At 54.3% G+C, this 124,960-nt stretch overlaps 3 protein-coding genes across 6 annotated transcripts; 2 read left to right on the top strand and 1 right to left on the bottom strand.

The window, feature by feature from the left end:
* Positions 1–3,302: 3,302 nt before the first annotated feature.
* On the top strand, positions 3,303–93,322 carry PITPNM3 (PITPNM family member 3). Its single transcript, XM_033847164.2, has 20 exons — positions 3,303–3,465; positions 21,110–21,205; positions 30,045–30,152; positions 50,670–50,717; positions 64,985–65,061; positions 65,412–65,647; positions 68,521–68,710; positions 69,113–69,235; positions 69,691–69,875; positions 72,288–72,460; positions 73,739–73,909; positions 75,179–75,373; positions 75,913–76,061; positions 78,725–78,841; positions 81,226–81,342; positions 81,647–81,795; positions 82,077–82,226; positions 85,456–85,639; positions 87,540–87,668; positions 89,172–93,322. The coding sequence occupies exons 1-20, from the start codon at positions 3,444–3,446 to the stop codon at positions 89,472–89,474; spliced, it is 2,922 nt and encodes a 973-aa protein (XP_033703055.1). The 5' UTR covers positions 3,303–3,443; the 3' UTR covers positions 89,475–93,322.
* A 170-nt stretch (positions 93,323–93,492) lies between these two features.
* Positions 93,493–98,515, bottom strand: PIMREG (PICALM interacting mitotic regulator). Of its 3 annotated transcripts, none has more exons than XM_033847165.2 (6): positions 98,391–98,515; positions 97,538–97,866; positions 95,824–96,119; positions 95,212–95,307; positions 94,544–94,593; positions 93,493–94,155 (listed from the first exon to the last, which is right to left on the bottom strand). In XM_033847165.2, the coding sequence occupies exons 1-5, from the start codon at positions 98,440–98,442 to the stop codon at positions 94,560–94,562; spliced, it is 807 nt and encodes a 268-aa protein (XP_033703056.1). In that variant the 5' UTR covers positions 98,443–98,515; the 3' UTR covers positions 93,493–94,155; positions 94,544–94,559. The 3 variants fall into 3 exon arrangements, with proteins under 3 accessions (XP_033703056.1, XP_033703058.1, XP_033703057.1); XM_033847167.2 differs by lacking the exon at positions 98,391–98,515 and adding an exon at positions 97,946–98,339; XM_033847166.2 differs by lacking the exon at positions 93,493–94,155 and having other exon boundaries at positions 94,572–94,681.
* Positions 98,516–103,749: 5,234 nt separating this feature from the next.
* Positions 103,750–111,883, top strand: AIPL1 (AIP like 1 HSP90 co-chaperone). 2 transcript variants are annotated; one of them, XM_004310440.4, is made up of 6 exons: positions 103,750–103,845; positions 104,450–104,629; positions 109,161–109,349; positions 110,362–110,538; positions 110,665–110,806; positions 111,563–111,883. In XM_004310440.4, exons 1-6 carry the CDS (start codon positions 103,750–103,752, stop codon positions 111,763–111,765), a joined length of 987 nt encoding a protein of 328 aa, XP_004310488.3. In that variant the 3' UTR covers positions 111,766–111,883. The 2 variants fall into 2 exon arrangements, with proteins under 2 accessions (XP_004310488.3, XP_019782724.1); XM_019927165.3 differs by having other exon boundaries at positions 110,386–110,538; positions 110,665–111,685.
* Positions 111,884–124,960: the final 13,077 nt, after the last annotated feature.

Below are 124,960 nucleotides of genomic sequence, written 5' to 3'. Positions count from 1 at the left end.
GGCCCAGAAGGCACTGCAATACCGAACTCCACCGGTTGCGACGTGTCCAAAAAGGAAATGAGTGTGACCTGGCGTGGCTGCCTTTCCACGGGGCCATGATGGCTCTTGATGATGGTCACTTACCTCTCCAAGTGCCTGGACACCACCTGCCCGGGGTGGATACCCAGGTCTTGGGTCTGTCATGTGGAGGGGTCACCCCAGCCATGTGCCTCTCCACACCCGCCTGGACCTCTTTGCTCCATCCACATCTGTGTTCACATTCTCCTGGGGACCAGGTAGCACTGGCCTCTGCACTTTTTTCCCAGATCTCTAGGCTGGAGTGCTTGGCTGGGCCCGGGGGGCAACTGGCTACTCCAGAGGCGGAAGCTCAACAGGCTGTGGGCAGAGGAAAGGGTCTGGGCAGCGGGTCCCAGAGGAAAGATCCTGTCTGGAACCCTGACCCCGTCTCTCAGTCACAGAGCTGGGAGGCCCAGGAAGCACCGGCTGACTCTGGCTTCTCTCTCCTGCAGGCAGCTGAGGTCAGCGTCTCTAAATTGCTAGTTATTCCTTTCTTCAATTAAGGACAATTCTTCTGACGCAGGAAGTTAACTCCCACCAGTTAATCTAATGGCCTTGAGTCCTGATGTGTTTGCTCTATCTGAAGGCAGGGCCACAAATTCCTTGGTAGCAGGTCACAGCCCACGCATTCAGGAGCTGCCCTGGGGGGCCAGGGCCCCACATTCCCTGTTGGACTCCAGATCCACGCAGCAGCACTGATCTTCAGACAGGGACTGGGGCTGCGGTGGAGGTCCAAAGTGGAGAAGCCACGGGTGGATCCCGGAAGTGGGTTGTCATGTGGCAAGCCTCCTCCATCTCTGGCCCACTGTCTTCCCATCTGAGAAATGGGGGCGTGGAGGAGGGTCTGGCTAGGTGATTTCTGTAACTCCCATCAACTCGGCGTCTCCCCTAACCTGCCCCACCCACCCCCTCCCAAGGGTTTGTGGTGACTGGACGGAGAGGTGGGAGGGGTCTCAGTGCCCACCTCAGGGAGCATCTTCCCTGAGCAGGATGTGTTTGCCTATGAAACACACACACACACACACACACACACACACACACGCACGCACGCACACACGCACGCACGCGCGCAGTGCTGCCTGGAAGTAGGGCCCCTGCCAGACTGTGGTCACTGCTGTGGCTGTGAGCCAAGGGCCCCAGGAGGTGCTCAGGCCCGGGTGTGTCCCCTCTGAGGCTGCTTTATTGTTCCTCTGTGACAACTCACATCCACAGACCAGGTGGCCGAACCTGGACATTAACCAGGCAGTCAGGCCTCTGACTGTGCCCTGCCTGCAGGGAAGGGTGAGAACCAGGCCCGAGGGATAGAACATAGGCTCTAAATTTATCCTGCATAACCACAAGCACGGAACTTTCTCAGCCTCCCTTTCCTATGTGTAAACTGGGGATAATACAAGACATCCGAGGGTATTATGCACCAACTGCCTGAGGGTTAAAAGACATGATATATGTGAAGCCCCGAGCATACTGCCTGTCCACTCATTGCTGTCCCTGCCTCCACCATGCCCGAGTAATGGGGAAAGGCTGCAGGGATTCCCTCACACACTCCCGGCTGGTGACGGATGGCACACACCGGCCAAGAGCTCCGGCTTCAACCTCGGAGCTTCTGAAATTTTGTCTATTGGTCAGCCCTGCTGTCTGGCTCTGGGATCCAGAACTCTGGGGACTGAGGGGTTCCCTGGGTTGTGGGACTTTCAGTGCCAAAGCCAGGAGTCTCTGGCAAACCCGGATGGTTGGTCCCTCTTGGTGAAGCCACACTAGGGAGTTTAGACAGAGGGCCCTTGGTTCTGTTGAGTGAGGCCACAGAAGGACCCACAGGTGGGTCATCTGAGGTGCAGATTTCAGTTCAGATGAGGGGAAACCTTCTCACAGTCAGCAGCATCCGAAGATGGAGGAACTCTTGCTTGAGGTACTGAGCTCCCTGTCCTTGGATGTAATACACCAGGAGCTGAAGGGCCACTTGATGGGGATCCGGTGGATGGAGACAAAGTCCCGGGGGGTGGGGTGCTGGGCTAAATGCCCACTGAGGACCCTTTCAGCACCATATGTGCCCCGTTTCCATAGAGGGGCTAATGGGACCCTGGAGTCGGGACAGTGGCTACCCTAAGGGTGGAATTATCCTTTTCCCTGGAAGGCGGGTGTAGGACAGGGTGTGTGAGGTGCCTGGCTACAGACGGTAACTGGGCTTTAGCTTCCCAGGTCCTCAGAAGGAAGCAGAGGGCATCTTCTCAAGGGATGGTTTGGTGGGAATTGAAAGGTCATCTGAGAACAGATACCCCTTAGCCCTTTCCAGCAGCTGAGCCAGGCAGCCGGCTTTGGGGATGTTGGGAGCTGCCAAAGGCTGGGCAGACATCTGCTGGGCCCACCGACCTGGCCCAGCCTTGAGCGAGGGAGATGACTGCTCTCCCCTGGGGCCTCCCATCTGGCTACCACCCAGGCACCACCGAAACGGCTGGCCTTCTCCCGCCCCCTGCTGGGGCTGGGCTGTGAATCCCCGGCTGCCCCCAGGCAGAAGCCACAACCCCAGCCTCCCCAGCCTCCGCTGGGACTGTGCACCAGGATGTCTGCGTCCCAGGTGTGGGAAGCAAAGGGGGCTACAGCTCACAGCTAGGCTCCTGGCCTCCCCAGACTGCGCCAGCCTGGAATCCCAGGTGGGCTTTACGTGTATTTTACAAGTTCCTTTAGAACTAAGGGCACAGAAATCCCTTCCCCTCTGAGGCTAGTTCAGGTCCAGGTTGTGGATCCTAGAAATGATAGCCTGGAGTTGGGGCTGATGGAGGGGTCCATCTCTTGCCTCGGATCCCTGGAGACACCTCCCTCTTGGCTTCGCGGGAGCCTCCCGGTGCCCGTTCTTCCTTTCTCTCTCTCCTCTCTGCTCTCTGTCACTCTCCAGGTGCCAGGGTCTCGAATCTCCTCCGAATTTCTCTCCCCCTCTCCCCGTCGGTGTTTCGGCCCCAGGGGTGTCTCTAGCGCCCAGTCTCAGGGGCTCTCGCCCCCGACTCGCGGTCCGCGTGCGCATCTCCGCCTGGACCGCAGCGCCTCAGCGTCTCTGCGCCCGTCCGGGGCTCGGAGCGGAGCGTTTTGGAGCGGCGGCAGCGGCCCCGGGCAGGGGTGCGGGCCCGCGGGGGCGGCGTTGGGCGCCTTCCTCCGTCAGTCCCTCCCCGGCGGCGCGGGGGGGGCCGGCGCGGCCGCCGCTCGGCGCCTTTAAGGGAGCGGGAGGGAGCGGCGAGGCGGCGGCGGCTGCGGTGGCGGCGGCCGCGGCGAGCGGGGCGGGGGCGCGGCGCGCGGCGCTCGGAGTCCGCTCGCGGCCGGAGGCGGCTGGGCGGCCGTGGCCGGGCTGGGAGCCGCGAGGAGAGCGGGCAGCGCCGCCGGAGCCCGCCGGCCGGGCCATGGCCAAGGCGGGCCGTGCAGGTGAGGGCGGGCGCCGGGAGGGCTGGGCCGCCGGCGGGGGGAGGGACCCGCGCGTCTCGAGCGGGGGGCGCCGGCCCAGGTGAGCCCCCGGCGCAGGTGGGCGGAGGTTCCGGGCGGGCTGAGGGGGCGGCGGCGCGGCCGGCCCCCGGGAGAGTGGAGAGGGGGCTCCGCGCGCCCCGCGCCCTTCCTGCGCCCCCGGTCACCTCGTGGGACACCACGTCCCCTCGCCACCGCCCCGCCGGAAAGGGCCAGGTCTGCGGCGCCTCTGCCCAGCCCGGCGGTGGGGAGCTCTCGCCGCCCTCCCGAGGCCCTGGGCAGAGCCGGGCGCGGGGACCGAAGGCGAGGTCCCGCGGCCGCCGCTCCATCCCACGCCCCCCAGCGCCAACCAGGACGCGCCCCCTTGTCCGGCCGCTCGCTCTATCCAGGACGCGACAACCCCCCCACCCCCAGCTCAGTCAGGAGACCCAGATTTCTTCTGAGGAAGGAGGGGTGCCCCGCTCCGCACCGGCCAGTGAGCCGTTCCCCCCCTCCCCCCTTCCGGACCCTGGGAGGCAGAGCCTCAGGTGTGGAGGTCTGAAGCGGGGCCTCTTCTGGGGTCCCCAGGGCTCTGCCCTCCCCCAGACACAGGCCGTGTGGCCCGTGGTGTGAGGGAGTGGGCGTTAGTCATTCGTTCATTCATTCAGCAAGACGATCATTCGCCAACATCTGCTTTGTGCCAGGCCCGGAGCTGGGCTCTGGGACCGGGAGGTGGTGGAGACTATATTCCTGTTTGCGCTCTCCGGGCCCATGGTGCCTTGGGAGGGCGGTGGAACGACGGTGGCGGCAAGCCTGGACACAGCAGGGCTGGCTTGGGAGGCTGGCATGTGTAAATCTACCGTGAACTCACACCCAGCCTGTGACGTTGGCAGGTGCCATGCCATCCCCTTGGACTCGACATTGGGCTGGCACGAACCCCACCCTCTACCCACCAGCGAGGACAGTGATGGCATGAGTGTGAGTTCACCCCTGCACACACTTGGGCTGGATACCGCTGGGCTGTGTCAAGCCACTGCCACCCCACAAATGCTGCCCCGACCAAGGGCCGGGTCTGGATGCCCCTGTACATATGCTGGGAGTGTGATATGGACGCCTGAGAATACACTCCCGTTCTGTCCCTGAGGAGTCTTCTTGGGGTGGGGCTGGTTGTGTGAGACAGCAAGTACGGAACACATGTAAACACCCCCTTTCTCACTTCCCTCCCCTTTCCCCCCAGGCAGCTGGAAAAGGCTGTCTCCCTGGGTCCTTACCCAACCCCCTCCTCCCATAGGGCACATGGCAGGGTGTGTGTCCCGCCCACTGCCCCCGCGCCTCTGCTGCCTGTGTGTGTGTGTGTGTGTGTAAGTACATGCACACCCCTTGCACAGATCACCTGCCCGAGAGCACTGTCATCACAGCAGCAGTTAACAATTGCTGCCTGTCCTAGGTATCAGGCAATGTGCACAGCCATGCCGGGAGGCAGGAAGTGTTACTCTTCCCTTTTTAAAACATCTGGAAACAGGTACTCGGAGAAATAGGTCCCTCCAGGTGGCCCAGAGGGTCTGGGCAGAGCTTAGATGTAGACCCAGGCTGTAAGGACTTCGAGTACTGGATTTTCTCCATTGCTACCCTCGTAGGTTGCCCCCCTCACAGAACAAAGATGCGGTTCCGGCCCCTCCACCTTGGTCTGTGGGTGCATTGGTCTCTAGACTGAGAGTCCGTGGGAATTTGTTCCAGTGACGGGTGAAAAACTGCTCTGCTTTGAGCATCAGTGCCTGGTGTTCTAACATTTTGTCTTTCCTGCTGCAGTTTCATGCTTGGCCCTTTCCCTCAGGGCAGCACAGACTCCCCTCCTCTGTGGATCAAACCGCCCAGGCTCTTTTCTCCCACCCTCAGCCGCCCCCGCAAGGAGCCTTTAGGATTGACCTCAGCAAGATGGGATTGCTCGTCCTCTTCTTAGCTCTTCCAGGCTCCTTTGCATTTTGTAAAGGTCCCTTCTCTTCCTAAGGCTTCTAAGCTCGCTGACTTGAAGACAACTTGTGGTGATGTGTGCACGGATGTCAAAATCTGTGTAGGGTGGACTGGTGAGCTTTAGAACAAAGGGAATCCTTGGAGGTAGGAGCCCCAGTCCCTCTCTTTACAGCTAGAGAAACTGAGGCCCAAGGAAGGGCTGTAACTCAGACAGGAGTGGCTATTCAGGACCATCTACCATGGATGGACAGGCTGATGGTCAGTCAGAAATGATCAGGCCTTCACTCTGGTGGAGAAGAGGGTGCTGTTAGAACCAAAGGAGGCTGAAGGCTGTGAGAAGCTAGACTCTGAATGAGGGAGTGTGCTCTCTGACCTGTGAGGTGTTCCGTCTAAAACTGGTCAGAGGAGCCACTGACTGGAGATAGGGGTTTGGGCCTCAGGGCCACCATAGGGCATGACTCCAAGGTCATCACTTTGTAGTCTAGCGAAGGCGTCCCAGACCTGTGCAGTGCACAGCCTGAGCAGCCAGCCATCATGTCAACCGTGTCACACAGGAGCTGAAGGAAGGCAGTGAAAGGGACTTCCATGCTGCCAGGAGAGCCCAGGTACAAGAGAAAATGTAATCAAGTCCTAGAAAGGATTGGATAAATGGCAGAGGGTGGATCCCCAACGGGCGACTACCAAATCTCTGGGGAGATTTCAGCACACAGAACAGGATCGTTATGGTGCCCCGTATCCAGTCTTGAGAGAAAAGGCAAGAGGAGGAGAGCCATTGGTCTTGCCCTGAGGGAGCGCTCTGTCTAGTGGACAAAGGAGGAGAGAGGCCTACCTTGGGGATGAAAGTCTGCAGTAGGGAGGTGAGGGCTGGCAGTGGGGAGGGGCCGGGAAATGCACAGCTACCCACGGCGGCAGGCCTCGAGTGCAGTGCAGACAGAGAGGAGGCCAGTGGGGGCTTGAAACAGCGAAGGCTGAATATCTCTAGAAGTTGGGCCTTAAAGGCTGGCAGAATTTGGACAGGCAGGTGGCAAGGGGCAGGCTTCCATGGGCAGGTGAGGCTAGGAGGGTGGGACGGGAAAGGTGTAGGTATGGCGGGTGGGAATGGGGGTGGGGGGGGAGGAGGTGCCCAAGGGTGGCGAAATCTGTCTGGCTGGGGTGAAGCATCCCTAGGGGGCTGCAGAAGGCCGAGAGGAGCTCCGGAGAGCATGGGAGATGGGAGGGTTGTGTAAGGCTTGGGTGTTTTGGGGTTTTTTTTGCGGTACGCGGGCCTCTCACTGTTGTGGCCTCTCCCGTTGCGGAGCACAGGCTCCGGACGCGCAGGCTCAGCGGCCATGGCTCACGGGCCCAGCCGCTCCGCGGCATGTGGGATCCTCCTGGACCGGGGCACGAACCCGTGTCCCCTGCATCGGCAGGCGGGCTCTCAACCACTGCGCCACCAGGGAAGCCCAGCTTGGGTGTTTTGACAGATCCCTCTGGCTGCTCCTGTGGGGGCAAAGCGAGGCCAGCCTGGCTGGGCTGTCTTAGTTGGGAAGACTTTGTGCTGGTTCTTGCCAGCCGCACGGCCCCTCCCTTCCTCCCTGGGCCCCTCTACGCCTCCCTCCACACCCCAGCAGGTTGGCAGGGGTGTCTGCCCACCCGGGGGCAGGGCAAGTGGAAGGCCGTGCCGGGCAGGAACAGAGACAACAGCCAAGAGGTCTTGGAACCTCTCAGGCTGGGCCAGGACCATCTGGAGAGGCGGGGCTGGGGCCACAGGGCTGGGCCTTCCAGGCTGCAGGAACCAGTTTATTTGCTGCCAGGTGTTGACCTCTGCTCTGAGGGGCGGAGCCAGCGGGCTGGACTGTATCAAACCCAGTAATTCGAGTGAGTAAAATACTGATCCTATAGTGGCAGAGCTGAGAGGACGCTTCCAGAAACTCATGTTCAAAGCCCTCACCACGAGGGGACATTGAGGCCTGCGGTGTGGGGTATTTGCCCAAGGCCACAGAAAAAGGTGGTGGCAGAGCTGGCCCCAGAACCTGTGTTTCCAGAGTTTTGGCTGGGACCTTGTTCTGCTGAGTCAGCCGCCCCCTCACATCCCAAAGCCAGACCTTCTTCTGGGCCCCCTGCTTCACGGCTCCCAGGTGGTGGCGTGGGGAGCGGCCAGAGCTCTCAGAGGACAGAGCATTTGGAAGCTTGGGAAAGGGACCAATTCTGGGATTCTCAGGACTTTGCGGGGGTGCCAGGAGATTTGAGGCACGACTCAGAAACTCCCAGGCCGAGGGTGCTGGATGGCTTCGCAGTGTTTCTGGGGAAGAGCATCACGTTTCTGCGGGGAGATTGCAAATGCACCTTTTCAGGTTCCGAGGGAGAAGGCTAGGGCCAAATCAGATGACCGTGTCCCAACTCAAGGCCTTCATAAAACTCTGCCCCCAGGAAGCCTTCGGGGCCTTCCATGCAGTCGGGGAAGTGCTGGAGCTTGGGCCAGTCTCTGGTTCCTCTGCTGAGTTACGTGTCACAGCAGCCGACCTGGCAGGCCCCAGCAGGCCCCAGATCGAGACCCTTTGCTGCCTCTTAGCCCTGGCTGTGGTATGGTGTGGTGAGTCAAAGACAGCACAGTTAAAACAGAGTCCTACCCCCAGCGCGTGAAGCCCCAGTCCTAGCTGGTGTTCGAGTGGTGGAACACAGGGTACGAGGACATGGCTAGGCCCCCCCTTGCTGGGGCCATGTCTGTGTCGGACTGACCAGAAAGTGGGATGTTTTCTCGTATACATCTTAGTATACAGTGGTAATTCATGTCTAGAAGAGGCTTGGAGATCTTCTGGTCCTACCTGTTAATTATGCAAGTGGGACACTGAGGCCAGAAAGGCAAAGGGTTTTTCTCTGAGCTCTGGTGTCTTCAACGACAGAGGGTGTGAACTCCCAAGACCAGTGAGGCTTTGAGGACTGGGAGCTACTCAGTAGGCTCTGGGTGCCCCCCAGAAATTCTCTGGGATTCCAGGCTTGGGAGAGGGAGGGAGAGCGTCAGGGATTATCATCCTGGGGACAGTCTGGCTCATTTTTTGGTAGCAGTCAACATGCTTTACTGTCCAATGGCACGGCAGCATCTCTTTGAAATAGGGCTGATGTTGTTCCCATTTTATGGATGAGAAAACTGAGGCCTGGAAGTGTTAAGTGTCTGGTTCTAGGGTCACACATAAAGTCAGAGGCAGAGCTGGAATTAGAACTTAGGTCTCTTCTCTTGGATTCAGCATTCCTAGGAGTTGGACTGTGTAACAAAGAACAGACCAGGCTCGGTCACTGGTTGCCCTTGAACTGCCCCTCCGGTCTCAGTTTCCTCGTCTGTAAAAGGGGAATGGGAAAGAAAGAGTTCGGGGGACAGGACAGCTCTGAGTTTGCTCCAGTTCAAACACTGCTCTCTTTTCCTTCTTGGCCTCGCTCCCCACTGGCTTTACTGTGCCTTTTGGGCCCTCACCTCCTCCCTTCTCCTCCCTCACAAGGGTGGTGGGGATGGGAGGACAAATGGGAAGCTGGGCACCGGGACATGGAGAGCACCTGCCTCTTCAGGGTCCCGGGGCCCCAGCCTATCACCAGATCTTCAGCCAGGAGCCACGTGGAAGGGTGCGGCCAGGGCCCCCAGGGGAAGGGCTGGGGGGGGAGGGGGAGGAGAGAGTGCATAACAGATGAGTTTGGAAATCAAATGGGATCTGAGCTCCCCACCCACTCCCTCAAATCTCTTTATACTCCCTCTTCTACAATTCTTGTTTTCTAAAGAGAAGGGAAATGCTACACTGCAGCCCCTTTCGCAAACGAATGGGAGCCTTAGTGAGTCACTCCGGAGGTAAATGCCACCTCCAGGGCCCCAGTCGGCCTGCCTGCGGAGGCCTGCAGAGCCGTGTGGCCACCGGGGGGCGCGCGCGTGAGGTGCCTCTGCCTGTCAGCGGCTGTGGGTGAGCGCTGGGTCCCTGCAGTGGTGCCCCACCCCGCCTCCTCCAGACTCTCCGCAGGGTGGCATGCGTGAGGTTCGCTCGCGGATGGGGTCACGGCTCAAGCTGGGGCCCGGCTGAGGCTGGGGGTGGCACGTAGGGACTTGGGCTGTGACCTGAGTGTGGGGTGAATACAGGACCTGCGGGGGCGGGCGCTGTGGTTCTGGGGCGGTCAGGGCTGGCAGGGGGGCAGGTGCTAATGCATCTGCCTCTAGAAACCGGAGTTCTCGGGCGTCAAGCTGTTCTCTCCAGGTATCCTGGTGGAGGGATGTGTGTGTGCCTGTCTGGGGCCTCGTCTTCCGTTTTGAGGGTCAGCCTGTTAACTTGCAGACCTGGGGCAGGGAAGGCCAGCGAGGAGGTGTTCCCCCTCCTAGATGACCCGTTGTTCGGGAGGGAGGGGAAGTAGCCGTCCGTTAGCCGGGGATGCCAAACAAGGGTTGAAAGCAAAAATAGAAACACATTGGGTTCTGTCTGGGAGGGGCGTGGAGTTCTGGAGGATCCGAGAGGCCTCTTCCGAGCTGTCTGCCGCCGATGCTGTGTTTGCTCGGCTCCGTGTTTGCAGAGCACGTCATGTCCTGCGCTCCTGACCTCCTCGGGGATCTAGGTGTGCAGGACCCGGGCTGCGGGCTCGAGGGGCTGCAACTCTTCCATGAGTCTGTCTTTGGGAGGTTTGGGGCTGCTGTGGCCATGGTCCAGCTTGCTGTCCTCCTGATCAGAGCTCCCTTTGGCCTGCCATACCCGCCCCCCCGCCGCCAGGCCACCAACTTCCCCCCCCCCCCCCCCCCCCCGAGGCTGGTCTCAGCTGAGCAATTCTGAAATCATCCCTTGTGGTAAAAGGAGCTATTTTCAGCCTTCCCATTACTGCCCAGTGGGGGGTGGGGTGGGGTGGTGTTTATCCCTTTGCTGCCTTTTTCTCTCCTTCTTGTACAGTGTAATCTGGAGCAGCGGTGAGAGCATCACGCAGCCCTGCCTCCGGGGTCCCGGCTGGCAATTCCCGGTGCTGTGATTTGGTACCAAATGCAGAGCCTGGGGCAGAGGCAACCCTGGGCCCCATCCTTGCTCTGTAGTCACTCCAGAGTGGCAGGTAGCACAAATGGCCGGTCGGAGTCACCTTGGCCCTGGCCGGTGGGGACAGCTCCCCTACTGCCGCTTGCTTCAGGCCAACGGTAGCCTTTGGTGACCTTACCAAAAAGCTGGCCAGCTCCTCTAAAGGAGCCCCCAGCATCCTCCGCTGACTCTGTGACCCTCCCCAATCTGGTCTCCCCATGCCCTGATTGGATGCCTGGGTCCCTCCTGGTCTCTTGTTCCCTGCTCCCCTCAGTGGGTCCTGGGGTGATCTGAAGGGGCCCCTCTGTCCTGTCTTTTGGGCTCCCCCGCCCTCCTGAGGAGGCTGCAGGTGGCAGAGCCATCGGTGGTGAATTGGCAGGTGCTCTGGGAGCTCCCTTTAGAGGCAGGAGAAAACCTCTCCCTTATGGAGCGAGAGTCTGGTGGGACAGAGTCTGGTGGGACATCTGGGGCTTGAGAGAATTGTTCCAAATAACTCAGAACTGTTGGGAGCCGAACGGGCAGAGCAAATGAAAGTACAATAGATAGCCAAAGCTATTAATCACTAATTCTCTCCTAAATCAGGTAATTAATGGGTATTTAAGTAGCATATTTATGAGATACCAGCAGGTCTTCAAAAAGCACATTTTTTTCCCAAAACGACTGGTTGGCCCAACTGTGTCCTGCTGGGAGACTGGGGTTGTCATCCCACCCCCAGGCCACCCCCAGGCGCAGGGAGCATGACGGGAGGCAGGTCCCGTCTGAGCTTCCTTTTTGGCATCGCAAAGAGGGATCGGAGCCCTTCTGAACTGACCTCCCTGGGCTGCCGTGAGGATGATAGGAAGTGAAAGCCATGCAGATCCCGGGCAGTGGTGTAAAATGCTATACAGAATTTAGTGTTAGCTGTGAAAATAGCCCTGAAGTTATAGGATACAGTGCCTTGATTTTGCCAGGTGCTGTTTATGACCAGGGTCAGGCGTCAGTCGGTGGCCAGAGGCATTCCTTTGTTTTGAGTCACTGCCGACCGTGTGTCTGGGTCTGTGACGGAGTCAAGGCTTAGTGTGTGGCTTGGCCTGAGCTCGGCTTCATGGCCTGGTTTGAGATCAGGTCCCAGTTGTTCTGTGATCGGGGTTGTGACTTGATCTGTGGTCAGCTCGAGGTTAGGCTGTGGTTAAGGTCAAGGTTGGGCCATGGCTAGTCTCAGGAAAATTCAGCCTCGGTTCTTGTGTCCACCCCTGGACTGATGGAGCTACGTGGGTTCCCTGGAAGCTGGATTCCTTCAGGGTCCTCCGGGATCTGGACTCCAGGTGCTGGGAACCCCAGCACACAGGCCCTTCTGGGACTCCTGGCATGTGCCCTGAAACAGCCCAGCACACGAGCTCATCAGTGGCGCTTACAGCAGTTTGGGAGATAGTTAGGACATGTTTCTATAGCAACCAACCCCCAACCAGCACTGGTTTCCTTCAATAATGCCTTTTTCTGGAAGCAGCTTCTCCTGGCCTCTTGTTTCTCCCTGGGTGGCCCCGTAGCCCCTTGAAGGCTGAGCATGGGCTGGTTGGCCCTGATTGGTCTGGTCAGACTCATCCTGACCCAGAGAGTGGGCCTGAGGACATTCCCTATGGGATACTTCCCTGAGAGGGGGCCCTCCTGAGATCTACCTGGCGCTGGGCCATGCTGAGTGGAACAAGAGATTTCTCTGTGCCCAGCCCTGGGCTGGAAGAGGCTATGGGCCTGGGGAGGATTCCTACCAGGTTTCTGCCTGGGGGAACCCACAGCCCAGTGGGACAGGCAGGCCTGGACCTAGTCTGCAGATTGGTGCTCTGATGGGCACAGGTAAAGGATGTCATGGAAGTACAGAAGAGGCAGGTACCCAGACCAGCACTGGGGTCAAAGAAGGCTTTCAGCTGGGGTAGGGTGGGGATGGAGGGTATTTCAGGTACCGGGAGGTTCAGGAGCAAAGTCTTGGAGGGAAAGAACATGGTATGGGCTGGGGTGGGGGGCGAGGGGGGGCCCTTCCCAGTGATGACGTGTTGCTGGAACCCAGACTTATGGGTGGAGGAGCTTGCAGACAGAGCAGGTCCTGGCCTTAGGTAGCTCAAGGTTTGGGGGGCAGATAAGACACAGCCCCAGGAAGCTGCGCCGGTGGAGAGGAGAGAAGGGCCAGCTGTGCACCAGGGGCAGCCCCAAGACTGTCGGGGCTGTGGAGCTTCCAGCCTCAGTTCCTGCTCTGCCCTCTGGGCTCCCATTCCAGGGGCTGGAGAAGCAGAGGGGCCCACTCTTGGGAGCTCCCACCTGTGAAAGGACCAGAGAAAGGCCCGTGGATATCATGATTTATTTATGTTATTTAACAAACCCTTTTATAGCACTGAGCGCCAGGCACCATGCCAAACCTTCTCCAAATATTCATTCACGTAATCTTCATAGCAACCCTGGGGAAGGACTGTTATTACCCCCATTTTACAGAGGAGGAGACTGAAGCACAGAGCGGCGTAGTGACATTTATTAAGATTACCAGTTGAGAAGTGGCGGAGCTGACAGTGAGAGGAGGAAGGAAGCCAGGGCTGCGGGAGAAGGGGCAGAGAGGAGGTGGGCCTTCAGAGACCCCCAGCCTGCCAGTAGGAGCCTCACTCAGACTCTGCATCTCTCACTCTGCATCCAGCAAGTGGATGGACCCCTGGGACCCCAGGCCAGAGCTGTGAAGTGTGATTCTAACGGGGCTCCCACTGCCCACGGGACGTCTGGCAGCCTGATGGTTTCCGCAGCATTGATTGTCAGTAGTTAGACCCAGATGCTTGTGCTTGTAGAACCTGCCATCCCCGTGTGTGTGTGTGTGTGTGTGTGTGTGTGTGTGTGTGTGTGTGTCTGTGTATGTGAGAGAGAGGAGACAGAGACAGACTGGAGACGAGGGACCTGCCTGAATGAGCCCACAGCCGAGCTCTTTTCTCCCCCTCGGCCCCGTCCTCTTCCGAGGCACAGATTGCTGGAATCCCGCAGGCCTGCCAGGCCGTGGTTTCAGATGTGGCCTCAGGCAGGACTGGGCACCGAAGCTGCGGCCACACTCACGGGCAGCAGGCTCAGAGCCAGGCAGCCCACCTTGGCCAGCTCAGAGGTGCTTGTGACTCCCTGGAGGTCTGGAAATTGGTAGGTGTTACTCGAACACCCACAGGGCCGTGGCTGTCACAGCAGACGCCTATGTCCCCTCCCTTGCTCTGATGAGCCAGACTTCTTACTCTTGAGGAGAAGATTCTGGACCCAGCGTCTCTTGGAAATGGCCCGATTGCTTTGACCCATGTCTCTACTCCCTCCCACCCTGCCCCAGCCTGGCCAACCCTGCCCACCCTTCCTTTAAGGCTCAGCTTGGGCCTCCTCCCCCAGGAACGCCTCTGGGCCCTTCAGCCTGCAGGGTGTCTGCCTCTGGGAGGTCCTGTCCACACCTCTGAGACGAGGTAGGGGTGGCATTTAGCCCAGAGTCTAGGCTGCCCACCCCTCCTTTGTCCTGTGCCCTGTGCAGGGCTGGGCCCCAAGGCTGGCACCCAGGAGCCAGGATTGAGCCCATTCAGCTCTGTCCCCAACTCCTTCCTCCTGGGCACCACCTGGCCCAAGGTCTGGCCCAGGAAGAGTCGGCCAATACCCACCTCCCTCACTTTACTGTGCCAGGGCTTTCCTCACTGTGAAATGTCTTTCCCCTCAGACTGGGCTCCTGAGAGCAGGGTGGTGACTCCCTTCTGGTGGGGCTGACCCTCAGGCCGGGGCTGCCCTGGGGTCCCCGGTACTGGGCAGAGTACCCACTGCTGACTCCTGTCCATCTGTCCATCTGCCTATTCCTGCATCCCTGGGAGCCAGGGCCAAGGTGGGGAAGTGGGTGACCTCTGGCTGCACCCACGCTGGGGAGACCCAGGCCTGTGACAAGGTCTAGGAGACCGCACTGGACCTGATGGTGGTGGGTAGATGCGCCAGGAGAGAGGGTGGGGTTGGCTCCTAGCAGCCCCTCCCACTGCAGGCCCCCCACCGTACCCCGAGCTTTGCTGGGGGATCAGCGTATCGTGGGGTGTGAAGGATCGTTTGTTTCTCTCTGGATTGCCGGGAAGGATTGGGATATTCCCCTTTCTCTTTTATCCTGACTTAGAGGTTTTTTTTAATTTGGCCATGCCTCGAGGCATGCGGGATCTTAGTTCCCCGACCAGGGATCGAGCCCACGCCCCCTGCATTGGAAGCGCGGAGTCTTAACCACTTGACCCCCAGGGAAGTCCCCTGATTTAGAGTTTTGAATAAGTGTGGTAGAGAAGGTGGGACAGAAGGAGTCTGCTGGAAGAAGTAGGCCGAGCCTTGGGGTTGCGGAAGGGACGCTGCAGCCTGGGAAGGGAAGAGAAGAGAAGACCTGGGCCCCGTGCCCTGAGCTCTGCTAGAGAGCACCCAACATGGTGGTCCTGAGCACAGACCCTGGAGTCATGTGGACCTGGCTTCAAATCTTGCTTCCATCGCTTATTAGCTTTATGACCTCAATCGAATGACTTCACACCTCTGAACTTTATTTCCTGAGCTGTAAGATGGGGATTCATGACACCCACTCCACGAGGCTTGGTTAGGATGACTTTAGATAATACCTGTGAAGCAGCTAGCAGATCATTTTTGTTCATTTGCTTGTTTGCCAAACACCCCTTGGCCCTCTTTCACCTGGGACCCTGTACGGGACACAGAAAATGCAGAGAGGTGGAGGGCAGGGACCCACCTCAAGGAGATTGTGCTTCTGGGCCTTTGCCCTTGCTGTTCTGGGATCGTGGCACCCACTTCTCTGACTCTCAAGATCACGTGTGGCCTTTAGCAACCTGACCTGTGCCCCCTGTCTCTTGGGAGACTTCCTGACCCTCTTGGGCATCTGTGTTTCCCTCTTCCTGAAGTCTGCAGGTGATAGACGCTGGGTGGAGGCTGGAACCTTAAAATCCACCTGTGCTGAGCTCCCATCCGCAACAAGCAGGCAACCCCCTACCTTATCCTAACCCTAAGCTTAACCCTAATCTTACCTGGTCTGGCTTCATTTCTTCTCTCACCTCCCCTTACACCTGTCTCCCCCTCCGTCACTTGTTCCAGCTCTTATCACAGGCTCTCATCCTTCTCCTCTGCCTGTCCATCCCACACGTGTGTGCCAGGAGCATGCATACACATACAGACGTACACACTCACGCTTAGCATGTCTGGCTGTGTCTCATCATTCAAGTCTCCACTGATCCGACACCTTTTCAGAAAAGTCTTCCCCTCACACCCCTCCCAAGATACTCTGTCTATCACTGTTTTCCTTTTTTGAAGTATGATCTTTGCCGTTCACTGAAAAACCTGCACCCTGAAGGAAGAGATGAAGGGAACATCTTCCACCCAGAACCCAGGTGACGGCTGCTTCTTAACATGATCCATTCTTATAGGTTCTTTTTTACACCAGGGTAGATAACCGAGATCTCTCCCTTTCCGGAGGTTGTTTGCAAGAAGGGAGGAACTGTAGCAGGTTTAAGCAAACTTACAGTGTGTATTTAAAAACCAGTGCAGGTATGCATTCTGAAAACAAAGAAGATAAAAGTAAACCAGATAAAAGATGCCTTTGAAGAGAAAATCAACTGTAGATTTCTGCCGCAAAGGAGAGTCAACAATCAGGTGAAGGGTTCATGTGGAAGGAGAAACAGCGCTGGTTCAGCGTTTATAACTCGAACAGGTGACAGAGTTCTTTTGATGACGGGGCCGATCGCCCTTGTCATCATTCCTCGGTGGATGTACAGATCCACGCGTTCCTGCCTGTCTATTCTCCAGGCTGTAATTACACTCTGAAGTGTAGTCTGTAGGAGACACTCAAGGAAGGAGGACGTGGTGGAGGTAGGAAGGGACCGTTTTACTTTCTTCCCAGCACTTTCTCCTGCTGAAACGATCTTTGCTGCTTCCTTGTTCCAGGTCTGCTTTCCCTGCCCACTGCCACCATCACCCACACCCCGCAGAGTGTCCGCGCTGGGAGGGCCCCATGGCCGGGCCCCGCCCTGTCCCTCTATTCACCTCAGTGTCCCTAGCATCTCACACAGCGCCCTGCAGGATGGACAGCTCCCTTTGACACCCAGAAGCTCCTTCCCTCTCTGCCCACCTCTAGCTGGGAGAACATCTCCCTCAAATGGAGCTGAACTGGCCTCCCTGCAGCCTTCCCTGCTGGTGGGTTCTCCCCAAGGCCAGCCCGTCACGCGTGTTATGGGTGTTGCGCTGACCTAAGATGATGGCGGCCTGCAAGGATGGATGTGGTGGTGGGAGTGAGGGAGGGACAACTTCCAGAGCTCTCCTCTTTTCCTCAGGCTCCAGCACACACTCTATTTAGGAGGGAGAGGTTGGCAGGAATATCCTTGCCCTTCTTCATTCTCAGGTGGAGTATATACTGTACAGGTATGAGACCCACCATTACCAGGACCTTCTTGCTGAACCCTCACTATTCAAACTCAGGACCCAAATCGACTCAGATACAGCTTCAGACAAACCCATCGCTACTTAAACCCTTGCTGCTAACCATCCCAAACTCAGGAGCCAAGTAGATGAGGCTGACATGACTGTCCTGAGTACCCAGATTCTTGCTTTCTTAGTAATGGAATAGATTTGGACAGCAAGGGATATTTGCACATTAATATGGGCTGCCTGATGGGTTTTATACCTTTAGCATCTATAAAAGGGATAGGTTTAAAAAAAAGGGATAGGTTTATATGAGAAAACATAAAATTAGTGTAAAATCAAGAAGTTTAAGTGACTGTATTTTTTGAATCACAGAAATCTTCACATACATTTGATTTATACCTAAGCACTTCTTTATTTTATTTTGATATTATTGTAAATGGTATTGTTTTTCAGATTTCAAATTCCAGTTCATTCCTGACATACAGGATTGCAACTGACTTTTGAATTTTGATCTTGTATCCTGTGATCTCGCTATACTCAGTTATTAGTTCCAGTAGGTTCTTTTTTTGTAGATTTTGCAGAGTTTTTGTTTTCTAGATAGACAATCATGCCATCTGAGAATAAACGCAATTTTGTTTTTTCTCTTCCAACATGTATACCTTTTATTTCTTTTTCTTGTCTTGTTGCACTAGCTAGAACTTCCCCCACATACATTTGGGAAACGGTCCCATATCCACGTTAGAAATACTCAGTTATGGTGAATCTCGATTCTCAAACTCCCTCGCAATAAATCCAGGGGTCACGGGCAGGAAATTGCTGATCAGCCTGTCATGCCATCCACACTGTTGGGTGAGAATCAAAAGCTTAGAGGGTCCCCACAGAGAGTGTATGGCAGACCCAGCTTTACACCTAGAAGCGACTCCCAGGTCAGTGTTCCCTGTGGCCTCTGCCTTTTCTGTGTTTCAGAAAGTGCTTTTGGCCTGGCTCCAAGCCATGGAGCTCAAGCTGGGTGTGTGTTTGGGAGTTTGTGGTGGGTGGGGCAGAAGGGACAGGCAGGAGGGCTGTGTCCCTGGGCTGACCTGTGCTGGCCTCTCCCTTCAGGAACAGTTTACGTTCTGAGATCTGAGCTCAGGGCAGGGAACAGTGCCAGCATCCTGCAGGGTGACTCCGTGTGGGGAGCTGAGGCTGCAGCAGATTTTCTGAGGACTGCATCGTGATGGGCATTCTAGCCATGGCTGGGGGAATGCCCACCTCTCACCGGTTCATGCATATCTACTATGTGCCAGACTGGCTCCTCAAACATCAGTCAGAGTTGAAAAGTTTCAGGGGAAAGTCTCTGTCAGATTCCTTATTGCACAGATGGGGAAACTGAGGTAGGGGCATTGCTGATGCAAGAACCCACATGTACTGGATGGCCAGGGCCGTACGGAGGAAGACGTACCTTGTGTGCATGGCGATTTTACTGTTTTCCATTGAATTAAGATGCAGTCAATTGTAAGACGCGTCATTATTTTCTATACCCCAGGAAAGAATAAACAATGCCAGCTAAATGAGGACATGCCATCATGTAAGACACACTCCAATTTTGAAGATGTTGAAGTGTGAAAAAAATGTACGTCTTAGAACCGATAAGATGAATTTATAAAATTAATAGTCATATGGAATTATATGTGCAGGGTAAAAATTGAGTTTTCCCTGCTTCTTATCAAATTCTACTCTGTAGAGATAATCTCTATTGATGTTTCGGTGCCTGTCCTTCCAGACATTTTAACGCATGTGTGAGTACATTTGTATAATAACTACTGTTGTGAACACTTGCTATATGCTAGGCCGTGTGCTAAGCACCTCGATGTATTTTATTTCATCTTTACAATAAACTCATCGGGCAGGTATGAGCTTTCCTCACTTTATGGCAGAGGAAAATGAGGCACAGAGAGGTGAAGGGACTCACTTGACATCACACAGCTTCTAAGAGGCAAGGGCCTGAGCCTGAATCTAGGCCTCTTCCAACCTCAGACCCTGAGTTCTTAACTAACGTGCTGTACATACCCTCAGTGTGCAGGTATAAGTATATTTTTCAAAAATGGGGTCAAAAGATACCTACGATTCTGGGACCAATGTGCATTTTTTTTCTTCTACCCATACTCCGTGGGCATCTTTCCATGTCAGTACATAAGGAGCTACTTGATTTTCCTACCAGTTGCAAAGAATTCCCCTGATGACTGTGTATGAATGTATGTCTGATCCTCTGTGGATGGACACCGGGATTTCTTCCAGTTTATTAGTATTACCAGAACACTAAGATGATCAACTATATATTGCCATCTTTGTATACTTCTCTGATTATTTCCTCAGGAAAATTACCAGGTCAATTTTCTTCTAACACTTTTATGTTTTGTTTTTTTTTTTTTTTTTTTGTGGTACGCGGGCCTCTCACTGTTGGGGCCCCTCCCGTTGCGGAGCACAGGCTCCGGACGCGCAAGCTCAGCAGCCATGGCTCACGGGCCCAGCCGCTCCGCGGCATGTGGGATCCTCCCGGACTGGGGCACGAACCTGTGTCCCCTGCATCGGCAGGCAGACTCTCAACCACTGCGCCACTGGGGAAGCCCCACTTTTATGGTTTTAATGTTTACAATTAGATTGGGATTCATATGCCATCTCCAGTAGTTCACGTGTCCAGGGAGCAGGTGGAGGGCTTCCTGGATGTGCCGGGCACCAGCTGGTTCCATGAGAGTCCCAAAGTGCCAAGTAAAGGGGGCTCTGAGAATGGGGGTCAGGGGAGGAGGCTTCTGACCCAGCTCTGCCTCTGGCCTTCCTCCCTCCGGTCGTGGGGTAGGAGGTGGGTTGAGGCTGAGTCCAGGGCAAGGGGCCACATTCTCTATAGGCACTTGCTCCTGCCTGCTCTGGAGATCCTCTCAGCCCCATGTCCTGGCCTCTGCAGATATTAATAATAATAGCAGTCACCATCACTGAGCGCCCCCCGAGATAGAGGCGCTGAGCATGCATTATTTCTGATCCTTCCAGCTCGGGATTGATTGTTGCCGATATTTTGTAGAAGGGGAAACTGAGGCTGTGGTATGGAGAGGAAATGGCCACAGAGGTTGCAAGTGGCAGAGACGGGGTGGAACTCAAGTTCAGGTCCCCCTTCTCTTAGTGTGGGGCTTTTTCCCCAGGGGAGGCTGCAGTCCTTCCCTGGCCTGCACACGTGTGCAACAGACATCACTAATGCCCTTCAGGGTGTCTGCTTCTCTTCGCCTCCACCCTCTTAAAGCTGGGCTTGGTCACGTGACTTGCTTTGGCCAATGACATGAGCAGAAGTGTGTCACGTGTGGGAAGACTCATTTACGACTGGGCGTGCCTTTCTGTGCTCTCCTTCCCTGCTTCTGCAAAACCGGAAGTCTCGATTCGAGATGCTGGCGTCATAAGGTGGCGTCTTTGAGTGACCGCCGTGGCCAGAGGCCCCTTCCTAGCTGTGTGTGAGTGAGGAATGAACCGTTACTGTTTTTTGTTTTTTTTTTTTTTGCGGTACGCGGGCCTCTCACTGTTGTGGCCTCTCCCGTTGCGGAGCACAGGCTCCGGACGCGCAGGCTCAGCAGCCATGGCTCACGGGCCTAGCCGCTCCGCGGCATGTGGGATCTTCCCGGACCGGGGCACGAACCCGTGTCCCCTGCATCGGCAGGCGGACTCTCAACCACTGCGCCACCAGGGAATCCCTTTTTCTTTCTTTCTTTTTTTTTCTTGCCGCTGCTTCCTCCCGCCTCAGGCGGCCCGGGGGGAGACAGGGAAAGGCAACCTCCCTCCCGCCTACCCACAGCCCAGGCCCTCCCTCCGCCGAGCCGACCTGGCGCCAGCCGGGCGACGGCCGCAGGGGTCCACAAGCCCGGAGACCGAAGGAGCCCGTTAGTGTTTTAAGATCATTTATTAAAACAGCAAAACTTACCTGATGCTTCCTGATACACCGTGTCACCTTGGCAACATCTCTTAACTACCTCTGGTCTCGGTTTTGGTGTGTTCAAAATGGGCACCCTCGTTCCTGCCCCACTGAGCCGTCTCAGAAAGGAATTTGGGTCTTAAATGAAAGCATAGCGGTGGGAGGGCTCTGCGAGATGCTGTGCACTTGAAGTCAGGAGGGCAGGGACGTGCAGGATGCCGACTAAACCTTGGTCCAGGGGCAGTCTGGGTTTACCTCCTTCATGTCAGGACACGGCCTCAAGCTTGGCTAACAGGTGTGTTTCCTTTGGCAGGTGGCCCTCCTCCGGGCGGTGGTGCCCCCTGGCACCTTCGAAATGTCCTCAGCGACTCAGTGGAGAGCTCTGATGATGAATTCTTTGATGCTAGAGGTGAGTGAGTCTCATCGTCCCATCATTGTCTGGGTGACCTTTTTAGAAGCTCCAAGAAGGGGATCCCTGTTGGGAGTTAGTATCTCTCCCCACTCAGACACTGCAATTCCGTGCTTCCTTATTACCCAATCTGTGAGTCCCCTCAGGGCTGGGGCTCAGCGTCCAGTCATTCACTCTTTGAGATATTTGCTGAGTCCCTACAATATTTCAGGCGCTTACCGTACTGCAGTAAACAGATAGGCGTGGCCACTGCCCTCATCAAGCTGCTAGTCTAGTGGGAGAGGCCAACATCAAACAATTACATAAAGGAAAATACAGTCACAAAGGGGAGCTAATACCCCTGAGTAAAAAGCACCAGGTGTTAATAGAAAGAGTGATGATGGGGGTGCCTGATTTAGGCTGGGGAGGTCCTTAATATCCTCTCTGCAGCACTGAGGGCAGGAGCTGGCTAGAAGAAGAGCGGGAGGAAAGAGCCTTAGGCAGAAGACGCAGCACGTATGATGGTGCTGAAGCAGGAAAGACGGGGCTTTCCAGGAACTGGAGGCCCATGCGGCAGGGGGAATGGAGAGATGAGCCTGCATGTGACCCAGTAGGTGACTCTCAAGATCAGCCCGCAGGTGGGAGGGGGATCTGGAGTGGAGATGTGGACGAGTTAGTTGCAGATGTTCAGGGGAGACAGGAGGGAGGGGAGGGCATCAGCTCTGCATTTCAGTGCTGGGTGCATGGCCTGCCTGCCGGACGTAGCAAGGGGCGCTAAGTGAGGATGGGAAAACAAGAAACGTTACAAGGATCGGAGAAGAGGACACCAGATGGGGTGGGCATTTCAGGCAGAGAGCACGGTCTCAGAGATGAGGATGTGCAGGGCAGGTGTGGGGACCAGTGGAAGGCAGAGTCTGCCTGGACAGCAGGAGAGAGGACCCTCACAGTCATGCTGGCCTGGGCCGTGCGGGGTTGGGTGAGACGCACAAGCCTAGGAGGGTCTCCAGGCTAGGAGGGCCCCCAAGTCTCACTTGGCTGGCTCAGCTCCACTCTGGGAAGTCACCGTATTTGGGGGATTGACTTACTCCTGGGATGGGGCCAGCTTTGAAGTACTGGCTGAATGGGGTCTTGAAAGAGAAACAGAGCATGCGCTGGCAAGACCCCAGGACCCAGAGCAGGACACTTGGGACATGGTCTCAGCCGTGCCATTGACTCGTTCTGTGATCCTGGGCAAGTCTTTCACTTGCTCTGGGCCTCAGTTTCCCTATCAGCTCTGTGCCTCCAGAAATGGAGACTGTATCCAGTTCAGGTGATTTTCGGGGAGGCACGGTGGGGGCGGGGCAGTGGAATGCTGCCCCAGCCTGAGCCTCCCCCTTTCTTGACTCTGGATGGAGTGCCCCCTCCCTGATGCTAACCCCAAACCAGCCCATTTGGGGCTTCTTTCCTGTCTCCCACTGGCGTCTGATTGGAGTGGCAGCCGGGGCTGACTTTCTCCATAGCAACGCACGCAAAGTGTGACAACAACGGCTTCAATATTTTCATGCTTAGAACACTTTCATTTAAAATACTTTTGCAGTTCATCAGGGCTCTGCGTTCCCAGATGCCGATGATGGCTTCCCGCGGGAGGCGTCTGCGGGTGGCGCCGGTCAGCTCCGTCTCCATCCCCATGGGCCCTATGCACCTGCTTTCCTTTTGAGCAGCTGTGGATCCATCCTGCTTCCCTCCCTGCGGACCCTCAGCATTCTGTCCTCTGCCCCCATGATCTCACTGCTCTGTCTGCAGTTCCCAAACTGGCCTCCCCTCTCACTCCTCTCTTATGGGTGGCCCCACCTTCTCTTCTATTCCTTTGTCTCATCTCCTCCCCGCCCCCTCACTTCTGTCTCTCCTTCTCTCCACTATCCCAGGATCACACACTCTCCCATCTCTTTCCCTGTCTTCCACCTCTCAGCACTCCCTACCAGACCTCTGAACCTCACGTCTCTGAACCTTTCCTATGTCACCTCTCCCAGAGCATCTGTAGCTCTCAGCCCCAGGATCCGCCCGCCTGCTGCTGGAACCTCTTTGGTTCTGCGTTGCCAACTCCTCACCTCCTGTCTGTTCCCTGTGGTCTCCCTGGACAAGGCTTTTGCATATCTCCTCCACTCAGGGCAGTAAGAGGTAAAGCCATCCTCCTTCTCTGCTCCCAAGGGCTTTCTCAGCATCTGGGGCCAGGCCATGAGTGTCCGGCTTTCTGGGCATGCTCTGAAGGGTCACCTCCCTGCCTCTGTTCTCCAGCCCAGGCTGAGCCCTGACCCTGGCCTGGGTGTGATCTCTGTCCCCACCTGCAACCTGCTGCCTCTGCAGTTCCACCTCCAGCCGTGGTGGAGCCACACTGTCAGGAGCAGAGGCCAGAGCATGGAAGGGACCTCTCAGGCTCACACAGCAAGGTGGGGGCAGAGGCGCTGGAGCCCAGGTCAGGCCTTTCTCTTCGACTTATTACTGAAAATGGGGCCCTCCTCCCTCCCTTTCTTCCTTAAGCTCCATCCCACTTGTCCAGCACTAGGGTTTACCTGGTGGGACAAGAGACCTTCATGGCTCATGGTCTAGTAGCAGAGGAAGACTCTTAGGCTCTGGGGGCTCTGGTTGTGTATGTAAGGCCTGGGAGGGACTGGGGGGAAGTCAGGGAGGAGTATGGAGCTATCCGGGACCATAACAAGCCCCTGGGCAGGATGCCAGCTCCCCGGGCTGTGGCAGCAGGCATGGGGCCTCAGGGCGGCTGGTACCCGTGATTGGATGCTGCAGGCTCCCAGACCCAGAAGAAGCACCACTCCCCATCCTGTCAGTACAGTCAGAGGGTATCTGGGGAGCCACAGTGCAGAGTGAGGGAAACCCATGGTGTCCAGGAGGGGACATGGCTCAAACCCATGTCAGAGCTAGGGGGCCCTCTAGGTGTTTGAGTTCAACACCCTGACCTCATTTTACAGGCTGGAAAACTGAGGCCAAAGAACTGGGAAACTTGTTCAGGGTCCCACAGAGGGTCAGGCAGAGCAGCGGCTAGAATTCAGAGTCATTTATTTACTCTCTCAAGTATTTATTGGGTATCTGTCCATCCCCCTATTCCAGGTGTAGGGGATGCAGGGCAAGTGGACACTGTCGTAACCCCCATGGAGCTTACAGCTTAGTGGTGATGGGTGGAAAGACAATGTCCAAGCAAGCGAGCTCTATTGATAGTTTCCATAAATAAAATAATGCAGAGGAACAGACAGCTCACCAAAGAAGGTAGATAAATGAAAAATGAAAGGTGAAAGATGAAAATACGCTCAGCGTCGTTAGTTATTAGGAAAAGGTAAACTGAAGCCACAATGAGGTACTGCCTCACGCTCATTAGAATGACTCATTGAGACAACTGACCAGGAGGAGGAGGAATTGGGACTTTGAAAGTCTGCTTGGTGGGAACGGACGATGGGGCAGCCATTTCGGAAGACAGACTGCAGCTTCTCAGACAGTTTATCATAGTTATAACTACCTTTCCACTCCTAGGTATCTACACAAGAGGTAAGCAAACATATGTCCACCTAAAGACATGTACCTGAATGTTTATAGCAGCTTCATTTATGATCGCCCCAGAGTGCAAACAACCCAAACGTACATCAATGGCTAAATGAATAAACATATTGCGGTACATTCATGTATTCAGTATTCATGAAATGCCGCTTGGCAATAAGAAGGAATGAACTGATACACACAACAATACGGATGAATCTCAAAATAACTGTGCTGAGTGAAAAAGAGTCAGACTGAGAAAGAGTGCATATTATGATTCCATTTATAGAAAACTCTAGAAAATGCAAACGAGTCTATGGCAACAGGAGCAGATCAGTGGTTGCCTGGAGGTGGGGAGGAGGGATCAAAAGGGACAGGCGAAGACTTCTCGGTGCGATGGATATATGTCCACTATCTTGATTAGGGTGATGGCTTCCTGGGTGTGCACCTATGTCAAAACTTACCAAATTGTACTTTTTAAAAATTAAAAAAAAAATTGTATTTTTTTTTTTTTTTTGGCCGCACTGCGCAGCTTGCAGGATCTCAGTTCCGTGACCGGGGATTGAACCCGGGCCCTCGGCAGTGAGAGCGCCGAGGCCAACCACCGGACTGCCAGGGAACTCCCAAATTGTACATTTTAAATATGTGTAGTTTACTGAATGTCAGTTATAGCTTTAGTAATGCCGTTAAAAAAGAAATGGAGGCACTCCCCCCCAGTATAACATAAGGGACTGAGGTAAGAGTGGCTGGGCAATTGGGAGGCCCCCAGCAGGTGTGGCCTTGACCTGAGAGCCGAATCGCAAGAAATGAGCCAGGTGAGGGTCTGGGGGAATAGTGTTGTGGACAGTGGGAACAGCCAGTGTGAAGCTTTTATGGGAGTAGTGAATAGGAAGGCTGGTGTGGCCAGAGTGAGCGAGGGGGGCGCCTGCTCAGCGCTGTGCAGGAGGGCAGACCTGGCCCAGTAGCCTCTGGACATGCTTCCTGCCCAGGCTCTGGAGTGGCCCTGTGTGCCCCTGCTCCTGCACCAGGACACCAGAGGCTCAGAACTCAGGATCTCTGAGCGTACGGGGAAGTGGCGCAGGTCGTCTGGGGTCAGAGCAGCCAGGTTTTCCTCAGGGCTGGGGCAGTGACTAGCTACTGTCTGACCTCAGGCGAGTCTTGAGCCTCTGGGCCCCGGGTCCCCCCTCTGGAGCACAGCAGGGGTACAGGCTTTGTCTCGTGGCTGGAGTGGAGGATATCGCTTTGGGAAACTGGGCAAAGGAGCCCTCAGAGAAGCAAAGCACAGGTGTGTCGCTGACCCCTGACCCTCCCTCTCATTGGGGGAGGGGACGTAGAGAAGCAAATGCCAAGGAGCTGCCCCAAAGGCTTCTGGGAATGGGCTGAGTGGGGACCCCCTTGTGATGAAGAGAGGGTGGTGGTACGGCCGTAGGTGGGGCATGGAGCGAGCGGTCCCCAGTCGGGGAGGTTAGCAATCTTGTGTCCCAGAGGCCCCAGAGCAGCGCATATCTGGTCCGTGGAGAGACTGGCCTGTTGGCCTCAGGCAAGGAGTGCTGGAGGGACCTGGACCGGCTGATGGCCGAAGGTGACCGAGCCCTCAGCTCCATGAGCTGCAGGTGAAGCCTGCCTAGCATGGGACAAGGAGGTTCCCCGCTTTGAAGTCCTGTGGGTCCAGCAGACACAGAGGCCCCAGGGTAGGAAGAAAGGCTTTCGCTGTATCCAGGTTTTGTTCCGGGTCGGAGTCAGTCTGAGGTCAAGGCCAGGGGCGTGGTACTGGTGGGTGAGGCTGAGCCTGGCACCTAGAATGGGCAGGGACTGGGGCTCAGGGGGGTCGAAGTAGATGCAAAAACTCTGTCCGCACCAGGGGTCACCGGGGTTGAGCATTGGCACATAGGGAACAGTCACCAGGAGTCGAAAAGCAAAGTCAATAACCAGGACGTTTATTCAGATAAAGCCCTTCGCGGCCTTTGGCCTCCACTGGGAGTCTCCAACTACAGTGAGGGGAAACTGAGCGGAGGCTCAGAGCTGAGGCACACGTCTCCCTGGTTCTCCTGAGTGACTCCAAAAGGAGATTTCTCAGCTGCTGCGTGTGTGTGTGTGTGTGTGTGTTTCTTGCTGCCACTCAGGGGACAAGCCCATTGTTGCCAGGGTGAAGATCTAAGGCTGAGTACTGAGCGCAGGGGCAGAGGAGCGGCCCAGAGAAGGAGAGAAATCTCGTCTGTGAGGTGGGGGGCCGGGGAGCGGCTGGAGAGACAGGCAGGCTGAAGCCTGGGGCAGGGGGTGGGGGGAGCAGCAGAGAGTGCAAGGAAGCCAGGGAAAATACAAGAAAGCAGAGAGGGAAAGAGAGCAAGAGAGACTCAGAGAGGACGGGAGAGAGGGACACATACACACACACCAAGAGAGACACCAAGAGAGCCACACCAAGAGAGTTGAAAGAGAGACAGTGACCCAGGAGAGAGAGAGATCAGAGACACCAAGAAGGCCTGCAGAGGTGGAAAGCTCCGAGGGGCAGGCACCCAGAGAAACCCAGAGAAGAGATCAAGAAGGAGACACATCCACCCAGAGAGAGGAGAGAGACAGGTTCTGGGATAAAGACAGAGCGAGAGCAAAGAGTAATTGTGATCGAGGCCCAGAGGGAGGGACAGACACGGCAGAGAGCCTGAGACAGAGAAACCCCAGGACCCAGAGGGACGGAGATCAGTGGAAAGGGACCTGGGTCAGGGATGGGCATCAAGCAGGGAGGAACACGGGGAGAGTCTGAGAGGAGATACATTTCCTAGAGAGAGAGAGACAGAAGGCCGAGAGGGAAGGATGGAGGGGGGTCACGCAGATACAAGGAAGAGGGAGAAGATGCTGAAGCCTCTCGGGGTTCTGATAGCCTCACATACACCGTGAGAGAGGGATCACGCATTATAGAAGAGCCAGGATCTAGGACGTGCAAGCACCTGCTGTCTACCCAGCGCTGGACCAGGAGCCCCAGCTCACTCATCTGACTGTGTCAGTTTCCCGCTGTGTTTTTTCACAAAGCTGAATTCCTACAGGATGGAGGTCGTGTCTCACACTGCATACAGCAGCTCCTCAGGAAGCCCTCCATTGTAGAATGAATGTTAAATGAACAAGCAGAAAACTGCACGCTTGGGTAACTGAGCCAGGAGACATAGGCACTCAAGGTGGGCTACAGGCTGACCCTGACGACCCCGCTCCGAAGCTGGGACAAAATGACATTGGGGTAGGCAGCAGCATAGCTGGAACTGGGGCATAACTCCACGTGCTCTGGTGGTGGTGTTAATGGTGGTACCATCATCTTCCTGTGCTGTTATGCACATCTGTGCTCCCGCCGTGTGCTAGTCGTGCTTGTACACACTTTACCTTCATTGTCTCGTTATCTGATTGAATCCTCACAGCAACTCTAGGACGTGGGCATTACTGTGATGTCCTTTTATAGATGAGGAAATGGAGGCTCATAAAACATAAGTTACTGTCCAAGGTCGGATAGCTAGCAGATGGTGGATCCAGGATTGAAAAGAGTCGATCTAACGCCAGAACGGAGCTCTTAACCCCCGGTGACCCTGCTTCCCCAAGAATAGTACTACCTGATACTTGTTTACAGCATTCTGGCTTGTGTAGCCTTTTCAAATTTACTATGTCAGTCATCCTCATGAAAGTTTGCTAGAAAGAGTTGTGGAACCAGAGCTGTTATTCCCACGGAAGCAATAAGAGAAGAGGAACAGCTGAGGGACATCTGTAAAGGTACAGGCTCCCATGTAGCAGCTCAGGACTGGAACCCAGTCAGGGCTCTGCCCAGAGCATGACGCTGCCTAGAGGTGTAAACCGTGCCCAGATGGAACACACCGGGTTCAGGAAATTGTCTGGTGGCGTGTGGTGCTTGGGCAGCCAATACAGGATGTCCAGGACAGGCAGGCCATCAGGAGGGCAGGATTTTAGGACTCTTGAAATAGTATATCTGGGTTTAAATCCTGGCTCTAGCCAGTGACCTTTGGCAAGTTACTTAACTATTCCATGCTTCAGTCTCCTTGTCTATAAAATGGAGATATGTACTTTTTTAGAATTGTTATGAAAATTAAATAAATTTGTGTTTGTAAAACACTTCTAACGACCTCAGTGCATACTAAGATTTGGTAAGTGGTGTTAAGTAGATCACATAAAATAATCAAATAAGGCAGGAGGAGGTGTCCCAGCCAGAAATGGGGTCTGGATGACTGAGCTTGAGTGGTTCAGAACTCTGGACAGATCCCCAAGCTTTAGATTCACCATATTGGTTCCATGTGCTCTGTCAAGTTCTTTGGCAGTGAAATGGGTCTTATCTCTTTGTTCTCGGTTACGATGAGCTTAAGAATTCTCCTCACGACCCTTTAATGTCTGCTCTATGAGAAAAGGCACAAAGGTCTTCACCAGGAAGGCCTGTCTCTTTAAAGAGAGAGAGGGGGTATTCCTGTGGGTTTGTTCTTGAGGAAATGTCCCTTTCAGGGATGAGGGACTGCACCAGATATGTGTAATTGATGTGTGGGACCCAGGGGCTTGTGTTCAGTGTGTTAGGGAATATGACCTCACCAATTCCTCTGAGCTCAGACTGGGAAAGGGCAAGGATAGAGACAGGGTTGAGGGGAGGACTAAAGGGAGAATGGAAGCATTAAGAGGTTCATAACCTTGAGATGTGGGTTAAGGGTTCCATATAGCTTAAGGCTTGCTTAGAGGCAGAAGTCTTCTGCTCTCTCAGTTACTCCAGAGCCGCTCCTACACCACTCAAATCCTGATCTGCTCAAACAAGGATGGCAACTCACTCCTCACGTGAAGAAGTAACCTTAATGTCTCCCATCTGTAAGCACCCCCTGTGCACCAAGATCTTTATATTCATTATCTCTCCTTTAATCCTTACAACAATGCTATGATTAGACATTGCCAGTCCCATTTTACTGATAGGAAAACTGAGGCTCAGAGAAGCCAAGTAACTCACCCAAAGAAAAACTGCCACCTAGTGGTAAGGCTTTACTTTTTCTTCCCAAACACACTGCCTTTCAAGAAATGCCACTCTGAGTGCTAGGAGTGGAGCCTTCCGTGAGTTTTCAGCCTCTCTCATGACTGTTCCCTTGTTACTTTTTTTGGCTGTAACATGTGGAGACCCAGTAGGGTATAACAACGCCTTCTTGCAATGAAAAATTCCTGGATGTCTTATACCTGTCTGTAACTATAGACACCTTCAATAGTTGACCTCTTCCTCAACTCAAAGGAAGAAATAAATACTCCCTGAGACATAGGCTTCTGTCAGGGCTACCTCTACACGGCCCTGCCGACTCATGCCCATCTTTATTTCTTTCCACAGAGGAGGTGGCCGAGGGGAAGAACGCCATCCTCATTGGGATGAGCCAGTGGAATTCAAATGACCTGGTGGAGCAGATCGAGACCATGGGGAAACTGGAGGAGCATCAAGGTAAGGTTCTGCTTCTCTCCTGGCTGGGTGTGTACATGTGTGTGTTGCGGACAGTGCGCAGTTTGAAATGATGGCAATTTGGGGCTAGAACCTGGGTTTTCTACGAAGAATCATCTATCTGTCTGGGAACTTCGCCTACAACCCCTGAATTCTATGACCTGCAGGAATCCTCGTGGGGACTTCTGCAGGGTTTTCTGTGGCAGAAAAACTCTAGGATACTTCAACAGAGCTTCCTGTGTTCATTGGATGACCACCCAGGAGCATGGGTAATTAAGGGCAGGCGGCAGGGTCCAAGCTCCTTGGAATCTGCTAGTTAATGTAGGGTAGCAACTGGAAAGCCTTTGGGAATGGGCAGGGGAGAGGGGCAGCAGTTGGGGTTGTAACTTCCTTTGGTCGAATTGTTGAAGAAGGTTATGGCTGGAGATTCGCCCAGAGGCTTTTTAAGGAGGGGAGTTTTGACCAGGAGCTTAATCAGCAGACAAAGCAGGCATATTCTTTTAGGCATCCATCCTTCTGTCCATCTGACCATTTCATGTTATGAACAGAATGTTCGTTGAGCATCTACTATGTATCAGTGCTTGGTAGGAGGGGCCAAAGGTGATTTAGCTAAGGCTTCTGCCTTGTGATGTGTCACAGAGTGTAAGTCAAAACATAAAGGGGTCAACCCTTAAACTGAGGGTTGTTGGGCCCAGAGGGGAGAGGCAGGAATTTTAGAAGGAGGCAAGAGAGGGGGTCTCAAGGGAGCATTCTTGACAATGAACCTATGGACCCAGGCTTCACAAGGCAAGTGGAGGATGGAACCAAGGAGCTTATAAAATGTGAGATGGCATATGGGGAACCTGAGGCTCAGAGAGGGGCTGTAGTTGACTAAGGTCACACAGGAGGGAGAAGCAGAGCTGGGGCTAGAACCCTATCCAGGACCCAGGGTGCCTCTGCTTCTGTTAGCTTTTTCTGTCCCTCGTCCCCACCCAATATATCACTCCTCCTACTTCCCGTCCTTCGCATCTCCTCTTTTCCTTCCTCTCTTGGCCCCATCTTTCCTGTCATGGTCTGGGCCAGGCTACCTATCAGGAGACGCTCAGTGAGACAGTCCTGGCCTAGCCCAAGAGAATGACCATTTTGGTGTTGACCATCTTGGCGGTAGCTGTCTCAGCCCAGCATCTGTTCCTTTTCTTACCCTCCCCCATCCCGGCCTCCTTGGTTCAGAGCCCGCCCCATACCAGCTTGCCCATCCTGAGAAATGGACAGGCCTGGGATGACTGTTCCATTTTACAAACGAAGCACCCAAGGCTCAGAGGAGCTGCATCTTGCCCAAGGTCCTCCAAGTTGGGGGCAGCATCACACTTAGATCTTCAGTCTCCTGATTCCCAGACCAGGGCTTTGCTTCCCAAATTGGACCAAGGCTCAGCACAGTTCTGAGCCCCGGCAGAGTCAAGTCCGAGCAACCCAGAGTCTTAACGGCAAGGCCCTCCTGGGCCACTGTCACATTCACAGAACGAGTGGGCTCTGAGTCTGGTACCCAAGACCAGTCCAGAGGAAATTTCCCAGTCTTCCCTGCTACTCATTTGCAGATGGACCCTTTGTCTACTCTTTCCTTCACCCCAGGAACCCGGAGGGGGCCCAGAAGGGGTCATGGACTCCAAGTGCTTCCCTGGGACAATGCTTGGAGTGATGAAAAGACAAACCGAGACTTGTACTCACCACCCATCTGGCCATCCCCTCCCATCCCAACCCGCGCTTGTCTGCCAAGGAGTGTGTGACTCAGACACAGTGTGAGCTAAGGAGGAGGTGAGTGAGAAGCAGTGTGAGCTGGGAGGGCAGGGGAGGAGGAGGCAGATGGAGGTCGATGGGCAAGGCTGAAACCGTAGCTTTGGAATCTAAGAGGTCTGGGTTTGAACCTTGGCCCTGCCACCCCATGGCTTTGTGGCCAGGAAAGTCACATCGCCTCTCAGAGCCTCAGTTTCTTCATCTGCAGAATGGGGCTAGCACACAAATTGCACACATTAAATGAGCTGATACTTGCAAAGTGCCTTCAGTGCCTGGTCATTATAACGTGGGAAGGGGGAAAGAAGAGTGAAAGGTCTTTCACAAACACAGTTCTAACAAATGCATCATGGAGCTCATGAGAGGTCGGATTAGGGGCAGTGGCTTGCCTGAGTCCAAGAATTGATGCTGTTTCCTCCCAGTATGAAATGGGGAGCCAGAGGGAGAGAGAGAGAAGGAGGGGTGAGGAAGAGGAAACCAGCCGTGTGTCTGGCTCCTTCTGAGTCCCATTCCCCCGTGGATTCACGATGTGGATTCCCACAGCATGGCAGAGCACACACGCCGATTTCATTCATTCCAGCAGCCACTTCTGGAGCCGAGACGTGGGCTCAACCCAGGATGGTGGGGAAATAAAGAGAAGCAGGCTGGCCTTGTTACCTCTGTAGGAGCTCACAGCAGACAGGAAGAGGATCGTGGCCGCGGCTACAGTGCAATAAGACAGGCTGAGTCAGGGGCCTGAGGAGAGAGCCTGTGGGGACTCTTTTGGGGAGAGGAAGTTCTAAAAACACTTTCTGGAAAAGGCTGCAATCAAAATTGGTGTTATAGATCGAGCTCTGCCCCTGCCTCCTTCCACATTCCTGCCCTTAAACGCAGGGCTCACTGCAGAGACAGCCCCCGCCATGGTTCAGGCCCTGGCCAATCACAGCTACCCCTGGTGATGACCCCCAAGTTCATCTCTAGCCAAGACCTACCCCCTGGGCTCCAGACTCATATTCTAAGGAGGCTCCTACTTGCCTGTACCTGGACATCTCAGAACCACTTAATGCTCTGCAAGTTCCAAATGGAGCTGAGCTTCTTCCTTCTGAACCTTACTTATGTTCTATGGCCCATCTTGAATCTCAGTCATTTGGAGCCTGTGTTGCATAGGTACGTTCAGGCTGCTCTGGTATCTCCAGTTCTTGAGGGCGCGAATTCTGGTATGTGTGTGTGCATGTGTGTGTACCTGCGCACATGCTACCTGTACCTCATGGGTTTTGTTTCTTCATTTTTTTTTTTTTTTTCTTTTTTTTTTTGCGGTACGTGGGCCTCTCACTGTTGTGGCCTCTCCCGTTGTGGAACACAGGCTCCGGACGCGCAGGCTCAGCGGCCATGGCTCATGGGCCCAGCTGCTCCGCGGCATGTGGGATCCTCCCGGACCGGGGCATGAACCCGTGTCCCCTGCATCGGCAGGTGGACTCCCAACCACTGCGCCACCAGGGAAGCCCGTTTCTTCATTTTTTATTGTGAACTCATCTTGGTCAACACCCCACCCTTTTCTTTTCTATGGGAATCTTGTGTCCCCCAGGTCTTGAAAACGTCCTTCTAGTGATTGGTCTTGTGTCTCTGCTGGGCCTGAGTGTTTCACTAATCGTGGACATTTTATATGCTAAATTTACAGCTTTGCGGTTCCATTCTCCTTGAGTGGTGTAAATTTAGACCCCACACCCATAGGTGGCAAGGGCTTAGGGTTTTAATTACGCATGTGTGACTTTTTTCTTTCCCACTGTCTATGAATGGTTTTTTGGCTGCTTCCCCAGAAGACTTTTTTTTTTTTTTTCGGTATGCGGGCCTCTCACTGTTGTGGCCTCTCCCATTGCGGAGCACACGCTCCAGACACGCAGGTTCAGTGGCCATGGCTCACAGGCCCAGCCGCGCCGCGGCATGTGGGATCTTCCCGGACTGGGGCACGAACCCGTGTCCCCTGCATCGGCAGGCAGACTCTCAACCACTGCGCCACCAGGGAAGTCCTTTTTTTTTTTTTAATGTTTCTTTATGGGTGGAGCAGCCCTTCACGGATCCCTACTACACAGGAGGCGCTGCTCTAGCTCCTCACCTTCCACAGGCTGAGGCCAAGTCTGTGGAGTTAACAGCAATACTGTTCTCAGCCTCTAGCCCTGGAGCCTTTATCCATCTGAGTCTTCCAGGGCTCTTCTCTACATTAGCTTCTGCTTTTGTGTCTGGATTGTAGTTCCCTCTTTGTTTCTGGCACTTGTATATTATCCATTCTTTGTTTTGAGCTCAGTTACATATTTACTTTTTGTTTTGGATATTTATTGCCCAGTATTTTTTTTTTAATATTTACTTATTTATTTGGTTGCACCAGGTCTTAGTTGTGGCGGGCGGGCTCCTTAATTGTGGCATGCGGACTCTTAGTTGTGGCGTGCATGTGGGATCTAGTTCCCTGACCAGGGATTGAACCCGGGCCCCCTGCATTGGGAGCGCGGAGTCTTACTCACTGCGCCACCAGGGAAGTCCCTATTGCCCAGTATTTTCATGGAAAGGGGTCCTTTGGCATCAGCTCAGTCCACCTTATTATTATTTTTGCAATTGCTTGTCTTGTTATTTTTATTTAGTGTTTTAAAAAATTTGGTAAAATATATAAAACTTACCCTTTTAGCCATTTTCAAGCGTACAGCTTAGTGGCATTAATATATTCACACTGTTGTGCAATCATCACCACCAGGATGAAGAAGCTCCAGAACTTTTTCATCCTCTCAAACTGAAACTCTGTCCCCATTAAACAATAACTCCCCATTCCCGCCTTCCCCCAGCCCCTGGGAACTGCCGTTCTACATTCTGTTCCTATGAACTTGGCCACTCTAGGTGCCTCATATAAGTAGAATCAAGCAGAATTTGTCTTTTTATGTCTGGCTTGTTTCACTTAGCATGTCTTCAAGGGTCATTCATGTTGTTACATGTGACAGGATTTTCTTCCTTTTTGAGGCTGAATAATATTCCATCGCATGTATCTACCACGTGTTGTTTATCCATTCATCTATTGATAGACATGTTTTCACCTTGTAGCTATTGTGAATAACGGTGCTATGAACATTGGTGTGCAAATAACCATATTATTTCCTGAATTCATTCTTCCTCTGTTTTTTTGGCCACGGCTTGTGGCGTATGGGATCTTAGTTCCCTGACCAGGGATTGAACCCGTGCCTTCGGCAGTGAAAGCGCAGAGTCCTAACCACTGGACCGCCAGGGAATTCCCACTTGAATATATTCTTGTTGTAAATAAACAAACAATACAAATAAACCATCAATACAAATAAACCAGTCTTCCTTATCTACTGCTTCAATTGCAGACCTCACTTCAAAGTATATCAACGTGGAGGGTATCTCTCTAGAGATAGACATTAGATGTCATTGTTGCAATTTAACTTATTTTTTCCATTTCATAGTAGATCTAGGAGAGCTTTTCCTGTGAGTATTTATAGAGTTGACTCATTATTTTTACCTGTACTATAGTATTCTCTATAATAGATGTACCATAATTTATCTAACCACTGTGTAGTGATAAACATTGGAATTTTTCATCATTAAAACAATGATACATGGGTTAAGAGTATAAGCATTGAAACCTGTAATAGATACTGCTAAACAGTTTTCCAGAAAGATTGTGCAAATTTATATCCACACCAGCTGTGGATTAGGTGAGCCATTTCCCCACAGTGTCACCAGACTTGATATCATCAACTTGACGGATGAAGACATTTTCTTGTTTTGCTTTGTCCTTACTTGACTGCTAGTGAGAGCAATCATCTTTCCATAATGTGTTGCCCAACTCCATTTTCTTTTTCTCTGAGTTTCTTAATCATGCTTTTTGTTCATCTTCTACTGAATTGTCTTTTTCTTCTTGGTTTTTAGGAGCTCTTTCCCTGTATTTTGGTTATAAATTATTTGTCTGCTGTGTATTTGAAATCTTTGTGTCTTGAATTCCTGCCACTTGGCTGAATTTTCTTATTTTCTAATAGTTTGTCAGTTAATCTGTTGGGTTTATTTCGGTAGAGTGTCACATTGTTTACAAATCTCAACAGTTATATCCTTGCCAATATTTACCCAGCTTACTTATTTTTCTTATTAAATTGCATTGCACAGGATCTCCAGATAGATGCTCAGTGGTAAGAGTGATCCAGGCTTTCTTATTTGATCTTGACTGTAATGCTGTAATCCCCTCCCTCTTCTCCTCCCACCCTTCCCCCTCCCCTTTCCTCCTCCCCCTCCTCAGTTAAGTGTATTGAGGTATGATTTACATTAGGTAACATTCACCCTGGTTTTTTTTTTTTTTGGCCATGCCTCGGCCTGGCCTGCGGGATCTCAGTTCCCAGACCAGGGATTGAACCCACGCCCCCTGCAGTGGAAGCGTGGAGTCTTAACCAGTGGACTGCCAGGGAAGTGCCAGCGTTCACCTTTGTAGTGTATGTTTTTTTTTTTTTTTGCTGTACGCAGGCCCCTCACTGTTGTAGCCTCTCCTGCTGCGGAGCACAGGCTCCGGACGTGCAGGCTCAGCGGCCATGGCTCATGGGCCCAGCCGCTCCGCGGCACGTGGGATCTTCCCGGACCGGGGCACGAACCCGTGTCCCCTGCATCGGCAGGCGGACTCTCAACCACTGCGCCACCAGGGAAGCCCTTAGTGTATAGTTTTCACCGCTGCTTCTTAAATTCCATGACTTCCTCTTGGATTTACTTCCTCTGTTAATTAGAATGTCTCCTCAAGTAATTCTTTCAGGTAGGGACTGTCAGGTAGGGATAGTCATTTTCCAAGCCCTTGCATTTCTCAGCATGTGTTCATTTTGCCTTTACACCTTTTGGAATAATCGTATTCCAAACTATCTCTGAAGACATTCCTCATGGCCTTCTCGCATTTGGTGTTGTTGGTGAGAAGTCTGAGGCAAATGTGTGGGTAATCTGTTCTTCCCTCTTGTTGAAGCTTTCAGTTTTTAAAAGCTTTATTCTTTGCATTCTGAAGTCACAGCCAAGTTTGCAGATGAGGTTTTGTTGTTTGCTGTGTCTGAACCTAGTGTCCTCTTTTTTTTTTATTACTGTGACATTTTCTTTTGATTATTTCTTCAAGTATTTCTTTCACTATGTTTTCTCCTTCCAAAACTTAGATAGTTGCTGGAACCACGTCTCAGCTTGCCCTGCCTATTCTTATTTCTTGGTTCTTGCTGGGTTCTGGAAGTAGTCCTTTGTTCCAACTCATCAACAGCTCCCCAACTTCTCTCTTCTTTGGCTGTTTCCGTTCTTCTGATCAACTCTTCTTTTTTTTTTTTTTAACAATCATCTTTTCATTTTCATGTGCTCTGGTTGGTTCTTTTTCATAACAATCTGATACGGATTCACAGATGTCATGGACTCATTCCATGCTTTTTAGAGTCTCTATCTCCTTGTTCTTTTAAGTTTCAGTTTTCTGGTCTGTCAGAAGTGGATGGGAATAGACCACACACACTTCAGATTGGATTAATTACCCAAAGACCCATAAGTGAGATTATAACATGGAGCAGGATCGAGCTTGGTTCTAATTGTCTAAGGAAACACACAGCTGTCATTAACGTTGTCCAAGTAAAGCAGGTCTTGCCAAATTCTTTTTTAAATTGAGACATAATTCACATATCATAAAATTCACCCTTTTTTTTTTTTTTTTTTCCGGTATGCGGGCCTCTCATTGTCGTGGCCTCTCCCGTTGCGGAGCACAGGCTCTGGACGCGCAGTCTCAGCGGCCATGGCTCACGGGCCCAGCCGCGCCGCGGCATGTGGGATCTTCCCGGACCGGGGCACGAACCCGTGTCCCCTGCATCGGCATGCGGACTCTCAACCACTGCGCCACCAGGGAAGCCCCTAAAATTCACCCTTTTAAAGTGTACAGTTTTATGGTTTTAATATATTTTTGAAGTTGTGCAATTATCACTATTATCTAGCTGTAAAACATTTTTGTCACTCCCCCCAAAAACACCCCATACCCATGAGCAGTCAATCCCCATTTTCCTATCCCCAAGCCCCTGGAATTTCATATACATGAAGTCAAACAATGTGGTCTTTTGTGGCTGCTGTCCTTGTCTAGCATAATGTTTCTGAGATTCATCCATGTTGTAGCATGAATCAGTACTTCATTCCACTTTGTGTCTGAATAATATTCTATAGTATGGATAGATCACATGTTGGTTGTCCATTCATCAGTCAATGGACATTTGGGTTTTTTCCGCTTTTTGACTGCTATAAATAATGCTGTCAAAAATATCTGTGTACAAGTTTTTGTGTGGACGTATTTTCTCTTGGGTGTATATATCTATGAGTGGAATTGATGTATCGTATGGTAACTGTTTAACTTTTGGAAGAACTGACAAACTCTTTTCCAAAGTGGCTGCACCACTTTCCATTCCTACCAGCACTTTATAAGGGTTCAAATTTCTCTACATTCTTGCCAACACCTGTTATTGTCTGTCTTTTTGGTTTTAGCCATCCTAGAGGGTGTGAAGTGGTATATAATTGTGGTTTTGATTTGCATCTCCCTAATGACTAATTATGTTGAGCTTCTTTTCATGTGCTTATTGGTCATTGTTCATCTTCTTTGAAGAAATGTCTATTCAGATCTTTTGCCCTTTTAAAAGTTGGGTTGTCTTGGGAATTCCCTGCAGGTTCAGTGGTTAGGATTCCACGCTTCCACTGCGGGGGCCATGGGTTCGATCGCTGGTCAGGGAACTAAGATCTCACACGCTGTGCAGCACAGCCAAAAAAAAATTGGGTTGTCTTTTTATTGTTGAGTTGTAAGGGTTCTGTATATATTCTGTATGCTAGACCCTTATCAGTTGTATAATTTACAAATATTTCTCCCATTCTGCAGATTGTCCTTTCACTTCCTTGATCATGTCCTTTGGAGCACAAATTTTAAAAAATTTTACAAAGTCCAATTTATCTATTTTTAATTTTATTGTGTGTGCTTTTGGTGCCATATCTAAAACACCATTGCCTAATGCAAGGTCATGAAGGTTTACCCCTATGTTTTCTCTTAAGAGTTTTATAGTTTTAGCTTTTGTATTTAGGTCTTGGATCCACTTCGGGTTAATTTTTGTATATGCTGTGAGGTAGGGATTCAAGTTCATTCTTTTGCATGTGGGTAACCAGTGGTACTAGTACCATTTATTGAAAAGAAATTATTCTTTCCTCCATTGAATTATCTTGGTACGCTTGTCAAAAATCAATTAATCATAAACATATGGGTTTATTTCTGGACATTCAGTTCTGTTCCACTTATATATATGTCTATCTTTGTGCCAGTACCACAGAGTCTTTATTATGGTACACTTGTAGTAAGTTTGAAATCAGGAAATGGGAGTCCACCAACTTTTTTTTTTGCACGTTCTTTTCTTGCAAGTTTGGCTCTTCTGTGTTCCTTGCATTTCCACGTGGATTTTAGAATCAGCTCATCAGTTTCTGCAAAAAATCCAGCTGGGATTTTTTTTTTTTTTTTTTTTTTTTTTTTTTTTTTTTGCGGTACGCGGACCTCTCACTGTTGTGGCCTCTCCTGTTGTGGAGCACAGGCTCCGGACACGCAGGCTCAGTGGCCATGGCTCACGGGTCCAGCCGCTCCACGGCATGTGGGATCTTCCCGGACCGGGGCACAAACCTGTGTCCCCTGCATCGGCAGGCGGACTCTCAACCACTGCGCCACCAGGGAAGCCCCCAGCTGGGATTTTGATAGGGATTGTTGTTGCATCTTCCAGATCAATTTTGGAAGTATTGCTAGCTTAACATTATTAGTTTTCTAACGCATGAACATGCAATGTCTTTCCATTTATTTAGGTCTTCTTTAATTTCTTTTAATGACGTTTTATAGTTTTCAGTGTACAAGTCTTACACTTGTTTTGTTAAATCCATTCCTAAGCGTTTTATTCTTTTCGATGCTATTGTAGCCAAAATTGTTTTCTTAATTTCATTTATAGATTGTTTATTGTAAGTGTGTAGAAATACAATTTATTTTTGTAAATTGATGTTGTATACCTCAACTTTGCTGAACTCATTTATTGGTTTTATTTTGGGGGGATTCCTTAGGATTTTCTATATATACAATCTCCAAATAGAGGGAGTCCAATCTGTCCAAACTGGATGCCTTTTATTTCCTTTCATTGTCTAATTTTCCTGGCTAGACTCTCCAGTATAATATTGAATAGAAATGATGAGAACCAACATCTTGTCTTGTTCCTGATCTTAGGGGAAAACTTTTCAGTCTTTCACCATTAAATATGATGTTAGCTGTGAGGTTTTTTTGTTGTAGTCCTTTCTGTGGTTGAAGAGATTCCCTCCAGTTTCTTGAGAGCTTTTATGAAAGGATGTTAGATTTTGCCAAATGCTTCTTCTGCATCTGTTGAGATGATCATGTGGTTTTGGTCCTTTATTGTATTAATATAGCATATTACACTGATGGATTTTCATATATTGAACAATCTTTCATTCCTGGGATAAATTCCACTTGGATCTTGCCGTATCACTAATCCTTTATGCTCAGGATTTACATATCTCTTCCAGAATAAGCTGTGCTAATAGTCTATGAGCTGTCACTTAAGAGAGACTACAATCAGGGCCCTTCTTGTTTCTGAAACAAACTTAGTGTCATCAAGGCCACATTCTCATAGAGACAAAGGGAGCAGTCACTGCCTAGATGTCCCTGATCAACTTCTCTGCCTCGAGCTTTCCAGAGAGCTGTTTCTTCCTGCCACTCACCCTCTGACTCTAGTTTATACCCTTATTTCTAGATATGTGATTCTTAAAGAGTGGTCCCTGGACCAACACAATTAGCCTCACTTGGAAACCATCAGAAATACGAATTGTGTGGGACTTCCCTGGTGGCGCAGTGGTTAAGAATCCTCCTGCCAATGCAGGGGACAGGGGTTCGAGCCCTCGTCCAGGAAGATCCCACATGCCACGGAGCAACTAAGCCCATGAGCCACAACTACTGAGCCCGTGTGCCACAACTACTGAAGCCCGCGCCTAGAGCCTGTGCTCTGCAACAAGAGAAGCCACCACAGTGAGAAGCCTGCACACTGCAATGAAGAGTAGCCCCTGCTCACCGCAAGTAGAGAAAGCCCGCACGCAGCAACAAAGACCCAACGCAGCCATAAATAAATAAATAAATAATTAGAAATATGAATTGTGGACTTACGGAATCAGAAATCAGTACGGCTCAGAATCTGTGTTTTAACTAGCCCTTTGGGAGATTCTGGTGCTTGCTAAATTTGAGAGCCATTCATGATTATGATGCTAAGTTAACTGAAGGAACCCGCAGATCCGTTTTCCTGTACTCTCCTTCAGGCATTGAGTTTGGTATCTTTCTTTCACATTGTTGGTTTTCCTCTTATATTTAGTAATATTTGGATACATACTGCACTTTGTGTTTGCGGTTAGCCTCTCTCTGAGTGATGTGATATGTCTATTTACTGCAAGCTGCTGTCATCTTATTATTGGGGAGGGTAGGAAATGCTGCAGGGTGACTTGAGCCATTAGCTTCTGCTTTGCCCCTCTTGGGTATTTTCAGCCCCGCAGGGTGTCCTGTCCCTCAAACTCAGCCCTTCTCACACCTGGGGACAGATGCCTCTGCTTGGTACAAGCAGGAGTTGGTGGGCAGGGTGAATGGGGAGCCCAGTCACCTGGCTTCTCTACCATGGAAGCCCGGACAGTTGCAAAACCTTCCTTTGTTCCTGTGTTCTCCACCCATGACCCTGACATTCCCTCTGAGCTGCCCCTACCTTTGGCTCCAGACCTTTCTGTACAGGGTTGAGGTTATGGTTTCCTCTCTCCTGGCCTGGTTTTATGGGCATTTGACCTTAGCAGTCACACGAGTCTCCATGCATAGCAGAGTCTCACGCTCGAGTTTATGCTCTGCTGTTACCATCTTGAAATTCTTAGTCATTTTGAACAAGGGGCCCCACAAACTATGTAGCCAGTCCTACCCCCTCCATCAGATCTCTCTGCCTTCTGCCTTTTGAGGGTACCTCAGAATTTCTAATCTGCCAGGATATCCCTTCCTGTTTTACAATGCTACTGAAGATTACTTCATACAAAATAGTTAATGCCATTTTCTAGGGGTATGGGACAGGAGAAAAAGGCTGGATCTCGTTGCCAGTTGGCCAACTTTATCCAATCCTACTGTGATGGTTCTAAAATATAAATCCAGTAATATCATTCTGCTATGGAGTTGGCAACTAGGTGTTTGTTGGCTGCAGAAGGAAGTATAGGGACTTCCCTGGTGGCACAGTGGTTAAGAATCCGCCTGCCAATGCAGGGGACACGGGTTCGAGTCCTGGTCCGGGAAGATCCCACATGCCATGGAGCAACTAAGCCTGTGTGCCACAACTACTGAGCCCACGTGCCACAACTACTGAAGCCCACGCGCCTAGAGCCTGTGCTCCAGAACAAGAGAAGCCACTGCAATGAGAAGCCTGCGCACCGGAACGAAGAGTAGCCTCCGCTCACCGCAACTAGAGAAAGCCCGCCAGCAGCAACGAAGACCCAAAACAGCCCAAAAAAGTAAATAAATAAATGAATAAAAATTAAAAAAAAAAAAAAAAGAAGGAAGTATAAACCCCCCGGCCTGGCATGTGAGGCCATCCTGGTTCTAGCCTTCCTTCTAACAATTATAATTGTCTAGGGTTAGTACGTTCCCCATCCCTGCAGGAGTCAAGCAGCCCTGGAACGACTACACAGGGGCTGTCAGAGGTCATTGCTAAATCTGGCGATCTCCAGGTTATCTCTACTCTGATATTCATGACTTCTAGGCTATACCTCCCCCTTCCGTTCACGCTGTGTCCCAGCCAAATGCCCAGGGGCTGCTTGCTGACTCTCAAGCCCACTTGAGCTCTGCCTGCTTCCCGCACCCCCCCCCCCGCCCCCCGCCTTTCCCCTGATTTCCTCTCCATCTCTCGTAATCCTGTGCACTTCCCCAGGGGGCCTCCCCACTGGCCCAGCCTCTCCCAGAGCACCTCCCTCTTGCTCGGCACTGCTTACGTGGGCTGCCCCTGCAGTGCTGACCCGTCTGTTTACAGCTGTGCCTTTCTGGATGGTGATGCTTTGCCTCCTTTTCTGAACCGGAAGCAGTGAGGTGCTCATCACGCATTCGTGCCCTCCCTCCCTCCCTCCCTCCCTTATGCATTCAGGACACACGTACTGGTACTTACTCTGTGTCGGACCCTGTGCCTGTCAATGCTGGGGACACATTGATGACTCAGAAATGGACTCAGAATTGACCGGCTCCCAGACTTGGGGGTGGGGCCGCTCCAGGCCAGTGAGCTAATTACTCTAACAAGAGTGGGAACAAGGTCCAGAGGGACCAGAGAAGGACCCGGAGCCGGAGCTGAGATGTGAGGCATGAAGGAGGCCTTTCGGGGCTCTGGACAGACCCGTGAGGGTGCAGCAGGCAGAGGGAACAGCAGGTGCAAAGGTCCGGAGGGAGGTGTGAGAAGGCAGGGGAATTTGGGTAGCTACTCAGAGTTCGTCTTAACTGGAGTTGGGAGGCTAGGCATCGGGCTGGGGGGGTGACCGGGGAGGTGGGGGGATCTCGGAGAAGAGGTAGGAGTGGGGAAGCTGAAGGGAAGGCCTTGAACATCAGGGGTGCCCCCGGGGACCCACAGAACAGTTTAAGCGGGAGGGACAAGCTGCATTTTAGAGAGATCCTTCTGGAAGCCGATGCAGAAGATAATAGGAGGGACCAGGGAATGAGTGTAGAGGGGGTTGTGATGGGCCGGGTGAGAGGTGATGAGGGTGAATCTTGACCTTGCAACTCAGCAGAGGCTCAGCGTGTGGGGAGCACCCTGAGCAGGGGGGAGTATGCGGGTCTTTCCTTCTCAGCCCCACTGCGTGGGCTGAGTTACCAGGCTGGCCAGAGCCTGGCAGATCACAGGGCTTCAGTTGCCCCCATTCCTGCTCCATGGGGCCTGCTCAGACCCTTTCTGACGTGTCAGGAGGAGAAATCCCGATTCCTTCTTCCCCGAGGCCCCGTCTGCCTGAATTGCTCCCTCAGCAGCCACCCAATCCTCCTGTTTCAGGTGTTTGGTGAAAGTGTTTCTGTTCTTGGCCCCACACTTTGCTTCTCTTGCTCTCGGGGAGCTCACCGTTTGTTGGAACGGGATTGGAAAGAGGAAATATAAAATCACTCAGGAAACCATGGGCGGGATATGGAAGCATCTTCTTGGAGGAAATGATGGGGCTCAGATGCGCGGGGGTGTGAGGTTGGGACAGGCGGGATCAGTGGGCGACGGAGGCCCTGCCCTCCCTGTGTAGCCTGTCGTGTTTGCGGGAGCTGCTGGCAGCTTCTGCATTTGCAGAAAGCTTCAGCTGAGGCGAGCCTGTTGGGCCCAGGGGCCCTGGAGAGCGTAGGCCAAGTGGGGTCTCATTTAGACAGTGGCTGAAGCAGCGGCACATCTGGTTAATCACCCGCATCCGGGGAGCCTGCTAATCAGGAAGCCGGCTTCACCGCGGACTCCTCCGCGCTCGCCTGCTGGTGGCTGTGAGGGACGGCGGGGCTGGATCCTTTCCCCAGCAGCCCTTACAAACAACCCCTTCTCCATTACCCCTGCTCCCCACTCCTCGGCCCCTGACCCCCCACCCCCACCCCCACCCCCACCCCAACTTCAGGAAGCACCTCCCACACTGCCTGAGCCATCCCAGGAAGCCCCTGCTCTAGAAAGCCCCTCCCCCGATAGGGGGCAGAGGTCATGGGAAGCGCCCCCAGGAGATGTGAGGGGTGTTGAAAGGGACCAGATATAAACTTGGGTAAGTGACGTCATCCTTCTGAGCCTCAGCTTCCTCTTCTGTGAAGGCACCCTTCTCCGCACAGGTGTGAGATCTTCGTGATCTAACAGGTGGGAAAGCACTGGGCAGACCCCAAGCTCTGCAGCCCAGGGGCAGCCTTTCTGGTTTCCACACCTGAGCCTGCACTGCTGGGGCCGGCTCTGGCCTCCCCAGCATTCTTCCTTCTACCCACGTGACACCGGTGTGAATCCTGCGTTCCAGCTTCTCAGTGACATTCCCTCCTGGCTTCTTTTCGCCTCTGCACCCCTGCTTCCCCCCTACCCCCAGCTTTAATGACCCAGCTCCACTTCCCCAGCAGGCATTATTGCCCACTGAAATCCTGCCTGGGCTACAAATCCTATTTCCTTTCTGGTAATGAAGTATTGCTTGGTAGCAGCATCTTGTAAACCATCTAGGTGAGTCGCTCCTAGGGCCTGGCCTGAGAACAGGGAGGTGATGGGCTAGACCTGGCCCATCGCCTCCCCTTCCCCCAGGGTCTGGCTCAGAGCAGGTACTAGAGAAACACCAGAGGTGTATGTGCTGTAGTCAGGGCTGTGGCCAGTGCTCTGAAAGGCCTGGGGCTTGGGGTTTCATGATCTCAATTCTGAATGATTTTGTCTTCAGCTCTGTGTTTTGTAAGTGCCGCTCGATGGGACAGTGGAGCATGTGCTGGGACTGGGAGCTTGGTTCACGCGTCGGGCCGCCTCCCACCCCCTCCCTGCCTCCCAGGATGGGCTCTTGGCCTCCCTCTCTCCTGCCCTCTGCCACCCAGCTTCCTCCTCCCTGCACCTGCCCAGAGACAACTACTGTCCTCCCCCAAGCAGGGGCCTGGGTGCCGGGATGGTTGGGGTCAGAGGCATGGAGCCCAGTGTCAGTACAGAGCAGCCGTCCCCACCCTGGGCTGGCAGAGCTGCGGTGCCTTCGGTGGGTGACTCAGAGAGGGCAGGCCTCTCACCCGCCCCATCCAGGGACCTAGAGTGTTTTGATGCGGAGGCTGCGGTACCCTTGGTGGTCACCTGCCTGCCCGGAGGGGTCGGGGCAGCGGGCAGTGGGAAGCTTTCCTGCTCTCGGTCACGGCACGGTGCCAGGGTCCAGCGGCTGGCGGGAGGGGGACTCTGGTAGCTGATGGCCCATGTGCCTGGGCGCCCCCAGGCACCTGTGAATGTCTACACTCACTCCTCAGGTATCCCTGTGCACGAGGGAGCACACATTAAGTAGCAAATAAAAAACACCAGGACAGGTCAGGAAAGGACAAAGGGAAAACTGTATTTTAGTACCTTTAACAGTTTTTTTTTTCTTTTTTCTTTTGTTTTTGGCTGGGCCTCATGGCTTGTGGGATCTTAGTTCCCGACTCGAGATTAAACCTGTGCCCTTGGCAGTGAAAACGCGGGTCCTACCTACTGGACCGCCAGGGAATCCCCAGGTTTTTTTTTTTTGTTTTTTTTTTTTTGCTTTTTGAATGAGGGCCTTTTCATTTTGCACTAGGCCCTGCTCATTATGTAGTTGGTTTGGGGCACAGTAGAAATGGCGGAAGACTCGGGTTTGGAAGAGCTAGTGAACCCCTCCGCCTCTCCAAGCTGCAGTTGTCTCATCTTCCCCGGGCCCCGCTCCCCTACACCTGCCTTTCCTTATCTGCCCCGGGCCCCGCTCCCCTACACCTGCCTTTCCTTGGTTCCACGTGCTGCGGACGGGGTCTCGCTGGCTGCTTGCAATGTCCTGCTCGGTGCTGTCCCTGTCAAAGCTATGTTTGCCCCGAGGCTCTCAAGTCATGGCTCTGTCGCACCTTCCCCAGGGTCGCTCGGTCAGAGCGAGTCTCTCCCTCCTCCTTCCTCATCTCACCTTGACTTTTTCCTCTCCGTGTCCCCCACGGTCCCTGGCACAGTGCTTGGCAGATAGAGAAATAGAAGGGGTTTTATAAGTGAGTGACTTCATCTCGATGTGAAGCATCTGTCCTGCTGGATGGCGGGAGCTGACTTTCCCCCTGGACTCAGCTAGTGCTCAGACAGGACGCTCGTGTTCGGTCCTGACCTATGCATCTGACATCTGATGTGGGATCTCCCTTGCTCTGTCCACATCAGTGCTGTTCTGGCACCCAGGGAAGCGGTCTGCGGGCGCCTTGTCATGCTGTCGGGGGGCTACTCTGCGAGGGTGCCCAGGCCTCTGTTCTCTACCTGGGCCTCTCTGGAGCACGGGCTCTGCCGTGACCCCTGGGCCCGGGGAGCACTGTGAGCTGGCACCCAGCACTAACCATTGAGCCTCTCTACCTGACTCCACCTGGAGTCGTGATGGTGACAAAAGAGATGAGATCTTGAGCCAGTTGTTAAAAGTAAATAAGTAAATGAAGCAACAGTAAGACCACTCCTCACACCTTGAATGGCTGCTGTGTGCTGGGCTGTGTGCTAAGGGGTTTACACACATTAATCATTTGATACTCACAATAACCCTCTGAGGTAGGTAGCACTCCTGTCCCCATTTTATAGATTAGAAGACTGAGGCATGCAGAGGTTAAGTAACTTGTCCAAGCGTACATGGTTACCAAGATTTGAGTCCAGGTGTTTAACCGAAATGCAGTACAACCAAGGACTTTCAGTACTTGTAGGGTCCTTAGAGAGCACTGGACCCACACTGGATTGTGGGAATGAGGCCCAGAGAGGGAAAATGACTTGCCTCAGGTCACACAGTGAGTCCGAGTCCATGGGAACCTGGATGGGAATCTCAGCCTCCTGACTCCAAGTCTATGCTCTTTCCATTCCCTACTCCTGCCTTTGAGAGTGCCCAGAGGCCCTGATCCCATGGAGGAGGGAGACAGATTAGGATTCAGGTGACATGAGCCATGAAGGCAGCCCTAGCAGGCAGAGGCTGCAGAAACAGGGCAGTGGATTCCAGTGCATGGCATCTGGGATGGTTCATTCCCTTGGAAGGGAGTCGCCCATCAGCCCCTGGATTGTTGGCGGGGAGGTGGTGGCATTTCCTACACTAGAGCCACCCTTGAGTCTGCAGGGGAGGGACCGGCAGCTTTGCACAAGGAAGGGCGTTCAAGGCCCCTGGCAGAGGCCTGGAGCTGGCTTCTTTCTGTGCCCTGGAACCTTCCTTGGAGAACTGGGGTTCTTGGGGAAGCTCTGGACACATTTTTGGGGGGACTTCAGACTTGCTCAGGAAACTGGGGACACCAGACCTGGTATCTGTAGGTTCTGCCGGCATGGTCAGGGTCAGGAGAGAGGGTCCCACCTGGGCAGCAGGATCCTGCCTCTAGCTAGAGTTTTCAGGCTGGAGGCGTGACTTCTACATTGCTTGGCCCATGCCCTAGACTCCAGTCTGGCCACTTTTGTGCTGTGCCCCTGGCCCTGGACTCCTGTCCTGGCAGAGCTGGAGGACCCTTCAGCAGAGTAGAGTGAGACCTTCCATTGAACAGATGTGTATAATTGAGGCCCAAAACATGGTGCCACAGAGCCAGGGCCAGGACTCCTGATGCCAAGGGGTCCCCTGGCTGAAGATCTTTGGGGGACTCAGACAGAACTGCTAACTGACCGGGCTCTCAGTGGGCTGAGGTCAGCTGAGGGCCGGGGATTCCACTTCTCAGATTTTAGCCTCACTCTGGCCACAGAGAATTTTCTAGCTCCTGGGGTTTGGCTTAGGTCCCTTTCTGAGCCTTCCAGTTAGGTGGGGTGGGCTCGAGGGGAGCATTCGCAATGGAAGGGAACTGGCCTTTGCTGAATCTGACCCTGTGAGTCCCTTGGGATGCAGAGCTGACCTTTGAGGACAGAGGTCCTGAGAATTGAGCCCTTTGAGGAAGGATCAAAGTCTTCGTGGAAGAGGTGGCCTCGGGTTGGTTCTCCACCCAGCCCACAGGATACAGCGTGTTCGACAGAGAAAGACGGAAGAGCCCTAATGGTGTTCAGGTCATTTGGCTGGTGGAGATGAGGCAGGAAGGGGTGGGCAGAGGCTGGGGACGTGGGCAGGGGCCACTTTACAGAGAGGCTTGCTTGCCAGGCTGAGAATTTGATGACGGCGAGTCACTGGAGGGCTTGGAGCAAGAGAGTGGCCTGGGCAGGCCAGTTTTCGAAAGATTAATCTGGTGAAATTAGAGGCAGAGAAATTTGACAGACCAATGTAAATGCTGGGGAGGTGAGCGTCTGTTAAGAGCAGCGCTTACTTCTGCTGCGACTGGGTGTGTAAATCAGAACATACGCCTCTCTGGAAAGCAATCGGGCAATAAACATCGAGCCTTAAAAATGTTCTTACCCTTTGACCCAAAATTTTCCTTCTGTGGCTGTATTTTTTTTTTTTTGCGGTACGCGGGCCTCTCACTGTTGTGGCCTCTCCCGTTGTGGAGCACAGGCTCCGGACGCGCAGGCTCAGCGGCCATGGCTCACGGGCCCAGCTGCTCCGCGGCACGTGGGATCTTCCCGGCCCGGGGCACGAACCCGTGTCCCCTGCATCGGCAGGCGGACTCTCAACCACTGCGCAACCAGGGAAGCCCTGTGGCTGTATATTAAGGAAATCATAAAACAGGCAGAAAGAGCTTCAGCCACAAAGATGTTCCTTGCAGCAGTAATTATAAGGGTGAAATTTTGAAACTTTCTGCCAATAAGATAATTTAAAAGTCAACCATGATGTATCCTCTCAATAGAACATTCTATAGCTGTTGGAGTGATGTTTACAGAGGTTTCATAGCTTTAGTTATTTATTCATGCTTCAACTTGAAGTACAGAAAGTGTATTTTGTGCTTCTTTATCATCGATGATACCTTCCACGAGCCAACCGTTGATCTATCTGTTGGGGATACAGAGATAAATGACATAATCCTGGCCCACAGAGATATGATCTCAGATATGATCTCAACTGGCCCACAGAGATATGATCTCAACTGGCCCAAAAAAATGTTTATGGAAAGAAGCCTGGAAGGAATGACATAGAATGGGGACCAGTAGTTTTCCCTCAGTCATGGGATTGTAAGGAATCTTTTCCCTTTTCTCTGCTGGTTGGTGTTTTTCAACTTTTCCATAAGGAACTTGTGTTACTTTCATAATTATAGAAAAAAGCTTCTCATCAAAAGGAGGAGCTATTGCAATAGTCCAGGGAGACGGCATGGAGTTCTGTATTTGGGGAGTGGTGTGTGTGTGTGTGTGTTTGTGTATGTGTTTGTGGGTATTTGTGTGTATGTATTTGTGTGTGTGTGTGTGTACATGTTTGTGTGTGTGTTTCATTTATTCATTCAACAGTTATTGACTGAGACGCACTGTTTTAGGCCTGGAAACACACCAGTGAACAGCACAGAAACCCCTTCCACTGGGGAGTCCAAATCCGGTGGAGAAGGAGAGAGTAAGGAGGAGAGAATGAGGCAGATGGCCCCAGCACTCTGTGACTGACTGAAAGTGGGGACGAGGCAGGGAAAGGGGTCACGGGTGATTCCCAAGCTTGGGGAGAAGGTGGTGCCTTCACTGAGGTGGGGACTTGGGAACAGGGGCAGTTCCAGGACGCTGGTGCGCATGCGCCACCTGCTGAGCTGAGGTCCAGGAGGCGGTGGGGGGCGTGGGTCAAGGACTTAGGAGACTAGAGGCTGGCCTAGAGGCGGAGATTTCCAGTTGTCTGCAGGGCGGCGGTGACCCTCAGAGATGAGAGTAAGTGTAGACAAGGGCCACCCCAGACAAGCGGCTGCTTTATGCAGGTGGGCGGAGGTGAGAAGGTGGCCAGGACACGCCTCCCCAGGCAGTGGCATCAGGGCTCGGGCTTTGTCGTGTAGAAAGGGTATAAAGAGCGGAGAGCTGGGCGTGGCCGGGGCAGGGCAGGGCGTTCCCTGGTGCTTACCTCCAGCCCTTGGCTCCGGGAGGGGGCAGCTGGACAGGAGGGGCCAATGGGGCCACAGTGGCCTCCCAGGGTCTGGCCGACAGTGATGCGGAGTCGGCTCACCTCTCTTCTCTTCTTCTGCAGGAGAAGCGAACGTGCCGTGCACATCCAGCATCCTCCAGGAGAAGCAACGTGAGTTAAACCTGGCCCCCAGGAGTCTTTCCTTTACCTTGGATGGGTCCAAGCTCCTTGGGCCGGGGGACCCCTCATCCACTCAGGTGGTAGGGTCTTCGCTACTGTGCGGGATTGGAGGGCCGGGGCCGCTCTCTGCCCCAGGAGCTGAGCTTCACGGGTTCCCAACTTCCTACACGCTGGGCAGCTCGGGGGTCAGGGCCAGAGAGAGGGGCCTGAGGCTGATGGGCCAGGGGGCTGAGCTCAGCAGAGCAGGTGGAACCATGGACAGCCTCGTGCGTGGTCTGCCTGTGGGCAGAGGGGGGCACCGGCAAGGGGAGCAAGCCCTCCTGGGCCGTTGAGACCATCTCTCTCGGGTGACACAGCTTCCAGGAACCACAGTTGGTGACACGGTAACCGAGGCTGTGCCCGGGGTCATGATCCTTCCGTCCCATCACTCAGAGGCCCTGTCTGCAGAGCGGGACCTCCCAAGTCCTCGTGTCCTTCGTCTGATACAGGCGTCTCAGATTTCCTTCTGCCTGTGTTTTCTCAAGAGGCCGAGCACAGGGTTAGACCCAGGAGAGACTTGGTAAAGATGTCAGTTTCTGGCACAGTGACCTCAGGGCATCTTCCCTGGAGGTTTGGGGTGCACTTGATGGGCACTGTCTGAGCCGAACGTCTTTGCTGTTGGCAGTATTGAGTTCCGCACAAGGCCAGGGCTGGGGACTGGGGTCTATGTGTGTATCTGGGGGAGGGTGGGCTCAGAACTTCCCTTCCTTCTCTCTCCTGCTCTTTTGGTCTGTGGTTGCAGCCCACTCTGCCCACCCCCTCCCCAGGCTGAAGCCTTTCTCGAGTTCTTCCTCCAAGCTCTTCCATCCGTCAGCTAACAGGAGGGGTACCTGTAGCGCCAGCTTCCCATGGCCTGAGTAGGTGCACAGGCCTTGGAGAAGGTTTCGACGCTTCAAACATCCGGCGGCAGTTCACAGATGAAGCCCCTCAGGGGCTGGGCGCCATGAGTGTCTCTGAGAGGGGCGTGCCCCCCACAAGACTCAGGCCATAAGTGTACCGGGCAAGGGGAGGGGCAGTGCAGAGAGGGGGGCAGTTCTGTCTCCTGTGTCCTTACAGGATGTGAGGAACCAAGTTCAGCAGCAGCGGGGCTGGGTGTTGAAATGTACCCACGGGATTTTAATTTATAGAGGTGACTGAGTGAAGACGGGAGAGATCCAAGCCATGGACCGAAGAATTTATTATTTACACTTCCCCAGGGCAGGGGCCACGGGGGAAGCACCAGGTTTGGTCGGGGGTGGGGGGGGGGGGCGGGTGTGAGGCGGGCAGAAGGGGCATGGGGCAAGCCTGGCCCAGAGCCTGGATTGTGTTTTCCGTGGGAAAGGCACGTCAGGGCAGGGGAGACAGCTGAGGACTGGCTGGATTGAATAATGTCGCAGGCTCCGGGCCACAGGGGCGGTCTCTAGTTCTCGGGCACCTGGCCCCAGGGTGATTTAGGGCAGGGGGGGGATATTGGCCTGGGGTGTGGGAGTTAGATAAAGGAGGTGGTTGGAGCTGAGGACCCAGGATTGGTTGGTTTGCATGCGAAAGGTGCGTTCTAGGGTGAGTTGTTTATTATCTCTAGGAATTCGCATGGCCTGGGAGGGGCAGTCTCTCCCTGGCCAGCTAGGCTGCCCCCAGAGATGTCAAACATAATAAAATAAAAGCTTAACACAGGATCACATTCCTCAGGAATGTGAGAGAGGAACCAAGCCCAGATCACTCCTTCTGGGCCCCTAGGAAGAAGAAACCACAGCGGCCTCAAAGTGAAAAACACGGCCACCTGCCACGGGGCTGTCTCTGTCTCGGAAACGCCAAACCACAGCTCTGTTCTCCACAGACACAAATGAATTGATCAGACGTTTGGTGTCTCCTGGACCTGGTTGGGGAAGAATGCGTGTTTAAGGAGAAACAAAGCCTTTTTGTTTTCTGTTTTTTACACCACGGTTATAAATTTTAGTCAGAATGAGATTGCCGGCGGCCGTCATCCACTTCTCCTCCTTAAGGATAGTCTTGTGTAGTAAAGAATAACAGTAGATGCATGGGAGAATTTCAGAGCTGAAATGGTCATTGAGGTCAGTGATTGCCAAGCCCAAACCCAGCATTTCTGACAACGAGACAAACGGCAGTCCTGTAACGTGTTTTCCCAACACGTTGAATGCATTCAGTTGAGAGAACAGCTTCTTATCCCGCACTTTGGCCGTGTCTACACATCATGGCATTCAGATACTTTTTCTCTGATGGAATGACGGTGGTAGTTGATGGTGATGTGTGTTTGTCATCCCAAACCGGCAAAATAAAAGTCCGTGACCCTGAATAAAAACAGAATAATGGCCATGCCTGACAGTTATGATGCGCTCCGCCGTTTATGTCACACCTCTGTGCATATCATCTTATTTGATATTTCCACTCGGTTTTCAAAACCTCACTAAAAACAAGGTGGGAAGTGGTAAAAATTGCCCTGGACCAGGAGTCAGAAAATCCTGGGACTGGTGCTATAGCATCTGAGCTTTAAAGGTGTCAGGCCTGGGCTCGAGGCCCAGTTCCTCCATTTACTCTCTGTGCTTCTTTGGGCAAGTTACCTAACATCTCTGGGCCTCGGTTTACTCCGTTGTGGAAAGATGATCGTAATGTCTGCTTCGACAGTCGCTGAGGGCATAGAGGTAACGTACGTGGGTGCCAAGGTCTGCACCTCACAGATAGGAAGCATTGCGCGGTTCTCGCTTATTACTGGCTTTTGGATGAGCCTTGGAACACCTGGTGCAGGCGCGGGGGTGAATCTCGGCATCTTACAGAACCCAGTCTTGTCCCTGCTCTGCTGGTCCTGTGGCTGGCTCTGTTGTCACTGTCACAGTCTGAGTCCCCAGGGAGCCCTCCTGAGCTGGCCACAAGGGTTGGGAGTGCAGGAAAGGGGCCTTCCAGGGCCTCCCAGCTCACGTGCAGGCATGGGATTGTAAGGCCTCGTCTGCAGTGACCGTGGGTGGGGGACTCCGGGGGTGTCCTGGCATCCTCCCTCCTCTCCCAGGCAGCCCAGCCTTCAACCTGCAGCTGCACAGGTGCGCTGACAGCCTGCTGCCTCTGGCTTGTGCTTGCTGTTTGGAACCAGACCTGAGGAAGCCTAGGGAGCCAGTGCGGAGGGGCCGGTGGAAGCAGAGGGGAGAGAGGGGCTCGGACCGGGGCGCAGGAGACCTGGGCCCCCCACCCCTCCAGCTAGCTTGCTGTGCAGCCTCAGCTCCTGCCTGTGGCCGGCCTCCTGGCCCGTCTGTGCGTAGAGCCCCTTCTAGCTCTGACATTCTAGCGCTCTCTGAGTTTCCGTCGCTGCCTCTGTCTCCTGGTTTCCTTTGCCTGCACGTCTGGCTGCTCTGCCGTGTTCACGCTACTCCACAGCAGAGCCCACATTTACAGAGCACTTCTGGCACCTGACGTGGTGCTGGGTGTAAGGACTCGGGGAGCTTACTACCTGCCCATTGAACCTCGCTCCTGTTCTTCTGTGCAAAGTGAATGGCGTCATCTTCCGCAAACTCACGCCAGACACCTGGGCGTCCTTCTAAGCTTCCCCTTCTCTGCCACCTTCCAGAGTCAGATCAGACCCCTGAGAGCATCCGTTGTACCCCCAGCAGATCTCTCATACCTCCACCCACCCCATCCCCCACCCCTTCTCCAGCCGAGGCCGCCATCTTCTCTCTTCTGGATGGATCCATCCTCCCGTGCTGGCCTCCCTGCCTTGGGTCTCTCCCACTTTGGTTCTTCCTCCAGAGTGTGGAGGCCTTCGCGGGAGGCAGACCTGTCCTCACGGCCTCCTGATGCCCTCTAGTGATTCCTCTCCAATAAAGGACGAGACCGGCCTCCGCACGACCTACCTGCCCACCTTCCCCACCAGCCCTCCCCTTCCTTTCCAGACCGATTTCTAGAAGGAGCGTGCAGACTCCAAGCACAGTTTTCTCTTAAGCTAGTTGGAAAACTCGAGCAGTGCATCCAGCCTCGTGGAGGCGATGCTAGCAGCCCGCTCCACAGCAGATGGTAGGAAGGACTTGGGGCTCCAGAGTGAGTCCCTTGGGACCCAGCCCTGTCGGCCTCTGCCCTCTACTCCATTCATCGCTTCCTGGATCAGGGAGCTGGGTCCGCCCCTCCCTGCCAGGACCTACTGTCATCACAGAGGAGGCTGAGGGCACAGCTGTTGGCTCAGTGGGTGTAGTAACTCTCCTTCCTCTGTCCCCCGGCTCCATCTCCAGGGAGGAGCAGACTCTCCCAGGAGAGCCGTGGCTGCCTCACTCTCTCCATCCCCCCTCCCTTCCCCTCTCAGCAGCTTCACAGTGTGCAAGGCGCTGCACACTGATCTTCATGGCCACCTGGATGCTGGGAAAGGTTGCAATCATTACAGCTGTGTCACATTGAGACGATAAAGACCAGGGGTAAATAACCTTCCAAGGAAGGTGCTCACACACAGGTCTCCATGCCCCTCCATCTCCAGTCCCGTGTCTGGTCTGAGCTCCCATTTTCCTGAAGTTTCTCCTTTCTGGTCACCCCAGGTACCTGGGGAGGTGCCCCATTGTCCCCTGTGTCACACAGGTACCCCCTCCAAGAGCCAGCTCCACGAGCCCCCCAAAAACTTGGGGTCCAGGATGTGCACAGTAAAGTGCAAGTTGGAGAGACTTTCTCTACCTCACGTCCACCTGTGTGTGTCGGGGGGCGGGGGGAGGGTGCAGATTCCAGGACAGGAGGACTTGCTCTTGGGCCCTCCGGGTGGAACCCAGTCTGTGTGGAGGACAACTCGACCTGCACATGTGACTTACACTCGTGGTTGTCAGATGGCTTTCTCAGGGCCAGTGCCAGGCTTCAGATGCAGGGGTGGGGGCAGCAAGTGATGCCCGCAGTGTGGGGAGGGTCTGCCCGTGGCCGTGCCTATTTGTTAGAGCGGGCTGAGCAGTGGGTCTCTGAACTTTCTCTCGTCCTCGACACTGGTGCAGACTGCGTCCCAATCCTGGCCCCAGAAGGACCCTTGATTCTTCATCCCAGACTGAGCCTCTACCCTAGGCACCCACAGAGCCCCGATTTGTCCCAGGCTGTATCCTGGCTTCAGTCCCTGGTCCTGGACTGAGCTTGGCTCCTGGACCCCAATAACTGTCAGAAAAACCTGTGCGGTTGTCCCACAGAGGCAGAGGGGGAAGATGAGGATGCTTTCGTGGGGGTGTGGCTTGACCTCACGTCCCGCTGTCTGGGATTAGGGACCAGAGGAGCAGCTCTGAAGAGCCAGACCAGCCGCCAAGGGGCTACCCCTCCCCCATGCCCTCGGCCCCACGGCCTCCCCAGCAGCCCCCTGCCCACGGCTGGCCTCCCCACTCCTCTGCCTGGTAACTGGTGTCTTTTCCTGGCCTGTGTGGGCAGCTTGCTGAGCACAGCTGCAGACGGGCTATGTTTAGCGGCTTTAATGAGCTCAGGGTGGCAGACGTCCGCCTTGGGAGCACTTTTCTTGCGTGCGTGTGCGTATGCCTATGTTTGGCACGGTCCGTTCGTGTGTGTGTGCGCGCACAGGGAAACGTGTGCCTGCGCATTTGTGTGTGTGCGTTAGCGTGTGTGTCCAAGCGTCAGTGCAGTCATCTACACAAGGCTCCGTGTGCGTCTGTGTGAGTCTGTGCCGCGTCTGCATTGCCAGGGACGTGTGCAGCTTCCGGCACGTGTAGGGGCACAGAATAGGAACAAATTATTAGTTCATTCGCTTGTTTGAAAAATATTTAATGAGTCTCTTTTATATGCCAGCACCTTAATAGTCTCTGGGGATAAAATGGAACAAAAACAAATCCAGTTCCAGCCTTTAAGGCTCTTACAATCTGGGGGTTGGAGGAGGGGAAGACAAATGAAATAACCACAAAACTAAAAGTATAAGGATTAGTCCTAGGACACAGAAAGCCATGGTGCTTTCTGGAGGAGGAGAGTAAGAAGGGAAGGCCCCCAGGAGTAAGGAACACTGAGGTTTCTGTAGGGACTTTCTGGGCACAGAGGGTGAGAGGAAGAGTCCAGGCATAGGGAACAGGATGTGCAAAGGCCCTGTGGCGAGAGGCACATGGGATCCTTGACAACTGTCAAAAAGGCCGACGTGGTTGAGCTCAGAGAGGGTGGGGCAAGTGGTGGGAGAGGTGAGTGGAGAGTCGGACCTGTGGGCAGACCACACGGGCCTTGGTCAGGATGGGGAAGCCGCAGGAAAGGACAGTGTAGGCTGACATGAGATTTTTGTAGGGCAGTTAGCGTCTAGTCATGATTCGGCCGGGGGTTCTCGCAGGAAAAGGAAGGCTCTCGAGCAGCCTGACTGGAGGAGAGTCCCGCAGGGGTTTCTTCAATCTCAGGTAAAGGAAACCCGCCAGGCACAGGACGATGCCCTGGGCCACTCCCAGCCCTGAAGGTCGCTGCGTGGAGAGCCTCCCCCTCTGTCCCTGCCCCACCTGCGCAGGAGCTTGGCCTTCGGGAGGGACAGCCCATGGTGAGCCGGCAGGGAGGGAGCCTCACTGCGGATGGTGGAGGTGGATCTGGAGGGGCGAATGGAGACCATACTGCACAGTCCACTGACTTATACATGAACGAACCACCTTTTCCTTTATTTTTCTATAAGCCCCTTTGTAATTTCGACTCTGCATACCCATCCAGCTGGACTCGTGACAGAGCCCCCTCTGTGATTCCAGGGGTTTCCCTTTTCCTCATTTTCCTGCCCTTGTTCCAAAGCCCCCAGGGGTCGTTCCCGCCACCCTGGTGGGGAAACAGTGTGTGCACGTGCGAATGTGTGCAGGAAGCTCTCCATCCACACTCGTGGATGCTGTGGGGCTCCGGGCCCCAGCCTTGTACTCCCTTCCGTCCTGGTCTGCCTAGGGGCCAGGCTCCTTGGGGCACAGGGTGGCCAGACCGTGAAAATCATTCTGTCTCCTCCTGGACTTGCGAGAGTCCCCGAAGCTGTGAGGGCATCGCACCTACTTCTGTCTCCTCCCCTCAGCCTGGGGCAGAGGGTGGGGATCTCTTTTTAGTCTCAGGGAACCTCTGTCTCCTCAAATCCCTTTCTCCTGGGGACAAAAGAGCTTTTAATCACCCTGCTATGTGCCCTTTGAAAAAATTCTTATTTTTAATCTGTCTTTTGAGTAGATAGCACATGTACATGTTATAAAATTCTAAAGGAATGAAGGTGATGAGGGTTCCTCCCTCTCCCCAGAAGCCATGATTGTGACTAGGTTCTTCTAGAACATTCCAGAGATATTCTCTGCATATATGAGCATCTCCCTAAATATTCATTTATATATATATATCCCACACAGATGGGAGCATTCGGTGCCTTCCACTCTGTACCTTGCTTTTCTCAGATAACAATATATCTGGAGTATTTTACTATCTAATACATTCAGAAGGGCATCATTCTTTGCAACGGGTGTGTCATATTTCACGGTGGCCTAGTTTATTGAACCAGGCCCCTATTTATGGGCACATAGGTTGCTTTCTGTCTCTTGTCTATGTCTTAGAAAGTGTGGCAGTGGTTAGTGTTGTATCCATGTCCTTTTGCACATGGACTTGGAATTGCTGGGTCAAGGGCACTCTGTATGTGGCATGACCTTGCCAAACTGCCCTCCACAGAGGCTGTACTGGTTTTCACTTTCACCCGCAATGAACGAGGAGAGGGTGCTTTCCCACACCCTGGGTGGCTGGGTGTTGATAACTGCTAAGGTGAAAAAAAGGCGTTTTAGAGTGATTTCAGTGAGCGTTCCTGCAGTTTAGGGTTCTAAGGCTGAGCACCTTTTCATATGTTTAGGGGCCCTGCCCCGTTCCTTTTCTGGAGCCCATGTTCATTTTGAGGGGATTACCGTTGGGGAGTGTGCTTTGGGGTTCCTTTGTGGGCAGGCTTGACAGGGGTTCCTTAGCGGGTAGGACCCAAAGGTTCAGGCAGGCTTCTGCTCCTGACAACCGCCTCTCTTCCCCTTTCCCTCCCTGCCAGGGATGGCTCTGCTGGCAGAGCCAGTAGGGAGGCATTTAAAAGACTGACAAGAACACCCCATTCTTAACCCCCGCCTTTGTGGGGTGATGCTTCAGGAGGATGAAAGAGCCCTTGCCGGGTGACCTGGGTTCAAATCCCCACCCCTTCACTTAACCTCTCTGAGCCTCAGTTTTCTCATCCGTAAAATGGGCAGAGCACCCCTGTCCTCTCAGGATGAATGTGAAGTTTGCCTGAGACACTGGGCGAGGACTAGAAACTCAAGACCCATCTGAGGAAGACTGCATTTATTACAGAGAGTCACCAGATAGGGGACGCCAAGCCCTTCTAGCATCACTGTGTAGTGGCAGGAGAGGTTCTTATGGTTGTATATCTGAAACCTTCCCTGGGCCTGATTCAAGATGGGGACGCTGGGTTCCCCCAAGGGGAGTGGCTCCTCGGAGCTATCCCCAAGCTCCCTTGGGTGGCCAAAAGTATGTTTTCAGGAGGCAGGATCTGGGGCCCAGACCCTAGCAAGGGACAGGACTTGGTAGGGACAGGCAACTCTGGGGGGGGCTAATTGGCTCCTGGGGTTTGGCCTCTTTAGCCAGATGAATCCAGGCTGACTTGATTGGCTTCTGACCCTGAAAGGCTTAAGGAGTCATAGAAGGGGCCTCGGCCTCTAGATCCCACAGCCCTGTATGAACATCCCCTGCCAGCATCCCTGCCCAGTGCCCACTCACAGTCCTTGCTTGTACAGCCTCCTGAAGGGGAGAGAATGCCCTGCCGCTGGGCCAGCACGGGTCACTCTCGTACTATTGTAAACATTCCCTTAGTTGTCCTGAAATTCCGAACTCTTCAGAAACTGTCCGCACCCCCATTCATCCCGACTCTGTCTTCTGCTCCTGTGACCCAAACACGGCTCAGCTGGGATTTGCAGGCAGCAAATGTCCCATAGAGCCTGCTCTTCCCCAGGCTGGGCCCCCTTCCACAGCTTTCCTGCCCAAGTTATTGGGCTCCAGATGTGCCCTCAAAGTGACCTGAGCTGCAGGGAGCAGGACGGGGACGTCCCCTCCTCATTCCATGGTCTCTAGTGTGCGCAGCCTCAGAGGCTGACTACCTGTGCGGGTCCCATTACCCTGGCTCAGGCAGTTTGCAGCCTTTGGTCATGTGACTGGGCTGGGTCACATGACGTAGGCCTTGATCGCGTGACCCTAGGGGCTTGAGAGATCCTTGAAGGCACCTGCTATATATCTGCTTCATCTTGGTACTTCCAGCCCGGACACAAGTTTGGGCAATAACCAACGGAGGAGGAATTGGCAAGTCATATCAAGTTGGATTTTTAACCCAAATGCAGGATGGTGATTCACTCATCGTGTTTCACATTCGTTCTTTCCTTCCATAAGCATGTCATTTCCTTTGTGCATTTCCTCATTTGCTGTCAGCTCCCAGAGGACAGGGCATTTCACTTCGTTTTGTCCGTAGTGTTTGCATTTAGCAGAGTCAGGGGTAGTAGCTTGGTGAAAATGTTCTTATCGTAAACACGACACAGGCTTGTAGTGCATTCAATGGATGTATTCATAAATAGTTGTAAACTAAAAGAAATAGGAGTTTGCTAGAGAAAAATTGGAAAATAGAGAAAAGCAGAAAGTTAAAAAAAATCACCCATTGTTCCACCATCCAGAGAAACCACTTGTAAACATTTTGGTGTGCTTTTCTTCCAATATCAGGCCTCCAACCCACCCTCCACCCACTCCACCTAGGTTGCTGTTTTTGCATAAAGCCAGGGGCTGGGGCACCGTGGAGGAGGGTGGCCTGGAGTCTGGCTGGTGAACAAAGTTGGTGGCTTTTTAATTGTCCTCTGGAGCCCTCAGTGGCTGCCTAGGTCAAGGGTGGGGGGGAGTAAGGAAGCGGGGCTCTGGGCCCCCCAACCTTTTTCAGTCAGAGACGTCCACTTTCACCTGTTCTGCAAATTGGGTTTCTAAGGAAAATTTCACTGGGCAAAAGATTTCACTGTTTTAAAAAAGTTTTAAAACCATCCAGCGTGGGCCCATTCTTTCCCTTGCTTCACACTGTCCCGTCCGCATCGTGACCCCATTCATGAACCTGCACTCCTTGAGCCGCTATGAGAGCTGCAGGTTCCAACCTGGTTTGTCTTTCTGCCAGTGTCCCCTCCTCCCCAGATGCCCTAAGCCCTTGGCGCTACCTTGGGCTCCCAGCCCAGTGACCCTACCCAACAAGCAATGAGGTGGGGTTGGCCAGAGATGTCCAAGTGAGCCTGTCAGGGCTCTGGGGGACCATTGCTTCCTGGGGACTTTCAAGAAATGTGCCTCCTGGTGGATGACGCTCCCCTGATCCCAGCTTCTCCTAGGGGTTTGACAGCATAGAGATGTCTCATAGGTCATGTGTACCCTGGGATCTTCACTTGCAGTAAGTTTTCACAAAAATGTCATGCTAGGTCCTGACCACTGGCACCCTGTGAGATAACCGTCTCTGCCTGAGTAGATCTGAGAAAGCTTTCCAGAGGTGGTGACAATTGAGCAGGTTCGTAGGTTAGGTAGGAGTTTGCTGGTCTGCAGAGGGAGGAAGGGCTTCCCAGGCAGAGGGCTCAGCATGAGCAAAGGCATGGAAGAGTGAAAGAGTTGTGTCTTGTGGGTGAGTCAGAGCCAGTGGCCTCAGTCATTGTGGTGGGAATGTCTGGTTCTTAGAAGAGCAGAACCCTTGTGGGCAAGGTACTGGCAGGTGGGTTCTAGGCTGCCTTTCTGTTGGTCTACAGAGACCTCTTCTAAGACTGAAGATGGGGAAACCCTGGTCCTATTAGTCAGCTCTCAAGGGGCCAGAATCCAGATCTGGCAGGCGAGGTCTCCCCACCTCCATCTTCCAGAGCAAAGCATTTCTGGCTTTTGTGCATTAAAAGGAAGCAAGTCTCCATCTTCAAACAGCATGGGAGGCCAGACTCTTCCCCTTGGCTAGGGAAGGGGTGAGGGATGCTGAGGACAACCCTGCTGGTCTCCCATCTCCACTGAGCCAGGAACTGCCTCGGCATCATTTGTGGCCGGGACGCAGCACAGATTTGATGCCCAGGGCATCACATGGGCCCCAAGGGAGCTGGCCACAGGAAGATCAGGGATGCGGGTGCTCTCAGTCTGTGTAATCAGTGAGGGTGCAGGGTGCAGTCCCCACATACTGGAGGACATGGTACCCAGGAGATGGCAGGACCCTCATGTCTTCCCTGCAACTTATTTATAGCCTTGCTATGGTAATTTGTGGCAATCACAGCATTTAATTCTGTAATCACACTGCAAGCAGGCATCCAGCCCAGTGAGGCTGGGGAGGCTGCCAGGGCTTAGGGAGGGACTTGGGGGCAGGGCAGGAGTGTGGAGGCGGTGATGTCCCCATCAGCCTCCAGCCCCATTGTGTCAGCTGTGGCCCTGGCCCTGTGCTCCCCGATGCACCCTGGATAATAGTAATAATAATAATAAACTACTAACCCTTATATAGCACTTACCATGTTCTAGGCCCTGTCCTAAGCGCTTTGTATATATGGGCTCGTTTATCCTCATCACCACTCTGTGAGGTAGCCACTGTTATTATGCCCATGTTCCAGATGAGGAAACTGAGACACAGGGCACACAGCTGGTAAGAGCCTAGATTTGTACTCAGGCATTCTGGCTCCAAAGTCCATGGTCCCAACTAGGTTTCTCCTGGCCCCAGAAGTGAGGGGTCTCCCAGGCTGCCCGCCCATATCCTCAGCTCTGCCCAGCTCCTGGTTCCCCCTGGTCCAGCTGCCCCAGGGCTGCACACATGAGGCTGCACACACCACGAAGTACGGTTGCTTCATCCTGGGGAAGCGACACTCAGCTTCCCTCCTGGACACTCTCGGGGTTTCCTACTAGCAAACTTTCACGTGCGGTGGGAAGAAGTCTCGGGGGCTTTAGTCTTCAGGATGTCACATCCATTTGTGCTCCTGTTTTTTCTCCTGCAGAATGGGGATTGTCGTGTCTACCTCACTGGAAAGCTGTGGCGATCAGGGGGATGGGAGGGGAGCCACTTCGTCAAGCATCGTCTTCTGCTGAGTGTGGGGCAGCTCACTCAGTCTTTAATTAGTTGTGCGGTTTGGGGCAAGTGACCTTGGTTGTTCGAGCCTCAGTTTTCTCATCTGTAAAATGGGGCTAATAATAAGAGGACCACAGCTCAGAGGATAACTGTGGGGACTAGATGAGATGGTACCTGTAAAGCGCATTGTGCCTGGGACGTAATAAGTGCTCAACAAAACTGAGCCATTTACTGGTGTCTTTTAGCATAATCCTGTCCTGAAGGCAGGGCCCAGACCTCTTCTAGCCAAGCCCAGGGCAAGGTCTACAGGATGTTCCAATTAAGGCAGAAGAGTCTGAGCCACTGAAGGAGTCTCAGCAAGTGCAGGGCAGAGTCCGGCCTCAAAACAAGTTTTTTCTCGTCCTCCTCCAAGCCAAACCTCTCCATCATTTGGGAAACGATTTCCTGTCTGTGTGGGCAGCAGCTCCGAGCTCATAAAGCAGTTACCCTTAGACCAGGGTTGTGTCTGTGAGGACGGAATATTTCAGAAATGCACTTGCTGACTGAGAAAAGCTTCTCACTTGGAATTCTTTGCACGCTCCCTCCCCTGGGGCCAGTAGTGGCTGAGAGGTTGACTTAGAAACATGTTGGCCAGGGCTCTCGCCCACGCCTACTGCAGGGTTGCCTGTAAAGCCCCTGGGAAGGCCCCTCCCCAGATGTGACTCCTAGTGGGTGCTGCAGGCTCCTGGCGGGGGTGGGGCAGAGTGGGAAGGAGAAAGGGCCATCCTGTCTAGAACCGGATGCTTTAGAGATGAACCGCTTGAAGGCAAACAAGTGGCTGGTTCACAGTCTAGTTTTGTGGTTCAGCCACACAGAGAAAATAGTATCCTTCTCATGGGGAGAAAGGAGAGGTGGTGAGGATTCCTCAGTGTGGCCGGCATCACCGGGTGGGCCATGAGGGGGCCGTTGGATGTCCTGGAGGCGCCTCTCCACCGGAGAGCCCAGTGCCGTGACATTCAGAAATGCGGGTGTTAGATCAGATAAACTGCTCTGTAAGGAGACAGATAGTCCACAGTTTCGGCGTTGCCAGCTGTAGGAACCCTGTGGCAATTACTTAACCCTGCTGCTGTGGCACAAAAGCAGCCATAGACAATACATAAATGAAAAAGTCGGTTGTGTCCCAATAAAACTTTATTTACAAAAACTGACGGCGGGCCAGATTTGGTCCACGGCTGTAGTTTACATGTTAGAGGAATGAGAGCTCAGCCAGGGCTGGAATCCGAGGAGCGCTTCCTGGAGGAGGACATGGCAGCCGAGAGAAGCAAGAAAAGCATTCCTGGCAGTGGCTGGCTTCACCCCAAATCTCGTGTGTGACGGTGAGTGTGTTCCTGGATGCTGGCCTTGCCTCTCGGAGGATCCACCTTCCCTGGACCGGCCTCCCATGATTTAAGGCCTTGCTGTCACTCCGAGCGCTTCAAACAGACCTTTAAAAACTACTTTACCCAGCTCCTCTAGTTGTTTTCAGAGGGATGCTTGGCCCAAGTTTCCCTCCGTAACTGGTAGTCACCAGATGGCATTTGTCCTGTTGCTCTCGCATTACTGGTGAGGAAGAGAAGAATAGTTCCTTTCTGGGACACCCCTCCTGGCCTCAGGGACAGACAGCATCCATGATGGCCTCACACTGCCGGCCTCCCTTTCTTTTTCTTCCTTTTTTTTTTTTTTTTTAATTTATTTAATTTTGGCTGTGTTGGGTCTTCGTTGCTGTGCACGGGCTTTCTCTAGTTGCGGCGAGCAGGGGCTACTCTTTGTTGCGGTGCGTGGGCTTCTCATTGCGGTGGCTTCTCTTGTTGCGGAGCACGGGCTCTAGGTGCGCGGGCTTCAGTAGTTGCGGCGCATGGGCTTCAGTAGATGTGGCTCGCGGGCTCTAGAGCGCAGGCTCAGTAGTTGTGGCGCACGGGCTTAGTTGCTCCGTGACATGTGGGATCTTCCCGGACCAGGGCTTGAACCCGTGTTCCCTGCATTGGCAGGCAGATTCTTGACCACTGTGCCACCAGGGAAGTCCCCGGCCTCCCTTTCTTCAGGAGGAGAAGGGTTTCAGGTTGTGTATCTGTCGGCGGCAGGGGCTGGGCAGCGTGACCCTCCCGAGCTGGGGACGCTGTCATTCTAGCTCACCTGGGAGCCCAGGCCTCATGCCAGCTGGGCCCAGAGAACATCCAGTCACCGTGAGGGAGGCCAGGAGGTGCTGAGTCCGCTGTCCGCCCCACAGGAGAACTGTACCGGGTTTCCTTGAGAAGGCGGAGGTTCCCAGCCCAGGGAAGCATCGAGATCCACGAAGACAATGAGGTGGGTTTCTGAGGGTGTCCGGGCCACCTCTGTGGTCAGGATGTCAGGAAGAGCTCCGAGCTGGTAGGCCACCCAGTTTTCACTCAGCTCTTCATTTGACTTGCTTTGTGATGTCGTGCCGGTCCCTGTCCTTCTCTGGGCTTCTGGGTCCCGCATGAACAAAAAGAGTCTCTTGGGACTCTTCCCACCCTGACACGGAGGGGCTTGCCCTCCTGGCAGCCTGTGCCCCTCACTCTGAATGCACAGGAGGTGCCGTCAGAGTCCCCCTGTGTGTGTGTGAGCCTCTGTGTGCCCCTGCCCCCCCCTCCCCATTGCCTGTCTCTCTCTATCCTGACCGATGTCCCTCTTAGGAAGGCTGCCCGCAGCGCTCCTGCAAGACGCACGTCCTCCTGCTGGTGCTGCACGGGGGGAGCATCCTGGACACGGGCTCGGGGGACCCGTCCTGCAAGGTGGCCGACATCCACACCTTCAGCTCTGTGCTGGAGAAGGTCACGCGCGCCCACTTCCCCGCAGCCCTGGGCCACATCCTCATCAAGTTCGTCCCCTGTCCCGCCATCTGCTCTGAGGCTTTCTCACTCGTCTCCAAGTGAGTCCCTTTCTGCTTGTTTGGACTGGCTGGGGTTGGTGGGGGGCCGAAGAGGAGGGGCCGCCCCTGCCACGTGGGTACGTGGTGGGCAGGTAGGTGCCTGCCTAGGCCTCTCTGGGGTGTCAGGTCCCGACCAGCCACGAGCATCACCGGTGGGAAGTGGTCAGCTAGAGTCCAAAGTGATTAACACTTGCGCAGCGAACCCTCCTCTGCCCGGGGCTGGGTGGCGCTCAGACCCACTTCCTGTGCTCGACAGGCCCTGGTCTCGTTGGCCCAGACAAGGAAGCTGAGGCATTGAGAGGTTAAGCAATGTCCCCAGGGTTACTACGCAGCCCATGGACCCAGGAGTCAAACCCAGGCAGCCCCACTCTCGAGCCACACAATTAAGAGCCAGTGGAGATGTGTGCTATGATGGAGGGGGCACAGGGCACTGCAGACACTCAGAGAGAGGGCCAGGGAGGCTTCCTGGAGGAGGTGACTTTTGGGTATGCTTTGAGAGTAGCGTAACCTGTGAAGGGTCCGGGCTCTCCGGTCAGCCTGGATTTGAGTTCCGGCTGTGTAACCTGGGGGAAGTTGTTTAACCTCTCCCTGTGTGTTTCCTTATCTGTAAAATGGGGATGATCATGGTATTAACCACCTCCTAGAGTTTTTGTGAGGATTCTTTGTGCTAGTGCGTGTGAAGCACGTGGCAGGGCGAAGGCATTAGCTGAGACTCACATCGCCATCCTGGTAGGGGAGAAGGCACTGTCCTTGTTGGTGGACAGTGGGCCGGGGCAGGAGAAGAGAACCCTGCTGGCTGGGAATAAGGCTGTGTGATTGCACGGCTTAGTTCTTCACGAACCTGCCCTGGAACCAGTGCGGGACAGATTGTGAAACTGGGGGCCCTCAGAACCTGGGAGACTTTGGGAGATCCTGACCACTTCTCCAGGACCCGGGGGCTCCCTCAGGTGCTCCCCAGACGCCTGCCCTGTTGAACCAGCTGAAGGTGGTGCCTGGAGCCAGCTGGGAGCCCTGGCTGCTCAGCAGTGATATAGGCAAACAAGAGCCTGAGCACCTGTGTGGCAAACGGCTGGCTGTCGAGCCTGGAACGGGGGTGAAAGGGAGGCCAGTGGCACCTCGGCCTCGCCCCTCACCCCCTTTCATAGCTCCTGCAGAGGAGCCGCCATCCATGTGGGGGCTGGGGAGGGTGGAGAGGGATCCCCAGTCTGGTGCCAGCTCCCCAGGGGGGTGGAGTGCGTGCTCTGGATCCGGTGTGGCTCTAAGGAGAGGGGCCCAGCGTCCAGCTGCTTCTGGGGGAACACGGGGAGGGCATGCGGGGGTCTCACTTCTCCCCTCTGAGAGAGAAAGGAAAGTCTCCTCTGCCTTCTAGATTTATCCGTGTTCCCAGGACACGGGCTGGGCAGATCCCAACCAGAGTTGGAAGGAAGGAGATTCGGTCAGGAAGGAGAGTAGTGCCCCAACCTGATTAATGGCCCAGATGCGGGGTGTGGTTTTTGTTAAACTGCTAGGCGGTCGGGCTCCCCCTGGGTCGGCTGAGTCTGGAGGGCAGGAGCCCTACAATCTGCATCCTGACTTCCTCCAGGCTTTTGCTCTGCAGCGGGTTTGGGAGGCAGAGCTGAAAGAAGGCTCTGTCCATCACTGCCAATAGTCGGAGTTAATTGTGTTCCTTTATCATCAATCTCAGGACTCCCCACCCCTACCCCCTCTCCCCCAGGACATCTGACCTCCAGAGCTGGGTCACCCAGCCCGGGCCTGATCTCCAGGAAGACGAATGGTCCAGCATCCGCTGGAGGGGACAGCGGGAGGGAGCCTAGCTCTCCCCCAGGCAGCTCCTTCCCCGGGCCATCGATCACCCCTAATCACTGCTGGGAAGGAGGTCTTTCTCAGCTAATTAAAATCTCTCCGGCTGCAATTGAGGGCTGTTTCCTCTAATTTGTGTTTCTTTTGGAGATGAGGAATGGCTGTTAGGCCTGCCTGGCACACCATGAGGTCTCTGCCTCCTGTCCAGGGTGCCCTGAGCCCTGTCACCTTCCCCAGTTTCTGTCAGGTCCCTGTTGGGCCCTGGGTCGACCTGAGCTTGGACTATGGGGGAAGGGCAGGCTCTGGGGAGGGGACGTACAGTCCCTCCCTCTGTTTTCCCTCCCAGCCAGCTGGGTCCGATGCCCCAGGGGACAGAGGTAGGACGGGTGGGGTGCAGGCAGGCACAGGCAGCTGGGAGCTCGTCCCTGTTGGGGCTGAGCTGCCCAGAGAGAGGGAGGCAGGAAGTGAGGGGCCCACGCAGCGGCTGAGGATCAATCCACGGTTGGGGAGGTGCTGTAGGATAGGCTCTCTCAGTCCTTTCTGGGGTCACAGACCTTTCTACAAAGCCCTTGATGGCTCTGATCCTCTCCCCAGAAAGATGGACACGATATCATGCGTGCAGCTGCGTGCCCACCTCCAAGCTGTGGCCGATGTGTGATACCCATGCCTGGCACGCCCTCTCACCTCCCTTCTAGCTTCCCTAAAGCCTTTCTTAAGGCCTAGTTCAAACCTCACCTCCTCCAGGAAGTCTGCCATGATGACATGTCCCCACCCTGATCCACACCAGAGGCTCCCTCCATAACTGGGGTGTCCTTTGAGGCCATACAGAAAAGGGCAGAGAGCACTGCTGTCATAAGAGGCACAGGGCCCACATCATGGCTGGCACGGGATGGACATACAGGGGATTCAGCAGAGGCTTGCCCCTCCCTCCACCCCCACCCCATTGCCTGTGCTTTGTCTCGTCCGGCTCCTGCCTGTGTCCTCCTGAAGAGTCCCCGAGCCGAACGCCCAATTCCTGGCCAGCATGTGCTCTCTTTTGCCCGGCTGGGCTTACCTTGGCCCCCTGTCTGCAGCCTGAATCCCTACAGCCACGATGAGGGCTGTCTCAGCAACAGCCAGGACCACATCCCTCTGGCCGCCCTGCCCCTGTTGGCCATCTCCTCCCCGCAGTACCAGGATGCAGTTGCCACCGTCATCGAGCGAGCCAACCAGGTGTACATGGAGTTCCTCAAATCCCCCGAAGGGATTGGCTTCAGTGGGCAGGTAGGACAGCCTGCCCTCACCTCCCTGTCCTGGTCCCTGCCTGGAGAGAGGCTGGGGTCTTCCAGGAGGATCTAGACCAGGGTGCCCTGGAGCCCTAGCTTCTGAGATCCAAAGAGGCTTTTGAGACCTTTGGGTTTATCCTCATTTTACAGATAGAAAAACTGAGGCCAACATCTGAGTTCTGATTTTCAGCCCATGCTGATCTGTGGCCCAAGTCTGACCCCTGACTATAGCCTGCTTTCTGTCCTCAAGCTGACCCTCCCATCCCCCTGTTGGGACCCTCAGTGCCTCCCTGGGACAGGCTCCTTGTTCGCCCGCGGACAGGCGACCCACGCTCTGTCTGGGTGTGGAGCGGGGGCGTGGCAGTGGGCAGGCCTGCAGTCCCGGCTCTGCCTTCTCCAGGTGTGTCTCATCGGGGACTGCGTGGGGGGCCTCCTGGCCTTCGATGCCATCTGCTACAGCGCGGGGCCCTCAGGTGACAGCCCTGGCAGCGGCAGCCGGAAGGGGAGTGTCAGCAGCACACAGGTGCGGGCCAGGTAGTGGGACTGGGGGAGGGTCTGTCCTTGGGAGCCCCGGCCCCGGCCCCAGGGGAACAGGGCCTCTCCTGGGGGAGCAGTGTTAGCTTTCCGTGTTTGTGCTGTGACATCCACATTACAAGGTATCGTATCACAGTCCTGCAAGAGTAGTGGGAGATTATTATTACAGGTGAAGAAACTGAAGCCCAGAGAGGGCTCATGCCGGGTTTGGTCCCTAGACAGCTGTCCAGAGTCCTGCTGGGTTGCCGAGCCCTTTGGACTTGGGGGACAGCCCTGTGCCTAAAATCCCACCGTTAACTGTGCTGTGGCTCTCATGCCCTTTTTGGAAGAAGGACTGCCTCTCACACCGTAGGAGGAAGGGGTTCATTTATGCTGGGGGAGGAGGCAGGGCCCCAGAGTCTCCGGTGACTGAAGTGTCCTCCTGTCCTCTGCTCGGCCCCAAAGGACACCCCAGTTGTGGTGGAGGAGGAATGCAGCCTGGCCAGCAGCAAGCGACTCAGCAAGAGCAGCATCGATGTCTCCAGCGCGTTGGAGGATGAAGAGCCCAAGAGGCCACTGCCCCGGAAGCAGAGCGACTCCTCCACCTATGACTGCGAGGCCATCACCCAGCATCACGCCTTCCTATCGAGGTAACCGCTCCCTGTGCCTACTGCCTTCCAGCAAAGCGTCCAGAGGGACAGAACCTCGGCCCAGGGTCATCTGGGAGGCCTGTGACTCCCAGGCCCTTGCATCGGGGTAGGGGGGAAGGGACGAGCACTGAAATGCTGGGACCAAGGCCATTCCCCACGGACCCTGCGCCAAGACCCGGGACTCTGCACGCTGCGTCCGCCCCACTCCCCAGCTTGCAGAGAGCTGGGGGCAATCGATCTCACCAAGAGAGTAGACGCTGCCCTGCAGCCTACTTCACTGACGGTCTCAAGAATCTGGTGAAAGAACAGACGTAGGTGTGTTTTGTATTTCTTAGTATTGTGTTCTTGGTATCTCTCAGATGGGGCAGCAGAGGCCAAGGAGGTTAGGAACTTTCCAGGGACCACACAGCCAGTTACTGGAGAGTTGGGGTCAGCATTTTGGTGTCCCAGTGCCCAGCACCCAATGCACTCTCATTCGAAGGCCAGCCGGGTCCCTCCATGGAACTGCCCACCCTTTAACTTTCTAGAAGAGGCATGTTAACAGACACTGGCTAAATGAATTATCTGTACATTTATTCAGGATTCAAATGGGTATTGAACATAGATCCACATGGGAAGGAACGCCTCTTTTCTTCTTCCCTTTCTCCTCGCTTCTCTCCTCCCATCCCCCCTCCTTCTTTTCCACCCAAATGATAAGTAGCAGGAGGTCATCACAGCATTTGGAAGATGGATCCTCTCACCATTGCTGACCTTGGAGTGTTCCTTGCAGTATATTTTTTACTTGCTTTGCCTATAGTTTTACTTTAAAAAAACCCTCTTATATTGTGTTCTTTTCCCCATATAATTAAAAAGTCTTGGTAAATATTCTTAAAAATATTTTTTTGAGTGAATGGATGACATCTTACTTAGTCCCAGTAACTAGATACTTTGGCTTTTTCCAGTTCTTTGCAATTATAAACAGCACTCCAGAAACATCTTTGTGCATAAATATATATATATATATATATATATATATATAGGGGTTATTTCATTCAGATGGATTCTTGGAGGAAGAATTATTAGGTCAAAGGCTCTGCATACTCAAATCATATTTAAAGCCCCTCTGAAAGATTATTCTTTAGAAAAGCAGCTACATTTCAAGTCAGGTTGCAAGGTAAAATCGTACCATTTCTGGTTCATCCTTGAAAAATCCTTTAAGAAAGCCCCAAATTTGGAGAGTGACGTGAAGTTGGAGGCTCTCGAGAGCTGGTCCAACACAGCCAGCTCTTCCTTCTGGTGTAGGGACAGATGGCTGTTTCTCTGGCAGTTAAGTAGTTGGTGTGTGTTTAGGGACCACGCTGTACATGAAATACGAATCGTTAAACACCAGGGTGGTCATCCTCACTGCAAGATGCTCACACTGCGAGAGGCGGCGGGTGTGTGGGGATTCAGATCCAACTGCCCGGACCCTCGCCCACAGGGGATGGCGGACTGGCACACATGATTTCGATGGTTATTTCTAAGATTCCCTTTCTCCTCCCACTTGAGTATTTTAGTAGAATTTGCATTCCGTTAATGGATTCATAGATCACGCGATCCTGCTGCACTTTCTTAAACCCCGACCAGTACCTAAATGCAGCTGGAAGGTCAGGGAGGTCCCCAGTTTTCTGCCCATTCTCAGCAGCCCACTCTGGGTCTGGGACTAAACATCCACTTGAAGTCTTTGGGGCAACGGGCACCTGGGAGGGGAACGGCTGGAATTCTGGGTGTCTCGTGTTTTTCTCTTTAAGCTCAGCTTCCTTTGTGGGCTAGAGGGGAGGGAAGACCAAGCTGTTTGCATCTGTGTCTGCGAGTTGCCTGGAACATGAGTTACCATGAAAGCCCTCCTCCTGGCAGAACTGATGTCACCCAGCTGTCTGGCCAGGCCGGGCTTCTCTGCTGGACAGGGCAGGAATTCACAGTGTGGCCATCACAAGACCAGTACGATGGGGCAGACCTGCCAATGCGCAGGGGGCTTAGGTTTTCAGGTGCTCGGTCTATTTTAGTGAAGAAAGTTTGATTGGATCATGGCCACGCGTGTTTGTTCAAGTAGCGTCTGTGGCTGCCCGCGTGCCACGCGGCAGAGTTGAGTTAAGTGGATGTGATGGAGGCCATATGGCCCCCGAAGTCTGAAATATTTACCATCTGGCCCTTTACAGGAAAAGTTGGCTGATTGCTGCCTTACCCAAATGTTGGCCAGGCCTTGGTGTTGGATGCTGAGATGGTCGCCATCTCGTGTCGGTGGTCCATCAAGTGGACTCCGGGTCTGAGCCCCGCCCCAGAGACGGAGGGCTGGGCGCTGCACCCCGGACCTCAGGCCGCTCTGCTAAGTGCTCGCCCCCTGCGCTTGGTCCTCCCCTAACCTGCGCTCCCCTGTCTTCCTCCCTCGGCCAGCATCCACTCGAGCGTGCTGAAGGATGAGGCTGAGCCCCCTGTGGCCGGGGGGCCCCAGCTCCCCGAGGTCAGCCTGGGCCGCTTGGATTTTGAGGTGTCCGACTTCTTCCTCTTTGGCTCGCCCCTGGGCCTGGTCCTGGCCATGCGGAGGACGGTGCTGCCCGGACTGGATGGTGGGTATGGCGCGGGCTGGGGTTCAAGATGCCTTTGGGTCACTAGGCCACTGTGTGAGGGCCTGGAATTGGGGAGAGCGGGGCGGGGAGGGCCATGGAGTTGGGGTAGATGAAGAGAGAGGCGAGGAAGAAGAAGAAGGGGTCGGGGGGGGGGAGGAGAGTGGGGCAGTTTCCCTAGATGGGCAAAGGTGAGGCAGCTCCTGGTGGATTTCGCTGTCCCTGTCACATGCCCCAGACTGATTTGTGCCCCCATTGTCCAGCTGTCATGCTGTCAGGGAAGAGAAGCCCTATTGCACCCACCCCCTCCATCCCCAGCGCCCAGGCAGGCCCTCTGCAGCCAGGTTGGTCTTACTGCCCCCTGCAGATGCCCTGCTCACCTCAGTGCTTTTGTTCTCGCAGTCCCTGCGGCCTTCAGTGCCTTCTCCCCATCCCTCTAAGATCCACACGGAGGTGGTTTGCACCAGCAGATGGCTTAGCAATGGCTCTGCGGATGTAAGAGGCTGGAGGCACCTCGGAGAACAGTGGATCAGGGATTCTCGAATTTCCTTAGCACCCAAGTTTACCAACAGCCTGCACTATGGAACAGATAAAAAGTGGCGGGGGGGTGTCTGCTAGAAGTGGGGAGAGGAGGCAGAACCCCACGGCCGTCCTTAACGTTGCTAAGGAAACCTAGGGCTCCCTGGATGCTGGACCGTCCAGTCCTCTAAGAGGGACAGTGAGGCACGTTGATGAGCTGAAGCCTCAGTGGAGACACCTGCTGGTCAATGGGAGAAGTGTTCTGTCGGCTCTGGCAAACTAAGAAGTCTACTTACTACCGGGCCTGGGAATTGAGCGGGCCGAAGGAAGGGCTGCTGATCCTGACTGAAAGATCCTAGGTCCGCTTCATAGTTCAGGTGGCAACTAAGTGACAGCTAGAAGAATTTAAAGGAGTTTGACCAGTGGAAATAGTGGAGGGCGTCCTGCTAGGAGGAGGGGCAGCTTGAGCAGAAGCGCAGAGAAAGGAAAGCAGCAAACCTGGCTGGGGAGTCACCGACGTCCACCGTGGCTGTAGTCCTGGGCGCCTACAGCGGTGCTTCTAGGTGGGGCAGGTTGGCAAGGCATTGAAGGCCAAGCTGAACCTGATGGCTTTGATCCTGTCGGTAGCAGGGAGCCATGGCAGGTTCTTGAGCAGAGGAATAGGTTACTCAAAGCTGCAGTGAAGGGAGCCTCCTAGGGCCAAGGGAGCAGGTGCTCAAGGGACTTCCCCCATGTATCCTCCCACTTCCCACCCCCACCCAGGTTTCCAGGTACGTCCTGCCTGCAGTCAGGTCTACAGCTTTTTCCACTGTGCAGACCCCTCTGCCTCCCGGCTTGAACCACTGCTGGAGCCCAAGTTCCACCTGGTGTCGCCCGTCAGCGTTCCCCGCTACCAGAGGTTCCCGCTGGGTGACGGACAGTCCCTCCTCCTTGGTAGGCCCTCAGGAGTATAAGAGTGTGCTGAGCCGGAGGCTGGGCCCCAGCTAGGAGGTGCCCCAGGGCCACCCTCTCTGGTCCAGCCCCTCCAAGCTAGTCAGCTGTCAGAGTGACTAGACTCACCTGAACAAGGACTATGTGCTCTGTGCGGGGGGGACAGGAAGACAGCTGACTCACCTGCCTTCCAAGCAGCCCACCTGTGTGAGCACCTGTTCTGCAGGAGGCATCTTTGGGCTCTGCCCCGTGACCAGCTCCCATGGCCGGGACCAGCATAATACTTGAGTTGTCAGACCTGATTGTAAGTCCGGGGATCCATGCTGAGTGCCATGCCTAGAGCCCAGCCTGGACTCTGGAGGGGCAGGGCACGGAGTGGGTCACCCTGGAGGGCTTCATGGAAGAGGGGGCCTTCAACCAAGGCATCGGACAGGTGGAGAAGAGCTGGAGGATGGGGGTTGGAGAGATCTTCTGGGTGGAGGGAACATCAGGAGCAAGGACAGGTGGGTTGGGGGGGCGTGGCCTCCAGGGCTTAAGTGGGGTGAGCCAGGCATGGACTGGGGTGAGGCCAAGGGGAGGCCTCTACTGGACAGTCAGGGGCTTGGAGATCAGAGCCTTGTCTCCGTACCACAGTTCAGGAAGTTTAGCCAAGCCGGTTCAGAGATTTGGGCCAGATTGGGGGCGGGGGCTGCTGTGCACATGGCTCATTCAGGATTAAAATCCAATTGACCCCCCCTTGCCCCATGTCAATGGAAACTTAATTTCCAAAGTCCTCTTTTGTCAGGAGCTTCCGTAGATAGAAGGGGCTCTAAAACCTTCCCACATCTTAAAATGTCACTCTCTGCTCAGGGCATCCCCCTGCCCCCAGGGGGCGCCCTCGCTCCCAGGATGGAGGCCCCATTCATTTCCAAGCTCAGCCACAGCCCTCTGTGGCTCAGGGAGGAGTCACATGGTAACGTGCCACCTGTGACCTCAGCTGGTGCTTTGGGGGCAGTGTCCCAGACGTGCCCTCGGCCGCTCTACTGGGGCTGGATGTGATGGTCGGGACCCTGACTCGTGCCTGCGTAACCCATGGCTTGGCGGAGGTGAAATCTGACTGCATACTACGGTGAGGGGGTCCCGTCAGGCTCTGGGGTAAGAGGTGCGGGCTGCCCGCTGGGCAGGTGAGGGAGCAGGCCGGGCTCAGCCTCCCGCCCAGCACGGGGCTGGCGCACACGGGCAGCTTCATCTGAGGCCCACCACTCGGCCTTGACTGTGAAATTCCCCCTCCAGCTGACGCCCTGCACAGCCACAGCTCCCTCTTCCTGGAGGGCAACTCCCGGGGCAGCCCGCCGCTTCTGGAGGCCCCGGCCTCACCCCCTCACGCCCCGAGGTCCCAGCGCCCGGGGCGGAGGATAAGCCAGGGCAGCTCCCACAGTGAGAGCTCGGAGTCCTCGGACAGCCTGGCCCCCGTGGGCACCTCCCGCAGTGAGTGAGGGTCTCCCGGGCCCTGCCTGGATTCGCGGGAGGGGGAACCCTCCTCCGGGTGGCCGCTGGCCCCCTGCCGGGGCTGCCGAGGGCAGGGGAGGAGGGGACAAGGGAATCCAGACCCAGCTCTGACCTCAGAGAGAACTGTGACCTCTGACCCTGGACAGGGGCCCTGACCTCTGACCGTGGACTGAGCCGTGACCTTGCCAGGCCTCGACTTAATCCCAATGTTCAGTTTTCCCCCTGGGAGTCCCTGTGACCAACAGCCCTGGGATGAGACTGTGCACGTCTCCGTGGGTCAGGCCCCCATCCTGGGGACCAGTTTGCAGCACGCGCCCTGGGGGAGGGGTGGGTACGCGAGGGGGTGGGGGGTCGTTGAAGGCGGAGGAGAGCTCATTCTGAGCCGAGCGCTCTGGCCCCAAACTTGTGCCCCGAGTGGCACATCCACCCCTGGATCCAGGCCCCAGGGTCCCACGCTGCCCCTTGGGTCAAAGCCCCGGGCAGGCTGCTCTGACCTTGCCCCCCTCTTGGCCCCGCAGTCACAGCCAAGTGGTGGGGCAGCAAGCGCATCGACTACGCCCTGTACTGCCCCGACGTCCTCACCGCCTTCCCCACCGTGGCCCTGCCCCACCTCTTCCACGCCAGCTACTGGGAGTCCACGGACGTGGTGGCCTTCATCCTGAGACAGGTACTGCCGCCCCTTCTTGGGAGGGCCCGTCCTTCTGGGGAGAAGAGGCTGACCTCGCGGGCCACGCTGGACACTGGGAAGGCACCGAAGCGCGGCGAGTCGGGGGGTGACCTGGACAGACAACGGTTTTCCTGAGGAAGGCTGGCTTCTGGCCAATGGCGTGGTACTTTCTAGAAAATTAAATAGACACCACGTAGGAGAATGTACCTATGGTTCAACTTGGAGACTGGAGTCATCATGGCTGTTCCCCTGTGGGTCTCAAGGTCCTCGTCTCTAAAATAGGTGGAGAGAGAGGCCAGGGACTGAGGGAGAGCCTGGGGGTGGGTAGAGGCTGGCAGGTGAGGGTCAGATCACATGCACCCTCCACAGCCAAGGTCAGAGGGGGATTTTATACTGGGTCCGATGAGAAGCCACTGCAGAGTTTTGAGTAAGGGAGAGAGATTGATATTTTAGAAGGAAGTCCTGTGGCTGCTGCTTGGAGGGCAGGAGAGCAAGCGTGGGATCCCAACCTTGAGGTGGCGGCTTGGGCTAGGAAGCTGGTGGCAGAGGTGCCGAGGGGCTGCCGGGTTTGAGGTGTGGTGACAGGACCTGCTGACATTCGGGCTGCGAGGGAAAGGGGGGGGGTCCCACGAATCCTGGTTTCCACTCGATTAACTATGGTGACACCATGCCCTAGGGCTGGGGAAGAGCGGGGCTGGGCGGGAGGGGATGCTGAGTCTTGGGTGTGGACCTGGGAAGGTGAGACGCCTGTTAGATGTTGGGAGGGAAGGTGAGTGGAGAGTCTGGAGCTTAGCTGGCTTGGAGGTAAAAATGTGGCGTCATCAGAGCCTGGATGGCATTTAAAGCCAGTGATGGGTTGCCCTGCTTCTCACACCAATTCCCACGTGTGAGTTTTTTCCCCACAGCAGGCAAGTCTCTGACCTCAGCTGGGTGTCCTACAATTTCACTCAGTTTTGACATTATCTATCTAGAGATAGGGTCAGATCCTGCAGGTTAAGGGCTCAGCCCTACAACTGCCCGCCCTGCCCCCATCAGATGTCAATCTTCAGGTTGTCACCTGGGTTTCCCTCTCTTTTTTTTTTAAACATCATGAAAAATTTTTTTCTTTATTTTTTTTGGCTGCGTCGGGTCTTAGTTGGTGCACATGAGATCTTCATCGAGGCATGTGGGTCCTTTCGTTGCAGCGCGTGGGCTCTCCGTTGCTGCGCATGGGCTTCTCTCTAGTTGTGGCATGCAGGTTTTTCTCTCTCTAGTTGTGGCGTGCGGGCTCTGTAGTTTGCAGCACGCGGGCTCTCTTGTTGAGGCGTGTGAGCTCAGTAGTTGCGGCGCGTGGGTTTTAGTTGCCCCGCAGCATGTGGGATCTTAGTTCCCCGACCAGGGATTGAACCCACGTCCCCTGCATTGGAAGGTGGATTCTCTACCACTGGACCACCAGGGAAGTCCCTCACCTGGGTTTTCTGACTCACAGGCTATAGAATGGAGGTTCCAAAGATCCTCTCCTTGGTTTCAGTTAATTTGCTGGAGTGGCTCACAGAACTCAGTTTATTTACTAGATTACTGGTTAATTATAAAAGGATTTTATAAAAAGGAATAGCCAGATGGAAGAGATGCAAAGGGCAGGGTATGGGGAAAGGGGTTGGAGCTTCCATGCCCTCTCTAGGGCACCACTGTCCCCAAATTCCCATGTGTTCACCAACCTGGAAGATCTCCAAACCCCATCCTTTTGGGTTTTTGTGGAGGCTTCATTACATAGACATGATGGATTAAATCACTGGCCATCTGTGATTGAACTCCAACCTCCAGCCCCTCTCCCCTCTCCCGAGGTGGTGATGTGGGGCTGGGGCGGGACTGAAAGTTCCAACCCTCTGATCACAAGGTTGGTTCTCCTGGCAACCAGCCCCATCCTTAGATGCGGTTCAAGTCACCTCGTTAACATAACGAAAGACACCTTTGTCCCTCTCACTTAGGAAGTTGCAAGGATTTGAGAAGCTTTGTGCCAGAAATTGGACAAAGACCAAATATCTACTTCTTCTTATAAATCCCAACATCACAGATACCGAGGGAGTTACTGTAGACGGAGAAGTTCAGGGAGGAGTCCTGGAGTGGATAGACGGGGGGGGGGGGGGGGGGGTAGTGGAGACAGTGCAGGGCGAGTCTTCTGCGGACTTCTGCTGTCAGGGAGAGCAGGAACATGTCATGGTTGTTGAGAGGGGTCCTAGGGAGAGGCAGTATGACGGCATATTTAGATGCTGAGGAGAATGATCCAGTAGTGAGGGACTAGCCATTGATGTAGGGTTGAGAGGGGAGCTGGCTCCATTATGTTCTTGAGGAGGTGGGTGGGGCTGGGTGGGACCAGGTCACCCACCGTAACGGGGGAAGGCAGAGAATGGGTACAGACGCAGGTGGCTGCTAGGTTTGGGTGTCGAGAGCAGAGGCTGGTCCAGGCCAGAGCATTTGAGAGACAGTGGTCTGGCCCCAGCTGTCAGGACAGGTGGGCAGAGTGGTAGGTGCTGGGGGCTCCCGGCCTCCTGAGGGTCCCAGGCTGGGAGGTGGGGAGGCCTGGGGGAGGGCCTGACTGGCCGCAAGCTGGAGGGCCCTGACACCATGGGGAGGAGGGAGAGGGGCCCAGATGGCCTGACCCGGAGTCCTGCTGGGCTCATCAGGTGATGCGCTACGAGAGCGTGAACGTCAAGGAGAGCGCTGGCTTGGACCCCGCGGCACTGAGCCCCACCAACCCCCGCGAGAAGTGGCTTCGTAAGAGGACCCAGGTCAAGCTGCGGGTATGTGCTTGTTGGAGGTGCCTACGGGCTGAGGCTGTGGTCTCGGGGAGGTGGGGCTGCCCCCGGGGGCTGGGGCATCCACACGGCGGGGAAGGGCTTTGGTTCGCTCCTCAGATCTCCGTGCTCATACATGCTGGGATTCGGGCTTAGACGAGGCCCCCAGGGCTGCAGTGGAGGGGGAGGGGGGATTGGTGGGATGGGGAGCTGGCTGCCCGTGGCCTGGCTCCACAGGAGCACCACGGGTGGGGCTCCAGGGCGCTGGGGATGGTGAGGAGATGCCAGTTGTGGAGCAATTGCTATATGCCAGGCCTCTGTAGACGTACCCAGGGGTCCGAAAGAGTCTTGCACACAACCACAGCCCGGTGTGGCGTTTGTCATCATATAGAGGGAGGCACAGATTAGGAAGAAGATGAAGAGAAGGATTGTCAGGGCAGGCCGTGCAGCGCTTCCCTGAAGAAGCATCATCTCTGCAAGGTATTGACGTATGAATAGGAGTTCAGTAGGCATACATTCATTTACTCAGCAAACGACGGTCAATACCCACTGTGTCCCAGACCCTTTGCCAGGCAGTGGGGCACAGGGATTTACAAGCACAGCCACTGTTGTGGTGGGCACTTCCAGTCCTGTGGGAACATCAGACATGGACCCCAAGAACAGTCCTAAATGGTACAAGGTGATCAGTGATCCATGAATCAACTCTTTTTTTGGTAAACATATTTATTGAGCTATAACCACATTTTATACAATTCACCCACTTAAAGTGTGCAATTCAATGTATCTTAGTATATTCACCGATGTGTGCAACCATCATCATGGTTAATTTTAGATCATTTCCATCACCTCCGAAAGAAACCCCTTACCCTTTAGCTACCACTCCGCTCCCCCAGCCCCACTGCCACCCCTAACCTTAAGCGACCACTCATCTACTTTCTGTCTCTATGGCTTTGCCTGTTCTGGACATTTCATATAATGGAATCATACTATAGGTGGTTCCTTGTGTCTGGCTTCTTTCACTGAGCACCTTTCTCAAGGTTCATCCGCATTGTGGTTTGTGTCAGTACTTAATTCCTTTTTATGGCATCTTTCCATGTGTTTATTTCCATGAATGAGCTCTTCCCTTATCGGTATTCTTGTCAGCAGGCCTGCATCTCCCACTTGACTGAGGGTTTCCGGGTCAGGGTCCATGACTGGTTCCTCTCTGCATCCCCAGAGCCCAGCTCTGGGACCAGTGCAGATGAGGTGCCTACAGATGTTTGTTGATTTGAATTGAAATACCATGGAATTGAGAGGAGGCAGAGACCATCTCTGGGGAGTCCACCAGTGCTTCTTGGAGAGGGCGAAGTTGAGTCAGGTCTTAGTGGATGGGCTGGAAGAAGGAGGCAGGGGACCAGGGATGCCATAGAAAGTGGGGGGACCAGTGTGAGCAAAGGCCCAGAGGCCTCTGCAGAGCCTGACCTGAAAGAACCAGTGGGGCTTCGAAGGGCAGCAGCAGGAGATGGGACTGAAAAGATTGCCCAGCAAAGTTTTGATGCCAGGCTCAGGATTTGTACTTCATCCCGAGGGCCCCGGGGGGTTAAAAGCTCTGTGCTTTGTAAAGACGGTCGCTCTGCCACGGGGAATGTTTTTGAGTAAGGGGGCTCCTCTAAGATGCTACTAGCGGAGCCCAGGGGAGAGGTACCTGGGTGTGGGAAAAGACACAGATGTGGGTGGTTCTGTAAAGATGGAGTGGTTTGGGTCTTGAAGCCAGGCTGGGAGTGGTGGGCAGCTGGGGCCAATGTAGGGCTACGGAATGAATTGAAACCAGACGTGAAGAAGGATGGGGGTGCTGGGATAGTTACAGACAAGTGACGCGACGTCCAGCATTGCTCCAGAATGATCTGGAGCGGGGTGGGGGCATCCAGCCAGGGAAGAGCAGAGCCAGAACGGCCGCGACTGGTTTCCGGCCACACGAGACTTCCTACGCTGTTTTCTCTACTCTTGACATTTAAATCGCCCACGAAGCAAAGACGGATGGTAAACGGCTACTGGATGTGAGCCGTGATGAGGAAGGAGGAAGTGAAGGTGACCCTCAGTTTCCAGCCTGGGGATCTAGAAGGATGCCAGGCTCTGAGGACTGGTTGTTACCTCCAGGCCATGCGGAGAATCAAGAGCGGAGGATGCTGGTCTGCAAGAGCCCGGGGCTCCTTGGAGACCACGTGAGGGTCTAAGGGTCTGTTTCCCTCGTGGACTCCATGGGGACACATCTCGGAAGCTCTAACGAGGTTAATAGGAAGGAAGGCAATATCCGGCGGGTGTGCACCCCTCCAGCTGATCCAGTGGCTGACGTAAGGAAAAAGCCAGGTCAAGTCCCCTTGCAGAAGCTGAGCTGGTTTCTGTCCTTCCAGAATGTCACCGCCAACCACCGGGCCAACGACGTGATTGCTGCCGAAGACGGCCCCCAGGTCCTGGTGGGGCGGTTCATGTACGGGCCCCTCGACATGGTGGCCCTGACCGGGGAGAAGGTACAGAGGCTGGGCCATCCCCTCCTGGGTACCACGTGGCACGTGCGGTGAGGGCTGCGGAAGGCCTGGCTGCACGAGGTGGGAGATGCTCACGCAGGTCAGGGAGGGAGAGCGGGAGTGAGGGATGGACCAGGTGCCTCGGAGAAGCTGGTGTGGCTGCAGTAGAAAGAGGAAAGGTGGTGGGAGCCAGGAGCTAGCGTCGGACGGGACCCCAAGCCCTGCTGTCTTGGCAGAGAAGAGCTCCCAAGCCCAGCCCCAGCGCCCCAGCCTTCAGCGGTTCCCCTGGGCCCCTCACTGCCTGCAGGTGGACATCCTGGTGATGGCAGAGCCTTCCTCCGGCCGCTGGGTGCACTTGGACACGGAGATCACGAACAGCAGCGGCCGGATCACGTACAGCGTGCCGCGGCCCCGGCGCCTGGGGCTCGGCGTCTACCCTGTGAAGATGGTCGTCAGGTAAGACCCAGGTGACACTCTCACGGTGCTTTCACCCGGTTCCATGGCCCTGCCAGCCAGGCCTGTCCAGAAGATGGGGGCCTCGAGGTACTGTCTTCGGGACCCTGTCCTTGTCTGCAGGGAGAGAGGAAAATGGGATGCGGTCGCAGCTGTAGCATCAGGAGATGCCGCCCAGGTTCTCTCTCAACCTGGCCCTGACTGAGCTCTGACCCCGGCTGTGGGCTGACCTTGGCCTCAGGCTGACACCTGACCTTGAGCGCACGGCTGGCCATACCTTTCAGGGGCGACCAGACCTGCGCGATGAGCTACCTCACAGTGCTGCCCCGGGGCATGGAGTGCGTGGTCTTCAGCATCGACGGCTCCTTCGCGGCCAGCGTGTCCATCATGGGAAGCGACCCCAAGGTCCGGCCAGGGGCAGTGGACGTTGTCCGGTGAGTGCACCCTCCCTGCAGGGGATGTGTCCCCCCGGGGCAGGGGCCAGCAGCCCTGGGGGATATGGGCCAGGAGCCGGGAGTCCTGGCTTCACCTCCAGCAGTAATTTACTGAGGCCCTTGAGAATCTCGGATGCCCTCCCTCCCTCCCTATCTTCCTCCCTCTGTTTATTCTAACACTGTCTGAGCATTCTGTGCAGTGAATCAGGCCTGGTCTCTTGCATTCAGATCCCAGTCAGGATAAAATTGGTGTGTTCTGATTACCGGTTGCCGTGGAGCAAATGCTCCGTACTTAGCAACTGAAGATCGTACTTTATTATTCTATCACATCATTGACTGGCTTCTGCTGGGAGTTTCTCCAGCAATGGCAGTCAGGTGGCGGTCCAGGCGGGGGGTCATCTGAGGGCTCCACTGGGCTGGAGGTTCAAGATGTTCAGGATGGATGATGAGCTCATGTGTCTTGTTCCTCGGCTGGGGCGCCTCTTTCTCTCTCTCCATGTGGCTGTTCCATGTGACCAGCCAGGTGGTCTCAGACCAGCCAGACTTTGTACCTGGTGGCTGACTTCCACCATGGTGACCGGCCTCCTCTGGTTCCTAGAGACCCAGCTGGAAGCTACAAGTGTTCTTAGGACCCAGCCTCGGAATTCAGTGTCCTTTCCACTACGTTCTATTGGTTATAAGTGAGGCGCAGGATCGAACCAGATTCAAGGGGAAGGGACCACATAAAGGTGTGAATACTGGGACACGTGGCTCACTGGGAGGCCCTCTTTCAAGACTAGCTAACACAGTGCTAATCGAGAGATTGCAGCTATTACAGCTGATTGGAGAAAGCAGAGCAGACTTCCTGGGGCAGGTGACATTTGAGGCAACTCCTGAAGGACGGATATATAGATATATATATTGCAGTCCATGCCATTGTACAAATATTAGCACATGCAGAAAGACAAAAAGAAGAAAATACAAAACTCTTTTTTTTTTTTTTTTTGCGGTATGCGGGCCTCTCACTGTTGTGGCCTCTCCTGTCTTGGAGCACAGGCTCCGGAGGCGCAGGCTCAGCGGCCATGGCTCACGGGCCCAGCCGCTCCACGGCATGTGGGATCTTCCCAGACCGGGGCACGAACCCGTGTCCCCTGCATCGGCAGGCGGACTCTCAACCACTGCGCCAGCAGGGAAGCCCACAAAACTGGTTTTGATAGGCCAAGAAGGTGACAGGGAAGAACAGAGCACGTGTGGGGAAGAGGTGGGGCAAGTTTAGGGCCATTGGATGTTGGGGGCCAGATTGGGACAGGGCAGGAGGTGCGGCAGGAAGCACAGCTTCCTAGGGCTATTGTACTGCGGAGAGAGGTGCAAACGGATTTTCCACTAGAAAAGCAAAAGAGGTACCACTTTAGTCTCTCCCTCTCTCCCTCCACTCTTTTCTGAGGCTGGCTCTGGGCCAGGCTCTAGGCTGGGCACTGATGCAGAAAGAGATCCTAGTTAGAGGAAATTCACAGTCCAGTGGAGAAAACAAGTCATGGGCATGAGAAACTGTACTCCAGGACTCCAAGGGATCAGAACACCAAGAGTGGGACCGATCCCGGGTCCTGGGAGTTCTTGGGGACTGGGTCAGGGGACTGCCCTGCACCACCCCAGCAGCAGTGGTTACTCTGGGGAGAGAAAACTAGTCTGGCTCAAGGACTCCTACGAGACTGCTCACCTCAAGATGCCCACTGGCCTTGTGGAAACAGGCCCTGGACCTGCTCATTTCAGGGGTCGACCTCCTCCTTATAAGCCTGCGTCCTTTATTCCCATTATATCTTCTCCAAGCCCCTCCCAAGTCAGTGTCCCCCTCCCACACCTGGGAAGGGGAGGCTGTGGTCCTTCCTCTCTGGGGGGCAGTCCATCTGGTGCTCTCATCTCTTCACATGGGCTCCTGGGGCCGCTGCGGTGCTCTCCAAACCTTGCTAAGCATCAGAAGCTGCTTTCTATAATCACAGATCACTGGGTACCCCGTCAGAATTAACCAGAACTCTGGAGGTGACACCTGAGCCTGTGCATTCTTACAAAACCTCCCCAAATCTCTCAGAGCATCTTCCAGGTTTGGAAATCCCCAATCTATGGTGGCCAGTCAGTGGCTAGTGCCACAAAAGCCTGCAATCAGGCCTGGGCTCATCTGACATCTTACAGACAGGATTCCATGTCAGCGGAGAGCACTTGCCCACTGTGAGAGCACAGAGAAGAGAGAGGCAGATCCTGCTCGGAAAGCAGGGAAGGCTTCCTGGAGGAGGTGGCCTTGAAAGATGGGGGGATGGGAACATAAGGAGATGGAGCACAAAGCCTCTCTAGGGCAGGGGTCTGCAGCAGAAGAGCACAGGGCTTGTCTGGGGCAGCAAAGCAGCTCCGTGTGGCTGGGGAGCTGCCATGCTCAAGGGCAGAGTGTGGGGGACCACCAGTGCAGGGGGGCCTTGCGACCTCAGGGCACCGGGGAGCCAGGAATGGCTTTAGGCAAAGGAGTAGTGGGGTTAGATGTGCAATTTACAGAAATCACCATGGAAACAGTACCAAGGATAACAATAAACTCACTGCCAGGCTTGTTTGGGATGAATGTATTTCATCCTTCAGAAAACCCTAGGTGGTAATTGTTGTTATTAGCCCCATTTTACAGAAGGGGAAACTGAAACCCTGGGGGCGTTAAGTAACCTGCTCGAAGTTGCACGGCCCAGGTTGGATTGCAATTGGGGGCACTGGAGGGAAAGGGGCCTCCCAGGAGGGTTTTGTAGTGGCCCAGGAGAGCGATGGGTCCTGAGCTAAGGCTAAGAAGTGGAGTTAAACTGAGAGGATGGAGTGAAGATCCTGCCGGGTAGAATCAAAGGCTCCTTGATGGGAGGAGGAAGGACGGGAGACCGAAGGAAAGGGAGGGATCAAAGGCGCTTCTCTCTGGCTCCAGAAGCTTGAGTGATGGTGGTGCATCACAGAGAAGGGGACCCAAGCAGAGGGGCCGGGAGTGGGGGGATCATTTGTGCTGTGGGCATGTGGTTGGTGCCTGTGGGCCATCCAGGGGAGATGGCCAGGACTCACGGGGCTCAACTGGGGGTGCGGACTTCAGGGTGCCCCCTTGTTTTCCCCTAGTGCTCCTGGGAACAGCCCCTCTGGCTTCTCGGGGCAGGGGGAAGTGGGGAGTGGGGCGGGCTGCCGGGCAGGGGGTGACCCACGCAGGGCGGGGCTGGACCCTGCAATGCCGTCTCGCCAGGCACTGGCAGGACCTGGGCTACATGATCCTCTACATCACGGGGCGGCCGGACATGCAGAAGCAGCGGGTGGTGTCGTGGCTGTCCCAGCACAACTTCCCACAGGGCATGATCTTCTTCTCGGACGGGCTGGTGCACGACCCGCTGCGGCAGAAGGCCATCTTCCTGCGCAACCTCATGCAGGAGGTGAGTGTCCCGGCTGGGCAGGGCTTCCTCCACCGCCCTCCCCATCACCCCTCCCCTCCTCCCTCAACCCGGGGTGGGAGGGCCTCCTCCTTTACCCCACATCCTCCGATTGTCCAAGCGGATGCCCAGTTTGCAAAGCACATTCACGTGCACCTCATGGGTCCTTTTACTGCCCAGCGAGGTGTGTCTTATTATCCCTACAGGCAAGTGAGAAAGGTGAGGCTTAGGGATGTGCCCAGGATCTCAGAGTCACCCTTTCATCCTTTATCTTCTGACCCGAAAGCCTAAACTCTTGTCTCTGCATCTGGTTACACCTTCAGCAGACACTGAAGTGCCTAGTGTGTTCCCTCCCCTGTCCTGGGCGTTGGGGATGCACAGAGGCAAACAGAACTCGGGATGTCCTAGAGCTGTGATTTTCACTGCGTGCCCCGTGGCACAGGGTTCCCCGGGACCTCATTAGACATGCAGAGTCTCTGGCCCCCCTTGGAGACCTACTGAATCTGAAACTCTGGGAAGGGGGCCCGGCAATCTGTATTTTAACAAGCCCACCAGGGGATTCTGATGCTTACAAAATTTTGAGAACTGCCGATCTAGAGCCGGGGTTGACAAATCATGGCCCAGGGGCTGAATCCGGCCCATGGTTTTTATATGACTTGTGAGCTAAGAATGGTTTTAATTCTCTTACATGGTTGGGGGAAAAAAATCAAAAGAAGAATAAGGTTTCATGACATGTGAAAATTATATGAAACTCACATTTCCATGTCCATAAACAAAGTATTACTGGAACACAGCCGTGCTCATTTGCTTACGGGCTGTTCATGGCTGCTTTTCAGCTACAATGGAATAGTTGAGTAGTTGCAACAGAGTGCAAAGCCTAAAATATTTAGTATCTGGTCTTTCACCAAAAGAGTCTGCCAATCCCTGATCTACAGGAAGAAAAACATGGAAATTGACAGTTAACCGGTGGGTGACTAGAAAAGACCCTTTGGGAAAACAGAGGAGAAAGGACCTAACTTTGTCTGGAGAGGCCAGGGAAGGCTTCTAGGCGGTGGCAACTTCTGAGCTGAGTCTTGAAGCATGAGTATGAGTTTGTCCTGTGACCAGAGAAACAGCATGTGCAAAGGCACTGAGGTAGGAAAGAGCCTGGGATGTTCTCAGAGCTGCAGGTATTCAGGATGGGGGTATGTGCTGGATCCGATTCAGGTCCAGTGGGAGCTGAGGTCCCAGAAGTGATCAGGGGCCTGTGCTGGGCAGGCCGTGAAAACCTTAGAAACTGGGCAAGACCGTGAACTCTCTGCTGAGGGTAATGGTGAGCCATGGAAAAGCTTCAGGCAGGGGAGTGGCAGTGTCTAATTTGGGTAGAAAGATCGTTTTGGCAGCTGTATGGAGAACAGATTGGCGGGAGAAACGAGGGGCAGGGAGGCCAGTTGGGAGGCTGTTGCCCAAGTAAGAGACAGAAGACCAGAATCCAGGTGGTAGTCGTGGAATGGAGAGAAAGGCACGGACAGGCAGGAGAACCAGAGGGCAGAATTGGCAGGACAGAACCGGCCTCCAGTCCTGGCCCTGGATTGTGTCAACCTGGCACTCAATTTCCTGTCCACAGAGGAGCACTTTGCCCCACTGTTCGTAACCTACGGGTCATGTTCCTCACGTGGGGTCAGCAAATGGTGGGGCTGTGATTCACAGGTGGAGCCCATATCAGGCTTTCGGTGCAGAGGGTGGGGCGGGAGGGGAGGCCACTGCAGGGGGTGGTTCCTGATGCAGGGTGGTCCCATGACTTGGAGTCTATCAGTGTGCAGATAAAGGGTCCCCCAGCAGTGCTCCCTGGGGGGACATCTAGGAGTCCTCTGTGGGGATGCGCTGGGCCCCCTCTCCCTCCATCAGCTGCCCTGTGTTTCAGTGCTTCATCAAAATCAGTGCGGCCTACGGCTCCACGAAGGACATCTCCGTCTACAGTGCACTAGGCCTGCCGCCCTCCCAGATCTTCATCGTGGGCCGGCCCACCAAGAAGTACCAAACTCAGTGCCAGGTGGGTAGAGGTGGGGCTGGGGGTTGGGGGGTGAGGGGGGTGGAACCAACAAAAGGGGAGAGGGGAGGAGGAGGTTTATTCCATTGTTTGCTCCTCAGTCATTTGTTCTTTCCTTCCTTCCTTCCTTCCTTCTTTCCTTCCTTCCTTCCACAAACACGACTGGGTGCCTGCTTTGGGCCAGGCCCTGCGCTGGGTACAGGGGAGATCCACGGTGGAATCGGATGTCATGTCATCCAGTCTAGTGGGGGAGATGGAAAAATTAGCAGACAATGACAGTGCAGTGTGGCAGGAGCCATAATGAATGACAGGGAGCACAGAGAACTGTGGGGTCCCAGAGAGGAGCAGCTAAGCCGGACTCAGGGACAAGGTTGTTTTCTGGGAGTTTGAAGGAATTATCCAGGAAGGGCCTGAGGTTGGAGGAGCCTTTGTGACAGAGGCAGCAGCAAAAGCCACGGTCAGGAGACGGCAGAGCACATGTGTATTATGGGAACTGCAAGTGACTCAGCTTGTCTGAGTGTGATGTGGGAGGGAAGGGGAGAGGGGGCTGGAGCAGCGGGTCCTGGACGGCCTGTGTGTCTCGCCAAGCTGGGACTCTACGGCTCTGGAGTGAGTTTGTGATGAGTTTGTGATTCAGAGAGGTCCGTCAGGCTGCAGGTGGAAGGCGGATCAGAGGAAGGGGAGAGGGGAGGGAAGCAGTGGCAGGGCAGAGAAGGCCAAGGGCCTGAGAGGCGCTTCTGAGGCAGGATGGATTGGATTTGGTAACGAAGGGATCGGATGCATGAGTCGAGAGAAAGGGAAAGTCAAAGATGACGCCCGGTTTCTGACCTGGGTGACCAGGTAGGTGGTCCCATTACTGGGGTTGAAAAGCAGGCGACTGAATGGAAGGCGATGATCTCTTTGGGCCACGTTGAGTGGGAGGTGCCTGAAAGTGACCGGCAGGTGGAGGGGCAGAGATGGTGGGACCTCAGAGTGGGGACCGTTAGAGCAGGGCTTCTCAACTCTAAGGTGCGCACAGGTCACCTGGAGACCTCGTTTAAATGCAGATTCCTAGGCCTGGGCTGGGGCCTGACATCCTGCCCGTCAAGGGTCCAGGTCGTGCTGCTGCGGCTGTGATCCACGGCCCACACTTTGAGTAGCAAAGGCTCTGAGGACCTAGGGAGAGAGATGGGCAGGAAGGGCAGCTGCGGGGGCCAGAAAATAACGAGGTTCCATGCAGCAGAAGCTGGAGGAGGGGAGAGAGAGACTTACCTTTGGGGGATTTTAGTGAAAGTGACAAGGATGGGAGCTTCACCCCATCAGGAATCCAGGGAACTCTGGCGTGACCCGGGGGTACAGACAGAAGCACTCAGTTGCCCAAAGCCGGGCAGGGAGCATTAACCGGTCATGAGCTCCCCAGGTCCTGGAGCAGCTGGGTGTTCCGGGGAGAGGGCGATGTTGGGGTGTGGGGAAGGGCAGGACCACGGCCCGCCTGCCCCTCTGGCCTGACGCCTGTCCCCTCCGCAGTTCCTGAGCGAGGGCTACGCCGCGCACTTGGCCGCGCTGGAGGCCGGCCACCGCTCGCGCCCCAAGAAGAACAGCTCGCGTATGATCCTGCGCAAGGGCAGCTTCGGCCTCCACGCGCAGCCCGAGTTCCTGCGGAAGCGCAACCACCTGCGCCGGACCATGTCGGTGCAGCAGCCCGACCCGCCCGCCAACCCCAAGCCCGAGCGGGCCCAGAGCCAGCCCGAGTCCGACAAGGACCACGAGCGGCCCCTGCCCGCGCTCAGCTGGGCGCGCGGGCCCCCCAAGTTCGAGTCGGTGCCCTGAGGGCCAGGCTGCGCGCAGAGCAGGGGGGCCCCAGCGGGCTGCCTTCTCCCCGGCAGACACAGGCCTTTTCCTGCTTTTTCCCTCCCGTGTCTGTCCAGCAGTGTCCGACCAGCGAGGGGGGCAGGACCCTGCCTGGCCTCGGGGGGCTCCCTGGGCTGCGAAGGGGTGAGATCCAGGGGTCTCAGTGCGGTCGCTGCTGCCCCATCATGCCTGTAGCGCAAGCCCCAGCTAGGGTGGATGTTTGTGTAATCCCGGGGGCAGGCCTGCCTGGAGCCGGAGGGTTTGACAAAGTCGACCATCTTCCTGAGTTCCTGAGGCTTCCACAGTGATGCTAAGCAGGCCCTAACGGGAGCAGCCCCCAGACCAGGGACCAAATGCCGCTGGCAGGTACAGCTTCCTGGCCGCCTGCTGGAGGGTCGAGTGGCATTTGTGCCTGCCCTCCGTGTGGCGTCCCGGGTCACCATCTTGGGCCTGGCTCTCCTGTGGCAAAGTGGCCACGTTCTGGGAGCGAGAGGATGTCCCCTGGGCTCATCCTCTGTTTGAGTCGTTTGCCCACGGCCCTTGGGGGGCGGGGTCTGGTGCTGACGGTCTGTCCTCCTGCAGCTGTCCATTGTCCCCTTTCTTGTCTCCTCACCTTTCTCCCGTGGCCCTTGAGGACAGTTATGCCTCTTCCCGGAGTCCTGCCTGGTGCCCTCCCCTGTGAGGCTGTGGCCCCGGTTCTGGCCTAGCCGGGCTGGCTGTGAGCCTTGAGCCTGTTGCTTGCCCTCTCTGGGCCCTGCCTTCCTTCTGTAACTGGAGGGGTCTCCCGAGCTGAGATTGGTGGGAGTTTTTGACTCCTAGGTTGTCCTGCACTTCTGCCTTCTGAGGCTTTTCAGGCCTAAGAGCCCCTCAGAGCCCCTCAGAGTGCCCAGTGATCTATACCTTCCTTGCAGACTAAGAGAGGGGCTGGGGCAGGGGGTGGGCAGGAGGGAGCCACCGTTGCCCCACCACTTCAAAGGAAGCCCCTCTGGGGGGTCGCTGGGAAGGGGTCCCTGCTCCATAGAGAGGTTTGCTTTGCACTGAGGTCCAAACCTGGTGTCCCAGGGACAGAGACATTCCCCAAAGGGCACTGGTCGGGCTCCCCCTCCCCAGCTCTGCTCAGAGTGATTTCTCCCTTTGGCTCCTGAAAGGCGTAACAGCTGAGGTCCCAGAGCTGCGGGGGTTCATGTAATTTTGGCTCAAACTGTTGTGTTCTCTTCCCTTCCCCCTGCCACTCAGCTTGGTTTGGTGCCCGTAACCTCCTCTTGAGTCATCCCCTGAGGTTGGCAGGGCTTGGCTCTCCTGGGGCCCCTCAGATTCTGCCCAGGCCTTCCTCCTGCTGAGCCCCTGGCCCAGGCGTTGGTCTCCTGCACTTCCCCTGCTCCCTGGCCCAGACCCACACCTGCTGTGTTGGGCTACCCGGGCTGCCTCTGAGCCCTTCGGGCCGTCACTGAGGCTGATCCAGCTCTTGCAGCCGAGGCTCTGGGTCACGGGCCAGGCTGCCCAGGCCCAGATGTCTGTATACCCAGCAGGCACCTGTGTCAGCTCAGTGTCGCTTCTGCTGTCTACCTCTTGCAGGTCCCATGTGGCCAGTGTCCTCCCCAGTGGCGGCTGCTGGTGGGGGCTGCTGGCACTGCTGTTGTGAATCACCCGGTAAACTGGACGCGCCGCTGGGGCTAGACGGCTCCGGGCTCCCAGCCCCCACCCCTGCTCTCCACTGGAACTCTGTCTTCTCCAGCCTGCCAGCTCCCGTTCCACTTCCAGCGCCGCCTCTGCGCCCAGGCCCAGAGCTGCTGGCAAGTCTGCTGGGGAGGGGTGATCACTCCCAGCTTCCTCTCTGGTCCTGCCTCCTGGCGGTTCGCAGCGGGCCCATCCCGCCTTTAACATTTCATCCTTCTTGGCTGTCCATCGAGCAGCAGCTCGTCAACTCCAGTCCTTCCCCTCCTTTCCAAAGCAGACGCTGCGTTACACTCGGGCGGAGTTGGTCTGCTTCTCTGAAATTCCATCTCCTTTTTGCAGAAGCCACTGATGTGTGGCTCTCAAGTGATGAAATAATTAGCGTGAGATACTTCTCCCCCAGTTAGAGTCCCTCTGCCCTTTTTTCTGAGAACCCCAGGCTGGGAGCAAGAGAGAGCAGGGACCCTGAGGAGTTTGGAGTCCGCGGGAGCAGGGTTCTGTGCTTGTGGAGATCGGAGCCGGGACGTGGGCCCCAGCAGTAGGGCCCGCACCCCTTCCCTTCTGGAGCTCCGGTTTGGGGCTCTGACAAAGTGCACCTCAGATGCTGAAGGTGTACAGTGAGATGTGGTGAACACAGCGTTCTGGGAGCTTCGGTGGGTGTGTGTGAATGTGTGTACTTGGAGCCCTGTATAGTGATCAGATTCGACTTGTTTCAGTACTGCTTTCACAGCAACTCTGTAACCAACGTGCACTTTCTCTGCTAGTGGTTTGTTTGATCTTGTCCTTCCAGTTAAGTTGGAGAAAAACAAAGAAGCAACTTGTGTCGTTCTCCGGAGGGGGTGCCACTGCCTCTCCTGGAGTACTTGTGTGACCCCCAGTCTGGCTGTTTTCTAGAGAATCCTTCCAGCTCCGTGTGCCTGCTCCCCAGGAGCTGGAAAACATCTTCCCGCCTGACCAAAGCTCCTTGTTCCTTGCGTGGCATGTTTGTTCTTCCTAGTTTGGGGTGGGGGGGGCGGCTGTCCCGACAGAGGGCCTGCCTGCAGCCTCCCCTGCCTTCGCCCTGTTGGGGGTTCAGGGTGCATCTGTAGCCAGGGCCTGCTCTTCCGGCCTCGGCAACTCCTCTCTTAGGCTCCGCAACAGATACATTAAAAAAAAAAAAAGTAAGACTCTTTCATGCATTTGGATAAAGGGCCCTCCAGTCTGGGTGCTGGGCCACAGAAAACCAACGTATTTGGACCCCAGGATTCCAGACATTACTGGGGTGGGGTGGGGTGGGCTCCCTGAAAGAGGGGAAGCTGGAACTCATGGGTTTTAAACCGTACTTTGACGGCTTTGGAGCTCAGACCCGCGCCCTGGAAGTGCCCTGCCGACAAAACGGGGCGCCGATTGTTAAATGAAAGGCGGACCCCGAGGCAGGTGGGAATGGGTCCCGAGGTGGCGCCGGATTTGTGGGGGACACTCGCCCACCCAGCCCAGGTGCAGCCCTGCCCGGGAGGGGCGCCCTGCCTGCGGAGCCTCAGCTTGACCCCGCCTTAAATAACCAACGTTCCTGCCGAATCCCCGGGGGTTTGGGTGCCCAGTGCTCTGGAAACCTATTCTCTTTGGCTCAGCCAGAAGAAACCTCCCCTCCCCCGCCGCCCCCCCCCCCAAGTAGGGTTTAAGTCCAAGCAGCGAGGCCTGGCCTGGGTCCTTGTCTCCTTGCTGAGAAATCAACAGGGTGGATGGGAAAAAAAGAATCAGGAATTTGACCGCCACCCTCACGGGCACAAGGAGAGGCAGGTGACACCAGGAGGGGTGGGACGGTAGGGTGGCTTGCTCGTCGGGACTCCCACCCCCAGACCCCGCTGTCCTTTTCTATTTGTCTCCTCGGCGGTGGCAGCCGGTCTGACCTTGTCCGTCTGACTGTTCCTAAGTATGTAACTCTCAGTATTATTTGTGGTGGACGGTTCTGTGGTGAAAAAGGTATAATCTATTTCTCATGGCTGCCTTGTACAAAATCCGTTAGAAAAGAAAATGTAAAATACCAGATTTCTAACAAGACAAAAACAGCATTACAGAGTTAAAAGATTTTTACAACTGGTCTTGATTTTGATGTGAGCTGGTTTTTAACTCTCAAATGTTGTCACTTAAATAAAAACCTTATTTGCCTTTAAAACGTGCTTTGCTCTGAACTAAGCTGAGAGACCCTTCCCGTTGCTCACGTTCCGCCTGAGCTGGGGGCAGGCTGGCTTGGAGTCGGGGTGGAGGAGGGCGACAAAGCCGGGCCCTAGACCACAGACCTGTTGCTCGGAGCGGCGCAGGGGGTAGGGTGACAACGAAGAGATTTCAGATACAGAGAGTCTTTATTATGAAAAAGCAGTGTTGTCTAGGAAACTCCTACACTGGTTTCTTTCGAATAAAATGACAAAGCAGATTTCTTAAATAATTTACAAAGGGCAGAGATTGCTATTGAACAGGGCTACCTCTCCCTGTACTCCCACGGTGGGTGCCCTGTGCTGAGAATGTAAGTAGGTGTCTGTGGACTCAGGGTCTTGGGGCCTGGAACTCTCTCCCATCCCTTCTTCCGGGGCTCTGCTGTGGGCAACAGGGCTAGAATCTGGGTTCCCAAGAGCCCCTGCGCTGGTGACACAGGAGATGACTCTTTGCAGACCCTACTCCTGGGTACGCAGCTCAGAGCTCTCAGATATTACCTTGTGCTTGCCCTGCACTTTACAAGTGAAGCAACTGTAAAGCTCACGTGTGGGATGAGTTTCTAAGCCCCAAAGGGGAGTAGAATGAGCAGTCCCCCCGCCTCTCCGAGGGCTCCCCGAGTCACTCGCAGACTGCGGCAAGTGGTCACTGGCGGGCGGGGAAGTGGCTGGAGCAGAAGGGCAGAGACCCCCGAGCAGCCTCCACCTGGGCCCTTGTTAGTCCGGTCCCTGTTTGCCACGGCCCAGGGGCACTGCCAGCTCCTGGGTCCTCCAGGAACTCCTGGGAGGCGCGGACCCTGGGTGTGAGGGCATGGTGGTCAGCTATGGCTTGCTTCCTGCAAGACAGAGCTCCCTTCATGCCCCTCACAGTGCTGAAGCCAGGGGAGGCGGGGACACCATAGACTGCCCCCCCGAAATGAGGTGCTAGAAGGTGGCTGCGGCTGCCTGGGGCCCCGGTATGCTCTGCTCCATCAGTGATGGGCCCAGTGAGGTCAGGAGCTCCGGCTCCGAGCAGCTCAGAAGACTCGCACCTTCCTGCTCTGTGGGGCCCATCGGCTCTGTGGCTTTTTCCAGAAAAGACTCAGTTCTTTAACATACCTCCAAGTATGTCTGCGGGCTCGTGCAAGAGGAGGAGGTGGGGGAGGGGGAAGACACAGGGAAAGATGTTTAGGAGGAGGGCATTACCTGAAGGATGCTGTCCTCAGTCATGAATGAGAGAAACAGTCATGTCGCCACTAGAGGTGGGAAAGCAGGAGGGACAGATGCCGCTGGGTGCCGCAGGCTTTGAGGGACCCTCCCCGCCTGAGCTAGACAAGAGCAGACCTGGCAACGTGGCGGGGACATGGCCCACTCAGCATGTAGTCAGAGCCGGCAGGGCCCCGCCTCAGAGGCCGTCACAGCCACGTACAAACGGCCCCCAGTTAGGGCAGCTCCAGGCCCAGGCCCTGCCCCCAGGACGCTGTCCTAAGCAGACAGACCAGGCATTTCACAGCAGCCAGGATGCTTTTCCCAGTTCTGTGGGCGGGCAGGGCCCAGAGGAGCCATGGGGAGTGGCAGAGGAAGGGCGGGTTTTTCAGGAACCAGGGACCCGGCCACATGTGATGGACAAATGTGGGGAACCAAGGCCCAGGGGGCCACATACATGCAGGGTATGTCCTTAACCACCACCCCAATCTAGGTCTTTCATCAAGGAGGAGACCGAGGCATGTTGCAGAGGAGACAGAGGCTCAGATAGGGAGAGGGACGACCAGGGTCACACAGCAGGGCAGAGCCAGAGCCCGCCTAAAAAAAAGTGGCTGCTCAAGGCGGACCCTCCCGGCCACGGCCCTCTGAAGCACGGTATGCCAGCTTACCTCTCCTCGGCTATGATGGCCTCATCCAGCTCTTGGGACAGCTTCTGGAGATGCTGGATGCCTGCCCCCACGGGCTCTAGGTCACTGTCAGACTCGCTGAACGGAAGGAAGAGCCACACATATCAGTCATTAGTTGGAAACCTGTGACAGGAGCCCTTCCCATCCAGCACCGGGCCTGGTGTATGGGCCCAGATGACCCACACGGCCTGGTAACGTGTCACCGTAGACTCCCATTCCAGGAAGTGACATCAGAGCAGCTTGGAGCAGATGGCACAGAGAAGCTGGATCAAGGCCCACAAGGTCAAGGGCAGGTGATCTTGTAGACAGGTGAGCCTCAGCCCTCCAGATGGCTTCAGAACTTGCTTTTGGGCTCCCCAGGAGGCTTGGGTGACTGTGATACTCCCAGAGTTAAGCTCGCCTCTTCCTTTGGCAGATGGGGAAACTAAGACCCTGAAGGACCTCCCCAGATCCCCCACCAGCAGGGCGCAGAGCTGGGCCAGATCACGGATGTGGCTCCGCTCAGGGTGTCCCTGGCTCCAGGTAGCCCTGGGAGGGGCTCAGCAGCCCCCAGGGCCCAGTTAGTGTTTGCGGGGCAGGCACTACTGCACGTACCTGGGGGAGCAGAGGGGCTCTGCTGAGGAGTAGGGGCTCCGGAAGGCAGCCTCCCTCCTGGACCGCCGCCGAGGGTGGGCATGCGGGCCCATCTGGGTGGAGAGGCGGCGATTCGCCCTCTCCCGGGGGTCCAGGGTTGAGCGGGCAGGGGCGGCCACTGATAGCCGGGTGCTCCTGTGGCTCGGGCTGCGAGCTGGGGGGCCACTGCCCTTCTGTGCCCCCCTCTTCCTCCTCCTGGCTTTCACCTGGGTTTCCACCAGCCACTTGGTGCCACTCTGGCAGGACTCCTGGATTCTCTGTGACAGGCACACGGAAAGGTCAGCACGGACAAGCCAAGAGTGAGCTACCCCAGCGTCCCCAGGCCGTACCCCCAACACTTCGGCCCACCAGCCGGTCCTACAAATCCAGGCAGCTTTTACTCTCAAGGTGAGGGTTGCAGATGAGTCCGTGTGGAATGGGTCCACGGCAAGGACCCAGCTCAGGGCCCCCGGGGATGAGCGCGTGGCCAGTAGCAGAACCACGCTGGCTCATGGAGTCTGCATTTGGTCTAAGTCCAAACCCTCTTTCGGGACAGACTGACCCAGACTCAAAGGGGAGACCCAGAGGAGAGCAGGCCTACCCACAGGATACTGTGAAATAATTTCTCTGCCGGCTTCTGGTCTCCCTCACTCTAATCTACCGTCCACATTGCTGCACAGAGATCCTTCTCAGGGACTGACATTTGGCTCAGAGACTTCTCCTCAGAGGGTCCAGAAATGCTTCCCTCTCCCAAACCTTCAGATTCCCACTCAGCAAGGAGATGCCCTGCCCACCCCCAGGTCTCTCCTTGGAGGCCTGTCCACTCTCACAGCTCCTGTCTTTCCTAGGTGACACCTCCCCACACCTCCAGCTCTAGGTTTGGAGACACAGCCACTTGGGAGGCCCACGGACCCGTCAGTCCCAGCACACGTGGCCTCTTCCTGCCCACACCTCTCATCTGATACCAAATCCTCTCAAAGCTATCTTCTGAGCAGTTCTTGAAGTTGCTCACTCCTCTGCAAGGCCAGACCCCCAGACCCCCTCAGAGGCGAATCTTCTTCTAACCCCCTTTTCATCAAGTAGCTAAAAGAACAAGTTCTAATGCTAATCGGACCCAATTCCCACCATGTTGCAAATTCTTCCCACTGGTTCCCAGTGCTCCCAGTCGCCCTTGGGAGCATCTAAACATGTTTGGCGCACCGAGCCCCTCTCACGTCCCACGCTGCGCTCTGTCCTCCGGCCATACATAGACTAAGTTCCTGCCAGTTCTCTTCAGCATCTTGCCCTCCCTCAGCCCTGGGTCTGGACTATTTCACCTGCCTTGTACACTCCTCATACTTCCCCCTTTTCCTGGGCGAATTCCACGGAATCACCTCCTCCGGGAAGCCTTCACTGACTAAGCTTCTTTTTGGTGTTCCCCCACCATTAGCCCCTTGAATGCAATTTCCTATCACAATACAGCTCTATCATCTTGTCTTATGAGGCTCTGTTTCCTCACAACACTGCTTTCATTCACTCATTCAGCTATCTGTTGAGCACCTGCTACGTGCCAGCAATTATTCGGAGTGCTGGGGACACAGCAATGAACAAATCAAAGGCCCTGTCTTCACAGAGTCTATATTCTTGGGGGCTCCTCAGGGGCAGCTATTATCCAGCATCAAGAAGGCCCTCCACACCTGGACATGTTCGATATTACCTGGGACACGGCACCCAAGGCGTTCTTAGCTGAGCGAGCTGCAGCCTGGAGGCCCTGCTGTCCTGGCTGTGGGGTTTCCAGGGGCTTCCAGGAGGGGCCCGCCCTGAGGTTGAGGCTGACTGCTCTCAGGGGCAGCCTCCTTTGGAACTGTCTGCACAGGGAATCCAGGGCCCCGCTGGAGGTGTCTGGGTGGCCAACTGCAGGCTGTAGGGCCTCGCTCTCCTCCAGCTGCCCCTGGTTCTGTAGGGACCTCCGACGCATGGAGGCCCCCACGGCCGGCCACCGAGAAGCCATCTGCCCTGCCGAGAGTCTGTTCTGCCCAGCAGACCCTGGAGAGGAGATAAAAGGGAGGTCAGCAAGGCATCCCCCCACTGTCCCATTCCCAGGCTTCAGAGACACCCTGAGTACCGGGGGAAGAGATGCGATGGGGGCCCGTGGGGTGGGGCACTTGGAAACTGTCGGTGCAGGAAGGAGGATGCTTCCTGGAAGAGGGGTCAGCGAGGACCAGAAGAGGATAGCGGCTGAACAAGGCCGGTCAGCAATGTGTCCCGTGCTGCAAGTGTCTGAAACAAGCTGTCTTTTCATCCCAGCCTCTTTTCCGTTATCTGCCTCAGGCGGAGAGGGAGGCAGTCAGGACTGGCCGGCCGTCACCGAGCCTCAGCACTTGGTCCAGGGCAGGACCAGCGGCTCTTTCACGGGTTCGCCCTGACCCAACGCGCTCTGGCGGGCTGACCAGACACCCCAATGTCCATCCGGCTATACCCAGAAGCCCCACATGTGTCCGTCCTAACGGGAGGTCCCCCCTCCCGTCCCTTCTTAACAGAGGCCCTACCACGCCCCGGCCCGCACTCACCCAACAGCGCCCAACGCTCACCAGACGCCGAGCACAGCTGCTCCTCACCCATCCAGAGGATTTGAAACACCGCGCGGATCCGCCCCCTGGCCCTGTCCTCACAGCTGATTGGCTCCGTCCCTGCCTCGCTGCCTCGTCGGGGATCCGATTGGCCCCTGCGCCCGCGGCTGTGAATCTTGCTCTCGGATTGGCCCTGCCGTCCCCATTCATTCCTCTGTGTGTCTGGCGGGCCGGGAGCTGCGCGTTGAGGCCTCTTTGTATTCTCGGGTCCCGCCCGCTCAGCCTGCGGAATCCTTCCCCCGCGCCGGCTCAGCCCCGGCGCCACCTCCTGAAGCTCGGCCCCCCGGTCGCTGGGCTCCCTCCTTAAGTACAAAGTGTTCTGGCTGGTCTGACTGGGCGGGGCGGAGTCGGGATCCCGAGCTCCTAGGGGCCCCTCCCATCCTGCTTGGAGGTCTCAGTGGTTTTGTCAGAAAGAGCCTGGGCTGGGGGAGCTCGGAGCCTTGGGTTCCTGTGGAAGTTTTGTTTCAAACTTCCCTCGTGACCCTGTGCCTTCCTGAGATTGACCCTCTGTCCCCCAAACTTGCCACCCGCGTTGACCCCCAGGAAAGTCCATCCTGGAAGAGGGGACAGATTGGGTGCACCTCCCCTCCTCCTCCAAGTACGCTCCCCGCCCCCCCCCCGCCCCGTCCCCTCTATCCAGCTGAGTGCCTCCCTCCCTCCCTCCCTTTAGCATCCAAACTAAAAAATCCACCATTTAGAAAGCCCCGTCCCCCCTCCACCTCAAGGCAGCACTGGCCATGTTCCCCCTTCCGTTTCCTTGCTGCCGTCCTCACCTAAAACCCTCCACCCCCCCACCCCGAGTTTCGACTGATGGGCACCTTGAAGCTCAGTCCTTAACCCCATTCTTCACCTCTGGGTGATCTCACCCACACCCTTGCGAAGGGACCCTCCCCATGGGAGGAGAACGATTAATACGAGGTACTTACTATACACCAGGTACTGGTGTTGCAAGCACTTTACAGGAGGAACTCATGAGCCCCTCATTGCAGCCGAGGACTAGATGAAGAAACGGAGGTGTAGGGAGGTCAGGTGGGGCCCCAATTTCCCCCGGTTAGTATGCAGCAAGGATTCAAACTTAGTCTGGGACCAGGGTCCATGAGCCTCACTAGCGCCCCACACTGCATCTCCTCAGCCTGCACCTCTCCCTGGCAGGTGTATCCAACCCTGGTCTCTCCCAGCCCCCCTTCTCCTCCTTCCCCATGTCCCCTCATGTGTCTTTCCAAATACCTACTTGTGTCTTGATAGATTCAGCACTGTGCTAACAATGGTCCACAAAGGTCAACAAAACGGATGCATTCCTTACCTCCAGGAGCTCAGATCTAGTGTGTGGGGAGAAACGGACATGAATAAATTAAATAACCAGTAATCGATTCGTCAAAGAAAATTATGACACCAAAATGATGTCACTTAAAGCTGAGACCTAGAAAATGAGTTCACCAAGCAAAGAATGTGTGTGTTTGAGTGTGTATGGGGGGAAGCGGGAGGCAGGGGAGGAGGTGTTCTTCTTGCACAAGGAACATCATGTTTGGGGGCCCAGGACCCAGGTGAGACCCCCAGCACACACACATATGTGTAACTAAAACAAAAGTTTCCTGAAACAATACTTGACTATGTGTGAGGTGCTTTGACATATTTTCTATTTCCTTAAAAAAAAAAAGTCGCGGTGACAGCTCGCTAAGTTTATGTTACAATGGCTCTCTAAGCGTTGTGAGCTGCGGTTTGAAAAACGCTGCTCGGTGTTGCCTGCTCGACTTCTTCCCCTAGCCGAGTTGTTTCCCAAGCGTCGGAAGTGTGCGTTCCCACACTTCTTCTATGCTTGTTGGATTTATTATTGTAATTAGGGAATTTACTTCGTGTCCTCTACCAATGAAATATGGGGGGGGGGGAGCAGGAGTTATCATTTTTCTGGAAACTAAGTTGAACATGTGGGAAAGACTCAGGGAAGATGACACATGTAGAAACAAATCCTCCCAAATCGGTCGTCGCGCTGCCATTGTCCATCCGTGCCTGTCTGCCTGTCGCAGTGCCTGGCTCGTACGTCACGGGCATCTAGACGATAGCTTATATGTGTGAAGCCCTTACTATGTGTCTAAGTGCATTTCCTTTCTTTCATCTTCCTTAATCCTCACAGCAACGCTATGAAGCAGGTACTATTTTTATTCCCATTACAGATGACAAAACTGAGATTCAGACGGGTGAGGTGTCTCGCCCAAGATGGAACAGAGAGCCGGAGCTGGAACTTAAACCCTGAAGGTCTGACTCTGAAACCTGAATTCTTAACCTTAGATTCCACGGCCTCATCAAGCATCAGGAACGAGGGGCTGAACGCACGCTGAGGCCCTCCCTGCTTGAAGCTTTCAGCCCGCCTCCCTCAGCTCTGTGACTGGAAGGGCAGGTGAAGGAGAATGGTCTCCATGGCAACAAGAGGAGGAAGAAACAATTTCTTCTGAATGAGGAGCCTCTCTATTGGCCTCCTGTGGAGGGTGGAGCAAGGTGGTGGGAAGGAAAATGTACGGAGGCCAGCAGGCTCCCAGCGGAGAGGTGGTGGGTACAGGGGCTCCTGGCCCTCCTTGTAAGGAGGAAAAACCAGTCCGTGGTTCCAGGCTGAGGCTTTCTGGGTCCAGCTCCATCCTTGCCTCTGTTGGGGAGGGGGTTGGAGAAGGAGAAGGAGCTCCAGCCCTGCCCTGCCCTGAAGGCTCCCTGTCCAACGGAAAACTTCCACCAGTTACCCTGACCTCATGGAAGTGCCCGTGTGATGGAAGAAGCAGACATTAAACTGTGCAAAATGTCATGAATGTGAGGTGCTAGGGGATGATGAGAAGGTGTAAAAGGAATGGGGAACCCACTGGAGCTGGGGGGTCGGGGCAGGCCTCCCTTAACATATGCTTTAGCTGATGAGTTAGGGAGACAAAGCCGAAGAGGATTTCCAGTAGAGGGATCTGCAAAGGCTGATGTTGGGACGCCAGATCTCCATCAAGTTCCAGGAGCAGAGGAAGCCTGAGCGAGATGGAGAGGCCAGGAGCCGGATGGCAAGAGGCAGGGCTTGAAGGACCCCATCAGCCAGGGGAAGAGCTTAGAATTTATTATCCTGATGGTGGTGGGAAGCCTTTGTTGAATTTTCAGAGGGGACTGAGGTTATTAGAGTTGCATTTTTATGAAGTCCATTAGGAAGTTATTTTGTGGGCCAAACAGTGGCTGGGGCTCCCTCTAGAGGCTGTGGCCTGAGCACCTCATTTTTCTCAGCAGTGAAACTGAAACTTCCGGCATCAGCTTCAACACCCCCTTCTGCTTGTATCCCTCACCCTCGCCAACCATGGGCCAAATTTGTCAGTTCAACCTCTAGGTATTTCTGCAATCCATGTGCGCCTTTCTTTCTTTTTTTCTTTTTTTTTCCGGCCACACCATGTGGCATGCGGGATCTTATATCCCTGACCAGGGATTGAACCCACGTCCCCTACAGTGGGAGCATGGGGTCCTAACCACTGGACCGCAGGGAAGTCCCCAGGTGTGCCTTTCGACTCTCTGCAAAGGGAAGCAATTGAAACAGAGGGAGAGTTTTGAGCAACGTGAGACCCAGTTAGAACTTTTTCTTCCCTTGTGAATGACATCATGGACAGAAAAATGCCTAAAACGTAAAGGCTAGTAGCATGAATACTTATAAAGCCAACACCCATGTAACCATCACCTGGGTGAAGAAACAGAATATTGCCAGGACCCCAGAAGCAACCACTGCCCCTGCTCTGTGTCCCCCCTCCCTTGACTTCTATGGGAATCTCTCTGATTTTTCTTTGTAGTTTTACCATCTTGCCTCCTACGCATGCAGACTGCTCTAGGTTGCTATGTGGCTGCAGAAAGAATGGAACAGAAAAGAAGGACCTCTACAACCCCCCTCCACCTTATCCCCTGTCTTCAGAGAGAGATGGAGCTGGGCCCACAGTGGGGAGGTTCTGAGCACTCAGGGAGGGGTCCTGGAGGGGTGATTGGGCTGCTCCAGTCTGGGTTTGTGACCCAGACCAGTTGGCCCAGGCTTGGCCCTGCTGTATGCCAATGGTTCCTCATGGGAGTCAAAACTTTTAGGGATGCTGGGTTTTGGGGTCCCACTCACTTTTCAGGGAAGCTTCTCAATTTCATAGAGAGGGAGGCAGGAGAGGTCGATTTTCCCATTGCAGTTGGGAAAATAGAGATAGGGTGGGAGATACCCAAAGCCACAAGGTCAGGAAATAAGAGGTGGGATCAGCCTTTTGAACGCAGCTCTCTTGGGCTCCTGGTGCCGTGTTCTCGTCTCTCCCTGTGGCAGGGTCCTGTGTCCCTGCTCCCTGTAACATAGCCTCTCAAGGCCTGGTGCAGACCAGGCATGAGAACTTGAATTGGCCACAAGGTGGCGCCAAACACCACGTCTTCACATCATTTTTCACTTTTAAACCCCAAATGCCCAGAATAAGTTCTGCCCGGGGGGCCAGGGCACAGGGATGAGACCCTGCAAAGGGGACGGGAGAGCTCACTGTCCTCAGCCAGACCTTGTAGGGGAGACAGGAGCAGGGCTGGTGGGGGTTCCTCAACTTTCTCCAAACCTGCTCCCCTTCTCTTACTCCGTCTTAGTGCTCTCCCAAGCCAGGTTGCGGGCAGATCTTGGGGAGGAGATAGCGGGACATAGGAAAGAGGGAAGCGGGACTGCACCCCGGCCGAGGCTCCAAAGGGACAAAGAGTCTGAGACCAGGACCAACGCCCCAGGACCAGGCAGGGCAAAGGGGGCTTGCAGTGCCCCCTCCTTTCCTCCAGTGGCCTGAGTCCTCTCTGCTGCTGGTCACTCCTGATCCCCTGCCTTTTTTTAAAAAAAAATATTTATTTATTTGGCTGCACGGAGTCTTAGTTGCAGCACGCGGAACTTTGTTGCCGCGTGTGGGATGTTCTCTGCGGTGTGCATGACCTAGTTCCTAGACCAGGGATCGAACCCGGGCCCCCTGCATTGGGAGCGTGGAGTCTTAACCACCGGACCACCAGGGAAGTCCCCTCCTGTCTTCTTTAAGAAAACTCCAGCTGTCTTCCCTCCTTCTTAGGGTGGGATGGAACAGAAGCTGAGGCAGTAACAGTGGATGTCAGGCAGGGTCCCTGCGTCACTGCTAGAAGCAGAGGATGGGACGGCGGCCAGGCTGCCGGGAGTGGCTCCACCCTATTCCTTTCATTCATACCCAACCCCCGCTCCCCCCCCCCCCCCGCCCTTCCCCCGCTCAGCCACCTAAGTGCCTTCCTCTAGGCAGATTATCTCAGCTGGGCTGGACATCACCCTGCACCTGGAGCCATGGATGCCGCTCTGCTCCTCAACGTGGAAGGGATCAAGAAAACCATTCTGCATGGGGGCACGGGGGAGCTCCCAAACTTCATCACCGGAGCCCGAGTGAGTGCGGCCCGCCCCCCAGACCAGTGAAAAGCCCCCATGGCAGCCTTCTGCATTCCAGCTTGGCCACAGGGCACTGCAAACAGCCTTCGTCAGCTTTGCCAACAAATGGCCAGGAGGTCCTTGCTGGAATTATCAACCGCCCCTCCCCTTGCCTCTGCCCCAGGCATCTGGGTAGCTCTGAAGTGGTGCCCATTCACGGGTTTTTTTTTGATACTTTGCAAATTAAACTTCAGCGTGGAATGCGGGTGGGGCTTTGGGAATTTTCTGAAGTCCCAAATGCTGAGGGAGAAGGAGGGGCCTTCAGGGCTCGGGGTGTTTGTCCGGGGATCTCTGGTGGGCTCCTAGACGGACGACGGATGTGTCTGGGTCTGCGGCCTCAGATCTAGGGCGTGTTTAAGGCAGGACTTCCTGACCTGCAGAGCTGTCGAGCGTGGGATGGGGTCCTTTAGGAGGGAGTCGGGGAGGGCAGGCTGGTGGGCGGGGATGCTCTAAGGTCTGATGGGGGTTGGGAGAGGACAGCCCAGGGAGTCGGTGATAGGGATGGCTTCTGCTGGGCCTCGGGAGCTATGTCTAGACCAGGGTCTGCTCTCTTGGTGACCAGGTGACCTTTCATTTCCGAACCCTGAAATGTGATGATGAGCGGACGGTGATAGATGACAGCAAGCAGGTGGGCCATCCCATGCACATCATCATCGGGAACATGTTCAAGCTGGAGGTCTGGGAGATCCTGCTGACGTCCATGCGGTTCAGCGAGGTGGCCGAGTTCTGGTGTGACACCATCGTGAGTAGGCCCCGCCCATCTGCTTTGCAGGGCTGCTGTGTTTCAGGAAAGTGAGGGTAAAACAAAACTCTGGAGAGAGAACCCTGCCCGCTCCTTCTCAGCTACGGTAGCGGCGAAGAGGGATTCCCCCAAAAGAATAGGAGCTGCTAGAGTGACAATCGGTGTCAAGGCTGGCTGGTGGGATGTGGGTGCAGGGCCCACCTCACAGCCCTCACTTTTGGGCAGGATTATTGGATCCTGGAGACTTTTGGCCGCTGGTCATCTTCTGCCCTTCTCCCCACTCCTACCAACACTGCAAAATTGTCTTCTCATTTATAGCACCCTTAGCAGTCATCCAGACAAGGCATTCTCCTGGGTGGTCCAGATAGAAAGGGCAAAACTCACTGACCTTTAAACAAACATTTCTTATGGAAACTTTCAAACTTATACAAAAGTCGGCAAAAAGGCATAATCAACTTCCAAATACCCATCACCCTATGCCAGGCGCCATCACTCCACGGCCAGTCTTGTTTCATCTAAACCCATCCACTTTCCTTCCTCATCCCCTGTGGTTAAAGCACATTCCAGACGCCGTAGCATTTCATCTGTAAATACTGCAATTTGTATCTCTAAAAAGGATATTAAAAAACATGACCTCAATATCCTTATTACATTAAAAAAAAACCCAATAATTCCTTAATGCCAGCTAGTATCCGGTCACTGCTCAAATTTCTCCAGTTGTCTCCTCATTCACTCCTGCTGGTTGGTTTGCTGAAATCAGGATCAAAACAAAGTCCATGCCCAGAGCTTTGTTAATACATCTCTTAAGTCTCCTTTCGTTTATGGGTTCTCCTCTCTCTTTTTTTTCCTGGACGTGGATTTGTTGAAGAAACTGGGTAACTTGTCTTGAAGTTCCCATGTTCTGATTTTGCTGGTTGCTTTGCCGTGGACTTGTCAAACACATTCCTCGATCCCCAGTATTTTCTATAACGTGTGTACCTCCACATCTGCTTACCTCTCTTACTGTGATGTTAAGATTGGTTGGTGGGCTCAGGTGTTGACAGCCTGACCCAGCCATTACCAAGCTCCTTCTTTTTTTTTTTTTTTTAATTTTATCTTTATTGGAGTATAATTGCTTTACAATGGTGTGTTAGTTTCTGCTTTATAACAAAATGAATCAGTTATACATATACATATGTTCCCATATCTCTTCCCTCTTGCGTCTCCCTCCCTCCCACCCTCCCTATCACACCCCTCCAGGCGGTCACAAAGCACTGAGCTGATCTCCCTGTGCTATGCAGCTGCTTCCCACTAGCTATCTATTTTACGTTTGGTAGTGTATATATGTCCATGCCACTTTCTCACTTTGTCTCAGCTTACCCTTCCCCCTCCCCATGTCCTCAAGTCCATTCTCTAGTAGGTCTGTGTCTTTATTCCCGTCTTACCCCTAGGTTCTTCATGACCTTTTTTTTTTTAGATTCCATATATATGTGTTAGCATACGGTATTTGTCTTTCTCTTTCTGACTTACTTCACTCTGTATGACAGACTCTAGGTCCATCCACCTCATTACAAATAGCTCAATTTCGTTTCTTTTTATGGCTGAGTAATATTCCATTGTGTATATGTGCCACATCTTCTTTATCCATTCATCCGATGATGGACACTTAGGTTGCTTCCATGTCCTGGTGATTGTGAATAGCCAAGCTCCCTCTTGATATCAAGCAGTGGCTTTAGCAGCCATTGGTGGACGGCCAGATCCATTATTTCACCAGGGGCCACTGACATTTTTTTTTTTTTTTTGCGGTACACGGGCCTCTCACTGTTGTGGCCTCTCCCATTGCGGAGCACAGGCTCCAGATGTGCAGGCTCAGCGGCCATGGCCCACGGGCCCAGCCGCTCCGCGGCATGTGGGATCTTCCCGGACCGGGGCATGAACCCGTGTCCCCTGCATCGGCAGGCAGACTCTCAACCACTGCGCCACCAGGGAAGCCCAGGCTGGTAATTTTTATGCCACGACGATTACTGGTTTTTCCAATAGTCCCCCTCATCTCCCCTCAGCTCACAGCTGCTGTGATTGCACATGCACACACACACACACACACACACACACACACAGACACACACACACACACACAGACAGACACACATACACACACTTCTTTCCAGAGTCATTTACCCATCTATACATCCATGTTTTATCCATCCTTCTATCCACACACTTAGGCATCAATTCACCCATCCTTCCCTTCAACCAGAATTATTCATAATCCATTCTTCCATCACTCTGCATCCACCCATCATCTATCTGTAGGTCTATCTAAAAACATTCAGTGCACCAGGTTTGGCCTGTGCTAGGTGTTAGAGACTAAACAGGCAAAGTCCCCATCCCTCAAGGAACTTGAATTCTGGGGGAGGAGCAGACACCTAAGCAATTACAATGCAGGGCAGGTAGCACCACGATATACATGAGTGAGGACACAGTGGTTTACAGCCACAGAAGGGGAGCAACTAACTGCTTGAGGATCATAGGAGGAATTTTTTCAGGAAGATGACATTGAGCTGGGTATTGAAGGATGAATAGTTCACCAGGCCTAGAAGTGGGAAGAGAGTTAGCATCCAGGCCAGGGAGTGTGAAGAGGCAGGGGCCGTCAGGGGCTCTGGGAGCTTCTGCCCTGAAATGTACTACCACCCCCTCTACCCAGGGAGCACACTGGTCTCTATGAGGAATTTTCTGCTGGTGCCCAGTCTGGTGATGCCAAGGGTTGCAAACTCAAATACCACAAGGGCCAGGGCCCCTGGGTGACTGAAGGTCATCTGCTCCATTCATAGTGGGCAGCTGCTCCTGAGCTCCAACGGGATGGCTGCTGTGTGAAAGGGGCAGGTCTGGTGTGGCTGGATAGTCTGAGTTTTATAGACAAACCAGAGATTTTCATTAGTCCATGAATTCTCTCAGTGCTTAAGTGTTGGCAACTAATTACGTGAAGGATAAAACAAAACGAATCTGGGAGCTGAATGGTGGCCTCCAGGATGCCAGTTTGCAATTTCCAGATAGATAGAGCCCCTCAGACAGAAACAGGCTGTGGCCTTGAAGCCCCAGAGAGGGGCAGTGGTCCCGGGGTCCCCCTGCCCAGTCTCAGCGGAGATGCTGCAGAGGTGGCTGCAGGGCCCTGGAGTTCTGCTCCTTCTTCTGGCCTGTATTCTTCTTCTTGGGATGTCTGCCCACTCCCGGTGGCATCCTACAGTCCACTGTGCCAACCAGCATCCCTGGTTGTGCTAGGGTGGCAGGTGGCTAATGGGACAAGGCCTTGGTCTGAGGTCATGTCCAAGCAGCCTCCCGTTCCTGGGGTCAGCAGCTGAGCACTGACTTTCTGGGAGGCAGGGGGCTGCGAGCTGGGGCTGCTGTGTGAGGGCCAGGAGTGCGCCCTCCCCGCGGCAAGCTGTTCCCGGGGGGCCCCTCCCTCCCTTCATCCAGCTTTAATCTCAACAGGCTTAACGGCCATCTGGTCACCCAGCTCACAGAGCAGCTGAAGGTACTCCGGGTTAATCCTGGCTGGTGGAGGTAGGGAGGGGGTGACCTTCATCCCCTTGCTGGTGACTTGGAGACCAAGCTGGACCATTCCTGCCCCTTCACTTTCCCAGTGGTGTGTCTTTACTGGAGTTGCGGTGCAGGAGCCTGAGATGGGCCATCTCAGGACCCAGCCCCTGGAGAGCGGTTCTCGGAGCTCGTCTGTGGGGCATCCCAGCTCACAGATGGGGCAGCTGAGGCCAAGATGGCCTAAAATGCCACAGGCCTTTCAGCTGAGGCCAGCAGCTGATTTTCCTAGCCTTCTTCCACCCCGAGGGTGGCCACCCCAGCTCCTGGTGCTGGGTGAAGCTGTGATGAGCTGGCCCTATATCCGTGCCATCTCATTTATTTAACCCCTACACCAGCCTCACTATCAGATAGCTGCAATCCAGGGGATGGGAGTTCAGGGAGCTGCAGTGACCTGGACTCACTGTCAGTCAGCTGCACCATCAGGACACCAACCTGGCCCTCTTGGGCCCAGAGCCCTGCTACTTCCACAGCTCTCCATGCTCCCATCCCTGCGGGTCACAGGCTTCACGGACTGAGGGGTCTCCTTGGGAGAGAAACCCGTTTGAGTCGACCACAAGGGCCAGCAAGAGGCAGCATAGCATTGCGGCTAAAGCATGGTCCCCGGAGCTGGGTTTGAATCCTGACTCTCATTTCCTAGCTGTGTGACCTTAAGCAAATCACTTGACCTCTCTGGGCTCTAGTTCCCACATCTCTAAAATGGGGAGAATAGTAGGGCCTCCCTCGTAGGGTCACCTTAAGGATTAAAGGAGCTAACAGGTGTAGCGCGCTCTCCCTGGCACACAGGTAACCACAGTGATTAGTGGGGGTACGCTGGGGTGACGAGTAGTAACAGCCATGGGGCAGGGGTAGGGAGAGAGCAGAAGTCCTGCTCTGGGGGGCCCCAGAGTGGGGCTCTCTGTGGCCCAGCTGGCTCTGAGCAGGCAGCCTGATGCCATCCGCCCCATTTTCCCCACAGCACACAGGGGTCTACCCCATCCTGTCCCGGAGCCTGCGGCAGATGGCGGAGGGCAAGGACCCCACTGAGTGGCACGTGCACACGTGCGGGTTGGCCAACATGTTCGCCTACCACACGCTGGGCTACGAGGACCTGGATGAGCTGCAGAAGGAGCCGCAGCCACTGATTTTCGTAATAGAGCTGCTGCAGGTGTGACCCTGGGGCATGGGAGGTGGGGTAGGTACTGTCCCAGCATCAAAGAGCAACAGGGGTCAGTGGGCATCAAGGGGAGCCCAGCCCCACGGGCCACTGGACATCACCCAGTTCCTCTTCAGAGAACGATAAAGGGTTCATACACCACAGGGAACTGGAATTGGACCCCTCCCCCCCAAAAAAACGGTACTTTGCCTTTTCCAAGGGAAAAGCCCTTTTGGGACTAATTTTTAAAAATGTTATTTTCTTCTTTCTTATTTTCTTCTTTATTTCTATTGGTTATCTACTTCCATTTTTTCCCAAAAGTCTAGAATTCCATCCTCAGCCCCAGTCCCTATGGTTTGTGGGTTCCGATCTCATTCTCCAATAGTGGGAGAGGCTGCATGGAACCTTCCACAGTCTCTCCCCCAGACCCCAGAATGATTGATGGCCCTTGTCTGGGGGGCGGTTGGAGAGGCTCAAACCAGGGCAGGACTCAGCTAATGGCCAAGGCTGAGGCTCAGCCTGAGGGTTACATGGCTGAGTGCAAATAAATAAGAACTGTGTCACCAAGGGGTCTGCTTGAACAGCCGTGCGGCTCGTGCACTGCAAGAGGGCATCCCCTCTAAGGTGCTCATTAGAGACATTATATACTTGTGCTTTTATAATAATATTTTTCCAACAGATGGCAATAAAGTGTCCTGTTCTAATGAAACGAGTATCATGGCAATTTTCTGAATATTAGAAGTAAAGTGTGTTGACAAAGGAGTACCTTTTCTTAATTTGCACAAAGGCTCTGATCTAGGGTAAGGCCCTGGGTGGGGGGCTTGTTGCTTCCTTCCCCTGTTTGTATGTGTTTGGCCAGCAAGCATGATTCTGCCCACAATCTTCACTGTGGAAAATGAAGAGCTGATTTCAGCAAGATGTGCTGGGTCCACTTTCTCTGGTACCCTGCAAGGGAAAGGGACTGCCCTGCTGGGCTTCGAGCACTCGGGGTCCCTGCCTTACTGACCTGCAGCTCTTGGGGCAGGTGGAGGCCCCCAGCGAGTACCAGAGGGAGACCTGGAACCTGAGTAAAGATGAGAAGATGCAGGCGGTGCCCATTCTCCATGGAGAAGGAAACCGGCTCTTCAAGCTGGGCCGCTACGAGGAGGCTTCTACCAAGTACCAGGAAGCCATCGTCTGCCTGAGGAACCTGCAGATCAAGGTGGGAGGCTGCCCGCCAGGGGGTTGGGAAGCGGGGCGCATGTAGGGGGAGCAGCCCTGCACTGGCCCTGGCCGCGGGGGAGAGGGGTGGGGGCAGGGCAGCAGCAGACCTTTCTTCACCGGGCAGGAGAAACCCTGGGAGGTGCAGTGGCTGAAGCTGGAGAAGATGATCAACACCCTGATCCTGAACTACTGCCAGTGTCTGCTGAAGAAGGAGGAATACTATGAGGTGCTGGAGCACACCAGTGACATCCTCCGGCACCACCCAGGTGGGTGGCGTGAAGCGGGTCCGGGGTTGGGGGGGGAGGGTGTCCAATCCCGCCCAGGGGCCCAGAGTCACGTGCACAGACCTCGGGTGGCCTCTTCTGACTCTGTCAGGGCATCAAAACTCGCCTCCACGCAGCAGGGTTTTCCCAAGCCTATAACGATATCACAGATGATGGATGAGCTGTGCTTATTGTGGGAGGTATTTTATTTTAAGGTGCATTGGGGCAAAATATAAGCAGCTCACCAAACCTGTCTGGAGCAGTAAACGGGTTTTAAAAACGGGGGCAATCAATACAGAGAACAATATTAAGTAAATTCTAGCATCCGTGATGCGCGGATATGGCGATACTTGTGAAGACGATGTTTGAGGAATGTTACAAGATCACTTACTCTGCGTCACACGCTAAATTCTCTGCATCTATCATTTCAATTAATCCTTATAGTGACCATAAGGGACAGGTGCAGGGATTGGGCCTGGAGCTTGCACCATTTGGGGCTCTTCTGTAAGAAAAGAATAGAAAGTTGTGAATGTAAATTAAGTTGCAGGGCCTTGGAAGGGTCCGCGGAAGGGCGGGAAGTAGGTACTGCGATTATTATCGTCCGTACTTTATAGTGGAGGAGACGGGCACTGGAGGTACAGAGAGGTTAAGGCTCAGGGTCAAGGTTAAGGGTTGTGTAAGTTGGTCAAGCCCCGCCGGGCGCGGGGTCGGTGCTGCCTCTGGGTCTGGGTGGCGGGTCCAGCTGGGTCTTCCCCGCAGGCATCGCGAAGGCCTACTACGTGCGGGCCCGGGCTCACGCCGAGGTGTGGAATGAGGCAGAGGCCAAGGCTGACCTGGAGAAAGTGCTGGAGCTGGAGCCGTCCATGCGGAAGGTGGTGCGCAGGGAGCTGAGTCTGCTGGAGAACCGCATGGAGGAGAAACGCGAGGAGGAGCGGCTGCGCTGCAGGAACATGCTGCGCTAGTGCGCAGGCGCCAGACCTCCCGCCTCCGGCTCCCGCCTCCATTGGCCCCTCCCTCAACTCTCCCCAACCCGCCGCCACTTCGCCGCACACTGACCCTTCCGCCCCAGCCGGACAGCAGTGTCACTGTTTAAACTTTTAATTTTAAAAGTCAAAATAATTCATGTGTCGACTGAAAAAGTAATGCACAACCTAGAGGTTGAGAATTATGTTTTATTCAGCGGACTTTCTGAGGACTCCCGCCCCAGAAGACAGCTTCTCAGATAGCCCTGAGGGACTGCTCCGAAGAGGTAAGGGAGGAGCCAGGATGTATAGGAGTTTTTGCAACAAAGACCAGATAGTCGGAACTTCAAAAGATTACCATTAATGAAAGAAAATCAGACATCTCAAGTTAATGAGGTTAGCACTTTTCTCGGTCCGGGAAGATGCGAGAGTCTGGGCTCCTTGAAAACATTCCTTTGAGATACTCCTTAATTATTATATGTAGACTCGGCATCCTGCTTTTCTCCATCCTGAATCCTCTCAGGGTGCACATTGTGGGTGGCTGCAACATCCTTTGTTTGCTAACGTGGCAAGCAACATTTTTTATCGATACATGCCAGGGTTAACAAAAAAAACCCCCCCAAACCCCAAAGGGCACAGAAGAGCTTATGGATAAAAATGAAGTTTCCTGCCCTATCTCTCCCATCCCTTAGCCTAGAGCTAGCCGGGTTTTTTTCTTGTTTTGTTTTTTTGAGGTACGCAGGCCTCTCACCGCCGCGGCCTCTCCCGCTGCGGAGCACAGGCTCCCAACGCGCAGGCTCAGCGGCCATGGCTCACGGGCCCAGCCGCTCCGCGGCATGTGGGATCTTCCCGGACCGGGGCACGAACCCGCGTCCCCTGCATCGGCAGGCGGACTCTCAACCACTGCGCCACCAGGGAAGCCCCGAGCTAGCAGTTTTAATGGACCCTGTGTTTTACTCTTTTGGTAGTTTTCTCTATCTCCATATGTTTAAATCAGCTTCCCCACGTGTGTGGGTTTTTTTTTTTTTTTTTTTGCGGTACGCGGGCCTCTCACTGTTGTGGCCTCTCCTGTTGCGGAGCACAGGCTCCGGACGCGCAGGTTCAGCGGCCATGGCTCACGGGCCCAGCCGCTCCGCGGCATGTGGGATCTTCCCGGACCGGGGCACGAACCCGTGTCCCCTGCATCGGCAGGCGGACTCTGCTTTTTACCCCACGTCAATGAAAAGTGAGAATTGAATGCTTTGATGCTTTCTGATCCCTTCCTTCCCTCCCCTTCTCCTAATTTCGGATAGTTACATTGCTGGTTCTTTGCTTGGTTATTTTTGTAACTTGGTATTTATTCTTCACCCAAAACTCTCTGCTGGGCCGCAGGGACTCTCTTTTGTGTAGGATGAGGGTGGCAGCATTGGGACCTCCCCTCTCATCTCCCACTTCTTCCTCCCTAACCGGTTTGATGTACCTTTACTCTCCCATCATCCTGGCTGTTAACGTCTGTGTTCTGTCTGTCACCAAAATGAAGTCTTCTATGCTTTGTTCATCGGTTGACTCTAAAATCTGAAAAAATCAATAGACATCATTTACCTGAATATGGCCGGGTAGTATGATTGCAATTTTCTGTGGTTCCAAATTCATGACCCCTGGACCACCAGAATGAGGATGTTCCTGGCGACTGGAGTGGCAGCGTCTATTTTAACATGGGATTCCCACCCCCCCCCCCCCCCCCACCCCGCCGCCTTCTTCTTCCCTTTTGTGGCACTAGGAGATTTGAGGTTTAAGTCCTCCGACCGTGGAGGAAAGAGGGTTAATTTTTGGTTGAATCAGGCTCGGCGTCTGATGGGCTGCCAGGTATGCTGTCAGAGAACCAGGTGGAGATTTTAAAGGAAGTCCAAGGAAGGGGTCATTATGACCTGCAGAAGACGGAAGGGAGGAATGTCCTGAGGCCGGAAAGAAGGCTCTGAGCTAGAGAAGGAGCAGGGTGGAGGCTGTGGGATGAGAGTGGAGGGGACCTTCACCTGCTCCCGGCTGCCCTGAAAAAAGGCCTGGGTGGTGTCTGGACAGGCAGAGTCTCAGGGGCAGCTCAGAATCAGATGAAGAGCCCGGCAAATGGCATTATTTGAGGACAGGAACTGTGGTCTGCAAGCTTCCCAGCCTCCACTGCCCTGTCCATATTGTGTGTGCAGCGTCCCCACTACTTCCCCTTTTCCTGGGGACAGTGAATATCTCACTTCATTTGTGGTCCCCACAGCGGGATTGATGCCTGACTGTATCCCAGGACCCTGTGTGGTCCTGTCCAGTGCATCCTGGGTGGAAGGCTCCCCTCCTGATGCCCCAGGACATTTGCAAACCCAAGAACAAAGAGGGGTAGGGGCCAGGACCCCCGTGAAGTGTGGCGGGAGACACCCTGGCATTAGTAGTTGAGGTGTTGAACTCAAACAACTGGAGACACCCCCCCCCCCCCCCCCGCCCCACCAAACTGCAGCAGCCATTTGAGACATTTCTGTTACAAAAGCCCTGGGAATTCTTTCTCACATGGCAAACAGTGGATTAAAATCAAGCCACATTTTGGTTCATGACTTTCTAGGCCAGCTTTCCCCCAGCCTCGTCTGCACCCAGCATTTCTAATTGCCTGTCTTTTCTTTTTAAATGGGGGACACAAATCATAACGTGCCTTTGACATACCCTCAGCTTCTTAATCATGGTTTTTGCATGATCTCTCTTTGCTTTCCTGGTCCAGCTCTCTTGGTTTTCTCAGTGGACTCCCTCCTGCTAATTTTTGCCTTGTCAAGCACGCTTTTTGTGTGCTTCTCTTGTGTGAATTCGTGTGTGTGTGTGCGTGAGAGAGAGAGAGAGAGAGCAGGGACACACCATCCTCTTGTTACTGTCCTCCAAAGGCAGCGAATGGGACAACATCACCACTTTTCAGAATTCACGGCATCTCATACTTCATCTCACTAGTGCCTGGGGAGGTGGAATGCAGAGATGGGGAGAGCTGACTCCGGGCCCCATAGCAGGCAGCCTCTCCAGCCAGGCCTCTGGTCCTTGCACTGGCTTCCTTGTGTCTCCAAGGAGGTCTTGGCTGGCCATGTCGAGGCCGGTGCATGCAGGAAGTAGCAGGGGCAGCTCCTGAGGGTCCCTTTTGACTGTTTCCAAGGGATCTAGCTGGAAGCCTTTGTTTTTGAGAGGCCAGCAGGGGGCAGCAGAGAACAAGCAGATTGTAGTTCCCGGTCCAGGAGCTGGACTTGGCCGGGAAAACTTGGGGCTCTGGAGGTGGCGGCTCCCCAGGGGCCCTGACCGCCCCTACTCCTACAGGGTCAGGCTGACTGGCAACAGGCGGGAGGTGTTTAGAACCCTGGAATCAGCATGCCAGCCGACTAGGGCCTCAGTCTCATCCCCTTGTACAGATGGGGAAACTGAGGCTCAGAGAATGCCAGTAACCTTCTAGATGCCACTCCAAAGCTGGGGTAGACGGAGATTAGCATCCAGGTTTCCAGGATTCTGGGCTGGGCCTTTCTCACCAGACAGTCCATACACGGGTATGATGTTTTTTGAAAAAACGAAAGGAGAAAAATATGAAACTTCTATTAGAGAGCAACCCAGAGCATGTCTATAGGCTTAGTTTGGGAGCAGTTGGAGGGGTAAACGTGAGCGGGGCTCGTGTGGGCCTCACAGCCCGTTACTGGATGAGTTCTTGTGCCCGACACACAGGGAGGCCAAACAAACCGAAACGTTGGAGTTTGGAGCAGAGAGAGATTTATTGCAGAGCCATGGAAGGAGTCGGGTGGCTCATCCTCCCAAAAAACCCCGAACTCCCCAAAGGGTTTCAGCAAAGCATTTTTAAAGACAAGGTGACGGAGGGGTGTACCTGCTCGCTGCAAACTTGTTGGTGCCAGAACCCTCTGTTGTTCCAGCTGTCTCCTTAGGTCAGGTTGCGGTGTTCCTGTAAACCTCCAACAAGATGAGTGTTATTCTCTGTTCTGCAACTTTTTATTTCTATATGAATGGAAAAGTGTTATACCCTTAAGGGTCAGAGCCTTGAGAATGGGCTATCCTGTATATTTCAGGCTATAGGCAACATTCTTAGCTGGAAGCAAAGGCAATAGAACACAAACGTTAAAGTGAAAGAAACATCTAGTACCAATTGTTCTTCCCTATGACTCCCTCTCTGGCCTGCCCCCTCTGAGAATCATTACTGCTTAACCAAGGCATTTGTTCCCACGTCTGAGTCACCCTCCTGACCTCTGTCTAGTGGGGTTTACATGACGCAACACGAGAGAGTGATTTGGGAGGGTGGCAGGGGGCTGGGGACCAGGCAGAGGGACCCCCTTGGGTACTGTGCAGGTGCATTAGGCTTCTAGTGTTGCTGTAGCTAATTACCACAAACGTAATGGCTTAAAACAGCACAAATTTATTCCATTACAATTCTGGAGGTCAGAAGTCCCCAAATGGGTCACTAGGCTTGTTTTCTTTTTGGAGGCTCCAGGAGAGAATCTGTTTCCTTACTTATTCCAGCTTCTAGAAGCCCTTGCATGCCTTGGCTTGTGGCCCCATCCTCTGTCTCCAAAGCCAGCGGAGCAGCATCTTCCACTGCGTCTGTGTTCCTCTCCTTCCGTCATCACATCCCCTCTGTGGTGACCCCCTTGCCTCCCTCTTACAAGCACCCTTGTGGATACATTGGGCCCACCTGGATAATGCAAGATGATCTCCCCATCTCCAGACCCTTAAGCACACGTGCAAAGTCCCTGCTACCACGAAGGTAACCTATTCACAGGTTCTGGAGATTAGAATGTGGGCACCTTTGGGGGCCATTATAGAGCCTACCACAGCCAGCTGGTTTCTTTTTGTCCCCAGATCTGTTCTCTGGCCTGCTCTGTCCCCTGAGAGGCTCAACATGGTGATGTGTCCAAGCTCCCTGGCCCTCCAGCCTCCAGTTGGGTTTGGCCAACAGGAGGTACCAGCAGGAGATCTGTGTGGGAGGAGAGTGAGGCTGGGTCTCTGTTTCTCCCACTCCCTTCTGGCTGGGTTGTGGTTTTGCTGTGTCTATGCTCTTTGTTCTGTGGTCACAGCTGGGGTCAGGGAGCCCTTCTAGGCCACAGCTCTCACTGCTCCCCAGAGCAGCAGCCCCTCCCCTGGTCCTTCAGCCCCACCCATCCCCTAAGGTGCCCCTCATTCTTTGCTGGTTCCTCCAACCCCACCTGCACCTTCATTCAGCTCTCTGCAGTGGCACCTTCAACTGGGCCCCCTGTTCTCTGCCCAGATGCTGCTGAACAGGCGTCAAGTCTCCTCCAGAATGGAAGGAGAGGAGGGAAGCTGAGAGGTAGAGAAGCCTGTGCAGTGTCACCCAGCTAGTCAGGGGCAGGGGTGGGATTTGAATTCCGACCCAGATGAATGGGGACTAGAGTCAGCATTTTACTGCCCCACCGGGCAGGGCCCCCTCTCAGGAGGTGAGGACCCCTTCAGTGGCAGAACCCTCGCCATGAGAGGGGCTCATCTAGAAGGGGCATCTAAGGGTTTGGTGCGTGTCCCGAAGCTGATGGCATGGCAGAGGGCTATAGCGCGTGCCCAGTTACTGCTTGTCCCAGGCCAAACCACCTCCTCATCCATGAGACATGGCCAGGCAACCTCAGTCAGATGCATTTAGCCAACAGTTCAACCTTCACTAGCGCGGGCTCCGCTGGAGGCTTGGCGTGAGCCCGGGGACGAATCAGCGCCCCTCTTTGAGTGCCTTTTCCCTTGCTTCACGTTGGGCAGCGTAGGTGCCACGTGGCAGACGAGCCTCAGCTCTGGGGAGGATGCTGCTTGCCCGGGTCACACAGCTGGACTCAGTAAGTGGCAGTGGTGAGGATAACCCAGACTAAAGAGCGGGGCTGGCATTTCTTTTAATTTCCTGCAAGGCTATTGCTCCTAGGGGGTCCGGGCAGCAGGTGAGAGTAGAGAGAGCTGGGGAGTGAGGGGCCACCTGGGCGTTCCCTGGCTCCTGATTTCCCCTGAATAATAGATGCTTCATGGAAAGTGCTGGAGCCCTGGCTTCCCCGCGACCACTGTCTGCGTGATGACGGCCAGGCAGCCCAGGTTTGAGTCCTCGGATAGCCACCCTCTGGTTGCCTGCTTTTCCCTCCTCCTCCCTGGGTTTCCCATGTCTTGTACCAGAGACTCTGTCTTGAACTTCACCTTGATTGATTGGCCTGCGAATGAGGGACCACCGTGGCGGCCTCCAAGTACCTGCTGTTTTTGGGGAGCCTGCCCCACCCCCGCACAGCCTTCTCCCCCATCCCTCCCCTCTCAGGGCTTTCAAGGACAGGTTAGGTACGGCCCCATGCTTCTGTATGGCCATTTCGCGTGTGCAGAGTTCCTGGCCTAATTACAATGGCTCCATTACTTCAGGTATTCTCATTAGCGTGAGAATCCGACGAACGAAGAATCTCGCCTTTCCTCCTGCCTCCAATAAAAATATCATTTGAAGATGTAATGGAGCATTTGTCTCTCCTCAGCAGTCTTGAGGCTGGAAGCTTTTACTGAGTGTGACAGTCTCTGGAGGGCAGAGAATTTCTTCCGCTTCGTTCTCTGCCACGGCCCCCGTAGCTAGAATAATGCCTGCCCCATACCACGGGTTCAGAAATACCTGCTGGTCATGACCCAACATAGTCCATTTCTTTATGAAAAACACGTCTTGATTCCTACATGTGTGAGGACCCTCAGAAAGTATCCAACAGCCTATTTTGCAGATGGAGAAACTGAGGGCCAGAGATGAGAAGGGACACGTCCAAAGTCACAACAGTGAGCTTATGACAGATCCAGGGCTGGGATGAAATGTGTGGCCAGCGTTTTCTCCACCAGTCCACTTACAATCTGTGGCTCTGTTTGCATGCCAGCATTTTCCTTCTGTGTCACCAATTTTTTTTTTCTCTACTCTTTGGTGGCATGATGGGATCCCCCCCCCCGCCCCTTTTTAAACCTCCACCCACGCTCTGTTCTTCTGAATGTCTTACGAGGCCCCTGGTTTGCCTGCCTCCTGGCTGACAGGCTCAGCTATCCCAGCCCCCAGCTGGGGCTGCCCGTGGGTCTCACCTCCCCAGCCTGCATTAGGAAGGAAGGACGGAGACCTACGTTCTGCAGAGCTGGTTGCCCAGGGCGGGCTGCGACCACAACCAGACTGCCAGCTCCTTGATGAGTTAGGAGAGAGACACCCAGAGACAGAGGCAGAGGGATCTCTCTCCAGGTGGTTACAGGTAAGCAGTATAACTGGGGACCAGTTGGCAGCCTGTTGCCCCCCTTGTGGCCTGAGAAGTAGGGAAGCAAGTTGGTGAGGGAGAGAGGCATGAGACAGATGTATAGAGAGGAGAGAGAGGGGGAGAAAGGAAGAGTAGGAAGATAAGAGGGAGAGGAAGAGGGAGCAAAAAGGAGGAAGAAGAGAGAATTTTTAAGATCTGATTCCCCGTGTGCAACGCCCATGCACCCTAATAATAAGTCAGACCTTCTGCAGAAGCTGTCAAAACGCCTTAACTAGGCCCTCCTGAAGGAAGAGTTGGATGGGATCAGCCGGCAGACAAATGCCCAGTTCACTGAGGTCTGCTGCAGAGTGACCTTGGGTCTGAGGCACAGGCTTCCCTTCCCCTCTGGGCACAGGCAGGAAGGGGTGAGAGTAGCTCTGTCCAATAGGAAGATAGTACCGGTCACAAAGGTAGCTTAGGATTTTCTAGTAGCCATCTTAAAAAAAATAAAAAAGGAAATAGGTGGCGTTAATTTTAACCCAGTCTGTCAAGGATGTTATCATATTACCATTCATGAGACACTTTGCACTCTGATTCTCACACTAAGTCTTTGAAGTATAGTTGATGCGTCCAGCACGTCCCAGTTCAGACCAGCTGAACTCCAGGTGCTCAGTCATCACAGGGCATAGTGGCTACTGTATTGACAGTGAATATACACCCCCTCCTGTTCTGACCCTGGACACCGTAAATTCATTTTACCCATTCTTGAGCTTCATAGAAACATGACCCAACAGTATATTCTCCCCTGCGTTCTCTCACTGCAACAGTGCACAGCCCAGTGCCTTCATCTAGAGGCGTGTTCCGGGAGGTTTTGGCCGGGGGCACCGATGGTAGTTTCGGTGGGGGCTGGGAGGGCTCTATGACAGGCTGAGGGGCTGCCACTTACAGTTGTGCAGGTTGTGCATTGCACAATTCCAGGGGGCCCCTGTTTTCCTCACTGTCATCTTGGCTATGTGCAGTTATTGGAGATCCCCAGTAGATGGCAGGAAAATGTCTTAAGGAAAGTGTAGCTTTTCTTAATCTGCACAGTTGCCTTCTTGGCCAGGGCCAGGCTGCATGTTTCAGCTAAGTTGGCCTGTGAATGTTAGTTTCTGAGGGCAGGGCCTGAGCATGTCCCCAGCTGGTACTATGGGCAGTAGCAGTTGGCCAGAGCCAAGCTAGGAGGGGCAGCCGATGCCTGGGACCTTGGGCTTTCTTCTCCAACCAGCACAATCTCATCCTTGAAGGGTGTGGTGTGTGTGGGGTGCATAGCCAGGGCTGGGATTGGTGGTTAAGACAGGAGGAGGGGTGGTGGCCTCTGAGTTGATCGCCTCTGCAGACTGGCTCCTATTAGATCATTCAAGGCATCCCCCCCACCCCCCCACCCCCCGCAGCAAGCTCTGGAAGGATTTCCAACCTCCATGCCCCAGATCCGAGTCTGTCTTGCTGGGGTTCTGATCTGAGGGTTAAGGGTGAGTCTCATTTTCCCACCGCACTGCAGGCGTCCTGCTCTATCTCAGTACTCAGGCGCGGCCCCCGCCTCTTGTACAGTGTGTGAGCCGACATCGATTTTCTCCAGGTCTCCCTGTGGCGCCGCAGAACCTCTCTGTCTTTTCCGGTCTGTCCCCACCTCTGCTGCCTGCGCTCCGCCCCAGAAGCTGATCTGTATGGACGTGGCTCCCTCTGGCTTCAGTTGGGTTCTTGGCAACTTCTTCTCCAGAGGAGAGTGAGGTCAGGGTTTTGTTTCCTCTGCTTTCTGCGGGGATCTCCTGGCCTGGCTGATTAAAGGTCGCACCTTCTTCAGGGCAGCCCTCTGCACTCATCCCCCACTGTATTAGTCGCCCACGGCCTCTGCACCCATCCCCCACTGTATTAGTAGCCCACGGCTGCTGTAGGAAATCGCCACACATCTGGTGGCTTAAAACGACACAAATCTTACAGTTCTCGAGGTCAGAGGTCTGAAATGAGTCTCAGGGAACTAAAGGCAAGGTGTCAGCAGGATTGTGTGCCTTCCGGAAGCTCTGGGGGCAGAATTCCTTCCTTCCGTCTTCCGGCTTCTCCGCCTGCCTGCCTTCCTTGGCTCGTGGCTCCACAGCCCTCCATCCCTGCTTCCGTCATCACATCTTCTCCGATTCTCTTCTCTCTCTTATAAGGACCTTTGTGATTACACTGGGCCCACCCCAATCACTCTGGATCATCTCCCCACCTCAAGATCACATTTGCAAAGTCCCCTTTTTCCGTGTAGGGTAACTCATTCCCAGGCTTTGGGATTTATTAGGACCTGGACATCTTTGGGGGACTGTTATTCTGCTGACCATACTTTATGTCAGAGTTCTGGTTGCCACACCCTCCCCTGCTTCCTAGAGTACTAATGGGGCGTGGCTTTTCCTGGTCTGGGGCACTGCACTGTTACACGTGGTTTCACTGTATCCTGCCCTCGCTTTTATAAAGTCCCCTTTCAAAACTTCCCTCAAATTACCCAAAGCGACGGTGCTATTGGACCCCTGCTGTTCAGATTCCTGCTGAAGCTTGGCTGTTACACCTACCCAGTTAATGTAGTCTTTCCAACAATCTTTGAGGTGGATTTTTCACTCTCCCCCTTCCTCCCCAAAGGCCCATTTTATCTTTGAGGAATTTGGGGGCTGGAGGGGGGTTACGTAACTTGTCCAAGGTTGCATGGGTAGGTCACGGCAGAACTGGGATTTGAACCGGAACTAACTCTGACCCCAGAGCAGAGCTCTCCCTCCTGCTGTCACTGACTCTTATAGCCTGGACTGGAATTTTTCCATCCATTAGGCATTCACTCTCTGACTGCTGACATGGTAAGTGATTTTCGTAAAATACAAGTGGCTGTTCCTCGGTGGTCCTCTTGGCTGTCCCCTTGCATTGGAACATTGGGACATTGCTGCTCTCAGTTTGGTTGTCCAAGTAAAGCTGACCATTACTGTCCACTTGCTGTAATGATTCCCTGGGGTCCTTCAGAGATCATCTCAGTGACACCCGTCCTGCTATCTCCAGGGCCACATCAGAGGTCAGCATAGAATGACGGTTAAGAGCAAGGGCTCTGGAATTGGACAGGCTTGGATTCCTAACCCGGTGTGACCATTTACCAGCTGTGTGATGTTGTGCAAGTTACTTAACCTCTCTGAGCCGTAGTTTCCTCACTTGTACAATGGAGGTGATGATTGTGGCTACCTTATACGGTAGTTGGGAGGCCTGAATTTGTTAATGAGCATTCTGAATTACTTAGAAATGTACTCGTTGGCCATGACAGTGAGTGACCATGTCGGCTGCTTTTATTATTACGATCACTCTGCATGCTGTCACCTCAGGGTCACCCCTACACGCACTGCGGCCGCACCCTAGCAGTCCCAGCCTTACGTTTGCCTTCAGAAAGCCCTTTGTTCAGGTGCCCTCTGTATTTTGGCAGGACCCCCACTGCCTGGCTCTAGGTGAGAGTGAATTTTCACAGCCATCCTGTAGCCCTGACAGCTCCTGCCAGTGTGGTAGTGAGGGATACCCGGCCTCGGGGAGACTGCTGCATGTTTTGTGCCAATGTGAATGGTGCAGCCTTTCACGGACATCCCTTTTTTGTAATAAATATTGCAGACGGCCAACACTGAATCTTCAGTTCTTTCACAGCTACTTTTCAGGACCCCTTTGGGGAATTCTTCGGAAGAAGAGTGACACCAATCTCAAAACTTTGTATTCATCCTGCTGACTGCGTTGCATGTGTCTCTTAGAAATGCCTTTTCCTTTCCTGGGACTTTGCATCTCTGGCTGGCCCCTCACGGCTGCCCTGTCAGCTCCTGGGGCTGGCATCAGAAGGCCTCATCTCCGTCCGGGGCTTGTCAATGGCCCTGAGTTCAGATGTGAGGAAGGAACATGAAAAACATTCTTTGGCCCACCTGGAGGGGAAGCTTGGCAATGGGGTAGCGGCAGCAGAGAGGCTTCCTCTGATTCAGTGAAGCCATCAGCTGTCTCTCCAAATGCTCCTTCCCCTCTGTGCCTTGTTTTGGTTAATTTAAGAACAGCTGCCCTCAGTGGGAACCGATTTCTGGCGGTGTGCAGAAGCCAGCTTCCCAGGAAGGCTGCTGGCGTGGGATCGGCAGGTTAGCTGGGGATTTAGAGCCGGGGATCATCAGAGTGCCACTTCACTGCTTTCTTCCCTTCGTGAGGAGCCCCCATCATTCAGGATGAGTAACTTGGTTATTCCTGGGGAGAGTTAGAAGCGGCCTGAGAGCCTAGAACTATGATAGAAGGAGTCTTGTGACAGACCAGATGGGTGGTCACCAAAGCCTTTTCCTTCTATCCCTGGACACACGACTGGCCTGCTTCCCAGTTCCGCCTGCAGTTAGATGGGTCCATGCGCCTGAGCTCTGGCCAGCGGAATGGGGGTGGAGGTGATGCACACCGCTTCTGAGCTTGGCACCTAAAACCCTTGCATGATCGCCTTCCTATCTGCCGAATGATGGTGCCCAGGTGTCACTGAAGCCGCGTGCTTCGTGGACCATGTAACCAGGATGCTTCTCCTCACTTGCCGTCTCTTTGCCTTTTCCTCACATCCTTCCTTTCTCTTTCTTTATCCTTGGCCTTCCGCTTCTCAGTTGCCTTCTGTAAAATATTTTACCCATTAGGTATGAGATTCCTGACTTTCAAACTATTCAGTACTGACACTTTCTGGGGAATCCATCTATCCCTACCCACACTGCCAAGAATGGGATCAGCAAAGCCAGTAAAATTCCAAATGGAGGACCCATTCTCCTAGGATGGAGATGAAGTTATGGGAGAGCTGATAACACTGCCTCTAGCTGCAAATCCAGATGGGTCCTCAATATTGTGAAAAATTAATTCCTGGTTATCTTTGAAATAAAGAAACAGAAAGCACAGATACTTAATATCTCTCAGTAAATTCCATTGTGTTCTGAGCACAAGAGTTCAAGTCACTAGCAAGGAAGGATGACTATGTCTTCGTCTCCAAGTCCACATTTTATGGGGCTTGTCATTGTAGCCCACCACAAGGCAAGTAAAAGTCCACGGTCATAATCAGATTTGTCAGTAAGGATTTCTTCCCGCTAAAACTGAGATGGTTCTGTGAGTAAATCTCAAACAGGGGAATGCATCTAATTAGAATTATAATGATACTGCCCAACTTGCACTGTAGTATTCCAACCAATTTTATTCTTTTTTATTTTATTTATTTATTTATTATTTTTTGGCTGCATTGGGTCTTCGTTGCTACGTGCAGGCTGTCTCTAGTTGCAGTGAGTGGGGTCTACTCTTTGTTGCGGTGCACGGGCTTCTCATTGCTGTGGCTTCTCTTGTTGCAAAGAATGAGCTCTAGGCATGCGGGCTTCAGTAGTTGTGGTGTGAGGGCTCGGTAGTTGTGGGTAGCGGGCTCTAGAGTGTAGGCTCAGTAGTGGTGGCGCACGGGCTTAGTTACTCTGTGGCATCTTCCTGGACCAGGGCTCGAACCCGTGTCCCCTGCACTGGCAGGCGGATTCTCAACCACTGCGCCACCAGGGAAGCCCTATTCTTTTTAAAATTGCCAATTTAAAAATACTTCCATTCGAAAGATAAGCAAAGATTAGCTCTCAATTTTCAATTTTGGCTTCAATCTTACTTTAATGCAGCATCTTTCACCAGTGGGTTGTTTTTTTTTTTTTGTTTTTTTTTTCCTGCAACCTTCAGCTGCTGCATTAAAATCTTCTCAGGAAAGAAACACCCACCCTGGTTTTGAGTAAAGAAAAAGTGAAATTACTAAATAAAACACAAACGATCTAAAGAGACACGTGAAGCTGGAAGACAGATCTGAAGGAATTGAGTTATCTGTCGCTTGTTCATTATAGCTGTGGGCTTACTGAGTCACAGCCTCCTGTCTTCCAAGGGAAAAAAGAACCATCCAACAAATGGTTTAAAATAATAAAACCTGAAACCACACATCATCC

The sequence above is a fragment of the Tursiops truncatus genome, chromosome 20 (assembly GCF_011762595.2).
Source record: "Tursiops truncatus isolate mTurTru1 chromosome 20, mTurTru1.mat.Y, whole genome shotgun sequence".
In the NCBI taxonomy this organism is placed as follows: Eukaryota; Metazoa; Chordata; class Mammalia; order Artiodactyla; family Delphinidae; genus Tursiops; species Tursiops truncatus.
The sequence above is the reverse complement of the archived record's forward strand: the minus strand, read 5'-3'. Positions and strand labels throughout refer to the sequence as shown.

Bases quoted from the DNA above. Each gene is read 5' to 3' on its own strand.
- PITPNM3 (XM_033847164.2), top strand. From the start codon at position 3,444: ATGGCCAAGGCGGGCCGTGCAG. The intron at 69,876-72,287 runs GTAACCGCTCCC...TCCCTCGGCCAG, and splicing joins CATCACGCCTTCCTATCGAG to CATCCACTCGAGCGTGCTGA. The intron at 85,640-87,539 runs GTGAGTGTCCCG...CCTGTGTTTCAG, and splicing joins TGCGCAACCTCATGCAGGAG to TGCTTCATCAAAATCAGTGC.
- AIPL1 (XM_019927165.3), top strand. From the start codon at position 103,750: ATGGATGCCGCTCTGCTCCTCAACGTGGAAGGGATCAAGAAAACCATT. The intron at 103,846-104,449 runs GTGAGTGCGGCC...CTTGGTGACCAG, and splicing joins ACTTCATCACCGGAGCCCGA to GTGACCTTTCATTTCCGAAC. The intron at 110,539-110,664 runs GTGGGAGGCTGC...TTCACCGGGCAG, and splicing joins TGAGGAACCTGCAGATCAAG to GAGAAACCCTGGGAGGTGCA.
- PIMREG (XM_033847165.2), bottom strand. From the start codon at position 98,442: ATGGGTGAGGAGCAGCTGTGCTCGGCGTCTGGTGAGCGTTGGGCGCTG. The intron at 97,867-98,390 runs GTGAGTGCGGGC...TCTCCTCTCCAG, and splicing joins TGAGCGTTGGGCGCTGTTGG to GGTCTGCTGGGCAGAACAGA. The intron at 95,308-95,823 runs GTACGTGCAGTA...CCTTCCGTTCAG, and splicing joins GAGCCCCTCTGCTCCCCCAG to CGAGTCTGACAGTGACCTAG.